This window comes from Diadema antillarum, unplaced genomic scaffold (genome assembly GCF_040938485.1).
Source record: "Diadema antillarum isolate AM-2024a unplaced genomic scaffold, OU_Dant_1.0 scf00000057, whole genome shotgun sequence".
Taxonomy (NCBI): Eukaryota; Metazoa; Echinodermata; class Echinoidea; order Diadematoida; family Diadematidae; genus Diadema; species Diadema antillarum.
The window spans coordinates 2899265-3011878 of record NW_027270946.1 but is presented as its reverse complement, the minus strand read 5'-3'; the positions used below and the strand labels follow the sequence as shown (position 1 = coordinate 3011878).

Below are 112614 nucleotides of genomic sequence, written 5' to 3'. Positions count from 1 at the left end.
TCTTCTGCAGTGACAGGTCACCACGTCTCATTATAGGTATCATCCATCTTGTGTACGATGGCAGACTCTTGTAGATAAAAACTTTCCGCGAGGCTTCAAGTTCTTAGACCGGAGCATCTTCTGTGAGTCATTATTGAACTTGCACGAGAGGGAATTTAGAACAAGCCTACTTGATCGAGACGATGTGAATCCGAAAAAAAAAATCCAATCAATCAGCCCTACGGTCTGAAAACAACAGAGATAATCATTTGAAGAGATGATGGTGATGCTTTGTGCATGACAAGCAGACAGCCAGTTAAAATAATCACATTTAGATGATAATCTACGTGTTTACAGCATAAAAAACACAGTCTCCTACTATACTTTTCATGGCTGTAGTGATTACTAGTAATTTGAATGGACACTGTGATGGAGTGGAGGTCTGATTAGAGATGGATTGTCTGGTTGAAGAGTATGGATGGATGGAATCACGCTGATTGATGACTTCAGTTTTCAACTTCCCCATTAAAGTCGAGTAATATGGACCCTTAATGGAAGCCAGCATCAGCTAATCATCAACTTGAAATTGCTCAAAGTCAAATCTTATCACAGGAAGTCAACTACGCTCCCACGTAAAAAAAAAAAGTGTCGAATAGGGTCTGCGGCGTATTGATAGACATAGGTCGATATCATGTACGTCTCCATGTATGTCTCTGTTTCCTTCAGTCTCCACGAAGGGTCAATTTCTCGCGAAAGGCTGTGTTTTCGACGTTCAAGGGAGGGGATTAAAAGTGAGAATAGTGAAATGAATATCATTACATGACCTGTATTACAGGTAAGTGATGTGGATCAAAAACAGTTGTAAATCAGAAACTGTTTAACTTAGTCCGTATTTTATAATGAAAGAAACGTATTCAGGATACGCTATTGTTATCGGCACCATAACAAAATAAGCTTTTTACGGTCTATCCCCCCCCCCCCCCGAAAAAAAGCAGTATGTGCAGTGCGTAAGTAACAATGCTCACTGATTATGCAAGAGATATAGATAGATAGACAGTAATTATTCAGTAAAAAGACAAAATATAGAGATGGGCATTTCCACAGTAAATGGGTACTTTTCAGGAATGTCTCTTTATCTTCTATTTCTAATGTGCAGTACCCTCGAATATAATCTGATGTTCAAGAATACTTCAATGAGAGATAACTTTGTCCCAAAATTGCTTCAAACAAGCATCTTTTTAAAAAATTTATGCCAAAATGAAAAATTTTGGGTGAACGCGTGTAACGCAGGACAGAAATCTATTTACTAACATTATGAAGGTCAATCTATGAATGCACATTGAAACTTTGCTGTTTTTCAATAATGAATGGCCTAATTTTGATGAGAGAAGATAATAACAGCTGTAAAATTCTATTGAAAATTGTGTTTTATACCATTTCTAGACTTAGTGGTGAATGGCGTAACATGGACAGACCAAAATGCAACAAAAAACGAATAATGTGAACTTACATTGTATACTGTTTACATCCAGCATGAGCGGTTCGCGGAAGTGTTCTGTGTACCGGCTAAATTGTGATGAGAACGTTAACATGATCATGCATGGCGATAACGAGGTGTACGGAATGAATGCTTCTAAGAAGAATGGCATTAACAACTCCAGCTTAGTGGCTCCATAGTAACCGTTTCTATGGGTACGGAAGGAAGTGGGTTTATCACCACTAGAGCATTTCTTGCTCTCCTGTTAACTAATTAAACTCACTTGATAATATTATGATTGTTGGTGAAGCGAAACCAGCGTAATGCGACGTGGGCTTGCCCTCCTGTACTCGTGTCTCGTCCCTTGAGTATGCACTAATAAAAAGGAGGATGCTTTCTCATTATAGCTGAGCGCTCTCCGCACAGCATTAAAAATAAAACAAAACAAAAACAGAAAAGTATACACGAATTGGATGTACAATCATCATTAGATGAGATCATGCATGCAGTGTACATCAAGGTCAAATGCATTGCCATATACATCTAACTGGGCACAGCGATGAATATGGAATCTCCGTTTTATTTCGTTTCGTTAAAAACTGGTCGGTGGTTGGTAATAAAGTGTTGAGTATAATATCAGGCAAATAAATATTTCATTAGATTTTCTTTTGAGTGGTTCACAATCTACAAGCTTTTCTTTTTTAGTGGACCTCTCAATTCTTTTTTTTTCTCAACTGAAACATAACCTTGTATTTTTTTTTGCAAGTATGCATGCATTATATATATATGTATATATATATATATATATATATATATATATATATATATATATATATATATATATAATATATATGAAACAAGGAAAAACTGACCAGAAACAATTGTAATAATAAATAGTGAAAACTTTGTTTGCTCAAAGCTTTCGCTATATATATATATATATATATATATATATATATATACATATATATATTTCTATTTGTATCATTTGATATCATTTGCAAAGTTGTATGTATATACGTTTGTGAAATAATCCCTAATTATTTATACTGTGTTGTGTTCTGTTGGAAAAAGAGAAGAATGAAAATAAATGAATTGAACATTTGACAAAGTAGACCCTTGACTATAATGCAGGGAGTCAATACAATTCAAGTGGCTCCCGAATAAAATAATCTACGTATACATTCATGTAGGCATGAACCATAAGTTTAACGGTGACACGATCATATTCCGGTCATATTTTCTCCAAGGACTTGGGGTTAGGGTTATGATAGGGTTTTAAATTTTGTTTGATGTGAGGATTAGGATTAGGGTTCGGGTAAGGTTTGTGGATCGTGGATATGTTTTATGTTTGGCGAGCGTGTAGATATCTCATGGGAGCAATATTGTCGCCGGAGCAAATGTCATGGAACCAAGTTTAACACAGTAATCATCTTGCCTCGTCCATATCGTCGTTATATATACGTGAACGTTTATTTTCCATAATAGCATGATCTCTTGGGAAAATATTTATCATCTCCCGCCGGGATATCAAGTGTTATATCAAACATCTAATGAAGTAATGCCTATGTGATACAGGCCCACCTTTTTATATATTACATCAGTAATAGGCCTACTTGTTTTCATTTGAGTGCTGATGACGATACTACTATTACTACTACTACTACTACTACTACTACTACTACTACATCTACTAACAATAATATCAATACTCACAATAATGCTAATGCTAATGATAATAATAATGATGATGATAATGATAATAATGATAATGATAACAATGATAATAATAATAATAATAATAATAATAATAACAACAATAATGATAATAATAATAATAATAATAATAATAATAATAATAATATGATGATGATGATGATGATTATTATCATTATTATCATTATCATTGTTATTATTATTATCATTATTATCATATGATGGTGATTATCATTATTATCATTACTATCATTATCATTGTTATCATTATTATCATCATTATTATCATCATCTGATGATGATGATGTTGATGATTATATAAAGCAAAATTGAACCATTATACCTCACTTGCGACATAATAAATATTCTAGAATTTATGATTGAAAATATCCTGTATTTTGTATTATTTTCTTTGCCTTTAGCAGCTTTAATCACAAATATCTAAACTTAACAAGAATTTGATTAGCTCGTTTTGCGATAAAACTCTTCATATTTAAAATGTGGGAAAGAAAAGGCAGGAGGCCTTATATTGAAAGTTTGAAACCTGTATAGGGGACACGTGCCAGATCTGACTGCCCTGTTCATTAGCTATTCAATGATACTGCCATTGAACAATCATAGCAAGCATGTTCATATAACTCACAAAGGGATCTACTTGTACAACCCTAACAAATACTCACATTAACAAAATTCTAAGCTAACAAATCATATCCATCAACCTTTTAAACATACATGATTGTCTTTTATTTGTCAGGATGAAAACAAATATAATAAACGTAATTAATCATGAAAAGTATACGTTTTACGTATTGAAGCAATTTTTCTAATACCTAAACTGAATCAAACCAAAGCAAAAAGGGATATTGAGATGTGTGTGCTGCCACACTGATTATCAACGCATCAGTTACTTACAGACTCATAATCTAACAGGGCAATCTCTGGACATTTATCTACGTGAAATAAAAAAAAAAAAGAAGTATAAGATGGAAATAAACAAAAATCGAGTGTGGCTATGAACCACTGCGGTGAGTTGGCTCAGTCGGTAGCGCGTCTGCCTCACGATCACGCCTCATGATCAAAGTCAAGAAGCCTCGCGACGAGGCCTTCTCGAGGGGGGGGGGGGGGGGGGGGGGTGCTCGCCCCCCCCCCCCGGCCCTTTTAGGGTTAAAGATATCGACGTTTAATGGCAGATCCAGGGATGCAGGGCACGGGGCCATAAGTGGGGAGGAGTCTTCAAATTGAAGCCTCAGAGTCCCTAAACTAGTGCTATGAAGGCATTAATGACTGAAATTGCATGTTTGATTATGACGGATCCAGAGGTGACCGGATCGCGGGGGAGGGGGTGAGGGGAGGAGAGGGATTTTCTGCATTGTCAGTATCTTCTTGAAAAGTCTAGGACAGATTTTCACGAAACTTGTCAGATAGCCTCATTACGGTGATATGATCTTTATGAATTGAAATTAGCCCCCAATCCCCCCCCCCCCCCATCCCCGGCCGAAAAGGGGGGAGGGGGGTTGAAGCCTCAGAGTCCCTAAACTCTGGATTTTTACAAATCTTTTTCTGTCGAACAAAAAAAAAAAGATAGAGCTAAGTTAGTGCCTTGTGTGACTGAAATGTCATGTTTGATCATGGCAGATCCAGGGGTGCCCTGATTGGGGTGGGGGGAGGGGAAGTGATGGAGAGGAGGGGGATTGTCCACATTTACTGCATCTTCTTGATAAATTCCTACAAGGATTTTCACCAAACTTGGCAGATACCATCTTTAAGGTGATATGGTCTTATATGGTAAAATGAGCTCTACCCCCTCCCACCGCCAAGAGGGGGGGGGGGGTGGGAGGAGGAGTTGAAGTTTTAGGTCCCTAATCTCTGGAATCTGTAATCTCCTTCTGTTGAACCGAAGAATATGGAACTACGTTATATGAAGACACTACATTTACTAAAATTTCAGATTTGATTATGACGGGTCCTGGAGTCCGCTGATAAGGGGTGTGAGGGGGATTTTCCACATTTTCTGCATAGTCTTGTAAAATATATGACGGATTTTTACCAAACTTGGTAGATAGTATATTTATGGTGATTCGATCTTAATTTTTTAAATTGAATCCCCCTCCCCCCCCCCCCCGCCAACGAGGAGGGGGGGGGGGGCTGAACCCTCAGAGTCCCTATTCTCTTGATTTTTTTTTTTTACTTCTGTCGAACCGAAAAAGTTAGTGCTGTAAAGACATTAATGACCGAAATCTCATGTTTGATTATGGCGGGTCTAGGCGTGCTCTGATCGGGGGTAGGTGAGGGTGAGGGGGAGAGGGTGCTGTTTGTTATTCCGAAGGTTCGCTGTTCCGAAGGTACGTTATTCCAAAGGGTCGTTAATCCGAAATACGCAAAGTCCCTATACCTAGAGGTTCGCTAATCCGAAAATAAAAAAGGGTTCGTTAATCCGAAAATTTGTGGCGTTATTCCGAAGGTTCGTTATTCCGAAGACTGGTTAATCCGTAAATGAAATTCGGAACAATGAACCTTCGGAATAACGAATCTTAGGAATAAAGAGCCTTCGGAATAACGAACCTTCGGAATAACGAGCTGTAACCAGGGGGAGGAGGGGGATTTTCAAAATTTTCTCCATCTTCTTGAAAAATCTATGACGAATTTTCACCAAACTTGGCCATAGCATCTTTATGGTGATAGTACTGTAAATACAGTTAATGCATGATGTAGGCTTAAGTTTACAATGACAGATGAAGGGATGTCCAAAAAAGGTGAGTGGGTAGGAAGGAGGCTTAATTTTTACATTTTTTGTCTTTTTCCTGAAAACTCAAGACGCATCCCTCGGATGATAAAATTATATATCACAAATGATATACAAAAATGATGGAGCTAATAGAGTGCTGGTGCCTGTTATGGTAAGTTAATTCATGAATATTAATGTTAAGTGCGGCGGAGGCGGATTTGTCGCATATTCAGCTTCTTCTTGATACCCTTATATAATAGATATTTGCCAAGCTTGAAACGTAGCGTGGCGTATTTATCTGGTGATATGACCTAAATTTGTCTAAATGAGCACTGCCCCAACCCCTAAAGGGGGAGGAGATGGAACACCCCCCCCCCCCCACCTCATCTCCGCCCCTTGAACTTGAAAGGGACCAACACGAGGGGGTGGGGTCGCTCGGGTGGAATTCAGAATTTTATTGAAAACCCTATACATATGAAAAAAACGGAACACATACTTTTTAAAGAAATTTTCTATACAACCAAGAGTAATAGAACACAATCTTATCACATTTTTAGAAGGTAGATCTATACTTTGATGAAATTTCACTTCTGCTTATACTAAATGACGTTGGGGCTACCCTGGTCTTATCCCTAGCTTTGGGGAAGGGGAACAACTTGGACTTGTTGCCCCTTCGAACATAGTGGGATTCTATTACCCTAGAGATGCTACTTCCCACGTTCGGTGGAAATCCGTCAAAGATTTCTCAAGAGGATACAGAATATGTGAAAATCCCCCTCCTCTCCCTTAACCCCCCCCCCCATAAACCCCCGACACCCCTCGATCCGCCACAATCAAACGTGAAATAAAATTTCAGCCATTAATGTCTTCATAGCACTAACTAAGCTCTCTTTTCCGGTTTGACAGAAGAAGATAAAAATTGAGTTAAGGGACGCCGAGGCTTCAACTCCCCCCCCCCCCCCCCTAAGCAGTGTGTGTGTGTGTGTGTGTGTGTGTGTGTGTGTATGGGAGGGGGCTCATTTTAACAAATTAAGTGCATATCACCGTAAAGAGGCAATCTGCCAATTTTGGTGAAAATCTGTCTTAGATTTTTCAAGAAGATGCTGAAAATGTGGAAAATTCCTCTCTTTGCCCTCACCCCCTCGATCTGGAGACCCCTTGATCCGCGCCATAACCAAACATGAAATTTCGATCATTAACGCTGTGTGTTCATAGCACTAACTTAGCTCTATCTTTATCGGTTTGACAGAAGAAGATTAAATTCCAGAGTTTAGGGACATTGAAGCTTCAACCCCCGCAGTCCCCCCCCCCCCCCTTCAGCGGTGGGGGAAGGGGGGGGGGGGCTCATTTGAACAAATTAAGAGCATAATTATTACCATAATCTTGCTATCTGTCAAGTTTGGGGAAAATCCCTCATAGATATTTCAAGAAGATGCTAAAAATGTGGAATATCCCCCGCCACCCATCACCCTCCCCCCCCCCGATCTGTGCACCCCTTGATCCGCCATAATCAAACATGAAATTTCATTCATTAATCACGTTAATGTCTTCATAGCACTAACTTAGCTCTAACTTTTTCGGTTTGACAGAAGAAAATTAAAAAAAACTAGATATATCGCTACGGCGACTGATATGCCTCCGCCATAATGCATGGTTCTCCTAATAGGTCTATAGTACAATGTCTTCACAATGTGTGATGACAGTTTCACACAATTGGCAAAATATTAAGATGACAGGTTTGACACAAATGTGCTGAATGTTCACTTTCCTAGAACTAGGTTCAATTGGATGAATGATTAAAATGTCAGAGTGCAGGTATTTGGGGAACTGATGATTTTTACTTGACTTTTGACCCTTTTATAAGTTTGTGCATTGAGTAATTTTCAAGGTATTGAGAAAAAGTATAATTTAAGTATCAAATGGGAAAATAGTATTATCTAAACCTGGCCTTTGACTTTTGACCTCACAGTTCCAAATAGAATCACTGTTAGGTTGAACATGCATAAATATGTAAGTTTCATGATGATACCTTGAGTTACTTTTGAGATATGGAGGAAAAAGTGCCATTCAGCACTTTCACTTGACCTTTGACCTTTTGACGTTTGACCTTTTGGCAAAAAACTTCCCACAGAATATATATTGGGTAATACATGTATACATCAAGTTAAAAAAAAAACTTCAGGCATTGCATAAATATAAGGAAAGTAGTGATATTTTGAGGAGTTGACCTTGACCTTGACTCCCTGACCTTTGAACCATGACCCCCAACTTCCCTAGATAATCACTGCCCATTGGAACAAGCATATATACTAAGTTCCATGAAGATACCTTGAACCATTTGCGAGATATGGAGAAAAATATGACTTTTCAACCTTTTTTTCGCAAAATAACCTGTGACCTTTGACCTTTGACCCCGTGACCCTAAAATCCAAACAAAGTATTATCCCCCCAGGATATACCCTCATACCAAGTTTGATGTAAAACCACATCACGGTTCTTGAGATATCGACAAAAACAAAATGGGACGGACGTACGTTATACGGACGGACGGACGACCCGAAAACATAATGCCTCCGGCCACTTCGTTGGCGGAGGCATAAAAAATCCAGATTTTTGGGATGTTAAAAGTGAAGCTTTAACCCCCCCCCCCCCCCCCTTCGGCGATGGGGGGGGGGCGCATTTTAACAAATCAAGATTATATTACCATAAATATGACTGTATTTCACAAGTTGGGTGAAAATCCGTCCTAGATATTTCGAGAATGTGCTGAAAATGTTGATCCCCTCCTCCCCCTCACCCCCGATCAGGGCACCCCTGGGTCCGCCATAATCAAACATGAAATTTTAGTCATTAATGTCTTCATAGCACTAACTTAGCTCTTTCCTTTTCGGTTCGACAGATGAAGAAAAAAAATCAAGCGTTTATACATGGTATAGGGACTCTGAGGCTTCAACTCCCACGCCCCCCCCCCCCCCCCTCCTTAGGACTGGTGTGTGTGCGTGGGGGGGGGGGGGGGGGGGGATGGGCTCATTTTGACAAATTACGATCATATCACCATTAAGATGTTATCTGCCAAATCTGGTGAAACTTCGTTGTAGGGTTTGCAAGAAAATGCTGAAAATGTAATAAAAAACTAGAAATGTCGCTATGGCGACTGATGCCTCCGCCATAATGCATGATTTTCCCAATAGGTGTATAGTACAATGTCTTCACAATGTGTGATGACAGTTTCACATAACTGGCAAAATATTGAAATGACAGGTTTGTCAGAAATATCTTGAATGTTCACTTTCCTTGAACTGGGTTTGCTGTAATTGTCTAAGAGTGCAGGTACACATATTTAGGGAATTTAGAATTTTTACTTGACTTCTGACGGACCCTTTTATAAGTTTATGCATTGAGTAATTTCCAAGGTATGAAAAAAGAATGTAATTACAGTACAAAATAGTTTTTTTATTGGGGGAGGGCATTGAAACCTGGCCCTTGACCCTTAACCTTTGACCTTTGACCTTCTGGCTGGAAATTTCCCGGAGAATCTCCATTAGGTAATGCACGTATATATTAAGTTTTAAAACTAATAATGCAAGCATTGCATATACTAGTATATGAGGGAAATAGTAAAATTTTGAGGAGTTGACCTTGACCTTTGACCCCCCCTGACTATTGACCCACGACCCCTAAATTCCCTAGATAATCCCTGCCAGTCAGTACATGCGTATGCACCAAGTTCCATGAAGATACATTGAACCATTTGCGAGAGAAGTGATATTGCAACATTTTCACCTAACCTTTGACCTTTTGACCTTTGACCTTGTGACATGAAATTCTCCTTGGAGAATCTTTACGCAGTAGTACAGGTCTACACTAAGTTTCAAGAAAATATCTTTGGGCATTGCATAGATAGATGGGGAAATAGCAACATTTTTAGCATTTGACCTTGACCTTTTGACCTTTGACCTCTTGCCCATATCACTAAAATCTACTCAACTAATTGTCCCATCATACATCATCCTTGGACCAAGTTTGGTGAAAGCTGCTTCATCCAGTTTTGAGTTATCACGTAAAAAGATAAATTTTAGGATTTGACCTTGATCTTTGACCTTTGACTTCTGTCCGATTACACTAGAAAACTTATCAAGTAATTGCCCCATCATACATCATCCTCCCACGAAGTTTGGTGAAATTTGCTCGATCCAGTCTTGAGTTATCGCGTAAACGCGGATACAATTTCATGATTTGACCTTGACCTTTGACCTCTGACCTTAGGCCGATTTCACCCAAAATCTTATCAAATAATTGCCCCATCATGCTTTATACTTGGACCAAGTTTGGTGAAATTCCAGTCAATATTACTCAAGTTATCGCGTAAACGAAAGCGGACGGACGTACGTACGGACGGACGGACAACCCGAAAACATAATGCCTCCAGCACCACTTCGTGGCGGAGTTATAAAAAGACAGATGGTCGCTAAGACAGGTGGTAAAGATGGTAATGGTTCGTGCTTAGCTTTGATAGAGAGTTTGAGTCTTCCATCTCTACATTATATAGGTGAAATGAATGGTTTGCACATTTCCCGGCGACGTTTTGCACATTTCCCGGCAAAATTGAACATTTGCACATTTCCCGGCGTCACGTTTGCACATTTCCCGTTGATGAAATTTAGAGATTTGCACATTTCCCGGCAAGACGTTTGCACATTTCCCGGCGTTTGCACATTTCCCGGCGAGACGTTTGCACATTTCCAGGCGTTTGCACATTTCCCGGCGTTTGCACATTTCCCGGCTCCACAAGGTCCCGTGTATGAGAGAGTCACAGCTCATGCACGTAAAAGATCCCGCTTCATTCATTCATCGCAAAGAGCAGGGTGTCTAACCCGGTGAAGTGGTCCCACCCCACATCCAACTGGACCCCATGGAAGACCAGCTTAGTGTAGCTGAATATGGGCTAGCCAGCCATCTTCACAGATGGAAAATGAACGACAACAACAACAACAACAACAACAACAACAACAACAACAACAACAACAACAACTGCTCATCTCAGGGGCGGATCCAGCAATTCCGTAAAGGGGTGGCGCCTTTATACAAAATTGAAAGGGGGCGCACGCTCCCTACCCTTTTTCCTGTTAGGCCCTATTTCTTTTGTTTTAACGATAAAAAAAAAAATGAAGAGGGGCGCGCTCGGTGATCCCCCCCCCCCCTAGATTCGCCACTGCATCTGACCAGAGGAGGGAGACCTATAAATATGATTAATATAACATATTCAAAACGGGTGCATATACAATGTACATGGAGCGCACATGGACCCGTGATATCACCTTACAAATACACCATATTGAAATGAGATGCGCCCTGTAATACATTTCGTGATGGAGATTGAGACCGGTGTCAAAATTCATCATGGTATATAAGGGACACTAACTATGGTAAGATGCGAAATTCTGAGTGCGAGGTCAGTGTGTCTCCTCTGACAATTCGCCAACACCAATCAATTTCGAAGCGCGGAGAACATCGCACGACGACGTGAAATTACTGGAAATCACTGACGTCCATTACACATCGAAGCTCGCTTTTAATCTGTCTCAAGGCTATCATGACCTGAATTTATCAGTAGACGAGCTCTCATCCGCCCCGCAATGTTAGGTTATCCCACCTGAATAATTATGTGAAAAGGAGATAGCGAGGATCTGAGGTGGGTAGAGAAAGTGAAGTAAAGCGAAAGGAAGAGAGTGCATCACGATTATCCGAAAGGACCGACACCAATAGCAGAACAACTCGATCTGCATGTTTGGTATCACTAATGACTCACTTTATGTGTGTGCGTGGGTAAACGTTTGTGTGTGTAAGCGTTTGTAAGTGTGTTTCTGTCTGTCTCTCTGTGTGTAGGTCTAACCCATATTTAAAATTATTTTCCGCACAAAAATGATAGAAATGAATTTAGATGTATCTATAGATTCAATCTTTTTTATTATTCTTTAAACTTGCAGAGGGTACGGCAGACTTCAAGCGAGGGGACTGCAGACAACAAGCTATGCTTTTTAGCGGTTGGCTTCATTTCCAACAATTTTTTTTTCGGTATTTGTCTTGAAATTTGTCACAAATTGTATCATTGTTCGTAGTTTTTTTTTTCATTGCATTGTCGTGTTATTAGGTGTATTCAAATGCTATGATCATAAATATTGGAAATGAAATGAAATGAAATGAAATGAAATGAAATAAAATGAAGTGCAATGATTAACCAGTTAATTTCTCTATAGAAAAAGAACCTCCGCAGAAAAAAAAGAACAGTTGCCATGGCTACTGGTATGCCTCTGCCATCTCGCGTTGTTCTCCCAATAAGTCTTTAGCACATCTCGACACCGTGAGACGACAGTTTCACATGATTGGCAAGAATTTGAAATGAAATTTTTGAAAGTTTAATGGCACAATCCCAAAAGGGTGTCGAGTTGTTAACCATTCCTTGAACCAAATTTCGTCTGGGTGACATAAATTCGACCATTGCCCTTTGAACCTATATGGTCCACAACTTTCTTCAATATAATGAATATACAATACATAATTGTTAACATAAACCAAATTTAACAATACTTTGAACTATTTGTAAAATACAAGTAAAGATAATGAAATGCTTGCGAGGTCACTTGACCTTTGACCCCAGGGTCCAGATCTTTCCCTTGGAATCATTGTGCGGCATACGAATAATATGAATACATCCAGTCTAATTAGGTGTGTGCATTTTGTCATTTCCAATAAAGGTACGGAGTAAATAGTGTAAACTCAGCGATACAGTCATATTTGATAGCATAGTTTTTAGTATTTCGACTTTACTTTTGTCCCTTGACCTCTGACCCAATGACCCAATACTTCCTAGGAAAATCATTTTCGGGCAGTATAAAAGTAGGCCCTGGATACTGAATTTCATGAAGTTTCATGCGTCTGCATGTTGGCAGACACATCTTCGTCCAGTCTTATGCTATCTCTTTGGTACCTCTAACGTTTCTTAATTCAAATGTCGTCCACAAAATCGATTACGGATAGATGCAATTAAACGGACTGACGGACGAACGAACAACCAGAAAACATAATGTCTCCAGTGATACTTTGATTGTTTTCTTGATTTGCTTTATGTCATTTTCCGTTTGAGAATATGGCTGGATAGTTCATATTCAGCCGTACTGGCTAATCTTGCATGGGGTCCAGTTGGTTGTAAGGCGGGAACACTTCATCGGGTTGCACACCCTGCTCTTTGCGATGAATGAATAAAGCGGTATCTTTTAGGTACATGAGCTGGGGTTCTCTCACACAAGTGCGTCGACCTCCATTTTATGTCCTATCCGAGGGACAGAGTGTTTTGCCTCTTACAAGAGGGGCCGGTATATTTACACACAACATTAATGCTCAGTGGGACTCGGGAATCGAACCCTGATCCTTTGGATCTAGAGGCAGACGTGCTACCGACTGAGCTAAATCACTTCGTCAATGTTCGTGACAGAGGTTTAAAACTATGTATTACTGTACTTTCGTTGATAAGCGAAATTATGATCGAAGTGATTATCAACTGATATCAAAATCACGTGACAACCAATACCATGTTTCATTCAGACTCTTCGGGTATGGTGATTCAGATTGATATATACACACTTAACATCTTTGTCAATATTTTGAAACACCTTTCACTTACTTGTGCTTGTTAACTTATTGCTTTATGCAATGTAATTACTGCCGGTATACGATATTATGGATACTGTATGTTTTCCTGTTGGCGCAATCCACTTGCTAAGGATACATAACATTGTCTATGGTCTATGTAGCTGATACAAATGAGTCCAGTCTATTGATGAAAACTGACAAATAACAATTATCATTTCATTTCTCTTCATGATTATATATTTGCAATACACGTCACATTATATGGGACATAATAATTTTTCTAATTCGGCGTATCCGTCACAATTTCTATTTGTATCTTATCAACAAATGCAAGTGGCACAAGGTCTAAAGACAGTTTTCAACGAGGCCTATTATTTGAATCGTTTGAATGCTAAAACAAAAAAATAGCGTTATCATTTCTTTAAAGTAAAGTCATCATAAGTAGAGAAACACTACACCTTTTCAATAATACTGCACTTGTTACTTATCAAGAAATGTTTCTGAAGATATCACAATCGTCACATTATCTTAACATTTCTTTTTTTTCGGTAGCTTTAATCTCAAATACATACATCAAATTGATTATAATGGATATATCTGTTTTTGCATTTGAACTCTTCGTTTTTTATTAGCTCAAAAGCCTATAAGTAGCATATAAGCAATGGAATAGCTCGTGCAATTAGATTATAATAATTCTTTATATAAGAATATATCCCTCTTTTGAGGTGCCTCCTGTGTTTTATTTGACAAATAAGGTGCCCCTATAAAGCATTATTATCATTACAGAAGTAGTCGGTATAATCACCGCGACCATGCTGTAATGACACATCACAACCACACCCTGAACGTCAGAAGATCCCCCAGCAATTGACTTTGCCAAATTTAGTGGCAACTGTATTACAAAGTCACCGGAAATTTGAATTGCGTGTACTAATGACTTTGAGAAAAGCGGTCGTATTGGTGTCTGCTCTACTTATCTGGTGATTTGTAAAACCATTTCTTGGATTTGTTTGCACTATTTATGTGTCATCTCAGACGTCTTAAAGTCATCATTGGAAAACACTGCTTCACAGATCCCGTGCCTGCGTGGTGAAACTGATACGATATATGATCAACAAATTCAACATCGTTCAAAGCTTTAAATGTGTCGATCGAATGATGTCACCACTTGCGAGCAACACTTGCTACATCAATAATGCAAGATACATTTTCTTAAATTGCCAAGAGGAGCACTACCAACTCTTCCGTTACAGTTACTAATGTGTCCGTTGGACCTCCCATTAAAATGCTCTGAAGGTATAATAGGGTTAAAAGGTTTGTTTAGTTTGGTTAGGACCTAATTTCAAGTTTCTAACATTTTTTTGTGAGATATTGAATAACCTCTTATGAAATGTGAAAAGACATGTAGGCCCTAATTCCAAGAGGAATTCATCGTTTATTTGATGAAAACTGGTTTTGAAATGGCTGAGCTATCCAAAACAGAGCGATCCTAATAAAAGGTGAGACCTATACCTTTTTATTACCATCCCTTTATTTTACTTGTTTTTGAATGTCTCAGCCATTCCAAAAGGCAATATTTTCATGAAACAAAATTTGAATGCCTCTTAGAATGGTATGCTTTGTACTATTTCGTAAGTGGTTTCTTGTTATCTCGCAAAAAGTTAAAAGCCCAATCCTCATCTGCACCAATACTATACCATTCCTTTACGTTACTTTACAATGAGACGCAAATGTGCACTCATCCAGTACAATGCGGCACGCGGCAATTTGCGTAATTCTATCTTATTTTCATTTCATTTCATTTCATTTATTTCGGCACGGCACATGATTCAGCCAACACGACTGTTCTTCATGTCCCTGCATTAAATGCAGTTATGTTTAAAACAAAGTTTTAGCACAAGACTTTATATATGATGTTACATCATCATGATTTACATATTGCTTTTGATTTTGCAGCATTGGTAATATTGATAATGCCACAGTGATAATGAATAACTAATTAAATGTAAGAATAAAAGATTCAATTAACATAAGTAGATAATCAAATAATTAAGGCAAGAAATACATAAATAAAATGATTTGGAGATTTTGAAGCTCCAGATGACATCCAAACAAATCATTTGTAAGGGGTTTTCCATCGTATGTACTCGACTGAAGTCTTGAGATCTTTCCTTTTGAATACTTCTATCTTATTAAATGGTATAAACTAGTTGAATGAGGCTTACAAATCGTATACATTCAAATAGTTCATTCTATATTCATTCTATGACATTGCATAGTATAAATTCAAACACACATTAAAACAGTGGTATTCGACATAAAACAAGAAAGTTATGGAATCCGACAATTTCATAAGTTACATTTTCCCAATAAAATTGTTGATTTGTCGCAATCGCATCATGAAAATTAAATCTAGTGATGATATGGCTCACTTTAGATTTCCCACAGATTTGTAAGGGAAAGATCACTGCGTTCCCTCGTACACTGTCGTAAAATTTAGATAAAGAAATAGATATACAAAACGTACAATATACAAGACATACAATGTTTCGTATGATCGCTCCGTCGCAACGAATCGATCATATTACCTATTATATTTGAAGGATGTCAGCGCCTTAATCTTCAGAGGGATAGTCATCTCTTGGATTTATAATAAGATAATTGCGTTTTTTATTTAATTTTCTTCGTCTCGTGGTGACGTATTGAGAATATTAAGGACCTAAAGGGACCTAAGATTTAAAGCAATCGCACTTAATTGGTTTAGGGTCACCCATTTCATTGTTACATCTGTAGGTTTTCTATTTTTGCAATGGGTCACCTTACAGAACTTCTATGACATTCTTGAAATTAGAACAGACAAACTGTTTTTCAGGTTGTCGTTTTGAACTCCAGTCAAGGATAAAATTGATAGTAATGGAAAAACAAATCAACAGAGCATAAATGACGTCATCATGACGTATACGCGGCAATTGCTTCGACATACCTGCCGCGCACCATGCTAGTTGACATACCTGCTACATCGGCGATCAAAATGTGACAATGTTATCCATTTAATTTCGTCTGTTTTCGTTATTCAAATTTGATCCCCTTTAGCTTCCACAACCTGAAAAAAAGGCATCAACATCAAGAGTTTATACTTGGAGTAGAGCGATATTGGGATGTCATGCGCTACCAGCTTTTGTATTTTCTGCAAAAGAAGGAATCCATGTTAAACATCACACTCCTTCGGTTATCTGCAGTTCTCGACAGCAAAGAAATGAGCGGAAATTTTGTTTGAAGTAAGTATTCGTGTATGCGTACAGAAAGGGATTGATAGTTGAATGACCCCAGAGCATAAAGGTCAGTACCTGAGACACCACGACGTCTCTTCTATCCGAACTAAAAGCAACGTACATGTCATAGGTATAATACGGGAGAAGAGTGATGAAAAAGCCGGCCACAAGTAGTGAAAGAAGTTTTGCAGCCTTGTGGGGACCGACTGGGGTGTTCCCGCCCCGGTGGACGCGCATGATCCTACTGTTATTCCGGAGAGGGCTTGGGGCAGTGACAGTTCTTGAGGTGGCGCGATTACACGACGGACTACCCTGACACGTGACTTGCATCAACGCGGTAGCATTCTCGTCGGCTTCGAAGAAATGCTCCGATGCATTCATGTAGGACGTTAAGGTCACTGTACCAGGCTCAGCATATAACCCACTGGCGGCATCCGTACCCAAATATGACGGTCTTAAAGGGATTTGGTGACGGCCAGAGAGGAAACTTTGGCCTTGCTGCCTTTTTAACCTGAAGTACACCACGGAGTTTAGCAGTAATATACAGAAAGCAGGCATCACAAACTCAATGATAGTCAGGATAAGAATGAGCCATTTGCTTTTACCATACTCCAGGTTACAACATGTAGTATCCATGCCGTTCGCATGTTCGTGGTACACGAATGCTAGACAGAAATGAACGGAGAGACACACGGCCCACATGAGGCCGAAGTAGAGTCCAATCCTCTTGCTGGACCGCTGCGACCTGTGTCGGAGGGTGTCCTGAATCATGACAAATCGATCCCAGCTGACCGCTATCACGGCGATGACCGACATATCAGTGCAGGTGAAGTCGAAAGCCCAAACAAAGATGCACAGGGTTTGGCCGAACAACCACTCGTTAAGGATGTACAACGGGGCATTGATGGCCATGATCACGCCGACGATCAAATCGGCTGTTGCGAGATTGAGAATGATAGTGTTGGTTCTGTTCCTCCTGACCCTCTCATCTCTGCAATAAGCCACGAGAACGAAGATGTTCCCCACGATAGTGATGATGACCACCGGGATATAGAGGATGCACACGAGCACCACACGTAATGCCGTAATCTGCGTCGTCGTGCCGTTTAATAGTGAGATAGCAGAGTTGGCTTCCATTTCTGCCATATGGTAACATTACGATAAAAACGTTGCGAGGACAGGTTGTGCTATGATGCACCCATACTGAGCGAAAATAATCCTTCATGCATGGCTAATCCACAACCACACATAATTCATGTAATGAGAGTAATGAGTCCAGACAAGCGGCTCTTGGTGAAGCGCGATGGTAGCTAAGTGCCGTAAAACGCTCTATTGACTATAAAACGTTTTCCCTCCCTCACTCCCACAACCAGCGGCACTTAAATAGATTCCTTATTTTGCAGCACTTTGGGGAAAACAATAACTCTGAAGTTATGTCTAGGGAAAATGCTAATAAGAACTGGAAAGCCTATATGCAAACACAACGTGTAACATATTTTTCTTTCGGTTAGCTTTTAAAAATCCATCTGTTGACACAACCAATCGACGTCATGTCAGTGCTTGGAAATTCGGAGAGCCGATGGATACGCGGAAACAAAATGACTTCGCGGCGCCAATCAAAATATTCATGCAAGTACACACGTCTGGGCTGATTGCTTCGGTGCGATGCAAAACTTGATTCACAGTTGTCATAGATAATGATAATGACGAGTCGACGTGATTCCCCTTCACTGAATAATAACATGGACAAAAGGAGTGAGAAATCTACTGTACATGTATTCGCTTCCGTCGGTTAGTCGAATCCACGTCCGAACACGTGCACTCGATGAAATACAGCGCCACAAATTTCCAGGACGTGTCGAGCAAACACAACATTCGAGTCGCTTCACATTTTGACAGTCAGGAAGAGAGAAATCCGGGTTGCGCGACCGGCCGAAGAGGACTGCATAGTAATGAACATCAATTTTCACCGCTCACTCTATTAATCTGAAAACAGAGACAATAAGCAATGTGTGTGTGTGTGTGTGTGTGTTTTCCTGAAAACGAAGACATGATACAAAATTCTGAATTAAAAAGGGCTAAAAATAGGTGGTATAAGGGAGAAGTGGTGTCCTCAACGCCACTTGATTGAAACGCACAAAGAATGACATTATAGTTATCAACTGAAATTTGAATTGGCTTTATCATATACACTGCTTACATATGATGCACACACACACACATACACACACACACACACACGCACACACACACACACAAAAACGGGCATGTATATCAAATTAATACTGGTGCATACTTGCCAACATTTTGAAATCCTAAAGAGGTAGATTTTGCGAGGGAGTGATATAAACCAGTGGTGATATAAAGCGTATAATGTCTGTGCGTATATATATGCTGAAAGATCCCGATGAAGGCCTGACGACAGGCCGAACGCTCGATTAAAAGGGAGAACAAGAGAGCAACGTCCCCTCAAGTCTAATTTATTTCACACACACATACACAATATGTATATATATATATATATATATATATATATATATATATATATATATATACAGGAAATAAACACCAAGCATGCCCCATTTTCACCACGTAGCATCCTAGTATCAGCCGACGTGTGTAGTCTGTACACAAACATACCTCACAATGAGGGTATCCTAGCAACAAAACGCGCACTGGACAACCGCATCAATCCACATCCCCCGACTGACCAACTCTTGCGCCTTTTAGAGCTTGTACTTAACCTCAACTACTTTCAGTTTCAAGGCAAAGTATACAAGCAAACTCATGGGACTGCCATGGGGACCCCCTGCGCTCTTTCATATGCAAATCTGTTCATGGGTGACTTAGAGCAGAAACTGATCTTCTCGAAAACCAACACCACAAGCATCTTGTCAGGCAGTTGGAAACGCTTCATTGACGACATCCAATTCATATGGCTAGGATCACCACGCACACTGTCAAACTTCCAACTGTCCTTAAATGAAGCGCACCCCACTATCAAATTCACATTTCAGTCATCCGACACTGAAATCACCTTCCTTGACACATACCTCCTACTCTACAATGGCACCCTAAACACAGAAATCTTCACTAAACCCACGGACACACATGCATACCTTCTACCCACATCATGCCATCCCAAACACACATTCCACAGTATACCATACAGCCAGGCCCTCAGAGTGAGACGCATCTGCTCTAACCCAGAAGACGAATCGCATCATCTCGAAGAACTTCGCAGCCATTTCGTAAGACGCAAATACGACCCACAAACCGTAGATGATGCCATAACAAGAGCAAAACAAAAACCCAGACCTGAACTCCTCACCTACCACAAACGTAGAAAAACACAAAGACCAATCTTCACAGTCACGTACAACAGAGCCACGGAAAAAATTCCACGCATCATCCAACAGCACCTCTCAACACTACAGTCGTCATCATCACTTCAGAAAACTTTCCCCGAACCCCCTCTCATCTCATACCGCCGACCGAGATCACTCCGTGATATCTTAGTTAATGCAAAAGACCCGAAAACACAAACACACCACCAACACACAGACATCCACCCTCGCTCTGGCTTCTACAAATGCAAATCAAACAAATGCATCCTACACAAACACATTACAGAAACAAACTCATTCACAAGTACCACCACAAATCGCACATACCCCATCACAGACTACATCGATTGCAAATCAACCTGGGTCATCTATCTACTGACATGTACACTCTGCAAGAAGCAATACATTGGCAAAACAGAAACCACACTCTACACACGACTCAACAACACTCGCTCAGAAATACGAACATTCAACACACAATCAAAACACCTCCCATACACAAGGCACTTCAACCTCCCAGAACACAGCCTGAACTGCTTACAAATCACTGCCATTGAACTAATCAAGAAGAAGACCCGCCCTGTGATTCTAAATCGTGAATCCTACTGGATAGCCACACTAAAAACATTACAGCCAAATGGCATCAATGTTGATCCTTAACCAGCAGACCATTAACTGCACATGCGCAACAATGTGATGCGCATATGCAACCATACGCCAACCCACACATACACACACACACGAACAGACACACTCAACCCACACAGACACCGCCGCAAGCCTTTATATCCGCCATTAATAAGGTAAATCCCTTTTTTTAATTATGTGAACCGTTCATATTCTGTACCTTATGTAATATTCTGTTATATGTTATAATACAACTGTATGTATATGAATGGTTGTGGTATATCAGTATTATTTACCTCATTATACGATAGCCAGAAGATGACGCGTGGCTGTTGTACTGTATTATACAGCCACTTACGTCTTGCAATGCTGCCACATGCTGTATTATCGTCGACAACATAAAAATGTCTAGTTTGATATTATTACAGTCGTCTGTCACACAACACATAAGATGAGGATACTGAATTGGTGTTTTTGTTATACACCTTCACCTCAATTAATAACACGAGTGTAATATGAAATGTATTCAATAATATGCAATTGATTATGTATATGATTATTGGAATATGTTATATACAGCTGTAATTACGGATTGATTGATTACACAGTCATTACAGACTCACGCCAGTTAGATTTATATTAGTATACATATATGAATATATATTTATTAGTGTAGCCATACGAGTGAGTCATTTTTGTATCGTTACAGCCCTGATGAAGGTCCGTTTGGGACCGAAAGCTCGGCGGCAATAAACAGACACGTTGACCTAGCTACGTCCACCTGGCTCTTCTTTTCACACTGAATGCAAATAATGAAGGCCACACACTGGTACTGTAAATGGTCCATACCCCTTCTCACACTCTATATATATATATATATATATATATATATATATATATATATATATATATATATATATATACATTTTTTTGTTTCGGTCGCCCCATTGAAAGATTCAACCAAGTCTTCGTTTTGGTACAGTAATAAACAACATCTCGTTTATCACTATATGCCAAATCAAAACCAACGCAGACTGGCTAAAAGAGTCCAGTTGATCTGACAGAATTGAAATGTCATACGTTCTTTGTTCTACCTCTCAAAATCTCGTGTGGTAACTTTCATTGCTTTTCTATAGTTACGTGTTGTCACGTCATGTGAAAATGTCACCAGAAACCAGAAACCAGAAATTTCATCGATGATAACAGAGATAGAGAACCACAGAAAAAAAGAAGAAATTGAGTAACAAGTAAATCTGTGCACCTAACATACAAACATCAGTTTTAATTAATGCATAGATGTGACACTGTATTACATAACAATGTGTGACGTCATAATCACTCACCGTCATTCTGCTGGCCATTGTTTGCACAGCTTGCAACAGAGGTACATTTAGTTTTGCCATTGATGGAGGCAAGACACTCAGTCCCTCGGATAGGGTATAAATTAGAGGTCCCGTACTTAGTGAGATAGTCACAATCCACGCACGTCAAAGATCCTGCTTCATTCATTTATTCATTGCTAAGAGCATGCATGGGACATAACACGGTGAAGTAGTCCGCCCCAAGTAGGCTACATGCAACGGGACCCCACGAAAGAGCATATGCTGTTGAAGATAAGTAAATCATTATCATGGGCAATCCAGCCATCTTGTCAGATGGAAAACAGAAACAACAACAACAACAACAAACAAACCGAGACAATGATGATTGTAACTGTGGTTTAGAGCCAGCATGTATGGTCTAAATCAGTTTCGATCGCTGGAGCATACCTACCTATCATCCTCCCTAAATTCGTCCTAACTGTGACTGGAAATGCACATGAATCAAAAGTAAATGCTCGGTGATGATCAATACATCAATAAACCATCTATGTGGATCAGCGGTGTATTACCCAAAAATGTCAAGCACGATGTTGGGATACATTATATTCTTCAGCCATGCGAAATTTCGTGACGTTTGTAAAAAGGATATATGCGACCTTTAAGTCCACTCCGAAAGACTGATAGAGCAACGAGGATAAAAGTGTCTTGCCTCAGGCCGCAAAAGCCGCTACCTCCATCCAATGGATGCACAAATGGCTCTTACGATTAAGGTAGCAATACACCCTTGAGCATGTATCATAATAAAATCATTTTTTATGCATTTTTTACAACAATTGACCACCCAAGCCTGGCATAACATATTACCTTATAACCAAGTACGCCATACAAAGTCTAAATTACGATGGTCACATGACCCGTTGCTATGGTAACGGCGGCCATCTTGGATGGTCAATTTTGGTACACAGAGAATTTGAAAATCAAATATCTCAAAAACTATTAATGATAAACTGTTGGAATAAAAAGTATATTAAAGCTTGATACTTTCTCTATGAAATGAAGCAAAATCAGGCAATTTGAACACCCTGTGATAGGTGAAATTTGAAATGATGAATGATTTAATGAAACTCATAATTATGACTTTAAGAGAATAAAAAAATACAAAGAATCATAGTTTAAGCAAGATTTTGGTTCACTTCCCAGGACATAAATAAGAAACACTTTGGCCAAGTTTCAAGGTTCTAGCCCCTGTAGTTTTTGAATGTTTGTGGAGGCTCGGCCATATTGCCAAAATCACGTTTTTAAGATATCATCACTTAAGCGTTCGTGGTCTTAAAGGGATGACTATAGTTTTGGTTGAGATGGAGATTCAGGTTTAACTTTTTTTGAGATAATTAGAAACCATTTATATGAAATATCAAAGAGTATAGAATATTCTAAGAGGAATTAAAAGTTTGTTTGATGAGAATCGGTTTTGAAACGGCTGAGATATCGAGGAACAAAGACGTCCTAACGAAAGCTATAGAACCATCTTTTATTGTGATCGCTTTGTTTTTCTTTTCTTTTTTTAATATCTTGGCCATTTCAAAGCCGATTTTCATCACATGAACTGTGAATTCCTCTTAGAATTTTATGATCTTTAACATTTCATAAGTGGTTTCCAAGTAGCCTATCTCGCAAAAATTTAAAAGCTGAATCCTCATTTCAACCAAAGCTACATCATCCCTTTAAGAGTTCGTTGTCTTAACCATCGAACTACAACACCGGATTAGGCATGAACGACTGTTATTGTATATCAACTCATTTGACGTTCTCGGGAAATAGGACCCTATAGGGCTTTTACACTTGTGTTTCTTAACCCCGGACTTTCTCTGACCCAGGACTATCGTTAGTCCCGTACCAATTGTTTCAGCTTTTTACACTCGCCAATTAGTCCCGTACTATCTTTTGTCCGGGGCTAAGGAGAAAACTGACCTTTTTACACTCATATTTCTTAGCCCCGGACTTTCCAAACCACATGAATATTCATAATTACGCTGTGTACTGTACACGTACACGCACGCACCGGCAGCACTTGATTACCTCGTTTCTGATTGGTCAGTGAGGGTCGGACTTCGTCTCCGTCGCTTAGCCCAGGATTATTTTTTAGTTCTGTTTACACTCATTTGCTTGGCACCGCAATTGCGGTGCTAACCCCTGCTATTTTGCAGGGCCAGATAGTACCGTACTATCGGTGGGGCTAGCCCACTTTGGCAAAAACGAGTGTAAACAGAAAGTGGGCTAAGGATAGTCCCGTACCAACGGTGGGGCTAAGGCCCCCCCCCCCCCCCTTAGCCCCACCGTTGGTCCGGGGCTAAGCAAAAATTTACAAGTGTAAAAAGCCCTTATGTCATGATGGATCTAACCTTTGGTCATCTAGTAAATTTTAGTTGTTGTTGTATTTTTTGTTTGTATGTGCATATAAAAAAAAATGATTGCCTTTCATTTTGCCTTCCCGAGTGCAAATATCAAGACACACAGCTCCCGCATTACGTTGGGTGCGCTTGATGGCATTAAACCTTTATAAGTCACGTCTAGGTGCATTGATTAGCCCTTTAGACAATCTTGGTGAAAATCTAATCTCATACGAATTCTTCGTAACACCTTGTAAGCGAGAGTTATTATAGAAATATTATTCTAATCCGTGTTTTAGGATACCAGTGAAGCTTTTAAATTTTGCGAAGGGGAAGTATTTGCTTCAATTGTGAATGGGATTTCTGAATGTAATCAAACAATAATTATTCCATAATGAGTTTATGCAGAGAGGTAGAACCTCCCTCGTTTATGCAATGTGTAGGTTTGCATCTTAAAGGTCTTGTATATCTTTGGAACAGTGATTTAAAAAGTGTTCAAGATATGACATACGATGCATATATTATGTGTAGATCTGTTGTATCACAAAACGTCCTACCATATAGAATATTTGCAATAAAGCCTAAAATATGAGGAGATACCAGTATTTTTCTCATCAAAACAAAACTGTGGGTTACGGTTTAGTCTGGAAACATTTTTATTAGAAACTATGTAATTGTTCACATTTTTTATATTTAACAATACTTAACATCGATTAATACTGGTTCAAATTTTTACAGTGGTTGTTTCTATCCCAAACTCACATTTTGGAACTATTTTAAAGCATTAATGTTGGGTTTTTGTTTCATCTGCAAAATGATAAATTATACCTTTAAAACACAAAGATAGCGGGAGCGTAAATGTATTTTCTGAATTTCAATGTGCCGAGTTATTTTTTTTTTCTCCTTCGACATCGCTGTCCCCCCGCCCCACCTCACGTCTCACTCAGTCAACGCTATGAGTTGGCCATAACCGCTGATTGGAAACCCGCAGGCAGTGGCGGATACTACAGGAAGGGAGCATCCAGGAGGGGGCGCACCTGGCGCGGGCCCCTTTTCTTTTTTGTTAAAACAAAAGAAATAAAATTGAAAAGTGGAAGGGGAGGCGTGCGCCCCCTTAATTTTGTAAAGCCCTCCCTTTTTTTTTTTTTTTTTACAGAATTCCTGGATACGCCCCTGCGAAGGGAAAAAGGGGGTGGGGAATGGGGAAGAGAGAGAGAGAGAGAGAGAGAGAGAGAGAGAGGGGAGGGGGGACGGGCTGAGATTGATGCACGTCTTGCCCGAAGGGAAGACGATATTTTGCTCGTGTGTGTGTGTGTGTGTGTGTGTGTGTGTGTGTGTGTGTGTAGCTCAAGTAGCCGTCAAATTCCCGACTCATTTTCACAACCTGCTGTTTGTGGATTACATCTCCAATTTACTGCGATCGTGCTTCTCATTATCCCACCAGAAATAGCATCCACTCTGAATTAAAGCTAATGGGCTTAAAAAAGAATCGACTGAACACTTACCATTTGCTTTCATAATTCCCCTGCTTCAAATTAGAAATGGAAGCTTTTCCAATGCCGCTGTTAGTTTGAATAAAGACAGAGGGAAATAAAGAAATCCAGAAACACAATTTTCTATTTCATAATATGGCGTTTCATTGAAATTTATTGACAATCGCCCCGTTTTTAATAAAAACAACCAGACGCAAGAATTCATTCATTTGACTATGGCATCTTGATATGTATTGAATTGATTTGAATTAAATTCATTTGTTCAGCATTAAAAAACAAAAAACATGGACAATGACAATGACAAGTAATCACGAAAAAGTACAGAGTATAAATATAGGATGTATGATATATGATAAGCAATGTAGAGCTAAAGCACAACGAATGATGAAGAAAACAAAATAAAACCAATGGCCAAGACGGTCTTTTGTCATTTGTAATGGCGGTCTACTCTGTCAAATTATTGATAATCTATGTACGATCTATGCTGCACAAGTGCTTGTCAAATGTTTGTCTTTTTCTTTTTGCCATTTTGGATAAATTTAACAACCAATTGCTTATGCTCCTTTTTTTGCACGAATTGTCTTTTAATTTTGCCAAATTTAATATGTATATCTATATTGACTATTTTATAGTTTGAATTCAAAATAAGAATGAAAAAAAAATCAATTGAGTGTTATATGCGGTAGTTGTCTGGGAGCATTAATCTGATAATCCAAGCATTTTACCAAAAGAAAATCAAAATAAGACGAAAAAAAAAAAACACGAAGCATACACACAGACAAAGACACACACACATACATACACACACGAAGTGGCTTGAAAATCACGTTATACTCTAGGCGGTCAATTTTTAACAAATTATATTGAATGAATAAATATCTGCATGATTGCCTGTACAATTTCATAATGATCACACGCGAAGAATTAGATGTGATGATTTCCTTGCTGACCTAGATTGGTTTGGGGTTATACTTTCGTGTAGAAAGACATTTCTTTTTTTTTTTCTTTGTATCGGTTTCCTGAGGAGAAGAAAGTGGTTTTCCTTGGGTGGTCTGCGCTGTCTAACAGTGGGCAAGTGTGAAACAAAAGCGCTCCTAATTATGCAATTGGTGACAACTGAAGTATATATGATTTTGTCAAAATGTTGGCTTGTCCTCTTATAGGGCCTATAAGGAAAAAAAAAGATATGCATGATACCCCTTTCGGATACATGTATTTCTCTTACATATTCGTTTACAGTGTATTTTAAAGAGTTTGATCTCAAAGCAAGTCAACTATTCTAGCGAATTTGAAATATTTGCGATCAAACTTGCAAAACAAAAACAAAAAAAACAAACAAACAAACAAACAAACAAACAAAGCTATAACAGAGTATGGTATGTTTCTAATGTAGCTTCAAGAATTTTCCTTAGAAGGATTTATTTTAATCTATTCCACGACAGATTTACTCTGAAATGTGTTTAAAAGCGTTTTCCCCGTTTTGCGATCATGCTTGAATTAGTTTATTCATTTTCTCCTCAAAGAATTATCTATCAATTTTGGATCTATTTGCTACCAAAGCACTGAAAGCAATTATTTTGTGTCCTTTCTTTGCTCTCAAAAGGAACTCAGGTCTACAATTTCACTTTGATATCATTTCTTGAAAGTTACTTACCGATACGGTTATAGTTTTTATTATCATAATCATATATACGGCAACTGAAAAGGACTAGTGATGAAAAGTCAGCTAATGATGTCAATTTTTTTGGTTTAGGTTAAAGGGATGGTACAGTATTGGTAGAGATGAGAATTAGGCTTTTATAATTTTTTGCAAGATACCAAGAAAACACTTTTGAGAAAGTACAGAGCATACTATTTTAAGAGGACTTCAAAGTTTATTTGACGAAAATCGGGTATGGAATGACTGAAACATCCAAAATCAAAGTAATAAAACAAAGCGATCGTAATAAAGCGTTGGTCCCACATTTTATTAGAATCACTCTTTTTTTGATATCTCAGCCATTTAAAAACCAGTTTTCATCAAACGTTGAATTCCTCATAGAATTATTACATGCTCTTTCATATTTCATAAGAGGTTTCTCATTATCTCACACACACAAAAAAAAGGTTGGAAACATGAAATTAGGTCTCAACCAAAACTGCACGATCCCTTTAATTCCAAGGAAAAATATAAGATTGCTGTTGTATAAATGTAAGCATTATCTCGAAATTCATAGCTTTACTATGATACCGAATCAGGCTGTCATCTCTGATCTTTATCGAGGTTAAGCTCATTTCTGAATCCCATGTTCAGAATTATCCTTCAGCGTCTCGAGAGCCCCGGTGACGAATCGGGGAATAAAACACTTGTCAATAGAGGGCGTTATCACAATTCAGATAGTGTGAACATGTTCTCGTTCAGGCTTTCTTCGCTTCCGTGCTCCACTGAAAATTCCTCGAGTTCAAGAATTCATTTGCCGGTATTTATTGACTAATTAATTCTTCTTCTTTTTTACATTCTTGTTTCTAAATTGTAAACTAAATACAACTTCTCAATCTGAAAAACATGAAACAAAGAAAATGTATTGATCATCAGTTGTACGATTATGAGCGACGATACCGGACCGGTACCGGGAAAACCCCTAAAGTGACCTTTGTATTTGCATATCAACTACAATAGTTTCTTTTCTTGTTGTTGAATGGCAGGACTTTGGATTGAATCAGCACTCACGAACACTCACATATCACGGTTACTTGGAGACGGGCTAAACAATCGAGAAATACCTCTCCGCTCCTTGTATTGATCACGTTTTATTTGAAAGCTAGTAGGGCTCAGCCCTATCACACTTGGATCATTGCTACGCTGGACTCTACACAGCCCTGACTCTAAATTGAGTGAAAAGATGCCCACAGAATTGAATTCGGTCCTTTGTATAGGACCTATAAGGAACTCGAGGGATAGTGACGGCAGTCCTGAGATTCAGTGCGCCGTTTGCTTGGCTGTAAACCCTTCATCCCAAACCACGATGCCCTCGTGTTCCCACGTCGTGTGCCAGACCTGCTACTCCCTGGTGGCCGCCGGAAACGGTACCGTTGTCTGCGTACTCTGTCAAGTGCGAAGTGTGTCGCCTGCTGCATCGGAGAGAGACCCCATTCACGGATCTCGCTCTCCTCTGAAATTATTGCCGGCTTTGTCCGGCACGGCGGACGAAAAGAAACACATCTTGCAGAGTCAGTTGAAACAGCTGCGCCACCTCGACCATGCCGTGTACAAACCTCTCATCCGGCATTTCGACAAGCTGCTTGAACACGTAGAATTGGAGGCACAGAGTGGGGTCGAGATCATCGAGAGCTCTTTCCGACGGATTTTGACCGCGTTGAAGAAGCGTAAGGATCTCCTTATTCGAGCTGTGATGCAGCAGGCCAAATCAAATAAGGCTTACATAGAAAACAAGAAAAGCAAAACAATAAACGAGAGGGAAAAGCTCATGAAGTACTGCAAAAGTCATCAAGCAAAAGTGAAAACAGGCAGTAGGCGATTTCATGGTGACCGAATAGAAATATCTGAGTTTCTAAAAGAGGCAGAAGACTTTCAGCGACAAGCTCGACATACTAGTACGAGTAATGCGATCACCACCCTTGATGAGATAGAAATCGACGTGGAATCAAGTGCTGAGGGTGTGATCAAAGAGTCTTTGGAACGATTCGTAAGAAAGCGCGAAGTTGTCACAACCTGTCACTCACGTGTGGGTACTCCATGTTCATCCCCCCAAACAAGTTTTGATGAATGTCCTGGACAGCATATTGCAATACCCAAAATTCATATTGCATCGTCCATTGACCAGCCCATGGACACAAGTCAGTCATCCAATTCCCAATCCGACGGAGTCTCTTTTGATGTAAATCCGATTCATCGTCAGTTAGCTCCCAATTTGAACCTGCCGATCTCGCCAAGGGATGCTCGTTCTCCCGCTGACGGACGCGAGCATGACAACGAGCCTCGCCGCCTTCCAGAGATCAACACGCCATCACCGAGAATCGAGAGTCAACAACGACGCCATCGACTTGACATGCAGAATGATGCAGAACGCTCAAACGAAAGCCCGTTATCTCTCCCTGCATCTCTCAGCTCTGATGTTGATGACCAGCACTATACGAGAAGCATACGCCATCCCGATCAGAACAGCAGGCGCCAGATACCAGGGCGACGACCACGACGCATGTTGCCAGTCATCAAGAAAGACCAGTGGATTGGTCAAAGACACTCCCCGAAACCGCCACCGATAACAACCAGCCTACTGGAACGGCCGAACGGCATAACGTGCTTCTCAAAAAGTCAGACTTTGAGTCAACGTAAAGACAACGTCATCTGGGTGGCCGATTGCGGAACGGGTGGGATTGGGGCTGTCGGCTTGAACGGCCGTGAGTTGACGCATTTTCGATCCGTCTGGGCAGACGATGGCGACTCCGCGAAAGCTCAGGGAGTGTTCGATCTTACCATAACCAGAGACAAAATCATCGTCTTGTCTGACTCGCAAGAGAAAAAGGTGCATATTCGTTTCTTCTTTACCATGAGTCCAGGGGCATCGTCGTCACTGTGATTATCATTGCCATGAGATATTAGTACTTCAACTAAAATCATCTATCTCTTTTTTGCATTGCGCTCAAATTACTGAACATTGTTTTCTTTACTTGAAAACCTAGTGTACACATCCCATACTGTAATTATGAATTTTGATTGCAAACATCCCCCTGATTTTAGTAATAACAATTAAGTACAGTCAACACATTAAAGCACATAATGCCACAAGATCATCTGCAAGAAATGATAATAATGTAAGCACAGAATTTGTAATGCGCCTTCGATCTAGTAGCCTATTCTGAGGCGCAGAGGGACAAAAGTATAAAGAATAACAAAAGAAATCACTTCTTTGTGCGTTCTACAATTTTTCAACAATTTTTAATCTAGGAAAGAATTAGAATATAAAGTTGTATAAAGAAGAAAGTATGCCCTAAGTATCATTGTTTCCTATCACTTATGTGCTCCTTGATCGAACAATATTAATATGATTTGAATGCAATCTTATTTAAAGTTCAATAATTATTCATATGTTATTATTTTTCAATAAATATTACCATGACAAGCGTCAGTAAACACAATCGTTTTGTTTATTCAACTTTTCTTGATCCTTGAAGGTGTTGCTACTCCAGCAGAACCGACCACCCAAGGTCATCAAATGCCCCGACGGCACAGACCCCAGAGGCGTGGCATCCGACGGTGAGCGCATCTTCGTGTGTGACCAGGGCAACCAGTGCGTGCAGATGATTACGTTGTCCGCCGGTCCAGACGGAAGCATTGATGCCGACCGGTCGACAGTGACTCCCATCTCCTTGGGTAAGCCACATCACTCTCTGCCTATCGACCCGTACTTCATCGCCGTAAACCGTTGCGATGGGCGGATTCTCGTTACTGACCACAGCAACCAGCAGCTCATTCTGGTGAGCGCGGACAACAGTCAACCTCCTCGACGCGCGAACCTGAAAGCTATGATGGAGAGGGAAAACTCGAGTGGCATTAGACCGACAGGAGTCGCATGGCTGCCCGACGGTAGAGGCGCCGTGGTCGCCGACCAGAAGTGGCATCGTTTGGTGATCGTCGATGAAGAGCTCAATGTCGTAGCCACATACGGCAAGCAAGGCAGTGGGCCAGGGGAATTTTTGTTCCCACATGGACTGATTTTCACCTCTGCAAGAATCCTGGCCGTGTGCGACATGAATAATGCTCGAGTCCAGCGCATTAGCCTCGAATCCTTGCTTGGACACGAATGCTAGAGTGATGTGAAATCCTTGGTTTGCTGTCTTTTCAAATCAATTTTTGCCTGTACACTTGTTCAAAGCCACCTGAATTCGTAGCATAAGGATGTTATTTTAAATTTGCTATATCGACACGAATTCTCCTGACTGAACTTTACTTTGGTGTAGGTGGGTGAGATATATAGGCTACTTTCGAGCTTCCTGGTGGTGGGATCTATGTGCATTGCAGATGTGACATAAATATCATATTGCAGACCATTATTTTGTTCATTTTATTTGCTTATTTAATGGTAGTCAGGTAGTGGGGCATATTTGACAAGCTATTAAATCTCTTTGTGATAGTGTTTTATAGGCAGTTTCCCAGCAAAGACAAACTTTTCTACCTCCTTTCTTTATAACCGTCACCACATTAAAAAGGAGGGGTGTAGAATGGATAACCAATATAGATGTACAGATTTTACTATCCACGAATGGTCGTTAAATTGGGTTTTCATCAAATTGATGAGGCCATGATGGATAGATAATCACGTGTGCGAGAATATTACTATCGCCGAGTGGGTCGAAGTGACGATCGTATTTAAGCTGTGCAGTGAATTTGCGGCAAATCAATGTCAAGTTTGAAAGAGGTCGGTAATCTAAGGGTGTGTGATCTGTGCAAACTTATGATGTTTCTATTGTAAAATGGGCTTTAGAATTTCTGCAATCTGATTGGTCACTTGTCGTGCATTGATTTTTACTGAGCCACATTGAGCCCATGCGTCCGGTAAAATCCGGACGCATGTCTCAAGCCTTTCTAATATTGCAGGTGTACTGGACATAATGATGGGCAGAAAGGTTGAATTTCGTCACGTGATTTTACGGACCCTTTAAAACGACTGATGCACAGGCCTATTTCGTGGATCAGTGAGAATTGGATGGTCTCGTTTGACTTTTGAAACATAAAACCCTCTCTCTGCAATCATGGGTTTAAAGAGTTCCAAAGTTAAACTCGCGCATCCAATTCTCACCGATCCACTCTGTCCTGTGCATCTTTTGTATACTTTAATGCTATGGTTATGATTAGTGTCTACTAAAGTTGCAAGGAGCGAGAAGAAACATGACACAAGTCATGTAGAATATAAAAATAATTAATCATCGCCGTTCGGTATTATCATGTAAAGTGTTTTGGGGGCTTTTGGGGGCTTGTATTTGACATATTACATGTTTGACTTCACAGAAAAAGTTCGATGTTTACATGTTTGAGCATAACATATCTATTGTCCATCAGAAGTTACACAAAGGTGTTCAGTATTTGGTAGAGGTGCGTGGGTTCTTTTTTTTGTGTGTGTGAATGTATGTAAGTACCTATGTATGTATGTGTCACTTAATACGCTTATAATAACGTGTGTCGATCATTTACTCAGGTGTACCACCCTGAGGATCAAATTCCGTCCTTGTTGTTTTTTATCTTTGTCAATAATATGCATAGGCCTATATATTTCATGACAATTTGCCTGTATGCTACTATTTAATGTAGGCCTAACTTCCGTGACTTTACACGTACATTATGATGAAACTCCACCCACAAGCTGTTCCGCTTTGGAATAATAAATTTTCGTTTACTCGCCTCATAGTCCGTCAGATTTATCCTGTTTTACATGGATGGATAGATGGGAAACTCGGTTTTAATTTACTGACACCTCGATCCCACCTTTCCCGGTTTTTACACCGAATAGAGTGACTCATTGGCCAATCTCGTACGTGCTTTTACCTTGTAATGAGATAACGAATCTCACTGCAAGAATTATCCATAAACTAAAAGCAGCTCTCTTATCCAGACTTCTTATCTGAAAAGTTTATCCACTGGAAAACTCTTGAAAGTGACTCAATAGCCGTGTCAGGTTATAGCCTCAAGCATTCCATGTCCATTGTCTTATGTACATTCTTTCGAGTTGATTTTTTTTTTCTTTTCCTCTTCACAATCAAAGAAGTTCACTGTTACCAGTTGTACGACCAAACCTGTTCGTCGAACATGGTGATCGCGTGAGTAGATGGTTGTGTCTTCTTCGAATGGCACCTGTGGGCATGAATTATTCATAGGTACCTATCGATGCTCGAAATGGAAAAGTGACGCCATTAAATGGAAGATCTACTCACAGCCATATTCCATTCCACTTTGCATGCAGGTCTACCTGAATTTTGATGACTGCCTACATATATATTGGTGAATGTCAAAGGCAAACATTACTGGCGATATGACGTGTGTTCTAGAAACGAGTGTAACGTACAAAACAAAATACAAGTTCACTTAGATGTGTCAGAATGAAACGCATGTATCTAATATTGCATCATCATTCGAGAATATTAACTTTTGCAAGTATTGGTATCAAAATCAATTGAGTATTGCAATGCTGTGGGTAAAATTGAAACTTCATGTCTTGTTTTTTATTGCTGTTATTTTTTTTCCATCATGGCATGAAAATGAGGGAGAATAGAAAGAGAGGAAGAGATCAATGCTGTATGGGAGGGAAAGGTTTAATAAGATGCCATTAGATGCCCTATAGTTGAACTGTTGAGCGGAGTGCTTACAAGATCAAAGGAAAAGAAACAAACAGAACGAAGGCGAGAACTAATCAAACAGTCATGTCATTCTAGAGTTAAGAACAAAATACCAAAAGTAGTCAAAGTTATCTATGCAAACTTAATGACGTGACGAAGTCATCACTTCGTTAATAGTCCCCAACTAAATTGCATACAAATCGGCTCTTAAAGGGAAAGTGTGAGTGTGTGTGTGCGCGCGCGCGTGTTGCTCCCTATGTAGTAACGTCTTGTAAACATACATTTATTAGTCTTCGTACGCGCTGCCGCGAATGATCAAAGATCAAAAGTAATTATGCCTGTCTGCCAAGTACATGTATAATCTATATTATCGAATTATACACCTGTTTTGTAAACAAATAAAGTGACGCAGAGAGATAAGAAGTGACGGATGTGATCTTCAAGACGCGCGTTATCACTTGAAAGATTAAAGGAGCTAAATTACAGACCCAACGAGTCAAACACGTAGGCCCTAAGTAAAACTAATCTGAAACAAAGTAAGAAAAATAAGAACAAAATAAGAAATCGAAAAAGGAGGGTTTACTTATATCGATCATAGTTCGTCCATCATATGACACTCGTTTAAAGTAAAAACTGTTTTTGTTTTGACATGACATATTTTCTGTTATACACGTATTCAAAAATACCTAAGACAGTCATTTCAACTGGTATACTGTACAACAAAATTTATAAAGAAACAAAATGGCAGAATTTGGACACATAGTGGAAATAAAATGTCTTACTTCCCACGTACTGTTTTTGCGCAGTATAGGAATAGGTCGAAATCGAAACTTGATAATTGGATTGAAATATTGTGTAGGGTATCTTAAGTTACACGCACACGCACACACGCACACACACACTGTACACAGACCACAATTTTTTTTTTTTTTTTTTTTTTTTTTTAGCGAACTACAGCTAGTAGAAACTCTCATTCAAAGCTTGCTCTCCCCTCTCCAGCAACGTTCCTTGTAAAGGGCCAGGGAGGTTTTACCCCCCCCCCCCCCCCCCCCAGCACGAACACACATACACTCCCTCCTCTCCGCATTGTAAAAGTATTATTGACTCTGTGTGTGTGTGTGTGTGTGTGTGTGTGTGTGTGTGTGTGTGTGTGTGTGTGTGTGTGTGTGTGTGTGTGTGTGTGTGCTATGCGCAGAGCCGGATACTATTTGCATTCTTGATACATGAGCTGGATTATTCTGTTGTCACATCGACACTATTATTCAATATTGTAGGAATGCATCACAACCTTTTTACCGGGTCAGGTAGGTCTTATCGACAACAGCCATTAAATAGATCAAGGAGCATCAAGCGTATCGGGTTGAATCCGATTTCGTTTTCAACCCATTCACGACACACACAATCCTTGCTGCTCAATAGCAGTATGACTCAACAGAATACCGGGAGAGAAAGGCATAATTATTGTCACATAGATAATTGCCGGTCCCCTACAGAGAAAATCGTCTTGGAGGAAAGCATGTCTTTAAAGGGGATGGCTAGTAACTGAATTGCAGTGGGGATCAGTGGGAATGCTGGGGGATGATTGTTCCAATCCTTGTGGGATTCATTTAAGAGTGCATTATATATCTATTTTTGTGTGACAATTATTTGCTTCAGAATGGTCTCATACTCAAATAATGTGAAGCTTAATGGTTCCAGGCTAGCATGCCTGTACAGTGACGGGGCATTAAACTGCACATTACTTGAATATGAGACTGTTCTGAAGCAAATAATTTTCACACAACAATAGATATATAATGTACTCTTAAATGAATCCCACAAGAATTGGAACAATCATTCCCCAGCATTCCCACTGATTCCCACTGATCAGTTACTAGCCATCCCCTTTAAACACAATTTCTGCGAACCTGTTCGTTAAAATAAAAAAAAGAAAAAAAAATCCGATTCAAAGTAGGCATACTGTAAACATGTCTCTATGTCATTTCAAGTTCTGAAGTTTAATATTTATCAATTAACGAAGATTCATTCTATCATGATTATTATGATAATCGGCTGCTGTAGGGTATGAATACAATCTCACTTGCTGGATTTTAATTTGGTCTTTCCGTCACTCGCTGATTCTACAGAGCGGCGTTTACCCCGCTGAACTCTAGACTCCCAAACCCCAGGGGGGCCATCTACTATCTATTTTGCATCTCCGCCTCGGCAGAAATATGTAAATGTTATCATGGGCCGTGACACTTGCCATTTATTTTCTCTTCGCCATTGTGCCGACATTCCTCCACATCTGTGATCGATAGTGATCAATAACACCTGCTGTGTATGTGTAGACAAGAATTAGGGGTTTTCCCATGGCGGGGGAATCCCTTGTGACAAAATTAGAAGGTAGGTCACGATCAATGACGTCATGGAGGCGGGGACTTCTCGCAGAAGAGCACTTAATGTGATTGCAACAATGATTGCAATGATGATGACATCACCAAATTGGTTGCGGTATTGATATTGATCACTGTCGACAACTTACACGTACACTGTATCTCCCATAAACCTCGCGCGCACTTTTCAACTATTCGGCCTACAATAAAAAAACTAAACAAAACAACACACAACAGGCACGATGTAAAGCGTGCATGCATGTCCTAGCAACTGGCAATGCGTTAAATTCTCCGATTGAAAATTGACAGAAAATTACTTATCGGAGTGAACAATATATTGTCTCTATAAAGAGAACACTTTTTTTTAATACAGCAAACGACGTAGCACACTTTGGCCATCTAAGTATGTTTCTTTCTTCCATTACGAGAGAAATATTTTAAATGAAAGAAATTATAAGCTGTGTGAAATTTGACCCAAATAGAACAGAAATGTATAACATATTATACCAGCCAATCGTGAAATTCTTTGAATATGAATAAATGGGAAAAATATTACTAAAACGGGGAATTTTGGTCCACCTCTCACTCAAAAAGCAGGAATACGATATTTTCCTGAAAAAAAAAAGCAATATTCCCACTAAAAAGGGTAGTTATGCTAAGATATAGGATAGTTTATCACCAGTACATAAAGTACACAGGGGTACTTTATAGATGCATAAGTCGCGTGATTGCAAAGCTTCTTCAATACAAGCAACACACAAGCATACACATACACACACACACACACACACACGCATACAGCATACATACATACACACACACACACACACACACAGACACAAAACAATAATACAACTGAAATCAGATTAAAAACTGAACTCTCACATCCGACAATCCGAGCACACACAGTCGAGCACACTAGACCGCGATAAGGTAGGGGGTGGAGACAATCACTGAAAATTTAACTCCAGCCACTATGTACAAACCTTCTTGCAGTAAGCTTTATTTGATACAAAATTAATAAATCACGGGACAAAATAACTCTCCGCTGACAACAAAGGGAAATGACAATATGCTGCTGAAGGTACAACGGATATGTATGCACACACTCATTGTATTTACAAGATTTTCCGTTGATAAATAAGTATTTATATTTTGAGAAATCCAAGGAAAATAGAAATAGCATAATGGTATCAATTACTCATAAAGTAGGCCTATACAGTTACAAAATTACAGGCCTCCTTTGATAGACATATACACACAATGGAAATACAGCTGTATCTACAGAAAGGATGAAAGGCAATTTTCCTCATTCTATGATGTACCACATTTTATGTATACATAAAGTTTGATTTTCAGATACAATGCAATAAATACTTGACACAGTCATCGTCTTACTGCACCCGGGCTGATAAAAAGTCTCAGAATCACGTAATTCCCACATTAAAATGTTTAAAAAAAGTGTATTAAGGAAATAAACTGGGATATGACACCCCTTTATTCTCTTCTTTTTTCATGAATAATAGGTCTTTACATTTAAAACACAGAACATTAATGCCAACTTCATGTCAGTCAAAGATGACAAAATGAGTACAAAAGTAACAAATAGAAACCAAAAAGTAAATAAAATCCATTCCCAGGAGGCCACTGGATGGAAATTAATAATTATTTGCCAACAAATACAACCTTGAAAAAGGAGAAGAAGAAGGGAGGAAAAAAGCCTTTATAAATCAGGGCAGTGATATACCTTGATCCCGTTGCTAAAGGTTCGACTTGCGTCACAAAGTTTCTAGCAACAGGGGCCCAGGGCTAATGACACTGAAATGATACTGATCAGTTTGTAAGATAGCTTAAGGAGAGGGCAGGGGACAACCAACCTTCTGACATTTATATCTTTGTGTAAAATAACTATTTAGGAAAATATTTTTTTCTTCTCCGTTCTGCGAATAAATCAAGTTTTGACACATTTTATTATGGATACATCATATAATATCACAGCAGATAATATAATTTTGCCATTGCAATGCTCTTTGTAGACAATCTGAGACCACAAAACACCAAGGAATGTGTCCCTTGATATCTCCATACAACGAAAAAGAGACTATTGAATTATATGTATTTGTTTTCCTTTTGTCCTGGTTGGTTGGCATGGTGTAACAATACATACAGCTCTTATCACTACATCCGTTTGGGATCTGCTTGTAAGGCAAGGATCCACCCACAGCTATCTTTCATGAGATAAAAGGTTATGGAAAGGACCTGGGAACTCAAGCCCTGAAGCTCCATGGAGACAGGACAACAATGGAGTATGAGCAACAAAACAAACAATGGTAACGATCATGGAGGGCGGGAAGGTGGAGGGTGTTCATGCCTGTCTAGTGGAGCCCCTGGTTCATGCCATCCCTCATCCCTCATATTTTTCATATTCCCTCACCTTTTTTTTTTTAATTTCAAATTTACCACGGCATCATGGAAGTCAAACAGTGCATGGAATTACACACACAAACAATTCCATTCATGTTTTGTTTCCCAGATAATGTAGAAAATGAAAATCAAATTTCATCCAGATATGTAGGTGCACATACACACATACTCTCACACACACATAATGTATCATTTATTTATATTTTTCCCCATACATGTAAACTACATGTACATTGTAAAGTAAATCTTGAAATATTTTAACTACACATTTTTTTTAAGAATAGAAATAATTGGTCCATATCATAAAAAGCTGCACATTGGGAAGCTACATGGCAGGATCATCATATGAATTTGTTTTCATGAGCTCAACATGTATGCAGTTTTCGTCGTCTCATATCTAATGGGAGCCATACAGTTCAACCTCAGTTCATTATGGGGCCCTGTCGGGACTGGCAGCCATTGGCATTTATATGTGATGCGGCTGGAGAAGATCAACGCTTTCTAGCAGGTAGTGTAGGGGTATTAGGTGCTGGTCAGTGCTGCTTAGAAATAATGTAGGCATATCCAGTGGCCAGGGTAATAATATCATGTATGCGCCTTGAGCAGTCTACAGAGTGGATTTGGTGCAATATCAGTTCGGGAAACCCACTCACAAGGGGGGCCCTTCCTTATAAGTAACCCGTCCCCCTTATAAGTAACCCCGTCCCCCTTATAAGTAACCCCCGGGGCACCCCTTATAAGGAGTCTCCACGCTTTTTTGCAATGCAACGCGAAAATGAAAGGACTGCGGCAATTCGCTTGATTATGTCCATAAAGCTTCACAAGTTTCCTAGTTACTCACGAAATTTGAGCAAAATCGGTTTGAGGCATCATATCTAAAATCATGGATTTAAATGCGATGTCAAACGACCCATGCGAATGCTGAAATGCGAGCGATTACTGGCGTGAGTGTCGCCAGGCGCGGCGGCGCGGCAATGCTTGAGTGCAGACGTGGCGACTGAGTACGTACTCAGTCGCCACGTCTGCACTCCAAGCATTGCCGCGCCGCCGCGCCTGGCGACACTCACGCCAGTAATCGCTCGCATTTCAGCATTCGCATGGGTCGTTTGACATCGCATTTAAATCCATGATTTTAGATATGATGCCTCGAACCGATTTTGCTCAAATTTCGTGAGTAACTAGGAAACTTGTGAAGCTTTATGGACATAATCAAGCGAATTGCCGCAGTCTTTTCATTTTCGCGTTGCATTGCAAAAAAGCGTGGAGACTCCTTATAAGGGGTGCCCCGGGGGTTACTTATAAGGGGGACGGGGTTACTTATAAGGGGGACGGGTTACTTATAAGGAGGGGCCCCCCTTGTGAGTGGGTTTCCCGAACTGATATAAGTCATTATTATGATTATGATGATGTTGATGATGCTGATGATGCTGGTGATGATGGTGATGATGGTGATGATGATGTTGATGATTATTATTACTATCACAATTGTTGTTGTTGCTGTTGAAATTATTGAAACCATTGTCAAATTACTATTACCATGAATATCTACATGAAACTAGTATGTTTCATAGACTGTATGAAATGGAAATAAAATAATGGGAATTACTTTTTTTTTTTTTGGTGTGTGTGCCTTTAGCTTCTTCAAGTTTGCTGGCAAGGAAAGATAATCAAACTTGGGAGGTCTCCCTCTCTCCCCCCCCCTCCCATATCCTTGATCAAACAATCCAAAGGGGAGCAAACTCTTTCTTCTTAGAGCTAACACAGCGGGGGGGGGGGGGGGGGGGGGGGGGGGGGAGGTTACAAGTGCAAATCGCGTCATGGGTAGAATCCCAGAGAACCTTTGATACCAGTGACATGATTTTTTTTTTTTGAAGGAAAAAAAAAAAGGAAAAAGATTCTAAATGGTGGGTAAAACAAAAGGAGAAAACTTCATAGTGACTTCAGCATATACCAGAAAGCATGAAGAGTTCATGGGAAGGTTGACATACTCATTGAAATCACAGGCCACCGACAAGTATGTCTATAAAGCTGGAAGATTTAAAGGGAAAGTCTAGACAATGTTCATAATTTCACATCATGTAGTATATATCAAAATCAACAGCTCTTTGCATAGATTTGTTGAATCTATTGTGGTCCTTTAGCAGAGAAACCAATACTCTGAAAAGCCCCAAACAAATTACGCTGAATAAGGATGACAACAAAGGAGGCTCACATGTTTTCAGAAATGTAGCAGTGTAATTCCATTACCATATCGCTTCTTTAACAAGTTTACCTGTGAAGAATTCATGCGTGCTTTCTTCTTTTGTTTTGCTTCCTTGAGTCCCAACTAGTGCATTCTTATGGTGAAACTGCTATGTCATCATCCTTGTTCACTGTGAATTTTTTGAATTTTGAAAACATTCTTATTCCTCACCTCAATCACCATAATTTCTGAAACACTGAATAAAATGTAACTAATTTGTCGTTGTTTAGATAATTAAATGAGTCTGAAAATTATCCAGAGGCCTCCTTTAAACACAACTTGACGAGGAAAACCAGATATTAAACTATTCACACACACATTTACATGGATAGTTTGGTCTGGAATTCTGTCATGTGAGCAGCAAGCATATCCAACTTTGTCCACAGAGGTGGCATGAAGACGTAAGTCTTCCTTTTTTCCATGTCTGAGAGTGTAGTGTGCGTTGGGTCAGTATCAACCAGCTTTTCACTTTAATACTGCCGGTTCCTCCGCCAGGAAGCAGGGATCGACACTAGCTTCTTTCTCTGGTGTCCTGTTCGAGCCACTAAAATCAGTAAACATCTGAAATTTTAGTGGCCTGAAAAAAAAATGTAGTGGCCCAAAATTAATGGAAACACAACAATACATTTTAAATCTTAAGTGCCCAATAGGGCCACCAATAGATGGCCTTTTTCAAAATTTGGTGGCCTGAAATCAATTTGTAGTGGCCTGGAGCCACTGGGCCACTGTAATGTCCAGTCCTGGTAAGCATGTGGGCGGAGATCAGTCTGTTTTTTGCTGGGCGCTTGTGAGGCTGTGTATCATCAGGGTCAGCTGTTGCTGCTTGTTCAGCTCCTGCTTCTGCTGACTTATGAGGGCGTCCTTCTCCCTGAGGGCGCTCTTCTGCTGCCGGCACTCGGACTCCAGGTTTGACACCTGTGAGATGTACGCGAAAGATGTGACGTAGGTATTGGTACACGTACATAAAATGATTTCACATATTGGCAAGAATGATATATGAAACTACATATCGTCGCTGGGGTGACAAGACCTTGTATCTGAAATTTTGGTGAAAATGACTTTTTTGGATTAATGGTCAAATAATGGGTAAGTGATGTCCTGGCCAAATCCCAACTGTCTTACTCTAAAAATGAAGCAATCATGGCATGTCAAAGGAAAGGCTATCCCATTCTCTACAGTGCTTTGGCCACCATGTTTTTTGGCTCTCCTGAACATTTGACATTTTGTAGATACGAGGTCTTGTCGCCCCAGCAAGGATATGTGACTGCCCAGCTCAAACCCCCCCCCCCCAAAAAAAAAAAAGAAGGCCAAATGAATTTCCACTATTCTACATAAATGAAAAGAGTAGGCTCTAAACTTTAAAATGATACAATGTAACTTCTCCTAAATCAGCCAATCCTAACCCATTCATACAGTGACTGAAGTAAGAGAGAGTTAGGAAAGGCAGTTCCCTTGAAAGGGGAGAAAAGAGAATTTACTAATGCAAGCTGTGCAGAAGAATCAATGGAAAAAATGACCTGAAAAAAAAAAACAACAACAACTGAATTTCTCAATTTTGGCTTAGTTCTAAGCCACCAAAATCCTCAAAGTTAAAGATTACTCTCTCAGGTAAGAGAAACTTTAAAAATTCGAGTTGGTCAACCCGAAGACATATTTTTGTCCATTACAGAAAATCCTGATCTGTAACTTTTTTGTGGGTTTTGAGCTAGGCGATCACATGTAAGCACATAAAACATGACACATGTAAGCACATAAAACATGACACAAACATGCACACATACGTGCACACATACGTTGTATGCACATGGATACATTATTCCACATACTCGCATACATACATGTCCATATGTTTGCATGCATGTGTGTGATAGAGAGATGCATGACTTAGAATGCAAAGAATTGTGAATGATCTGTCTTTCACATCTAACTCCATGTATGGAAAATAATTCAAAATCATGATGTGAAATAAATAACAAAAAGCAATCATTTTTATTTCTCTGTTTAGTTGACACTGTGATTGCACACTGACACAGAACAAAAGTAAGCATTACCCATTGTCAAGCTCAATGACATGATTGAAATTATTCACATGCAAGCTTCAACACAAATTTTCAGTGACAATGGACTTTTATTGGGAAAAGAGAAAGAGCACAGTGTTCCAAGAGTTCAAATACATTTTGCTTAATACTAAATGTATAAAGAGATTTTGTCAGAATCTGTTTTACTTCTGAGCAGTAAAAATAAACACATTTCTGGGAAGAAAATAATCAGTGTTTGCCTTAAAGATATAAAAGACCAAGGCCTCCTCATGATCTCTTTTCATTCCATTATCAGTCCTTAAAAGAAAAATGGTATCAGAAAGGCAAGTATCAAACTCTGAATTATCATGTTGGTCAGCAGTCAGATATGAATGTATATCTTGAATTACCCTATTTTTCTTGGAACACACAAGCAACCTCTCTCCATCTCTCTCTCTCTCTCTCTCTCTCTCTCTCTCTTGAATCTCTCTCCTTACATACAAATACAGAATATGGTGAATTAGCGAGCTTGTTTTGAAATCAACTTGCTTTGCTCAATGTTTAATGGGTTGTAGCAAACTCATGACACGTTTACACCATGTTCCCACATCTCTCGATACAACAAACCATTTCAGCTTCAGATCTCCTCTGAAATGTGTTGCAATGTACCCTAAGACCTGACACAAACAAGGGGGCATTACCTTGTAAAAACAAAACCTGCAATACAAAAAAAAAAAAAAAATTGATTGCCATGAATCATTACATTGTATATGTGGAATTCCTTTGTATGCTTTCATGTACCATGTACCCCCCCCCCACGATTTATGAACGTGGACTGTTCCAGATATGATTCCATTCTATCTGACCTTGTACAATGTTGCATTATTTGATAGAACGCAGTTTCAATGGTTCTCTGAAAATCAGGGTAATTGCTCAATTCTTCATGAAAGCCCTTTATACAGGATGACATAAATCACATCATGAAATGATAGACAAATGTCATTACCATTCAAATAGCTTGGAACATTAAAGGCCCAGTTTACCTTTGGGAGCAGTGATTTTAAAAATGTTCAAGATATCACATTTGATGCATAAGTACAGATCTGTTGCATTACAAAACATCCTACCATATACAATTTTTGCAATAAAGCCTAAAATATAAGGAGATACCAGTATTTTTCTCATTAAACCATAACTGTAGACGGTTTAGTCTGGAAGCATTCTTAATATAACTATTGTTCACATTTTGTGTGTTTAACAATGCTTAACATCGATTATACAGATTCAAGTTTTTACAGTGGTTGTTTCTATCCCTAACTCACTATTTTAAAGCACTAATGCTGGGTTTTTGTCTCATCTGCATATGGTAAATTATGCCTTTAAACTTTAAGAAGTTGATTCATAAGCTGGGAATCTCTTCTTTCAAATGTGACCAAAATCAACAAATCTCAACAGGCTGTTATCTATTATTGTGATGCAAGGTCATGTATTCTGTCAGATTGAGTGTGCAAAGGTCATTATGCTTAACACAGAAAATTACAAGAGCAAATATGTCACTTTGTTCTCCCCCTTGCCAGACCATTGTCTGTCTTTCTTTGAAGAAGGTTTTGCCCTAAGCATATCAAACACATATCTGAAGGCTATGAGGGGGTTGAGTAAACATACTTGCTTCTTATGGGAGATATGGGAGTTATCAGACAAGGGTTGTCATTCGTTTCTCTTTTTTTTTTTTTGCACTCTGAAGACAATTAAAGAACATCCCTCGCTGCCTTCCTGTAATCAGTCATCAATCTATGTAGTCATAGCACTAACAAAGCTCATCACTTCTGGTGCTAGAGGAAACATTTAAAGATGTCTTGAATTTTGTGATTTTAGCGAGCTGACTGACGTTCAAGAAGTCAGAGACTTATGAAAAAATTGCCTCTTGTAGCATAAATACACTGCATATTGTCTCATAGGAAACTCACTCAGCATTTCTCTAGGAGAGAAAGACTCACTTCTCAATCCGTCACTGTAGCTCTATTTTGTGAAAACTACTACTACCAGGGTAGCAAAATTACTTTCCAGTCCCAGTTTGCAAAATATCATACTTCTGATTTGAACAGACACTCGAAAAAAGAAAGTAAACACATTTTCAAGCTCATATATTTCATAAAATATTTGGCTAAATATTGATGTTAATATGTTAAAAGGGTAATTTAACATGTTAAAAGTTAATGTAATTGGTTATCAACCTGGTAGTTCAGTTTAAAAGGAAAACTCAACACATCAGTGAACACATGCATTTTTCTCTTCCAAGGCACAAAAGTAAAAATTGCAAAAATGGACAATGTCTAGTTTATGCGTATATATACCAATGAGAACAAGGAAAAGTAGAAATTACGCGGTGCGTAAAATATGTCCCCGCCGGAAGTAGCATTTAGTAGCAAAATGTACAATATCGGTAAAAAATCAAGGTCAAAGGTCAAAGAAGTCAAAGGTCAAAATTCTGTGTAGAAGTTTTGAAGCCCTCACCTAGTGCCATCACAAAAAGCAAACGGAATCGAAATCGGGTTAGAAATGGCGAAGGAGTAGCATTTTGTAGCCAATGTACAATATAGGTCAAAAATTAAGGTCAAAGGTCAAAGAAGTCAAAGGTCAAAATTCTGTGTAGAAGTTTTGAAGCCCTCACCTAGGGCCATCACATAAAGCAAACGGAATCGAAATCGGGTTAGAAATGGCGAAGGAGTAGCATTTTGTAGCCAATGTACAATATAGGTCAAAAATCAAGGTCAAAGGTCAAAGAAGTCAAAGGTCAAAGAAGTCAAAGGTCAAAATTCTGTGTAGAAGTTTTGAAGCCCTCACCTAGTGCCATCACATAAAGCAAACAGAATCGAAATCGGGTTAGAAATGGCGAAGGAGTAGCATTTTGTAGCCAATGTACAATATAGGTCAAAAATCAAGGTCAAAGGTCAAAGAAGTCAAAGGTCAAAATTCTGTGTAGAAGTTTTGAAGCCCTCACCTAGTGCCATCACATAAAGCAAACGGAATCGAAATCGGGTTAGAAATGGCGAAGGAGTAGCATTTTGTAGCCAATGTACAATATAGGTCAAAAATCAAGGTCAAAGGTCTAAGAAGTCAAAGGTCAAAATTCTGTGTAGAAGTTTTGAAGCCTTCACCTAGTGCCATCACATAAAGCAAACGGAATCGAAATCGGGTTAGAAATGGCGAAGGAGTAGCATTTTGTAGCCAATGTACAATATAGGTCAAAAATCAAGGTCAAAGGTCAAAGAAGTTAAAGGTCAAAATTCTGTGTAGAAGTTTTGAAGCCCTCACCTAGTGCCATCACATAAAGCAAACGGAATCGAAATCGGGTTAGAAATGGCGAAGGAGTAGCATTTTGAAGCAAAATGTACAATATAGGTCAAAGGTCAAGGTCAAAGGTCACAACTGAAATTCTGTGTAGAAGTTTCAAAGCTCCCATGTAGTGCTATCATATAAAGCAAACAGAATTAAAATTGGCTCATAAATGACAGAGAAGTAGCAAATTGAACATTTTGATCACACACGGACGCACAGACAGACAGACGGACGGACGGACAGACAGACACACGGACACACACACGTACGGAGCCCGTTTCATAGTCCCCTGCTCGAACTCGTTCGGCGGGGACAACAAAAGACAAGTTCAAAACAATAAGAAACACAAATCAATTTGCAAAAATCATTCACTGATCTCTATAATGTCTTTGTAGTCCCCAAAGATAAAGAAAGGCAAAAAAAAAATGGAGAAAATGAAGAATCTTCTTTTAAATCTAAATCCTAATGACACTAGAAAAGGGGCGGTAGTAATAAAATGGTAGAAATGTGAAATATTATTTCAAATTAAGAAAATTGAAATTATATTTGGCTCTTGAATTTGTCTCAGTATGTCTAAAATTTCTAAATTAAAAGAATGAAATACAGAAATTCTGTCAATTTTATCATCTATGCGACTTACTCCTTATGTCTTTTGAATTTGAGCAGACAAAAAACTCTTATTTCCCCCTTTAGTTTCCCAATTTAATTTTGTTTGAGGATATAAATAGTTACAAGGGAGCAAAAACTTATTTAGTGCTATTCATTCATGGCTCTCATTGTGTAAAATGATCTTTTGTTATCAATGCTTGTATATCATGACAGTCATTTGCAAATGAATGACAAAATGTCAAGTTTTTACTTTTGTGCCTTGCAAGACAAAAACGAATGTGCTCACTCATGCGTAAAATTTCCCTTTGTATGAACCCACTGGGTATATTTGATAGCCAATTGAATATGGTACAATTTGTATAGGGCACAAAGATTTTTTACCAAAATCTTAAATGAATAATATGTAATGGAAAAAGTGTTTACTTTCTTTTTTGCCAAGTGTATTTGGTGTATACAGCAGAACAGAAGGGGTTCCTTTTGCATTTCAAAAGAGGATGACTAGTCTGGCAAACACTTGACAACGTGTGCACATTGATCTGTAAATAACATACCAATACGCTTTATAACCTGCGTGAAATAAAGCAGACGTACTCCACGCCATACAACAGTTCCATACAGAATGTATATCACAGTAGTGGCCCAATATGAAGAAGATAAAAAGAGAATTTCATAGAGTACTTAAAACTATCTTTCACTACTTTAGCATGATGAAAGACATCTTGACTTTAACACCTACTTCAAAAGGCAGGGAGAATAATACTACCCTTATCATATGCCTGTAAAACAGGTCCAGAAATAAGCATTTTCAATAAAAGGTGAAATCTTGTGGAATCACTTCCATATTCCTTTACATTGTTATATCATTGTGACATCACATACTTGTATTGTTGAAGCCTTCATATTCCTCAATGATGACATGTGGATTAAACCGAAACTTTAGCTCAGACTCCACACATCCTCAAACTTCACAGCTGTGTTCCTGTGGTGCAGCATTCACTGAGTACATAATAGATTATCTGTCTGGAGCTAATTCTCTTTTACATGTATCACACTTGTTTGCTTGGTGTTGTTGGATATCTTCCCCAGGTGTTGGGTGTTATTTCTATTCTCTACAGATCAACCCTGGAGGTTTAAATAATCATCTCATTGGATTTTCTGAGGTACTGACAGGGGATTAAAGATTGAGATATCATTCTGTGACCCACTGGACCCCTGCTGACTTGTCCACTTTGACCACACTACAGTGTATATCAAAACAAACATTTACAGAGTAGGTTTCCAGACCAAGAACACCCCTATGTTCATACTGTCAATGACAGCTACATGTACTGTAAAACGAGAAATGTTCGCGTGCATTTTAATTTCGCGAATTTCGCGAGCGCCAAGATTCGCGAAATTAAAATGCACGCGAAATTTCTTATCTACACTATAAGCATTGAACGCAAGTGACAATTCGCGAAAATTTCTTGTCACGAAAAAGGCCGTCGACTCCAATTCGCGAAAATTTCATGCCACGAATATATCATGATGCCGCGAATATATCATGTTTTACAGTACTTTGCATGAGGTTCTCGTATGTGATGCCACTTCAGGTGACAAACCAGAGCAAGAGGGCTGATACAATTCACAGTTTTTTCAAATTCTCTAATGTATTTCTTTTCTTTTGTTACTTTAATTCTATGAACATTCCCTTTAAAGAGGGGGCATTCTCCATGAACCAAATCAGTGCAGGTAGGGCAAATGTGACCCTGCATCACAAAACCACCAAAAAGTCACCACAGCCATGGATTTTCAGTCAATCTGTTGAGGACGAGTCCTGAGTATGCTCGGGCAAGTGTCAATGGGAAATGCATGTTGTAGCAAAATTTAAGGGTAGATTCTGAAAGAGCAGAATCTAAGCTTTAGAATGACTATACAATATATTATACGATACAAATGGAGTTTCCTTATGAAAAGAGTCTTTGAAATTCAGGGTCTATTCAAGTATTTAATCCTCACCAAGCTGTGCTGGACACAATGAATGGGACCAAAAAAACCCCCAACAAAACACACAACAGGGTATAAAACTCCACAGTAACTAAAATGAAGGGATTATCAGATTAAGCTGACATTTTGCGCACTCTATCAGCACATGCTATTTATCACTTTCAAAGCAATAGCATCACATATTCTAAAGTTCTTAAGAATTGAAAATGAAGGATGTGCAGAGGGTTTTAAGAAATGAAAGTGGCCATTAGAACATGTGTAATCAAACTACTTTACAATAAAAGTGTTGTAGAACAACTGCAAAAATCACAATTATCCAGTCATTTTATGATCCCAAACTTAAGAACTATATAGAAGAAGAATTGCTCTTTCAGAAATTTAAAAAAACTACAGATTAAATAGGCTGACCCACTTTACCTAGTTTGAGTCCTAATGTAAAATCCTGGCATGTGACTTTTTGTTGGTCTTGTGAAGCACCATCACCAATTAATGCCTCCACTCCACACATATGTGTCATTTTGGCATGTCAGCACGTCTCACGTAAATCATCAGTTGACAATCTAGAACCATTTTATGGTACAAGAGCTCATTTTTATACACATGTGTCAAAATAAATTGTGGGCAAACATCATGAAACTACACTGATCAAAGAGACATAATGTAATTAATTTCGATGAAGCTTCATTAATGTAGGACTTCCACAACCAACTACAGTCAAACCTGTCTATAACGGCCACCAAAGGGAAACAACAAAAGTGGCTGCTATAGACAGGTTGGTGGCCATTTTGAATTTCAATACTTGCATTTTATAATAGCAGAAAATAACCGTACGTCACTCTTAAAAAAAAAGCAACAACCATCAAATCAGTTTGCATGTGCAGCTATTACGGGAATTTTTGTTGTACAATGCACTTCACTTTATTTTTTTTCTTGCCTGCTTCTGTTCTTTTGATTTCAAAAACAACATTTTGGGCCTGAGGAACTGCTCAGGTTTGTATCGGATGCATGAGTGCCGAGTTCGATGGAGATTGATAATGTGTGAAACTTACATAAACAACAAACAATACCCAGACAAGTACCATATGTGACCCTGCACCTCAAAACAAACAAAAAGTCGCCTGACACGAATTTTTAGTTAAGACCATATTCTGAAAGAGCAGACTTTAAGCTTTAAAATGATGTATAACTCAAATGAAATGGACTCTCCTAACCTATCTAAATATTGGAAAGAAAGCACAAACACAGGAAAAGTGTGAACTGAGACAAGAGGCTCTGAGGTACAGTGCCTATTCAAGCGCTTAATCTTTACCAAACCGTGCTGGCTGTGCGATGAATGGGACAAAAAACAGGAAGTAAACCACCAGAGTAACAACAATGAAGGGATTATTAGATTAAACTGAAATTAAACATGCCTCATAAACACATTCTGTCCATAATTAATGCCAACTTTCAAAGCAGTAGCACTATTCTTTCAAAAGTTATTAGAGTTGAAAGTGAAGAGTGTGAACAAGGTTTTTCAGAAATGAAAAAGGGATTCTAAAGACACACCTAATCACACTATTCTACCAAAAATGTTCGAGATAAACTGCTAAAAAATACACTTTCCTGCCCGTTTTATGATACCAAATTTTATCATAATGTAAAAGAAGACCCGCTCTTTCAGAAAATATGAAAAAGTCAAGTTCGGCTACTTTGACCCATTTCACTTATTTTTAGTCCTCAGGCAAAATCAGTGTGTGCGACTTTATGTTCGTTTTGAGGTGCACAGTCACATATTGTCTTTATTCAAAGGGAGTTAAACACCAACTAGTTGGCATTTTGGTAAAATTCTAAGATGTTATTAGGAGTTGTCTTTGCCTTTGTAGCATCTATTCAGGGCGGCATTACTGAAGCCTAGATCTAATCTAGTCAAGTTAGTGGTACGACGGCTTTTCATGGCAAAGAGCTGCATTAATGTTGCCAATCCTGTCTGTGTGATTGTGACTGAGCTAGGACTCGGTAGAATTAACGCAATGAACGTAAAAGACATCGTATTCATGGCTGATTTAATAGTTCAGATACATTTTTGTGGCCACTATACACACATAAATATTCACCAAGGGATACAAAATGAGTGGTCGCTGACCACGTTAGGCAGGTGGCCGCTATATAAAGGGTCCATAATACAGCAATTTCGTGCGGGGGATTTTTCAGTGGCCGCTATAAACAGGCGGCCGCTATAGAGAGGTGTACACTAAGACAGGTTTGACTGTACTTTGATTTCTAGCCCCAAAGTGATTCAATACTTTGTACACTTTTGACTACAAACTATGATAACGTAAAGATCCTAACATTCTGTTTGTAGACCTGTGTTATTCCTGCATTGGCACTCAATACTAGAGAACTGACATGTCGTCTTGAGACATTTCAAAATGAAATCATCAACTGACAAACAGCGCCTGCAGAAACACTGAACTATGCTGAGAGCATATAGTGTCTTATCTGTACGGAATGACGTGACTACAGACCTGTCAATTGCTTCGGAGAGTAAACCATCAAAAACAAAAGGATTGTTGGAGAAAATATCGATGTAGATTTGATTCATCCAGGTATGGGTGTAGTGTGCCAAAAGAGTGAATATAAAATCTGTTCGACTGGACTTACTTGTGAAAATCACAGAGAGAAACTTTCATGACTCGTCCGAGTCACTTCTCCAGCTCTGTCTGGCTGGCGAGCTTTCATCCATGATGGATAAATGAGCAATGTTACTGCCTTTATTGTCTGTGCATCAAGGAATTTTTTGGATCACCAACTGGTATGTTGCTGAAAGCTTCTGTCGGAGTCCCCCTCCCCTGCTCGCCAGCCAGACAGAGCTGAAGAAGCGACTCACACTAGTCATGAAACTGTTCTCTCCGTGATTTTCACAAGTAAGTCCAGTCAAACTGATTTAATTTTCACTCTTTTTTAATAGTGCTGGTGAACTTTCAATGAACCTGTGTGAGCAAGCTTACAATCACTCTCCAAATCTATTGCATTGACTTTTATACATTGTACAACACCTAAAAGAATTCTAGCTATCTGACCAGTTTATTGTTAATCACATGACATGCAGTTAAAGCATCATTGCTGGCTGGCACTGCTGAGCCATGCAATTTTGTTAGAGCAAAAATAGATAACACATGGCAAACGTCACCAATGTACATTGACTCTCGTCTGAAACTCTGGTAGTTCTTGCACCATGGCATGCCCCTGACATCACAATAAACATACCTTTGCTGCGCACACTCAATCAGTTACAAGCGCGCATTCAGTCACTCATGATACTGTCAACAATTTCAACCGATTACATTTGCTTATGACTGATTTTATTGTGCCACACATTGTTTTTCACATAAAAAGAAATGGCTGCCATTTTTGTACGAAAATTCATGAATTGGTGTGGACCCCATTTGTTGACATCTGAGGTGTTGTATAAAACAGTGTATGACAGTCTTTGCTAGTGCAATGAAACAAGATTTCGCATTTGACAAAAAAAATTATTCAACTAAGCCTCGACTCTGCTTCGCTTTGTTGAATAGAGCGCCTCTATCTTTCACCTTGTGCAGAATCTTGTACCATTGCACTTGTAGTGATTCACTGTTTGTAAAATAGATGAAGGAATCAGGAATAGCTATGAGATGAGGCAAATTTAATGGGGAGGGGGTCAACGGAAGAAGGGAGAAGACATGGACAGAAGAGGGGTAGTGGAAGGGAAGGAGAAGGGTGATCATATGAAGATGGCAGAAGAAGCTGTGATTCCAAAGTGGAAGTGAAAGGTCCACCAAAGCCAGGGGCCTGTTTCATAAAGACTGAGCATCAATGGAAATGGATCGCTAATTGCGTATCATAAACAACTTTGCGATTGATCACAAGTAACGCTCAATCTACTAAAAGTTACCCTTGATTTTTCTTGAAATCAAGCGTAAGTGTCCTTATGAAACAGGACTTAAGCTCAATATTGAACTTACGCTTGATTCAACGAGCTACGCTGAATAAATCGAGCGTAAGATCAATCACAACTCTCTACGAAACAGGCCCCAGAGGGCTTACTGGAGGTAGAAGAGAAGAGAAGTTGAGCAGAGAACATGTTAGTGGCTGGACAAATGGAATGAAGATGGGCAGAGCAACAGAGGGAAGGGAAATGACACAGACATGAAAGGAGAATACGAAACTGGGAAGAAATATTTAGGAGGTTGAAGAGAAATTGTTTTGTTGTTGTTTCCATCACTGTGATCACCATTGTTATTGTTGGAGTACAGGGGAAGGAGCTGAGGAGGTGATGTACTTGTAGGTGGAGGAAGAAAATTGATATCAGGGTACCGTTTCATGAAAGTTGTCAGTCTCTGACAATCACCATGGTAACAGTCAGTGACCAGAACATCTCAGCCAATCAAAACCAAGAATTTTACTGAAATTGTCAGAGACTGACAACTTGTCAGCACTGACTAAATTGATGAAACACCCCCAGGAAGGCAGAAAAGGAAAAGACCAAAGGACAGGAAATGTTTTGGGAGATGGAACATGCCAATGAGATATTCAATTCTCCTTATCACATATAACTGTAAAAACTCAAATGGTGGCAGTGCTATTTCAATTCCTTGAGCCGTTGAGGACGAGTACCGAGTATAATTGGGCAGGTGTCTATGAGGAATGCGTGTTGTAGCAAAATCAGTCCATCCTCAATGGGTTGATAATGAGTCAACAATGCTATGCCAGTGCAACAGCACAAGACTTTATTTTATCGTACACAAAAAACACTGAGCACAATCTCTACTTCAAACCTGCAGTAGTTTGGTACAGTGTAGATTTTCTTAGCAATTACAATAAAAAGCGAAAACTTGAATGTCATTACGACTGTATATGCTCTGCCAGTGTATGTTGCATACTAAATTCCACATTACTGGAAGTACACATGTGATCCTTGAAAGTGTGACTCCGCTTGGGCTCCGCATGTTGCGTGCAGGTGCGTAAGGTCACCTCATTCATTTGCATGTGGCGTACAGTCAACGTACAGACTGGACCACTAGCAACCCGTATTTACAGTAATATACGCTCCACTGAATTAGTATACAGACCTGACCACTAGCGACCACATATTTACAGTAATATACGCTCCACTGAATTAGTGTACAGACCTGACCACTAGCGACCACATATTTACATTTATATGCGATCCATCGAATCAGAAGGGGGGGGGGGTGGTAGTTATGTGCAGAGGGGTAAGAACAAACCATAGATGATGAGAAGAAGTGGAGAAAATCACTGAGATGGAAGAAACTAGAAATGTCGCTACAGCGACTGCTTATACCCCCGCCACACGACATTTCATAAGCTTTGGTCAAAACAACATTTCATAAGCTTTGGTCAAAAAACTGAGGAAGCAGTTAAATCCGCAAGATCTTTCCTTGATCTTCTGCCATTAATATGCCGTTACCATGGCAACGTACTTTCGGGTACTGTCGAAAAATGCGTCTTGCACATCTACAACCAAAGGCACACAAAGGCAAAAACTGAGGAAGTAGTTTGCAACACAAAATTTTCCATCATTTTGGCTCATAATATGTGAGCTGTTACCATGGCAACATACTTTCTGTCACTGTCAAGAAATGTGTCATGCTGACCTATATCCTAAGACAAACATTCAATATGAATTCCATGAGAATTGGAAGAACACTGATGAAGCAGTTTTGCCATGAAGCATTTTGCCTTATATTTTACCAATAACATGCCGTTACCATGGCAACGCACTTTTTGCCACTGCGGAAATATGTGTCTTGCACATTAACATATTCAGATGAACATCTGTACCTAATTTCATAAAAATTGATCAAAAACTGTGGGAGGAGTTCGCGACGCAAGATTTGTACCCATTTTTGCCCATAATATGCCGTTACCATGGCAACTTACTTTTGGGTACTGTCAAAAAATACGTCTTGCACATCTACAACCCAAGGCACACATCTGTGCCAAGTTTTATGGGAATCGGTTGAAAACTGAGGAAGTAGTTCGCGACGCAAGATTTGCAACGGACCGACCGCCCGACCGCCCGACCGACCGCCCGCCCGACCGCCCGACCGTCCGCTGATTCCTATATACCCCCTTCAAACTTCGTTTGGCGGGGTATAAAAAGAAGGAAGGGAGCAGTGGAAGATGATCTGCAGTTTGGAAGTGACAAAGCCCATTGGGATTGACTTTTGATTTCAGACGAAGATTCGCAATGCTCACCTGCTGAGAGAGCTTTTTCTTGGCCTGCTCCGCCTTCGCCAGCTCCCCTCTCAGCTTGTCGATGGCTGCCTCCAGGTCCTCCCTCTCCCTCTCCGTCTTGCTCAGGGTGCGGCTCGTCTCCGCCAGCTCCTCCCGCACGCTGCCGAGCTGCGCCTCCGTCTGCTTCAGCTGCTTCACCGTCGCCTTGTGCTGGCGCTCCAACTCGTCCAGGTGTGCCAACGTTCTGAGCGTTCAAGGACAAAAAGCGTGAAGTCGTCATGGTGTCCTTGGACGCCGTGTTTCTCTCTCGGTTCATTTGATTCCATTTCCAAACATACACCAACACCACACTGACCCGTTTCTTCTTTGTTTACATCAACCACATGTTGACACGTGTTATGAAAGTAACGGTGGATGAGGGATGATGTGAAACTGAACTACGAATGAAAAAAAAAAAAATAGATTCAGGAGTGAAAGTCTATATATCCTAAAACAAGCCAGCGGTGATATTCATGGAAAGAGTGTCACTTTGTTTACCAGTTGTGTAGAGAATTCTCTCTTCTAAAATAACATTACTAGTATCATCACAGAAGGGGCAATAAAGCTACACAAGAGAGCAAACAGAATCACATCAAGATGCCTAGAGACACCTCAAAACTGAAAGAAAAACTAGAGGGAAATCCCATTACAACAACGTTGCCAAGACCACAGAATTTACCATGTTATGCTACTTTGTTGTAAACATACTAAAAACAGAGACCGGCTATGTTCTGTAATGGAACATTGGTACTGCCTATTGAAGTCACCGTGTTACAAGCAATATCTCACTGTTAGCAAGGTTACTAAAATACAGTTTCCTTGTTTTCATTTTTCAGCTGAACAAAAAGAGGAGATCAGGAATAAAACAAACTTTAGTTGCTCCTTGTTCAATAGTGCCTAGTGCCATCTTCAAATAAGATGCTGTTGAAGGTGACATGATAAGGAAAAGAGGAACAGAGTTTATAAAGAGGACCTAATAAAAGATGGGACCCACCTTTTATTAGGATCACTTTGTTTTGCTTTGTTTTTGGATATTTCAGCCATTTGAATACCAATATTCATCAAGTAAACTTTCAATTCCTCTAAGAATTGTATGTTCTTTAATATTTCATATATTAAAGTGGTTTATAAGTATTTCACAAAAAGTTAGGGAAGACTAATATCCCCACCTCTACCAAAACTATACTAGCCCTTTAACATTACACACTCACTGAGCTCAGACAGATTTCACAATGAGGTTACACCTACATCAACGCTGCACATTGGTACTGGTCCGACAGTCCCTGACCAGTAAAAATACTGTCGGACCAATAACTTTTTCAGGAATGGACCAGTAAAAAAATTAAAACTGGGTTCCTATAATTGGTTGAACAGACAGGTCCAAGCAGTAGACAAAATGGGATAGTCTGCTGCCCTGCCTACAAAATTGTACATGCCAGCAAATGTCAACTTACGTCTCATGCTTCTGCTTGAGGGCTTCGCTGTGTTTGGTGAGCACCTCATGAAGCTCCAGGAGGCTGGCATGCTCCTGTTTCTTGTCTTCCAAACAGTTCTGAACGGCCTCCAACCTGGACGGAGTGACAGACACATGACTCTGTGGTTACAATCACAACTGCTTGCCTTTCTGTTAAAAAGTTTGAACTCAAGAATTTTGAACATTTAATAAAAAGCAAACAAACAAACAAACAAACAATGGAAAAATGATTCAACCAGGGACTAGAGCAGTAATATGCAAACTATGTAAGACTATGAGTTACCAGCACGAAGTATTCATCATTTCAGTGAGACATTCAGAGTAACATGCAATTATGTGAACCTCCAACACACACACACAAAAAAGTCAATTGTGTATTACTGCTGTCAGAGCATAATCACAAATATCTCTCACTATATTATATCATTACCATCTATTGCCCTCTGTGTTGGGTGTGTACCAAAGCATTACAATGCATTTGATAATAGGGGCTGGTGTAAAACAGCACCTGGCACATTTGCCTGCCAATCAAGGAAACAAAATTGCATCAGTATTCCTCTTGCTGTTCCAAGGATGGGTGTGTCTGTTTGCATTTTCTTCTCTAAAATGAATCCTTATATTTGGATAGTCTGGAAGGTATGCATGTATGCATTATCTCAGACCATTGCATTAGTCACCAACTTGCACATAGTGCTTGCAACATTAAAATGTGTGTAATTGTGATGTATTGTCCTTGCACATCTGTGTATTACAGGGGCATGTGTGCATCTGTGTTTTTTTTTTTCATTTTTTTTTTTTTAGGGGGGAGGGTCTGTATGTTTAGCAGATTTGAGTTGGTTCATAGTAAACTGTAAAAGAATTTCACGGTTCAAGGTTCGAATGCTCCACAAAAAGATTCATCTCAGTTCTCAAGTCTCAATAAGGTGCTTGCTACTTGACTCAAGAACTTGGGAACTCCACTTCACATGCTCACTGGCACGATTTACCATAAAATGGAAATTTCTGCAGTGTTGAAATTTTTCGCGCATTTCGTGCAACCAGAAGCTAGCGCAAAAATAAAAGCTCGCCGTAAGTTTCTGTGGTCGATGTCTTGATCACGTGGAATCTTACCCAGTCAAGCGTGAAAAATTACTCAAGTAAAAATAACCACTTTACAGTATTCTGAACGTAATCTGGGCATGGCAAACCTTTGCGTCTGCTCTGCGTAGGCAGCCTTTAGCTTCTCGTGTTCCCTAGCAACCGCCTCCAGCCGCTCAATCTGGCCCATCATGGCCTTCCCCTCGGCCAGCATCCTCTCCCTCTCCAGTGTGGCCTCAGACAGCTGCTCCCTGTACTCTTCACTCCTCTTCTCAGACTCCTGGATCATGGATCGCAGCTTACGTGCCTAGTCCATCAAAAAAAAAAGAAAGAAAAAAAAACAGAAAAAGAGATATGAAATAAAATCGAATCGGTTTTCGAATCATTCATCAGGCAGGAAATGTCATGCACAGCAAAATTTCATACAGATAAAGCTTAATACAGACAATTGTGAACATGTTAGATAAGATAATTGCGCAAAACTCTGATACACACTTATGCTGGCAAAAATATTCTTATTCTCGTGGAAGTGACTGAAAAAACAACAACAACAATGTACAAACAAGAGGATGGACAGACGGACAACTGGAAAACCAAATGCTTCCAGTGGCACTTTGTGCCAGAGGCATAAAAAGTTGATACATTATTCTTGGGAATTCACATTACATTTGTGTGATTTTGTAGACTGTACAGTTTTTTTCTACTACTTATTTATCCCGAGTATCTCTATCATTAATTCTGGTTCTTTCAAGGAATACATCAGTTCTAGGCTGTTACAACACGTACAATGTGTAGAAGCACCCATATTCAGAGCATATGTATGTATTTAAGCATTATTGTTATCATATGAACTGCTATTATTGCAATTAATAATTATTGATGTATAGTCCAGGCTAGAAGGCACCCAACCTTGTTTTTTGATATATACAATGTTTTTTAATGGTTTCTTGTCAATTCGAGGGTGCTGATTCCAAATCCGATTGATGCCACTCGCGTAACCTTGAGCATTTTCGGCAAAATGCAAAAATCCAAAATGGCCGCCAGATATGCTAATTCGGCCGTGATAAACACAGTAATGTGCATTATATGACCAATGATTCCACCAAACTTTGTACATTTCTGTTCCTAGAGTTCCTCCATCTGCATTTGCAAGCGAATTTTCATTTCATATAGGTTCATTAAGCATTTAAAGCTCATTTTTTTATTCAAAATGGCCGCCATTCTTATGCTTATGTACTATATGAATGGCAAAACATATGCATGGAAATATAGAACAAATTTACTGTATTTCCCGTACCTACGCTATTATAAAGTGTTGCACGTGCAATATGTTGGGTGTCACTTACAATATATAGGGGGCCTCTCCATATATGAGCATTTAATATTCATAAACCTTACGATGTTGAACACAATTTCTTATATATTTCATTTTGTCTCAAAAAAGTCTCAACAATATACTGAGTTCACTAAACGTCTCGCAAGGAATCAATATACCACCATATTTTACATGCCGGTTGAATATAAAAATGTAATACTAACACAATATATTAAGGAGCCTAGATACATGGTATTTATCAAATAATGTTGAAAATGGAGGGGAAGCTATAAAGCAAAGCTTGTATTATGCATTCCCCTAAAACCATACTAACAAAGTACAGAAAAATCCTATACAGTAAGTGCAGAGACACATGGTTGCAGACAAAAACACATCGGACATTAATGACACAACTAAAAACCCTTTACATTGTAGATTTTTTTTTTCCAGCAAGGAGTTGGGGGGGGGGGGGGGGGAGGAGGGAGGAGTCCTGAGGCGAGTTCGAAATGGATCATAATCTCCGTTACTTTGATATGATTTAATTTAGAAGTGCCGCCTTGATAGTATCGAGCAAACCTGATTTTCTTCTTGAATTAAAACAACAACAAAAACTGTTGAAGGCATAATTAATGAAACTGTCCTAATGCAGGGACGGATCCAGGAATTCCGTAAAGAGGGGGCGCGTTTACAAAATTAAAGGGGGAGGGCGCACGCACCCCTCCCCCATTTTTTTTCTTTTTATTTCTTGTGTTTCAACAAAAAAATAAAGGGGGGGGGGGGCGTGCGCCGGTTGCGGTCCTCCCTGGATCCGCCCCTGCTAATGCAAAACCGTACAAACTGTTCATTAAACATCAACCAAGAAGCAATGTGAGGTGCCTCTTTCAGTTCTCTCACAGTTCCAAGGTGTTGATAATATACACTTTGACATCATGATCTCATTCAGTCTTGTCTTAAAACCAAAACTGTCATTTTTATTGTCTTTAAAGAACCCTTTAATTTTATGTTTAGCAGCAGGCGACATCAGCCCCAAATTTGCAGAATTCTCAGGCTAAAGATGCATATCAGTCCTGCAATTGTTTTAATTGCAACCACATCTGGTGATGTTCAACATTTCCTCAGGGGTCAGAGGGCGATTATTTGCCACAGAAACAGGATGAAGACATGAAGACTTGCTTGATCACCACCCGTTGAAGCCCTGTGGCTTTGTTGCCAGGCCAGAGACAGTGTTGTAGGTAACTTGGGTGGTATCAGAGATGACATCAGACCAGCATATGTCCCAACCTGTTTTGGGGTCAAAGCTTTAAAGTTACAGTAGGGAAATCTAGGCTTGTGGGATTTCAGGCGCATTGATGGCAGGTTGTTCAAGGGGGCATTTCATGAAGTGTTTTGGCAGATCTTTTCTTTTTGAGAAACTGTTATAAGCTATTAAATCCTTGCATCTGATTGGCTGAGAGCAAATTTGTCAGACAAAACGCTTCATGAAATGCCCCCCCCCCCCCCAATGCTATCGTGTTTGGAAGGTCAGGGTATGCGTTGACGGCACTGGTGACACTTGCCATCCTTTCCTTCCAGTGTGAGGGAGAGTGATCGAGTGCCAGTGAAGGATGGTGGACTTCCTTAGCCAATGCTTGGAAGGCTTGCCACAGAGGGCTACCTTAAACATAGCGTTGGCAAGATGGTTACTAAGATGGAAGGCATGGGTCTGATGATAATCTAATAAAGGTTGGGGCAAAGTATCCAGAAGATGAAGTACTCCACTATTGTCTTGAGATGGGTCAGTACTCGGCTCATGTCATCCAAGGACTTTCTATGAGACGTAAAGGCAAGATCATCTGCAAACTTCCTACGTGAAGTGAATGTAATGTCACCAAATATTATGTTAAAAAGACCTCTAGTGGAGTTAGTTTATAGCCACCATTAAGGAGGCCATCATTCAGAGTCCTAACACAGCTGGTCTGGTTACCGAGAGCAATCCTGAATCTGCAAATGCTGAAGATTAAAGACAAGCAGTGTGAAGTTGTTATAACACTGCTTTCAGAATGAGGCAGCACTGTACAGATCTCAGAGTCTCCCTCGAAATCATAGGCCTATACTCAAACACATTCACTCCGAAAAAAAACGGTGGTAAAATTCATCTACCATATATAATTCATCTGGGTTAACATTAAAAACTTTGGGGCATTGTTTTCATTTCAGAGATTTGACAACAGGAAGTGAGGTGGTCCCTTTTTGCACTTTCCCCTGCCTCATGTTCTTTCTCGGATGAGGGGACTGAAAAGTTTGTATAATATCGCTTTTAGATAATGTAGAACAGGACAGCTATTAATTGGAATTTTCATTTGTGTCATCTAGGATTCAGCCTTTTAATTCAGTAAATCAGAATGAATATTTTGATGTTGAACATCTCAAGGCAAGTAAGTATCAAATGTTCATATCTAATAATTCCTGATAAACGATCTTGATGTTGGCGTCAATTCAAGTTTTGGTGGATTTTTCCAAATACCTACGGAAAAATTCAGATTGAGGTAGCAAATTTGGATGTTTGCATCAAAAAATAAAACAGCCTTTGTTAGTAACAACCTTCTGATTTTTAATCAGCACACAAATTGGTAAACAGTGTACCTGAATGACAGAAAAAAAAAGAACATGTGTTTATTTCACACGCTCTGCCGTTCATATTGTGCAGGGGTATATGAGTGGCATCCATTTTGAAGTTTTGTATTAAGAAGAATATAATAAGCCTAAAAACAATAAACTTTCTGTTTGTTTGCTTGTTTGTTTGCTTGCTTTGCTAGTGGCACTCATCAGATTTGCATTGCACATGCAAAACTTGATAAAAGCGTAGGTATGTGACTGAAAATTCGTCTTCTATTTCTATGCATATTTGTGGCCATTCATATAGTACATGAGTACAGGAGTGGCGGCCATTTTGAATTGAAAATAAGCTTAAAATACTAAATATATCTCTTCAAATGAAAAATTTCTTGCATGTGCAAGTAGAATTACTCAAGGAACAAAAATTTAAAAAACTTTGATGGAATAATTTGTCATAAAATTGACATAACTGGGATTATCATGGCCAAATTAGCATATTTGGCGGCCATTTTGGATTTTTGCGTTTTGCCGAAAATGCTCAAGGTTACGCGAGTGGCATCAATCGGATTTGGAATCAGCACCCTCGAATTGACAAGAAACCATCAAAAAACATTGTATATATCAAAAAACAAGGTTAGGTGCACTTTCTATGGAGCCTAGCCTGGACTATGTAATTATCAATATTATTACAACTGCTATCATTACTATTATCACAATTTCTATCATCATCACCATCATCATCATCATCATATTCAGTGTCAACACGAATATTCATATCTTTTATTTTAAAGTTTACCAGAACACAACTCATAGTAGCACACACACACACACACACACACACACACGGTCCCAGTCAAAGACTTGCCTCATTGTCGGCCTGGGCTTTCCTGCAGCGGTACTGGGCTATCAGACGGTCTGCCTGGGCCAGTGCCATGGCCTTGGCTTCCAGTAAATCCTGGAGGTGGCTTTCCTTGGTCTGTGAATGGCGCAGACAGTGACACTGGATTATAGCAACTTCTAATGCATTTAAAATCCCTCAATCGTGTACATATGGCACAGAAACGTAACTTCTCATATCACCATCAATGATAAAAGTTGAGAGTAAGGAGTATTTATTAATCATTGAACTTCAACACAATATATTTTGATCACTTGTCTATGTGACTGTCAATCACAAAACCAACAGGAAGTTGCACAACCTGATTTTATGGGAGGACTCAAAGTAGGTGAAATGTGTCACCCTAGTCTATCTTTAGCTTTTTCATATTTTCTGAAAGAGCAATTATTCTACACAATTCTAAAGTTTTGGATCATAAAACACATGTTGTTGTTGTTTTTTTCCAGCTTTTCCAGAACACATTTTTCATAGAATAGTGTCACCAGGAATGACTTCGAGATCCTTTTTTGTTTTTTAAAAACACTTCACACACTCTTCATTTTCAACTCTAATAACTCTCAAGGGAATGATGCCACTGCATTGAATGTAAGTATAAGTCATGAATAGAATGGGCTCATTGAGAGTGCCAAATTTCAGCTAAATCTCATAATCCCTTCATTGTGATCGCTAGGTAGTTTTGCATCCTGTGTTTGTCCCATTCATTGCACAGAGCACAGCTTGAGGAGATCCTAAACTTCAAATCCTCTTCTCCCAGGACACAGTTTTCCAGAGTGTTTTCTTTCTCTTCATTATTTAGATGGTTTATAGAGTCAAATTGTACTGAGTTATACATTATTGTTAAGTTTAGAGAGTCTGCTCTTTAAGAAATTGTCCTTCTCTTAAAATCTATGTCTGGTGACTTTTTTAGTGGTTTTGTGATGCAGGGTTACATATTTATTTCACTTTTTAAAATAAGTAATAGTTGGCAATACGAAAACAAACAAACAAACAAACACAACAAACATACTGTATCTGTCAGAATATGGAAGACACATAATTCAATGCTACATTTGTATCTGCTTTAATACCTCAGTCATATGTCTACAATGATATGAAGTTGATATCAACCTGAGATATAAACACTATTAACAAAAAATCATTGAGTCAGCATTGGAAAAAAAAAAAACAACTTTTAAGCCAACAGCTGATATCCACAGAGTCTATCATCACCACGTAAGTGGATGTACTTACTGCAAGTGAGGACAACTTGTGTTCATATACGTCCATAATCTCTGATGCCTTGACATCTTTCAGCTGAAAATCAGAACAGAATATTAAACAAAACAATACAGGTAAATACCTCTGCATAGCCCTGGAACTTCTCAATGAATCTTGAATGGCATAATGAATAATGTTTTGTCCAAACATGTCTGCTCTGTTGAAATGTGTGTTCCATGCATCACAGGCACTGTGAGGGAGGATATGCTGTGTACGTCAGGGTAAATACTGTCTATACTGTCAAATACTGTCTTCGACAATTTTTCATCATTTATTGTTCATACACTTGTGTTTGAGCGAAGACATAAAAACAGCATTCTGCTTAATACACAAGTCACATCTGTAAGCCTAACAGAGAAAGAATAAATGCTCCGTCTGCTTAACATGGAACTGCTGCATAGACTATTCGTAGATGGAGATGTCAAAAGTAAGTCAAGCAGTTTACTTACAGCTAAATTGTGCTGTGACTCTTCAAACTCTTGCCTAGTTACATGTAGTTTAGCAATGAGTTTGGGTTTTTTTTTTAATGAGGAGACTGCAAACTATGAGTCCAGCTTTTTAGCAGTCCCATCCATTTTCAACAAATTTGATCCAGTATTTCTAATAAATGTCCCAACATTTATTGTATTTCAGTTCAAAGTATTTTCCTAGAGTACATGCTGTACTGATTTTGTGTCATTATGTGTATGCAAATGATTTGTCGCAATTATATCTTTGTTGGAAATGAAATAGGACAAATGAGTGAAAAACGAATGAACTGGGATAGGAGTTTAACCTGGTACACCTATTCTGGGCCACACTATGCTTGTGAAATATTATTTTCCCCCAATCAATCATTCAACCAAGTTCAACTTATGAATTGTACATACATGAAGATTTTTTTTTTCATTAATAAAAGCTGCACCCAATGTTCAAACTAAACACTCAAACCACAGCACAGAGCAAATAAGAGTTAAGGATGGTGGTCCAATATGCTCATCATCGTCGGGTATTGCATCACAAAATGATCACAGATGAAAAACTTGACTACAAGTCACACACTCACATCCAGTCCTGTCTGCATCCTGTCTATCAACTTGTCGATGCCAGCGTTCTGGTGACCTGTGACCTTTGGTGCCCTGACGCTGGGCTCCAGGCGCGACCCCACGGTTGAGAGGTCGTACCCGTTACTGTGGCTCTGGTTTAGGTTGTGGGACGGGTGGGGTACTGGTCCAGGGTGGCCAAGAGATGACCCCTCCTGACCAGACCCTATCCGGTGGGAATTATTTGAGGCTATGCACTCACCAAGACTGGGTAAAACAAGATGTATTGAGCAAGTTTTTGACTAAAATATTCATCTTTTCTTCTTGTAATTGAAAGCACAGCACAATACACAAGCAAGGCAAATACAGACCTGGGGGGTGTTTCATAAAGCTGCTCATAAAGTTACGAACAACTTACGAGCGACTGGTGATCAGTTCTTGTGCTGAATTATGGAAATTCTGATAAGTATAGCACATCAGAACTGATCACCAGTCGATCGTAAGTCGTTCGTAACTTTACGAACAGCTTTATGAAACGGGGGCCTGTCTTAATATCATATCTAGTACCATTGGAAAAACTCCAACAAGGACAAAAACTAAAACCTAACACACAAGAACAAATACAAAATTTGCTGTAGTTGAACCTATTTTGAAATGTCAAGAGTGGTTAAATCTAAGCATTACTGGGCAACTGGACTGAGCTGATTGTAACCAAATCTGAGCACTGATTAGAACGAATGGGCTTAGTATGGACTGGAAGGCTAGAAGCATTTAATTTTATACCTGAAAGCAATGTCATGAATGATGAAGCTGCATTCATGTCAGAGTCAGGTATAAGGAAACCCAATGGACAAACTCAAATCATCTGTGGTCTCATTCTTATAAGTTCTTCCCTAGCAAGAGTTGAACGATGCCATCCTTTCCATTAATGTGTATGAGCAGTCCACAGTACCCTGAAAGTGCTTAACCCATTGAGGACGGGCTGATTTTGCTACAATGCGCATTTCCCATAGACATTTGCCGAAGTATACTCAGGACTCATCCTCAACAGGTTAAACATACATCTAAAAATAAACTGCTACAACGAAACTGCCATGTAGTTAAGACCAGTATTAAAGGAAAGATGCTGAGAGACAAACAACATACAGTGTAAATGCAGGCATGCATTAAAGTCAGTACTACTCTGAAAAAAAAAAAAGAGAGAGAAAAAAAAGCTTGCCTGAGCTTTTCCTCCCTCTGATGTATAATTTACCCTCAGCCTTGATTAACAATGAAAGGAATGATTATGGAATAATAGTTACGTTCAGACGGTGATCCCTATTAAAATTTGAGGAAAAGGCTTATTCTTGGCGCCCCATAGACCTTATTCTCAAAGCAAGCCTGTCCTTGAGGTTAAGGATCACCGTCTGAATGTAACTTATAAACTATCATTAGTGTGTGAATGCATCTTGTGGAAAAAAAGGCAGATGAATTAAGCAGCAACAAAGCTCTATGAAAGTCACTAGGCAACTTTGCTTACATGATTGAGGGGAAGTCCGGGAGGGTGGTGGCAGCCTTGATCAGTTTGAGACTGACTTGGACTCGCTCCCTACGTTCCGAACTCAGGCCATGAGCGAGAAAGGGGACCATCCTCTGATCCTGAGGCGGAGGAATATGGATAAAATGAGAGTCCCTTTCGGTTTGCTTTGCTTTTGTATTGCTTTATCAACATGTCATTCTCAAGAGAGAGTGAGCACACACAGGTCAAGTGCAGATCCATTTAAAATCACCTAAGATCAGCATTTAGACATGACAACAGCAAATGAATAGCAAAATAAATCTTTATCATTACAAAGTCAAATCTAATAACGTGTTTACACCATGCTCCCAGCGGCCATGGCAATCACGTTACGGGTCACCGTGGACAAAACGGCGTGGATGTGAGACAATGTGGGGGACGGGATGTACAAACGTGATGGGCTGTGATTGCCATGGATACTGTGTCAGATTTTCAAATTGACAAAAAAAAAATTGCAACAGTAGTCATGGTGCTGATGAGAAACAAAGTAGGCCATAATAAACAGGTAAACATAACAAAATGTGACTGTACGCCATAACAAAACTTGGAGGTGGTCCGTAGTGGGACGCAACAGAAATTTATGGTGTAGTCTAGCCTGACCCGACACCATGAGAATAACAAATAATTCACTATTCTCATGGTGTCAGGTCAGGCTAGACTACGTACACCATAAATATAGAGAATTATAGCTACATGTCCACTGAAGCAATTGGTGGAACAAACAGATTGAAATACGGAAGGGGAAAAAGGGAGAATATTTCACGTACCCACTGCACGCTATGTTTTGGGTAAATGGGGCTGCTGTGGCAGCCGGGAACAGGGTGTTAACTAATAGCACAAGAGACAAAAAACCACCAAGCCAGTGCCAGAGCTCAAATCCAAATACTTACTTTTTGAAATCACCATCTTACAACTCCCATGTCAGTTTGCATCTGACACACATCACAAAATATCACTTTTTGTGGTTGATCATTTTCTGATAACCTCTCTCCCATAACTACTAGGTCATGACTTCTGGACTTAATGTTTAGTTTAAGTGGACATCAGTAAGAGACATAGAAGGTAACTGTATTTTGTTGTTTTTTGCATAATTTTATGTGATTGTGACCAATATTGCTGTTTCAAAAAAACATGGAGACCTAAAAGATTCTGCATCTTTCTTTCTTTTTTTGAGGGGGGTCTGATTTGAGAAATGCCTGAGCTATCCATTCTCTATCTAGTCAACTTGGATAATGAATGCAATGCTTATCTACACAAATTTCTAATATTTGTGAGTGTGACTCAGTGAACCCTGACATGGTCTTACCTGCAACAACTCACAGAGGGCTGTCTTAATCTGGGGCAGGTGGGACTGCAGAGACACCATGAGGTCCAGTATGCACAGCACCGTCCCGACACCTGCGTCACTGGAGTCACCAAAAAGACAAATGAAAACAAAATGTGGTGCGAATACTCCAAGCTACATCCATACAGCTGTGATAATGTTCTTAATCCGTTGAGGACAAGTCCCCAGTATACTCGGGCAGGGGTCTATAGGAAATGCATGTAGTAGCAAAATCAGTCCATCCTCAATGGGGTAATGAATCATCAAGACTTAGATTCACTCAGTATCTTGAAGTAGAAGTTCTCACAAACACCACTCAACACATGGGGGGACAAGAACAAAGGGTAAGGCATAGGAATTCAGCAACTCTCATTTTTTCATCACAGCATGGCCTAGTCTTCACACTCTCCGCCATGATTTAGGACGCTATCAATACCCATACACTGCACTTGCTCCTGCAAATTTCACTGTTGAATTGAAACTGCTCTGATTGCACTTTGGCTTGATGGAAAAAATGCAGAAACCTGTGAAAAGTTTAGGCCAAAACATGTAACTTATTTTGAGCTCTTCTCTACTATTTTTTCCTCAGAAACCCATTTCTTAACATTTCCACTAATTTTCTCTCATTTTTTTCCCCCAAAGAATCTCAATCTTGCACACATTTCACTGTTTCTTTAATAAAACTTTACACTTCTGCTTGGAAATTACTAGTGAGATTCTCTTGGGATAAGACTCACCCCCAGTCACAGTATCCGGCAGCCACACGCGTCCTGCTTAGTCCCACCTGATTGTTGTTCAGCTGATGCTCAACAATTGCCAGGCAGGGTTCAAAGTTCATGACCCGACTGATGTAAGCCCTTGAGCTGTCATCATTACAAAGGGGTGCAAATCATCAAGGGTCAAGGGGCAATATTATTTCCTGTATGTTGCCTTGGTAGAAATGAAAACTGTACAATGCATGGAACAACTTAATAGAGTATACAACAGTGCAATATATACACCTGGTAAGGAGCTGTAGGCTGACATTGTCACATACTTTTATTGGCTGGAAAAGGATTAACAAATGATGCTGTTCCTTTTTTTTCATACTTGCATTTACTGAATACTTTCTATACAAAGTGCAAATGAAGCCTGCGGCTAGTAAACTTCTCTCACGGTAAAAACTGGCAGTATTTATGGTAAATTTCTTGGGACTACATAGGGTATGTTTTTTTAGAGAAAGTTTCACATTAAAGAGACAATTTGAAGAACCTGACCATGACCCCTAATATCTTTAAAAGAAAAAAGATTGTTTGAACTTCAAATTAAGGAGATGGCAACATACAAAAAACAGGACCCTGCACTCTCCTGGACAAAATGCACAGCATGAAATACCCTCTAAAGTGAGCTAACATTCTTCCGTTTATAAACTAGCTTTAAATAACTTCATTATAGCTACTAGCATTGTCAGGTCAGAGCACGATTAAAAAATGTTGGACTTACACATTCATATTGTACATACGGGCCACTTTCTACAGCTTTTTTCCATGAGGCATTACCAGATTGCCAATTTACCCCCAGCATTAGTACAAGATGTCAAAGGATATTCAGTAGAAGACTCATGACTTTGGTGATTTTTGTCAGTTTGTGCTTGATGAATGCGCCCTCTAGGTCCTGCAATGGGACAATGAGTCTTGTTGCCATGGGAACTGCAACTTCTGTCTGTGGTGAGAGCTGTGCAACCAGACCAGAGTCCAACATTTCCTACAAAAGATGAATAACAGTTGGAGACAGACTGGCACTGTTACAGCATTGACTTATATGATTCTTATGACATTATTATCACTCTTCTGTAACTATGATTTACTTTTTGTGTTTAAACTTCTGCAAATACCCAATAAAATCACACATGCGAAAAATACACAGAGTTTACCCAAATTAAGTTTATCTGTCAATGTCTATTATGTTAGGATAGAAATACATCGCACTTTGAAGATCAATGAACATTGTAACTTGTAAAATCTCTACTGCAGAACATAGAAGAAAATTTCAATGAACACTCGGAAACATTTTTTTTTTTTGGTCTTACTTCATAAACTTCTCTCATTAGGTCCAAGGCCAGAAGGGAGACTGTATTGTTGCTCTGTACAGGGCACGATGCCCACTCTGCAATGGCAAAGAACGACTGGGGGTCATCAGAGTCATTGCCTTCCGAAACATCAGGGGCCATGATGCTGCGGCACACCGTCGGACGCAGCCCAGTGATGGTACAAAAGGACAGCATCAGCTCAAAAATCTGAAAATTAAGGACATTTTCTTTTTCATTCTTCAGCATAGTACTTGACTTAAGATTTGCACCAAAATTGCACAGACAGGAGGTTTAACAATATGCTAATCAGGGCCCAACACAAACTTTTGTTACTGAAGTACTTGAATTTAAAGTTTTGGTGGCCTGATATAATCGCAAATAATATTTCTATAAAGATTCACTTTGAATATTAGCTGCCTGATTGGGCCACCGGGCCATTGCTAATGTCAAGCCCTGCGCTAACACAACTTCTGTACTAGGCCAGTTTCATAATGAAGTCTACAGTGACTGTAACACTGAGTGCTGCTCCTAAAGTAAAAAATGAGACTCTCAAAATGAAACAGTTGCTGCCAAGTTGTTGTTAAGAGGTTGCCATGGAAACTGCAAACTTTGAATAGTACAATTGTTTGCAACTGCTTCATGAACAGGACATTTGTTTTACTGGTACAATAACCTGTACATTAGTTGGAGGAAGGTGGGTTAATGTGTGAATAGTGGCAAAAATGAAGTTGTGCACCATGAATCTTTGACAAGCAATCTCTGGTACAGTAAGTACTTCTGGCTGAATATTGGCTGTTTATCACATCTGGGACCTGTTTCATTGTGCAATTTACAATAGCTGTATATTAAATAATACAACAACAAAGTAAGTTCACAATTCACAAGGGAACAGCTGCACAACATCTAATGAACTGCAAGTATTTCAATTTACGTTACAGTAAGTGTAGCTGTTGGTACTTGCAACCTCTTTGTAAACCTCTACATGATGCAAGCACCTCGGACATGTTTTGACATATCGCACTCAATCCTCACCTTGCTGACTGATTCATCGTCCTGTGTCGGGAGCAGACCCAACACCTTGCAAAGGCACAGTTGGAAGTGTTGAAATCTGCCAGATAAATAACAACAACAACAACAACAAAAGGAGGTCAACACCTCTTTCACTGTAAGTAGTGAATACTATTATCACATGCCTGTATGAGAACTTTATTTGCATGGCTAGGAATGGTGACCATCGTTTCCAAATTGATTGGAGTGCACCAGGGCAGTGTCAAGTATGCACATTTTCTTCAATCCAACCATTGAGTGGTCAATGAAAGAAACAACAGTGGACCAAAGATAAGGCATCACATGGACACTCTTTTCATCGTTAGAAGATCTCAACTTTGCATATGATTTCACACTGCTTTCTCACACACACATGCAGGGAAAAAAACATTGTTTGAATAGCTGTGCACAACAGACTGGACAGAAGATTTTGATACTGCACTTATTGTGAGTCAATTGCACCCATGTATGAACCACATCCCTGGCTTCTTACCAGTGGATTCAAAAGAAGGGGGGGGGGGTACAGTGCTGGTACTCATTATCATTTCTCTCTTTTTTTTTCTGATTTTTTAGAAGTGAAATATGGTCTAAATATGGTTTCTGAAAAGAAGCATGAATCACTCACTAGAGAGGAGGCTGAAACACAGCAAGCATTGTGGGTTGGCTAGCATTTCCATCGTCTGCTTCCACTTTAATAGTGTGGACCACTATGGAAACCAGCTCTGCTGATCAGGGTGTTCCACCCCATGAAGAGGAAATAAATTCAATTCAATTCAATTCACATTTAAATTTATGTAACTGCACACTTTGTACATGAGGACATTGGAGGTGTTAAACGCTTGTATGGAGCTTACATAAGAAGACTTTGCTGTATCCTTGGGCTCTTCAGGAGGTCAATGAAAAGGTCAACCGCATAGCGCCGCGTTACCACCCCATCTCCATTGATGAGGATGTTGAAGATGAGCTGGAATGTTTGACTGATATTCTTGGCATTGAATAACTGCAGAGGAAAAAATAGAAAGGTTCAGGCAGTCACAAACTAGTGCCCAATTTGCTTAAATGCTAAAACCAAGCTTGAAAATTAGAGAGAGTAGAAGTACATTAAGACACTCTATATCAGCTTGTAAAACAAGAAAGTAAATTAGTTTGTTTGTTTTTTGTAAACAAGAAGTGTAATTTTTTCTTCTTCTTCTTAATGAGCAATTTTCTGTTTCCTTGACTGTGAAACTGTATAAGTATCTTGACTTCTAAGTCATTGTCAGATTCAAATTGTCAGATTCATTCATTCAGTCAGTCAGTTACATTCAAACATGATAATCATATAAAATGATGATGCTATTCCCTCACAAGTCTCCCATTTACACACTTGTGGCATGTAATCTTCCCTAAATTCTGCATTACTTTGTTTTATAATGCTTTTTTTTTTAGATATGATAATCATAAGTTTCATATCATATCAGTTTTCAAGAGTTCGCAAATAGTTTTGTGTGCATCGTCACAGAGTATTCGGTAAAATATCGTATTAAAACAGCATTTGACTTTACCCTGTTCTTATCACAGTCGACTTCAACATTCAGTGTAGCGTCCCTTTAAAACCTACCTTGTCGCCCAGCTCTTCATTCAAGCACAGACTCGTCAGGATGGACAGAGAAAAGATGATGATTGTGAGACTGCTGTGTGACAGGAATCTGATTAGAGTCTTTGTGATGGACTTCAGGTTGTCCTGGGTGAGAAGGGAAAGGCAGCGTGAAAGAAAATCCCAAGAAAAGGCGGAACATATCATATGGCAGTACATCGATAGTCCCATCTTTTTTCTGTCCTACTCCAAGTAAAATGAAAATAATCAATAAACAACCCATGCTGGCCAAATTAAATAAAAAGCAACAACACAGCGCTGACTGTAACATACAGTGTATTACAACATATTTAAACAATGTCAAATAATTATGGAGAAAAAAAAAATTAATATCAAATCAAATTTGATACAAAATGATACCATGCGTCATAGTGCTTTGGCTGCCATGTATTTTCGCTCTCCTGAACTTTTGACATTTTTGGGACCTAAGGTCTGTCTCCCCAACAGTGATATGGGGTAAAGATGAAGATATGAGTATCTTGGGGTTGGAACTAATCATTTAATCCTTTCGAACATGAAAAGCTGTGAGCAACCAGATTTATTGTGCTACACTGGTACTCCACTTTCCTCATAGACAAAGTATTAGAATACAGCATACAAGAACAGTTAAACAGCATGGTGATATTTGCTACATATTTCTACAGAGTGGCAGCACAGTTTTCAACTCTTCAATGCCTGAGCGGTTTTTATTCATTTGAACATCATCATCAATGGTAAAGTTCATTCACTCCAACATTATCATTGGTAAAGTTCAATAACTTCAGTATTGAGCCAGCAAAACATTCTTCCAGTGAATATACAAAACTGATTAATGACATGACAAGGTCACATGCAAAAGATGAAATTAAAGGAATCCAAAGAAAAATGTGGATTGAGTGATAGCAGCAACGTTATTAGGACACATCAGTGAAAGTTTGAGGAAAATTGGACAATCAATGCAAAAGTTATGAATTTTTAAAGTTTCAGTCTTGTAATCACTGGATAAGGAGACTACTTCAGTTTATGACATCATGTGTGGACAATATAAAGAAAATATAAAGAAAAACCAACATGCTTTCACTTCTCTAGCATAATAAAAGAGCACTTGACTAACCTCTTTCAGAAAGCAGGGGGGATAACATCACCCATAACATTCTATGTCAATAACAAGTTGATGGAATGTGTCATTTTCATGAAAAATGAATTTCTGTGAAATTCTCAATATATATTGTCTATATCGTTGTCCACACATGACGTCATGAACTCTAATAGTAGTCTCCTTATCCAGTGCTTACAACACCAAAATTCTAAAAATTCGTAACTTTCCATCGATTGTCCGATTTTCCTCTAACATTCACTGATGTGTTCTACTAATATTGCTGCTTTCACTCCATCCACATTGCTCTTTGGGTTTTGGTTTCCTTTAAGAGGATTTTAATGTGTCCTCCACTTCAGGAAAAGTTCCAGTTACTTTCAACATTTCTGCACACTTTTTTATTTTATTTTTTTTTAACTATGCGCACTCACCATAGCTTTGATATGAGCCTGGATGGAAATGTTCTGTCTGCACAAGTTTGCCAGCAACCCCAGGCAGGGCATCGTCAATTCTGTCTCCTGTCCAAGTCTGAGGAAAAAAGAGGGGAAAATCACTGTCCATGCATTATGCTAATATCTTTGAAATGAGACTGGACTTGAAGTGAGGTGATCCAATAGTGGGGACGTTAAAACCTAAGGAAACTGGCAAAGTGTGGGAAATCTGCTACCACAGGTATCAAGGCTTAATTCTGCTTTTATATCATTTTACTTTGTAGGCATGTCTTCTCCTTTTCACAATATCATTAAGATTTTGCTTGCTTGAATAACAGTAGGTATTAAGACCAAGTACAGGAATGAATTTTCAACTTAACTTGATAGGGTAAAAATAAACTTGTATAATGCAGTGAAAACTTTAAAAATATATATAACTCAACTCAAGGAAAATGATTTACCAGTAAGTAATTGGCAGAATAAAAGAAGTACTGGAAAGAGCTATGTTCATAGCTTTGAATAAGACCTTCAAAAGAAAAGAGTTTGAGGTTTGGTGTTTGCTGCTAATTTTGAGGAATTACATATTGCCCTTTTTCACATGTGTATGTCATGCTTATCTTAGTTGTGGTGTATGGGGATCACAACGGGGCACCTGTAATCAATGATTAGCAAGATCTGAAAAGTTTAATCTCACATCTGAGTTAGCAGGAACTGGATGAGGTCCTCCACGTAGTTGTTGGGGTAAACTATCCTGTAGTTGTATGTCACCCGCTGCAGCAGTTGAACGCACTAGAAGAAGAAATTCGAAGATTTTTTTCCTGAGAACTGTTTGATGTGCATTGTACATTATAATCCTAAAACATGATGTATATAATTGTGGTGATTTAGCACAAGACATTTTATATTGTAGTGTGAAGTATTCTCAGAATATAAGTTACACCAGCATATAACTTGTCAGAATAAGTGTAATGGTTTTTTAAATTGTCTTGATTGCAAAATTGCATATTTGGATTTTGCAACCCTGATGTAGGAAGTGTCCATATTAAAAAAACAAAAACAAAACAACACAAAAAAAACAAAACAAAACAGCCTACATGCATAGTGGACAGAACATCTCTTCTCAAACTGTCTACCTGAAGCATTTGAGTTCAGGTTCGATTTTTTTTTTTTTTTTCCCAGCATAAAAAGGATGAACACCTTAACATATTCATTCAAAATGTGTTGCACAAACAGGCACTGTTGGAACATGCAAGTGTGAAGACTATTTTGAGAAGAATTTTTGGAAAAAGAAAAAAAAAATACAAACAACTTATTCATTCTTCATATATTGTCCAAGGAAAGTTTGTCTACCCTTTTATTGCCAACATGACTCTGACACTAAAAAACGCTATTATGAATACATGCCCTTTTAGAAATTGAAGTTTCCACATTTTGAATCTAAAGTTAAGGTAACAAAGTGTGTCCTTCTAATCAGACCTGCTCATAGGTCATACCTGACCAATGATTGTGTCATCTGTCGAACCCCTCTGGAGTTTCAGGAAAGATGCCAGGGAAGCGGGGAGGTTAAAGGTCACCTGAAGGGTTTCCCTGACATCACAGTCTGAAGCTGCATGGTGAAAACAATAAAAACAATATGACTGCATCTCTAGGCTGCTAAAATGAATGTGCACTTCACTTTGTATTGCACATAATTATGATACCTGTTTGAAATTGTTTGTTCTTGTTGTTGTACATGCATTTTTATGAAACAGGCATGAATGGTGTTTGATTCTTTTACTCTGCTGGAGCATCTTCCTCTGGTTGTTGTTGATTGTATAAAGAACTTTGAAAAGAAAGCACGACTGTTATGCTAGTCTAATATTCACCTGCAGTTACATCTATGTTATTTCTGCACATCATTTTTAATACCACTGTATTAATTTCGTTACAAAGGCAAATGAGAAGCACTATTCAAAAAATCTTAATGCCCCAGTTCAAAAGCATTTAATTTGTTGTGTCAGTGAGAATCAATTGGATGACTTTAAGTTATAGGTATCATAACTCACCCATCAATCATTTTATGTAACTTAATTTTCATTCACCTGTATCACATGTATCGCTGAATTCATCAAACATGACTTGTGCTTGCACACTGAAGACTTCACATTATTAAGCATGACCAATACTTACATGTATCAAATGCTCTGTTAGCACCCAAAAAGGAAAAGGTATCATGAGCACATATTATGAGCACTACATACCAAGATTGAATAGCAGCACCATTGCCTTGAGAGCAAGGTTCAGTGGGGTCGCAGGGTCATTGAGAAGGTCAACCAGGCATGTCAAGCACTCGCTAGGGAGGAGCTGACGAGGGGAAAAATAGCTGAGGGACTTGTCCCTTGATGTGATGCCAATCAAAACCTACAGAGAGGGAAGGAGAGTGAAATGAACAGTGAGGATGAAACAGATATGATATGCACACACACAGTACATCTACGTAAACATTACCATTGATAAAGACCACCAGTGCATAGTGTAAATGCACTGCATGTGGCACAGCGTAACAGCAACAACAACAACAACAACAACACCACTGGTAAAAGGGTACATGCCACATCATGGATTGAACTATAAACTTTTCTTTGTCGTGTAGAACTGGTCAAAGTATCTATTTCTTGCAGTTTGTGCCACTATTACTGCCAGACTTCAGAAAAAGTTGTTAGTTGACGTGAAAAAAAAAAAAAACCTCAATGAAATCGTCATATTCAATTGTCTGCATGTTTACAGTGTACATGTATATTCCAGAACTACAATACAGTCTGATGATACATGTCCACTTGTATTCATCACAACACAATATAATATATACTATGTGTTACATTATATTTTAAATGTGTCTAGATACAAAATACTAGCAAGACAGGGGATACTGAAAAGAATTGCACTACAAAGCTCATGTAGAAAGGTTTCCATATCAGTTCAATCTAGAGGTTCCACTCTTTTCAGACATTATTGAATACATCAATATTTTTGGCTAATTTTTCCAAATTTTTATGCAGCTTTCACTTTCGAAGTATCCCATCCGGACTGCATACTCACATCTAGCTGGCTCTGCAGGTGAGCGAGGTTGGCTTCACTCTGATTACGACTGTATTGATTGGAGGCCAAGACCACAGATCTCACTACGGATGTAGCCTCCATCTTAATGACACAGAGGTAACGTCTCAGACATACACCTACAGCTACATGTGAAGAATGCAAACCAGTACAAGTCTGTTAATAGAGTATACATTTACTGTATGTGACTGTGAATCACAAAAAAAAAAAAGTTGCGCCACCTAATTTCACTTGAGGACTCGAAAAAGGTGAAACGGGTAAACCAAGTCAACCTTGAGTTTTTCATATTCCTGATAGGGCTATTCTTCTTCTACACTATTCTTAAGTTTGGGATCATAGTGCAAATGAGAAAGTGTGCTTTCAGTATTTTTTTTCTACTGTAAGCCTTTTTTGTAGAAAAGCATGTTTAGGTATGTTTTCGAGGCCCCTTTTTACTTCTTAAATTCCTTTACACTCTTCACTTTCAACTCTAATAACTTGTGAAAGGATGATGCTACTGCTTTGATAGTTGGCATTAATCATGAACAGAATGTAGTAACAGAGCATGCTCTATTTCAGCTTAATCTGATAATCCCTTCATTTTTGTTGCTATAGTGGTTTACATCGTGTGTTTTTTCCCATTCATTGCACAGCTAATATTAGTTGGTAAAGATTAAGCGCTTGAATAGATCCTGTATTTCAGAGCCTCTTTTCTCAGTTTGCACTTTTCCAGAGTGTGTGCTTTCTTTCTGATATTTAGCTAGGTTAGGAGAGTCCATTTTAATTGAGTTATTCATATGTCAATTTAAAGCTTAGCCTCTGCTCTTTTAGAATCTGCCTTAAATAAAAATCCATTTTCTGGAGACTTTTTTTTTTGTTGGTGTTGTGATGCAGGGTCACATACAAGCTTATTACAGAGGAGTGAAAAGAGAAGTGTCAATGCAGGCATTTTAGGGCACAAATTTCTACTCACTGTATCCATTTGAGTATGCTTTTTTTTTAAAGTTAGCACAGAAATGATTTTTCTAATTCATATATAAGCCACTCTAAGTATTTGCAATTGACTGTGACACACTATCTGTCCAAAGTACCTTGAGAGTATAATTTTGGGAAAAATCAGATAAAACCAAGAAATTACTAATACGAATGAGAAGGCTGAAAAACTAGTGATACCTTCATGTACATTGTAAATATAGTACACACAAGAGTACACATCCACCCGATTCAATTTGTGACCTGCTACATCAAAAAGATCAGGAAGTGAAGGGAGGTCGATTTTCTGAAAATGACATGACTTTATTTTTTAATTCTTCCTCTTTAATTTCAGATACACGACTTAAAAAACTAGTACTTGGTGCGGAGATATTGATGATCTTTATGAGACCATGTTGAGTGATCTCGGAATAAAGCATTTAGAGAACCCCCTCCCCCCCCCTTCAAAGTTTTCTGTCTGACACAATCGTGATAAGACAGTTTTCACCTCTTGACAATAGAATGTCTGCTCATACACATGTAGCAACCTCCGCAATGTTCATTCAAGCTTAGCGCTAGTGGTCCATGCACGACCAAACAGTAACCAAGATGCCATGCACCAACCAATAAGATCACTCCCTCATTGCTAGGGGCGGAGTCTATCTGCTGGGCTAAATTCAATCTTCAGACACGTTTCTGTTCCGTTGAAAGTCGGAAAATCATGGCCCAGAAAAAAAAAAAATGCTAATTTCTTGCCATTCTTGATCATCAGAAGATAGACGCAACATTGGACTACAACATTATGCCAACGAAAGAAATTTGATGATTTTGACAATCTGATCTCAAATTCGATTTTCTCGGTTAAGGCAAGGAGTCAGCATCTTTTGGATCTTTTTGCTGGTGTTGTGGCGTCACATTTACCCTACTCTCTGGACTCAAAGAATATTCTTTCTCAAAAGGTGTTTTAGATCATACACATGGCATGCAGGCCTAGGCCTTGAAGTGAAAAGTTCTAGATATACATTGTACACAGCACTGTAACGTTAATAGTTTGCTGTAAATATCTGTGTGGGATAGCCGTAGGGGATGATTTATGAATATGTTGGATTGCCGCCGCGTGCTGTAACTGTACCAGCCCGAACACAAAGTACACATGTAATAATAATAACTTCTACTTCTTCTACGTGGATACTCAGCAACGTCCAAAACTGGATATATTACGCCGAGGTGTAACTTGAGTGCATGTGAAGTCGGTGGTGCATAATATGTACAAGTGCAAGTAAAAAACCATCCCTTGGAGCTAGTTGGATGAGATGAGTGCCCTGAAGACGTCCACGGATGGAGCTGTGATGACGTCTACCGGCAAATCATTCCACAGCCTTACAGCTGTAGGCATGAAAGAGTATTTAAAGACATCTTTGGTAGAGTATGTTGTTAGAGGCTGAAATCTAGCTGGATGATAACTTCTCAATCTCGTGTTGGACATTGGAGAGAGATAGTTGTCTTTATTGATTGCAATGAGGTTGTGTGATATCTTGTAGAGCATGATTTTGATGGCGTTTTCTCTTCTGGATTGGAGCAGAGCCCATTGTAGTGAATCAAGTATTGCAGTTACACTTTCAGTATGTTGGTATATGTTCTTCACAAATCTGGCAGCTCTTCTCTGTATGGTTTCGATCTGGTTGATGGAGGTCTGATGGTATGGGTTCCATACAGTTGAGCAGTACTCCAGCTGTGGTCGTACTAGAGAAACATAAGCCTGTTCTTTTAAGTGTGGGTGACATCGTTTGAGATTTCTTTTAATGAGACCAAGCATCCGATTTGCTTTCAAAGTGATGTTATTTATATGAGTTTTCCATGTGAGCTTTGAGGTGAATGTTAGACCCAAGTAAGGGTATTCAGTCACAGATGAGAGTTGTTCCACACCAAGATGGTAGTCAAAGCCAACATTGTTGCGTCGGTGAGAGATCTGCATTACATGGCACTTATCTGTATTAAATTTCATCTGCCATTTAGCTGACCAAGAGTCCAGCATATCAAGATCTTTCTGGAGAGCTCTGCAGTCCTCAGCATTGTCTATTACCCGATACATTAGACAATCGTCGGCAAAGAGACGTATTGGGGATGAAACAGAATCTGTTATGTCATTAATGAAAGTGAGAAATAATAAGGGTCCGAGTACGGTTCCCTGCGGGACACCTGAGATGACATCTGTCCACTCGGAGGCTTCACCGTCAACCACAACACGTTGGGATCTTTTGGTAAGGAAGTTTTCAAGCCACTTCCAGAGAGGGCCACGTATTCCATAGTGATGTAACTTTAAGAGTAATCTTTGGTGTGGGACGCGATCAAACGCTTTTGAAAAGTCTAAAAAGATTGAATCCACTTGTTTTTTGTCATTCAGGGCTTTGGTAAAATCATGAGCTGTGATGATGAGTTGAGACTCACAGGAGTGTCCGGGACGAAAACCATGCTGGCTGTCAATAAGGACATTGTGTTTATCGTAATGGTCCATCACTTGGCTAAAGATGATGTGCTCAAGGATCTTGCATGGTATCGATGTTAAAGAGACTGGACGATAATTGGACGCTACACTGCGATCACCCTTCTTGAAAATAGGGGCTATGTTGGCAATCCGCCAGTCATGGGGTACCTCACCGGTGTTGAGAGACTGCTGGAAGATGAAAGTTAGCAGTGGCGCTATTTCTTCTGCCATCTCTTTAAGTATTCTAGCTGGAACTAGATCTGGGCCTGTGGCTTTGGTGATGTTCAGACCTTTCAGCAACTTGCAGACACCATCGGTAGATATTTGTATCTCTTCAATACTAGGAAGTGGAGTATCACCCATCGAAGGTAAATTGCTCATGTTTTCAGTAGTAAACATAGATTTGAATTGATCGTTGAGGATGCCTGCTTTCCCTCTGCTGTCTGTTACTGTTTGATTTTCCTGTATCAATAGTGGTATGCCAGTGTTGTCTTGTCTCTTGGCTTTGATATAACGCCAAAAATTCTTCTTATGCTTGTCATCGGGGTCTGTAAGCATACGGTTAGTGTAAGACCAATATGCAGCCCGAATCTTCTTTTGAACGTTCTTCCTGTATGATTTGAAGTTACCCCAGTCTTCATTGGAGTTGGAAGATTTTGCTTTCCGATACATTCTTGCCTTTTTCCTAATCATTCGTTTAATAGATGGAGATATCCATGGTTGGCCAGCAACTGCGTGAAAAGAAGGCCGAAGGATCGCCCCAGGTTTTTCTTCTTTTTTTTTTCTTCTACCGTACTTGTCTACTGGTCTTAGTTCTACTAACCATTAGAATGTTCAACTGGTTAGGATGTTCAATGTCTAGTCGAGGGCATAGCCTATAAAACTAGCACTCTGAGAGCGCAGACCTCCGCCAAGCATGCAGCTCATTTCAACCATTGATCTTGTTCTTCCATAGAGATATCAGTGATATCAATGATTTCCACCCATACGTTTAGCACTGTATGCTGAAAGTCGCTTGATTTCCCAATATAGAAGCCTTTGTTATGTCATAAACCCTCAGGAGGCTCAGGAGTCAGCTGCACGGCGCGCCTCGCCCTAGCACTAGCAGAAACTAGAGCACGCAATTTAGTGCGCGCATGCAAACCTTAATACGTGCAGCCTGAACCCCCAAAGTTCATTGACCCTACCTGCCAAAATATCAAAAAATCCTTCATAAATTCCCCCTAAATTCTCGGATCACTACCAAAAGTTTAATAGGTCTAATCGTTTGTTACTTCCAGTTCCAATACTTGTGACATGTGTCATTCTCAACCTCTCCATCCTGCAAGTTTCATCCCAATCCGGATATCTGTTAGTTAGTGTTAACTAAATTTACATTTTGAGTTATTTTGCACACGGACAAACGAACTAACTAACGAACTAACTAACGAACTAACTAACGAACTAACTAACGAACTAACTAACAAACAAACCAACGGTAACGAACCCCCCCTCCTCCTCCCCCCCCCCCCCCCCCCCCCCCCCCCCCCCCCCCTTGGCGGAGGTGATTACAGCAGTTGAAGAAGAGCAGTTGAGTTGAACATCAACATTCTCGGCTATCTATAACACAAAACTATACGAATGGGACTTAAATACAACATGCAAGGGAAGGGAAGTGTTTCGTGAGTCTCGCAGACGGTAATCTAACGTTAGATTGCAGAGTTTCGTATCGTACTCACGGCACATTCTAAAATAAACTGACGACAAGCAAATTTATATTTACCGATTGATTCGATTGGACAAGACGACCTGGGGCCAGTCAACCAGTATTTTCGCCAGTAAGCCGACCGGCGATGTTTTTGTGATGGTTTACGATTTGAACTCAGCGCGCTTTATAACGTTATTGCATATAACATTGCACGTACATCGGACTATATGTACGCGCGAACGGTTTCCGATCATCACGTACAGTCATAAACAATAGAATGCGCTGTCCGGTCATTCACGTAACCATGTATTTCTGTAAGACCCAGAGATTTTATAAGGTGTATACAAATGTATTTAGCAAAAAATCTCTTGGTCAGACCATGGTCAGACCAAAGTCAGGCATGTATTTCTGCTTTCTAAATCTAGTTTCATTCCGATGGAGTGGCCTATACCATAAAAAGTGGATTGTATTATAATATCCATATACACTGTAGAGTTTCATCATTGATGCAACTGTCGTCGCCGGCTTTGTAGAATTTATTTGTACAGTTTTAGCGACTCTCTCGTGTTATGAGAGATTACTTGTACATGCATAAACGAGCATGAAATAAAAAAGTACATGTAAAAAAAAAAAAAACAAAAAACCCAGCATAAATAGACTTTAAAAAGGCTACAATTCTTGCACAGTATAATATATGACATAAAAAGATATAAAAGATGACATGTCCCTCTCTTCCTCTAATTGTCCTGTAGTATTCTTGGACGTATACCACACGACAGTACCACAGGACAGTACCACATGAATTGTCCTGTGCTATTTTGGGACGTACTACAGGAGAGTACAACAGGAAAGTACCACAGGATCAGGCCCCTGGGAGCAACTTTTTTCACAGGGGTGCTGAACCCCTGTCCCACCCGTTCGGTTGCCGGACTATATTAGCAGCGTTTCAGTATATGAGGGGGGGGGGGCAGGGGGAGGTGAAGGGAGGGGATGGGGACATCGAAACGAGGGTGAAAAAGCCCTCTACTACACAAAGAAACTTTTGCACTCTAAATGAAATTCAACACGCTTTATGTGGTAAATTTTGAAATTCTTCAATCAAAAAATAAAAGTGAATACTCGTGGACTATGTTCATGGATGAATTGTTGAACGAGGTATCTGTTATCTCTTGATTCGTGTGTGGGTCTTCACTGTGTATAAGTCCATGGAAGGGGACCTACGTGGGAGGGGGTATCCCCCTCCCACACTGGAGAGATTTTGAATTTTCACACCTGAAATTCAGCGATCTGGTGCACACCTTTGGTGAAATTTCTTAAAAAGTAAAAAAAAAAGTATTCACAGAAATGTGAATGACCATTAAATCGGGTTACAATCAACTCTTGTTCCGTGTGTGCGTCATCACTGTGAGGGGGTATCTCCCTCCCACACTGGAGAGATTTCTAATTTTCACACCTGAAATTCAGCGATCTCGTGCACACCTTTGGTGAAATTTCTTAAAAAGTAAAAAAAAAAGTATTCACAGAAATGTGAATGACCATTAAATCGGGTTACAATCAACTCTTGTTCCGTGTGTGCGTCATCACTGTGAGGGGGTATCCCCTCCCATCCTGGAGAGATTTTGAATTTTCATACCTGAAATTCAGCGATCTGGCGCACACTTTTGGTGATTTTTTTTTTAAAGTACGAAAATAAAATGTTCACAGAAATGTGAATGACCAATAAATTGGGTTACAATCAACTCTTGTTCCGTGTGTGCGTTATCACTGTGAAATTACTGTATATGGAAGTTGATGAGGCGGGGATGGGAGGTGGCTCCCATGCGACGGAGCTTTTGCATTTGTAGAATTTAATTACAACGATATGATGCACAATCTTGGTGGACTATCCTCATATTAGTATAAGATAATCGTTTGTTGCTCTTTACTTTGTATAAGTCCATGGAAGGGGACCTAAGGGGTGAGGGTGTGGGAGGGCATATTCCCTCCCACACAAGGGAGATTTGGGATTTTCAGACCTGAAATTCCGCGATCTGGTGCACACTTTTGGTGAAAATTTTCAAAGCATATGAAAAATAAATATTCACAGAAACGTGAATGACCAGTAAATTGGGGTATAATCAGTTCTTGTTCTGCGTGTGCATCATCACTGTGTAATAACTGTATGGAAGTTGATGAGGCGGGGTTGGGAGGGGTGGCCAGGCCCCTTCCACATGACGGAGCTTTTGCATTTTTAGAATTGAAATACAATGTACCTGGTACAATGATTCTGATGCAAAATCTAGGTGGAATATCCTGGAATTTGTATCAGACAAGTGTAGTAAGTCATCTATGGAGGGAGACCAAGCGGGGGAAGGATGTGGGAGGATGTATCCCCTTCCTACATGAGAGAGCTTTTGCATCTTTATGATTGTGATTCAAAGATGTGGAATTTCTTGCGCACACTTTTGATTTAATATGTTATGTATTGTAGCTATAATCAATGCAAGGGGTGCTACAGCAAGTGGGAGGGTTTTAGAAGGGGGTGTCCTCTAACCCCTCCCATTCGAGAGAGCTTAAGGATTTTAAGGATTGAAATGAAAATATATTGTCTCTACACAATTATAGTCATTTATGATGGAGTATTTGAAAAACTGTCGAACTTTGAAAAACTGTCAAACAAAGAAGCATAAGCATACTAAATGTAGGAGGGGTATAAAGGTAAACTGAAAGAGAATATCCCCTTCCCACATTTTGGAACTTTTGGATTTGTTTAAATTGAAGTGACAGATTTGGTGCGCACTTTTGATGAAATATTCAGAAAGTGTCGATCTCAAAAGTCTACTTAAAGTGGATGGAAGTTGGCCTAATGGGGGAGGGTGTGGGAGGGGGTATCCCTCCCACACTATATAGGGGCATTTTCCATTTTCAGAATTGAAATTAAACGATATTGTGCACTTTTGGTAAAATATCTGGACAGTTTCTATAAAAAAGCAAAAACAAATTTCCGCATCGTGGGGAATTTTTTTTTTTTGCGGGGGGGGGGGGGGGTGGGGAGGGGTGGGGGCAAAGTGATGTGTTTGCACAGCTCCCACCCAATATTTTTATTCCAGGATTGATGCTATTTGATACGAGGAAACTGTGACACTTTTAGAATCCAATTGACATTATCTTGCAAACACATTTTGGTGGAATTAGGGAAATTATCAATCCACAAAGTGTACTACTACTGCGTCTATGGAACGTATGGAGGGGAGCTAAGCGGGGAAATGGTTAGGGCCTAAATGAAAGGAGGAAACTTTTGCATTTTTTTGAACATAAATGACAGATCTTTTGATGAAAGGATCATTCGGAGATATGTCAATCTTATGGGAAAGGACCAAAAGGGGAGGATGTGGAAGGGGGTATAAATCCATCACATTTTCAGAATTGAACTGCAACAATGCCTTGCGCAGTTTCGGTAAAATATTTGGACAGTTTTCCATCACAAAAAGCAAGAAAATATCCGACATCCCGAAAATCATTGGGAGGGAGGTAATATCATGGCAACTACCCCGCACCCCTGCATACATGTACAAGGAATCTTTTGCATCGCTCTAGAATAGAAAGGAAAATATCGTGAGAGGGGTATTTCCCTCCAATACGAGGGAGATTTCGCATTTCAGAATTGACTGGTGCACACTTTGTGTGAAGATTGGGACAGTGTCGAATAAAAAAAAAATCACATCTTGGAAATTACTGGGGGGCTGGGCAAAATGATATGCTGCCCCCCTCCATCGATGCTCCCCTGGAGGGGGTACCCTCCCCCTAATGAGGGAACTTCTGCATTTTTACTGTAGATTTGAAATTCAGCGATCAAGTGAGCCCTTCAGGTAGCATAATCGAAAATCAACTGAAAAGTAGGAAGAGCAAAATATCCAGGGACAATGAAAATGCTTTGATAGTGCTGTCTGCATTTTAAGCTTGTTCTGCGTGGGAGGGGTATCCCCCTCCCACGCTATGGAGATTTCGCATTTTCAGAAGCGAAATTCAGCAATCTGATGGACACTTTGGGTGGGATATTTTTACCATTTTCTATGAAAAAAACCAAGCAATTTTCCCTGTAAAAAGATTAAGTTGGGGTGCAGAAGCACCCCAACTTTTATTTTTTCACAGGGGTGCTATGCCCCCCTGCTCAAAAAGTCAGGGGTGCTGCAGCACCCCCAGCACCCCCGGCTCCCAGGGGCTTGCACAGGATAGTACCACAGGACAGTACCACACGACTTGTTCTGTGGTATTTTGGGACGTACCACAGGACAGTACCACAGGGCAGTACCACAGGACAGCCACAGGAAAGTACCACAGGACATTACCACACGACTTGTCCTGTGGTATTTTGGGACATACCACAGGACAGTACCACAGGATAGTACGACAGGACAGTACCACACGACTTGTCCTGTGGTATTTTGGGACGTGCCACAGGACGGTACCACAGGGCAGTACCACAGGAAAGTACCACAGGATAGTACCACAGGACAGTACCACACGACTTGTCCTGTGGTATTTTGGGACATACCACAGGACAGTACCACAGGACAGTACCATAGGAATTGTCCTGTGGTATTTTGGGACGTACCACAGGACAGTACCACACAGGGCAGTACCACAGGATAGTACCACAGGACAGTACCACACGACTTGTTCTGTGGTATTTTGGGACGTACCACAGGACAGTACCACAGGGCAGTACCCCAGGACAGTACCACAGGAAAGTACCACAGGATAGTATCACAGGACAGTACCACACGACTTGTCCTGCGGTATTCTGGGACGTACCACAGGACAGTACCACACGAATTGTCCTGTGGAATTTTGGGACGTACCACAGGACAGTACGACAGGAATTCCTGTGGTAATTTTCAATGTATACCACAGGAGAGTACCACAGGAACTGTCCTGTGGTATTTTGGGACGTACCACAGGACATCACCACAGGAACTGTCCTGTGGTATTTTGGGACATTACCACAGGACATTACCACAGGAACTAATCCTGTGATATTCCTGTGGTATGTGTCCCAAAATCCCACAGGAAGATCATAATATGGTACTGTTCCACACAGAAGTACTACACAGCGAATTAACTCGTAATATCACACAGTCGTGCCCCATAGCAATACCACACAACAATACCACATATTATATACAATAGTTCAAGTTCAAGTTCAAATTTATTTCATATTTCCATTTCTCAATGATGACATTACAAAATTATTGACAACAAAACAAGAATACAAAATATATACAATCATGTCTTTTGATTGTAGAAGAAAAGAAAAAGAAAATATACTTGACACAAATGTACAAGGTCATATCATGTGAAAATGTCAGTATAAGAAATATGATGGGGCCTACATAAAAGCTTTAAAGCTTGTAAAACTGTAGGTTCCCGAGTTCATAGGCATATAATTTTACACGGAGAACGGATATGTTTGTCTTGACCAACTAAAATTACACAAGTACAAAAAATCGATGAGTAATAAACTAATGAACCACATAGATATCGCACAAACCAGACTGCATACAAATCTCGCAGTGTTTGAATAACAAAAATGCTATATTATTATCATTAAAAGATGTATCGGTACCATGAAATAACTTGAATGACTTGGTGCTGCGGACAAGGACAAAAGACTGGGAGCATAAAAGGGTTGCTAAAAACTTGGTAGTGTGTATCCATTAAGTAATAACTGTTTTAATTTGCGTTTGAAGGTGAAAAAAGATAAGGAAGAAGTGATATCTAGAGGGAGATCATTCCAATATCTGGGTCCAGTAAATATAATTGTTTTCTTTGCAAAAATAGTGCGAGTACGGGGAAGGTGATAGGCGTCACTCTGGCGAGTGGGATAACAGTGGATAGAACGATTCCTTTTGAACATGTGGATAAAAACAGATAGTAATTCATTAGTTGTTAGTTTATACATGAAAATTCCGAGATTGTAATAAAATAGGTCTTGAATTTTCAGAATTCTGTTTTGATGGAAAAAACAATTTGTATGGGCAAAATATCCGGCGTGGTTTATGATTCTTATTGCACGCTTTTGAATACGGAGAAGGGAATCTAGTAATGAGTGAATTGCATTTCCCCACGCCAAAATTCCATAATTAAAGTGTGGAGATATCAAACAAGAATATATACTCTGCAAAATATGAACAGGAAAGAAATGTTTGAGCTTATTCAAAATTCCAATATTTCTAGACAAAATTTTACTTACAAAATTAATATGAGTTTTCCAGGATAATTCTTGCTCAATCCAAAGCCCTAAAAACTTTGTATTATTGACCTGCTTTAAACATAAATCATTTATTTTGATATCATATGGAACAACATTCAAGGAATTACTGAATACCATATAATGAGTTTTTTCTATGTTCAAAGATAATTTGTTCCCATAAATCCAGGATTGCACAGACCTGAGCTCAGTATTCATCATATTTATTAATGCATTAGGGTCTCGATGTGAAAAAAACAAGCTTGTGTCATCGGCGAAACAGATAAATGACAAAATTTGCGATGATTTTGGAAGATCGTTTATGTATAAGATAAATAAAAGTGGGCCCAAGAGGGAGCCCTGCGGGACTCCACATGAAATAGGCTTTAATTGCGAATCATGGCTATTGATATTAACAAATTGCTTTCTTTCTGTTAAATAACTCTTAAACCATTCTAAGGGGGTCCCGCGGATTCCATAGTGACACAATTTATAAAACAAGATTTCGTGATCTATCGTGTCGAAAGCTTTAGAAAGATCAAGAAAAACTCCAATTGTATGTTCAAAACTATCTATAGCATGAGCTACCTTGTCTATAAAAGTAAGTAAAGCATGGGTTGTGTTGTAATGTTTTCTAAAACCAAACTGAGAATCTGACAGAATGTTATGATTTGTGAGAAATTTTAATAATCGTGTATAAACCACCCTTTCAAGAATTTTAGAGATTGAAGTCAACAAAGAAACTGGTCGGTAATTATTCACCAAATCTTTCTGTCCCTTCTTAAAGATAGGGACAACTTTTGCGACCTTCATCTTATTGGGGACTTTGCCATTAAATAAGGATTGATTGAAAATGTAGGTAAGAGGAGTAATGATTTCGCTTAAAACATTTTTTAAAAGAAAATTTGTAATTCCATCATATCCTGAACTTTTTTTATCATTCATATTGCATAAGATGCAGATGTTCCAGTGAATGAATACTTGCAGAATTGGGTATGAAGATTAGGCAAATAATCTGAAACTCTCTTTAAATATAGCAAAAGAAATAACAAACAGCCTAATTAAAGTTGCAAATATTGTGATACCGATGTCTTAACAAGCTACAGTACATGCAGCATGTCTACCATGCCAGAAACATGGACAGAGAGCCTTAAGATTGAAGAGCTGTGACCAAATGAAGCCTCAAATTGCTTAAATTGCAAATCAAAACCATTGGTAGTAAGATAATATTTTAAATACCTGCAAAAATATAGGAATCTGTACCAAAGGTCATTCACTTACACCTCTGTTAGAGCCAAAGCTATAATTGTGCATTGCTACAGTATTTATGCTCAACTCTGAGTTTTTTTTACACTGATGTATGAGGCGAAAGTACACATAAGCTTGTATTCACTTCATCCAGTGATGAAATACATGTATATACTACTGTCATAGGGGCCTACCAGTATAGTACCTACAATAGGAAAGCCCAGTTCACTTACCAAGGTCAGGAAAACACCGCCTTTTTATTGTTTGCAGACTGATGATACACGTGTTGCCGATCTTCGAAATGTATAATTGCATGCAACAAGTAAAATGTATACAACATACAAATATATGCATGCAATTAACCACACTATGGCCTATGCACCCACTGCATGTACAATTTTGTATCACAGGTATACAGTTTCTTGTACTGTTGTACATGAGCTTGCTCCACATGCATGGTAACACAGTTGAACTGTAGGATGTTGGATACAGTTGTAATTATTTCTGCCACTTGAGGTTTTATGTTACTTATATATAGTATTGTCTGCATTATTGTTTGTATGCAAAACAATTTGAAAGGTTGAGAACACATTTGGATGAAACTTGTATGAAAAGATGATAATAACACAATTACATTTTAAAAACAGATGATAAATATAAATTTTGGTAGTGATCCGGGAATCTTTATGAAATTTTGATGATTTTTATCTTATGGCAGCTAGATGAGATCAATGGAATTGGGAGTTCAAGCTGCATTAATTTGAGGTTTGCATACATGCGCACTAAAGGTAAAGGCATGTGCTCAAGGTATAATGCACTACCACACAGCTGGAAGTTGATGGCATTTAAAAGCAAAAGGCTTCTATATGGGAAATTTGGCAGTTTTTAGCATCTGTGGATGGGTGGAAATGAGCTGCTTGGCAAAGGTCTGCACTGTCTGAGTATGTTTCTAGTGTAGATATTGATAACTCCATTCTTTTGGGGGAGGGAGTGGGATGGGGCATGTGGATATATGTACACACACAATGCTTCTGTTGTCATAACTTCATCTTAATTCAAGAAGTTCCATTTATTACTTTTTATGACACGCTCATTCATACCTCTCCAAACCGTATAGGCCCTTCACACTAAAAAATGGGGGGGGGGGGGTAGCAAAGGTAGGGGATATGTTTGATTACTCTTTGTAAGTGAGATATTTTGTCAGCTTTTATCTTTATTTTTTGCACACCCATAGTGGGGCCTGCTTTCCCCCAGCCAAATTTGATCCATGGGTGCTGTTGGCTAAATTAAACCCACGAAGGGGCGTAATGGGCGGTGGTGGTGGTGGTGGTGGGGGGGATGAGGGGATCTAGCAACCCCTTTCCCAACCAGATATCGTGTCAGTTTTTATATTTTCATTATGTACACCCATAGTACTTTCATTGGACCAAGTTTGGTGCATGGGCTGCGTGGGGTAAATTACACCCGCCAGGGGGGGGGGGGGGGGGGGCAGGGGGGGGGGACGGTCTGGCAACCCCTTTCCCGACCAGATATTTTGTCAGTTTTTATATTTTTATTATGTACACCCCTAGGTCATTCTTTTAGACCAGGTTTGGTCCATGGGCTCCATAGGGTAAATTACACCCGCCGGGGGCCATTTTTTTTTTTTTTTTTTTTTTTTTGGGGGGGGGGGTCCCTGGGGGACGACCCCGCCCTCAGGTATCAGGCTGACGCCCAGTTTTGTAATGAGGGGGGTGGCCCCAGTAACTTTGAGGGGTCAAACCTTTTGGGCTTGATGGGGTAAATTGACCAGCAGCCAGCTCCTGGTCTATAAGGGCTAGCTCTCCCTCTCTCTCTTTGTGTGTGTACAGTGTGTGAACAATTTTTGAGTGTTCAATATCATTCATTTTCAGCCAATGACTCGAAACAATGCATGTCTATCTAGTCATATCGACGGCTGTGTATGGACCTATATGTGGCAATGCGATATGAGAGAACTCGAGCGCATAATCTGTCCATGTTCTTGCGATGATTTGGGGATGTTTGGGGATGTTAAAATGTCTGAGGGTAAGCAATTTGGAAGGAAATTTGATGTAATGTATGTTAATCATGTTGGAAGTAACATGTAATTCAAGTGTGTTTGTGTAGGAGTTCTCAAGGAGTTGGGAATCCCCCTTTCCTCCCGTAATTATTAAAAAAAAAATCACGGCGAGATTGCGTCCGTATATAATAGAGAGATCCGGATAAAGGGAGGCCGGATAAGAGAGGTTCAACTGTAATTAATAATGTCAAATTAGGGAACTTCAGTGCGCTGCCAGGGGAAATCGTTCGTTTACTAATCTTTATTTCACTTATTTTTATTTGAGTGGTTGCTGAAATAACTCTCTAAAAAAAAATCGAGTGAAAATATTCACTCTTGAAGGAGTGAAAATGTTCATTTTAATGAGAAACCTCTTATGAATAATATGAAAGAGCATGTAATTCTATGAGGAATTCAACGTTTATTCGACGAAAATTGGTTTTGAAATGGCTGAGATATCCAAAAAAGAGCGATTCTAATAAAGTGTGGGACCCACACTTTATTACGATCGCTTTGTTTTACTTTGTTTTTGGATATTTCATTCATTCCAAACCCGATTTTCATCAAATAAACTTTGAATTCCTCTTAAAGTGGTATGCTCTGTACTATATCATAAGTGTTTTCTTGGTATCTCGCAAAAGTTAAAAGCCCAATTCTCATATCTACCAATACTGTACTATTTAAGCATGATAGGCTTCAAAATAAAATGTTATGGCAATATTTGACGAATCGAATTAATTATTACCTGCCAAATGGAGCAGATTATTATTCGGTATTAATTACGAGTTAAAAAAACACACAATAATTTGTTCTTCTTCTCGTACTTTTTTTTTGGAAGAAATGCGTATTAACGAGGCGAATAATCAATAACATAGACTAAAACTTGATACTTTATTATTTTACTGTTATATGCACGCAATATTTTTTTTCTGACTAAAGAATATAAGTGATATAACTGTAGTCCTTCTCTATTGTAGTGTGACATCTATCATATCGTTTGAAATCGACTGCTATCTACCATTGAGTAGTAAAAGCCACCTGAAGAAACTAGGTACATACATAATATTCTAGACAATTTGGTGTGTCTGGGGTACCGTATTTCAATCATATCTGTATATGGTCCAGCTGCTATACCATTTATACTCTGCTGTTTAATTACAGTATTCATGATAAAATGTGCAGCAAAGAATGCGTCTTATCATCATCTCGAAATATATACAAGGAAGAGTTACTCAATTCATGTGACATGAAAATTGACATTTTTGGTATAAATGCAAATTGAAATTGATGTAAATATCTGGCAAGTATAGCTTACTATAGCGAATTATTGTTGATTTCCATTTCCATGTATAAAGTGCGCATATATATATCATCTCAGACTCATAAAACGGTGAGCTAAATTTGTTGCACATTGGACAATTGGAAAATGTTGGTTTGATAGTGTGACTAGGTTAAGCTCTAGTATTGTCTTGAGATTTTCGAAGAACTAGGATTTCTGTTTATTGAGTGATGTCACAGAAATACTGGAAACACTATGTTTACATTAAATCCTACCTTTCAATTCTCACTAAGTCACTATGTCTGTTGTTTGGTTATGTACTCAATGAAATTGTTTCACAAAAAGAAAAGACAGTATCTTTGTTTCTTTGCTGATTATTTGATTACTTGATATGGTTAATTTGATTTCGTTTGATTTGTTGTACTGCACAGTACAATGAAATCTACATTATGATACATGACATTGAACAAAGCAGATCAGTAAATCAAGAAAGTATAAACATTGGTGTGACATGAACAAATATCTTGGCATTCACGTGGATTTTTGATAGTATGACCCAAATTTTTAGCTCACCAATAACTCCACTAAGCAGAAAAATAAAAGGTTGCTATGTCATCTTAATCAAGAGAAAAATAAAAAGGCACACTACCCGCGAGTGATGCTGAAAAGGAGGCATGCAGAGACAGAGAAAAGGAGAGAGAGAGAGAGGTAGAGAGAGAGAGAGAGAGAGAGAGAGAGAGAGAGAAGGCGATAATAGCACAGACAGGGAGAGAAAGAGAGAAAGAGAGCGATTGACAGAAAAAGGAGATGATTATACGATAACGAGAAAAGTGAAGTAGAAAAATGATTATGTTTGTAATTTATAAAAGTATCTCGACTTCAGTCATGAATACAATAATGTGGCTTATATTGAGCTGAAAATATAAAATGGAAAATATTAAATAAAATAGAGGACCAAGTCAAGCCAAATTCAAATAAGTTCTTATACTTCGAATCAAACTTGTAACGCGACATAATATGCATGTAACCATGGTAACAATGAATTTGGTTCATATATTTGATATAGGCGAAGCATCTTAAGTTTCATTACATTAAAAAAAATTGACATATACTTTATCAAATAAAAAATAAAAAAGTAAAAAAAAAAATCATAGACAAAATCCATACCGCATACACACTTCATATATTAATCAAGGCAATGATGTACATGTTTGAATCGGAACTTTTACAGTGGTTTGCACACGGGAACAAACATGTGAAATTATCATTTTTGTTAATAATCCGCCGAACTCCTCCCAACGGTTACAAAGTCATATAGTCCAAACCATCACCTATCCAGAACACTAAATTGTGAAATTTGTTATTCCTTTTTTATATGTCATATTTTCCCGGTACACGTGGTTCAGTGAACAGTGTCCGGGCACTAGCATTGGTATTCTATTTTTTTTTTTCCCGACCGGTGTATCTCAAAAAAACTACATGTATATTGTTATAGAATAGTATATCATTTATTCATTATTCATCTAGCGATCCACGTCCGACAAGCTTTGCTTTTTAGTGGATTACTATTTTCCATAATCGAATTTATTTTCCGCTCGCCCACGAAGTATTTATACAGTGTTCTTCCTAATTATTGTACATATATGTTGTTCTATAATTTGTTTCGTATATATATTACATGAATCTTTTGCAAACGTTCGAACAATATTATTTCATGACATATATACTTTGTACTATGTTTTTGATTTTCGTTGATTGGAAATAAACTATGATTGATTGATTGATTGATTGATTTATATTTACTGTCGTAAAATTGAATATTGGGGAAATTTGTGTAAATGCGATTGGAAATTTGTAAGATTACATGACCGATGTCACTATTCGAGAGCTAGGGGAGGGGGAACTGCATAAATCAACCAATTTCCTATATACTTTCTATCCTATATCGTTACAAAAGTTTTTATATTTTTATTTTTCTGGGTTTTTCTTCTTTAAATTTATGGCAATGTAAACATTGTGTTTTCAACTACCTGCATCAATCATAATAATACGAATGTCATGGACCTGAACTTTTACCAAAGATATCAGTAAATCAGGGTAAAGTCATTTTTTGCCATTTTTGTTGCTGCTGAAAATCACCATTCTTGACATAATTATTTTCCTGTTGCATGATAAGCGCCTCTTTATATGGAAAATCATCAGTTTACAGGGGTCACACTTGTCGTTGTTGTCGTTGTTTGTTCTTCTCAGTGGATAAGATCATGGGTCGTCAATCACGAGAACCATGTTACATAAACCAAGCATAAGTTGGCTATCAATCGATTTAGAATTCAGCATTTAGAAACTTGTGTCATCTTTCTGACTTCAGTTTGATTGCAACGTTCATGCAGCAGGAAGTTGGTTCGAATCCACCTTGCAGTGTTTTTAGCTGCAGCGGTTGTGTCTCTCGGTAATAACACGAATAAGGCGCTTTATCCTTCCTGCCTATGGTCCATTGGAGGGGACTTTCTAATTGAGCGCTGGCTGTCGATGTTGCTTGCGTGATCCATTACCTTCTTTAGCGGCAACCTGAAACAGTTCAAATCAATTCAATAACAGTCATTTCCATTCGAATGGTTTCTGTCTTCCCTCTGGAAGCGACCAGTCCATTGGAAAAAGGTTCAGTGCTTCGGCAGATGAGTGTTCTCGTATACTGCGCTGTTCTCGTCTTTTCCCATGGAGGTGAGGCGTCCTTTCGGATGCACGACACAGTGATTCTCATATGCCTTATTAGACTCCCCTTGTTTAGAAGACGGACGCAGCTCTTCGTAGGAGTCCTCGGAAGAACGAACCGGCATGACGATACTAGTTTCGTATCGAGTTTCCTCGTCGTCAGCCTGTTTGAAATCGGCGATGTGCTTCCCTTTTCCAGATCGAGCACGTATCCCTGAACGATAGTGTCGCCTAGAAAATGTAAGAAAATACGAGAAAATTGAAATATAACCGGTCTTCTTTCGTGCTAAACGTAATTTGAATGGTGTTCAGCATCTGTTGGGTGTTGGTTTTTTTTTTCTGCACAGCCATATGCAGATGTGCATACATAGCACGTATCTATGTGAAATACAAAATAAAAAAATGGCCAAATTAAACGGCGACATCCCGTTAGGATAGCCAGAGACTTTACTGAACAAGCGGAAAATGAATAAAATCGTTGTTTCAGAATCGGGTGTAATTTAGAAAACATAACCGATCCCGGCATAATAATGTGTGTGTGTGTGTGTGTGTGTGTGTGTGTGCGTGAGTGTGTGTGAACGTGTGTGTGTGTGTGTGTGTGTGTGTGTGTTTGTGTTTGTGTGTATTAGTGTGTATCTGTGTGTGCATCTGTGTGTGCAATGAGGGGGCGCTTTGGATGCATAAGTATGCCCACATATTTCATTTTATTTCATTTCATTTCATTTCCGACGAAAGCATATACAATATGGCATTTACATATAGACAAAGTGAAATACAACCGTATAATGTGGGTTTTTTTTTTCATATTCAAGTGCAATTTATTGTGTGGGCAGGCTCGTGATCTGCGTGTTGGCCAATAGTATTTCAGACTGATTTTTTTTTTTTGCATTTTTTTTCACTTTCTAATTGGAAGTTTTTCTTGAGAAGGAAAGAAAAATAGAAAATGTACCTTTGTATATATTTTCTTTTTTTTTTCTTTTTAGAAACTAGTAAAGGAATATGACCGGTTGCCTTGAGCAAACTATTATGTCCTCGTTTGGCGGGCTTTTTGCAAGAATATTATATGTGTTTAAAAAAAAGGAAAAAGTGGATTTCGTGTTTTTTGGTTAGAAAACCATTCACAATGTGAGATTGACATTACTTTGCACAATGTTTTTGTGTATAATGCAAATAGTCTTTGTATGAAATGTTTTGTTTTTGTTTCTGTGAACGTGAATTTTGTGATATGAAATTGAACGAAATTCGAATAAAGAATTATTTCAAAAATCTGAGCATGGTCGCTGATGGTGTGCCAATTCTTAATATGTTTTGATGTTTGCATAATTGATATCATAATTTACTGCTTGGGGCTGTTGGTTTGTTTTTCTTCTTCTTCGGTTTTTTTTTTCTCTCTCTCCTCCTTCTACAATCTCTGGTTGTTGTTGCTTTTTTTTTATTGAATGAAGGCCTAGTCCACTTTCCCCTGACAATAGTGTTTCTTATCCGGGACGGATCCAGGAATTCTATAAAGGGGAGGCGCCTTAACAGAATTAAAGGGGGCGTACACCAAGCCCCCCCCCCCCTCCATTTTTCTTCTTAATTCTTTGTTTAAACAATAAGTAAAGAGGGGGCACGTACCCGGTTCGTCCCCCTTTGGATTCGCCGTTATAAATTTACAGCGAACAAATGTAAAAGCTAGTTTTTTCTTTTCTGATTAAAATTTCAAAACTGAGTAAGCAAACTTACCTCATTCTTACGTAAAGATACGTCACAACGACGGCATATATCAATACGATGGCAAGTAAGACACCACATACGACCGCAGCGGCTACTGCCGAGTCTGGAATACAAAGAGGGGGAAAAAGTCGTGTTTTCCGCATTGTGAAAATGTTTAACTCAATTAAATTCAACACAACTTGATTTTCATCTCTTCCAATAGAATATACTGTGTAATGTGTAAATTCGACATGCAGTTTATCGAATGAGATGTAGGAGGCAAAGAATAACAATAGTAACTGTCTATGATCAGCGCAAGAAGAGACAAACTATATGGGAATAAACTTCGAAAAAAGAATGGAGGAACCCACTCAAGAGGCTTTAATCCTCTCCCACCCCCCCCCCCCCCCCCTTGGGCAAAAGCAAAAAAAATGTTATCTAAAAGATAAATCAACTGAAAAACAAACATCATGATAACAACAAGCAGTTAATGATTAGGAATTATAAACATGAATTGAGGTCAAAAGAGTTGAAGAAAGTTGTTTTTTTTTTTATTTACGTTAAAGTAGGCCTATGTTAAATTTTTGGCAGTTAAAGGTAAAACATAGTTCTGGTGCGACTGCAGAAATCCGAAATTTCGCTACAAAATGTATACATAATTATGACTAACAAAATCAATGTATGGAATAACGCTGTAATAACAAGATATTCGTTTGGTAACGTGGGTAACGTGTAAATTGTCTGAAATAGGGCCGATTTGTCCCTGAGACCGAGTTAGCCTGAATCTTACTGTAATAAAAGTTGGTATACCGACTTTTATCATTCTACACTTTTGACCTCAAAATACTCCAAAACAACTCATCATCCTAAAAAAACGCGTCAGCCAGATAGGTTTCTTAGTAGACTCTTTCGATATATTGTAAGCAAATATGAAATGGTGCAAGCGGGTTGTCGAACTTTACACCAGAACTATGTTTCACTTTAGGCAAAAGACACGACTGACTTGCAAAAACCCATGGTCTCATTGTAACAATCAAGTGTATATACCGCTGGACATGGAAGTTGCAGGTGTTGCTCTAGAAGAGGAGTAGACCGTGAAAGTAGTTGGGTCAGCTGTGGGTATCGACTGTCCAGGCTCCGTTACTGAATGAGTAGTAGTAGTTTCTACTTCTGCTGTTGCAGTTTGGGTTGTTCGAAATGTTGTTTCTGCTTCCGTTGTATCTTGGGTTGTTGGAAATGTTGCTTCTGTTGTATCTTGGGTTGTTCGATCTGTTGTTGCTTCTGTTGTATCTTGGGTTGTTCGATCTGTTGTTGCTTCCGTTGTATCATGGGTTGTTCGATCTGTTGTTGCTTCCGTTGTATCTTGTGTTGTTCGATCTGTCGTTGCTTCTGTTATATATTGGGTTGTTTGAGATGTTGTTGCTTCTGTTATATCTTGGGTTGTTCGATCTGTTGTTGCTTCCCTTGTGACTTGGGTTGTATATTGGGCTGTTGAAGGTTGAGCTTTGAATAAAAAGAAGAAGAAGAAAAAGATGAAGCCATGTTTCATTTCATGACTGAATGATAAAGTTGATTGATCGATCCAAAGAGAGTTATCAGAGTTAAAAGAACTGTACATGAAGTCTAGGTAAAAATCTATGAGACAAACAAAATTCATTCGTACGTTGCCATTTGCCGATGCTCTGTACTTCGTTCGTTGAGTCAAGAATGAATGAGTCACTCAAGTTTATGAGTCAACATGATGACACAGTGAATCTCTTCTCTTGAAGAAATGTCGAATCAATGAGATTCATGTTAATTCGTTTTGATATGAAACAAAATACTCATAATTCTTAATGATTTAATGCTCCATTTATTTATTCATTTATTTATTTATTTATTTATTTATATATTTATTTATTTGTTTATTTGTTTGTTTCAGTAGTAGGGTAGCTCTGTCAGTGGCTAAACACTGTTATTCTCAGAGGCCCTACACATACAATACCGTACAGTACATCACAAAATATAAACATTGTTGACACATCAAAAAAATGATATAATATACAATTACGGTACACTTACAACATGGCCAGATAGTTGAGTATTGCGGAGGTAGAAAAATACATAAATAACTTCATCTCTAACATTGCAATTCACTGAGAAGTGATATGATGGGATATAATTGAGAATGATTGAAAAAATGTCTAAGTTACAGCACGTGTTTACATTGCATAATCCATAATTCCTCATTGACATCATATTACATATAATCATACATAATCATACATTTACATAACGTGTTTTATTGGAGAAAAGTGTGATACCTATTATAATAAATGTGATGTGAGCCAAGGTAAACTTCATAGGTGTGCTCCTGTAACATTTTTACTCTTTTCAGAAAAGTAACTCAAAAAGATGTTTTTTTTTTTTGAAAGTCTATAAGTCAGAGACTTTCCCAGATGTTTTTGCCCTCTTTACAACTTTGTGATAAATGACTAATCTTTCATGATGCCTCGGAATGTAAACAAAAGATGATTATAGTTTCCCTGGCATTCGTGTTGTCCAAACTTTCTCAGTTGATAATATTTTATAATAATTCATAATGTTTACTTTCTATAAACTTCACCCTAAGAGAAAGTACCCGTGTATTCAAAATAAACAAACAATTTTGAATTCCGTGAGGGCAGCAATGGGGGGGGGGGGGGGGGGGGGCAAGGAAGCATGTCAATTCGGCGCCCCCCCCCCCCCCATCCCGAATTATTCTTGCTTTTTTGGTAGAAATTTTTATAAATATTACACCCTAAGTGTGCACCAGATCGCTGAATTTCATTTCTGCAAATGCAAATTCTCCCTCGCTTGGGAAGGGTACACTATACCTCCCATGCACACTCTTCCCAATCACACTAGGTTCCTTTCCGGAGACTCAGCAATGCTCAGTGCACTTTTGAGATTGACAAATTTCCGAACATTTCATCAAACGTGCGCACCATGCAGATCTGCACACTTTTTTAGGTTGACATTTCCAAAATATTTGATCGAAAACATGCAGAAGAGATAATGATTTCAATTCAATTCTAAACATTCCAAAACTCCTAGGTATGGTTGGGTTGAGGGAGACCCTTGCTATTTTATACCCCCCCCCCCCCCCCCCCCCTCGGCTCGGCTCCCCTATGCATGCTATGTGCATAGACTATTATGCCGACACTTTGGGGATTGAAAATAATAAATGATCCACCAAAAGCAAAAAGTGTACACTAGATCATTGTATTGCAATCATATACTAGTACTAGATCATTGTATTGCAATCATATTTTATACTAGATCATTGTATTACAATAAATCATTGTATTGAAATTCGTTATAACATATATTTTTTTTATATATACTCGAATTAAAAAAGGGATAGATTTCTGTTGATTTCTCAATGACTGTAAAAATACAGGAACATTCAAACTTTAATTTTTCTTCAACATTATGCGTATAGTCTCGTTCACCCATTGTCTTCGCTATCGACTTTTTTAAAACTATTTTCAAAGCATGTTATCAGCTTTTCTTCTTCTTCCTCTTCTCTTTCTCTCTCTCCCTCTCTCTCTCTCTCTCTCTCTCTCCCTTTCTTTTCTGCATGCCGCGACTTAATGTTCGGAATTGTCTGATGTGCATGTGTTTGTCTATGGCTAGTTAGGTTTTTATTCTTCATTCGTGCAATATGATTATATAGCCTCCAGTTTTCATGTACAAAATTAGAAGCTCATTGATATATCTTTATGTATAATTATTTTACTATGTTGTAAAGGAATGTACCCTACAAGCATTGTTTTTTTTTTTTAGCATTCCTTCCCATCTCCTGCATTTTCAAAATTTCAGAATGCTTTTTGTTGTCTTCTTTTTACCTTAATAATGGTATATCCATAAATTTCACTTATCATATTTTGTAATGCCAATTAAAAATTATATGTACTTATATTCACAATGGCATGTTTTCCTGGTGATAGAAAATAGATACTTTGGGGACTGACAATTTTTCGAATATGCCACAAAAAGCGTGAGAGAGTGAAACTGTAAGATTTTGATGCCTAAGTTTAACTTTGGAGCTCAGCGAGTGGATTTTAGACTGTTTCCAAAGTTACACAAGAGCATCCAGTTCTAACGTGTCCACGAAATAGGCCTGTGCATCATTCGTTTTTCATTCTTTTTCCCTTCATGCGTCCGGCACACCTACAATATCGGCTTAATCCATGCGTTCGGATTTTACCGGACGCATATGGCTCAATGTTGATCAGTAAAAATCAAAGCATGATAATTGACCAATCAGATTGCAGATATTCTGAAACCCATTTTATAAATCGGTGTATATCAATTTTTTTTTAATGCAAAAACTTTATCCCCCCCCCCCCCTCCACAGACACAATGATGATGCACACGCAAGACGAGTAGAGCTACGACACAACGATTTAGCCATTCACTTTTTTTTTAATTCAAGGGTTTTTTTTCTAATTTTTTATCCCTCTTTCTTTCTTCTCGCGCTTTCATTCATCGCTCCTTCTATATCTGTCAATCATTTTTCTACTTTCCCTCTCTCTCTCACTTCTCTCTCTCTCCTCTCTACTCCTCCCACACTTCCATTGTCCATTTTTTTACCCTCCCTACTCCCTTTTCGCTGCTATTTTTTTACACAACTACTGTAAAAGTGGATATTTTCGCGCGACTAATTTTTCGCACTTGGCGGGGTAAGAAAAGTTTCAAGAACTGAACTACTGAAACATAAGGCAAGCAAAAATATTCGCGTGCTTTTATTTTCGCGCTAGTTACGGGTTGCGCGAAATACGCGAAAATTTCCACTTTTACAGTATTGCAGAATGGGAGGTGTTAGGATTCAATGAATGATATATTTTTTGTTTACTTTTGGGTTCATATCACAGTGAGAATGAATATTTCTTGTTGTTTTTAAACATCAAAGGAAGTCAGAAGCCAGATTTAGGTTTTATTTTGCTGTGTTTTTAATGTTTTCACATATTGACTAATTTTAGCTTGTATATACTGTACATAATATACGGTTAAGTCTATATAATATTATCAATTGTTTTATTTATATTTCAGAGTTTTCAGAGTGTTATCCAGTGTGATTTTGAATAATTGTAAATCGTAAACAGCAATTCAGCCTGCTAATGGCTGCTATGTTTTTTTGTTTTTTTTATCAATAAACCAATTCAATTAAAAAACAACACTTCCCTGACTATTTATTTTTCTTGTTTTTTATTGAAAAAGTTCACATTTTTTCACGAAAAGTGTGCACCAGATCTCTGAAGTCATGATCTGAAAAAGTAAAATCTCCTGGGGAGGGACAGGGGAGGGGATATGGGTACCCCCTCCCACACCCTCTTCCTAACGCCCCCCCCCCCCCCCCCCCCGGGCTTGGTTGCCGTGTGCCGTGTTCCCTACTACATTTTCCAAGCTTTTATCTTCCTTCTTCCTTCCCCATCATGAAAAACGGATCGACGTCCCCTGCGTAAACATAATATAGCAACAATTACGATTCCTCTCCTCATGTTCTCCTGCTCAAATGTATCATTTCATCTTAAGTGTTCCCCAACATCAAATGAGAAAATAAATAGAACACCCATAAGAGAGAACAGGATCTTCGCGAAAAAGGAGCAACGAAAATGATAATTGAGATATACTGGACGAGTTGATTATAATATAACTGTACTATGAGCAGTTTTGGGGACGAATTAAGATTGAAATTCATCTGGGCAAAACCAAACTGAAATCAGATTAAATAATAGTTGATTGTCTCAATGCAATAAATTCTTACCTGTAATCCATTGAAGAATAAGATTTATAAACCGTTAATAACCATTCATGACAAAACCGAAAGGGGCAGATTGAGGCGATATTCTATTCATATTCTGTTTGGCAATATTTACATAAGCATACCATTTGAGGAGCGCCAACCAGAACTATGGGTACTCCATGCGTGAGTGGGTTATGGCAGTATTCTTTGATGATTGTCAGCGAAAACCCCTTATTTACCCAACTGTAATTTACAATTGATTTTTTTTTCTGTGTGTTTGGAAAAAAACTGTGGGCAATTTGCTCCAAATCTTCCCACAGGGAATGCTATTTTACTCCTTACACTTCCGCAAAATGTAACACTTGTCAATGTCAGCTACAAAAGTAATCACAATTTGTACACCCGTTTTAATTACGTGCTTGTTCACTGAGATAAGTCTTGTAGAGATCCAATCCAACATTAAAGCAGCGAGATTATAAATTCTCGTGTTAAAAGAACAACTTGTACATCAGATAAAATAAATGTTCAGGATGCACTTCAATTCTGCCGCAGGGTTACACAGAAAAAAACAACAACCCAAATCCTCTCTTTGTATTAACCTCATCAGTGTATCAGTGCTGCAATTTGTGTTTTGCTGTGGTTTTATAGGTCATGATTCTGAATCTCATTTAGATATCATTGCTGGTACAAATTAAATTAAGAGCATGATATACGAAATATGGCCGAATATCAGATTTCAACAGAGACTGATCAATTTTGATAACCTTTAGACAAGCAAACCGATTATCACTGAGGGTTTCAAACTGTGGCATAATACAATGTTCAACATACTACTCCACATGAAATTCACTTCTATACTCCGCATAATGAAGGCGTATGGATGCAAGGGCGATATTATGTCCATGACTCTCTTCTATTCTTTAATGATCTTTTAAGCATTCGCAAGGAAAATTCCGCCTTACCATCAAACTAAAATTTGGTAGGCCCCCCAATTTTCTTGAAGGACGTTAATATGGCGAATGGGCAATCGCTTCTAGAAGAAAAATATCAAAACAGAGGCAGTTCTTTTTGTTTTGAATAAAGTTAGTGTTATATTATTGCTGATACACTATAGCATAGCAATATTAGGAAAGCTACACATTATCTAGCGTTATCAAATCGTATTTAGATTAAGATGAAAGTTTAAACAATAATTTGGTTTTCTTTAGAAACAGCAAGGATATGATATTTGTGATTACAATCCATCATAACCAAACATAGTAATTTGAAACGGCGAACACAATCAGAACATTAGCCCTGATTAGGCCTCAGAATGCTGTCCATCGCTATTCGTCTTTACTATTCCAGAAAGACCATATAACGCAAGCCCACAAGGGACATGGTAAACGCAGCGTTACACGTTATGGAGTGCAGATATGTACCACTGAAACATCCCATCATGGGGTAACAATCAAGATACGATATATGATACACCTGCACGAGGCGTTAGGCTTTAACCAGGTGGTCCCACCTCTTATGCACGTTACCCGATAGACATAATGACTCAAATGAAATCGCATGTAAGTTTTGTTAGATATCCATGTCGTACAAGAATATTGAAGAAAGCGAATTTCTCACCTTGCAAGGAGACAAAAAAGACCAGTATCCCTAAAACGGACATCGTTGACCGAGCAGTATGCCCTATCATAATGAAGGCTCAGTGATGTTATTGCTGCCAGGTAAAATACAATGATAATGTCTAACAAAATAACTGCTATAGAGACAAACTTGAATGTGAGAGGGCACTTGCAGCAGTTGTTGTACCGTTATGATAATGATGTTCTCCAGCCTGTCTTTGGAAACTCCCTGTATCTCTCTCGGCAGAGTACGATGTCACAGAAGAATGCTCATATTTAAAAAAAAAAAGCCTGCTCTAGTACATCATCCAATCAATGATCACTATGACAATTACAAGGTCGCCACACACCCTGCTCATACAATAACAACACATACTTGGATTCCGTTTTTTCCCGTTTTGAAGCCTGAATAGAAAAGTATAACCATTACCTTTCTATCAAAGAAGGGAATTTCCCACGAACATTAACAATGTAGACTTCCCCACCAAGTTCAAGTTGGATATAACAATAACACAGTACAATCTGTTAAAGGAGATTAGGAGAAGTTTGATTAAAATCGGACATCTCTTACGAAAATAATGTTGAGGAATTTAATGACATCAGGAGCAACCGTAGTCTTACGGAAATTGGAGGTAATGATGTCACACTGCACAAAGTTTCCATTTTACTGCCCTGTACATTAAAAAAAAAAACGCGCTATAAATTTCTTTGCTGACATGAAATCAAGAAGTTGTATAAGTTGTAAATTGTATCAGTTGGCAATGTATGTGTTGTGTGGGCATGTGTGTGTGTGTGTGTCAACGGCGTAAATCCGTACTGAGGAGTGGGGGGATGATTGGCGATAGTCACCATCACCACGATTACAAGCCCATAACCTGACCGGCGCAGCCCGGGGGGGGGGGGGGGGGGGGGGGGGGGAGCTTGCCCCCCCCCCCCCCCCACAGACACACACACTTTACAGGGATCAAATGTCCCACTCTTTTCCATGCAAAGTGGGAGGGAAGTGGCAGCAAAAATATGACGACTTTTTGTTCTTGTTTTTGTTTGTTTTTTGTTTTGTTTTTTTCTTGTCAGCCGACTTTCGGCGGAAAATCAGACCTTAAAAGTATGAAGACTTTGTTGTTGTTGTTTCTCTTGTCTTTTGATGTTCTTTCTTCTTGACTGAAAGGCGATTTTGCCCCCCCCCCTTTCAAAAACGTAGCGCAGCCCTGAATAATGCCCAAATAAATTCAATAAAATGCTAATAAGGATATCCCTTTCTTGAATAACGTAGTAGATATTTTCCTGTAGCTATTAATTGTATTCTTCAATTTTCTTGATTTAAGTCAGTAAAGCAATCATCACAGGGGCATCGTTCCGTTTTAATGATGGGGGGGTAGGGGAGGGACTTTGAGTTTGAATATCTGTGAGAGGTAGCGGAGCGGCCTATAGCGGGGGGAGGGTGTGGGAGGGGGGTTTCCCCCTCCCACAGTGAGAACTTTTTGCATATTGATGTTGTAAATGGTGCAATTTGATTCATTTTTTTTGCGTGTTCTATCGACTTGAAACAGTCCAACATGTTTAAGGTAGCAGTACATTTTATGTAGATTATTATTGAACAATTTTGCCTATAAAATTGTATCATTTAGAGAAACTTCTTGTCTTGATTCTTACACTGAAGATCATGAACGCGATCATGAATTTTGACATTGTACAGTCCAAAAGCGGCCGTTTGTAGCTATATATATATTTCGCTTTGGAAATTAAGGGGGGCGCACCGGGCGCATTTGCTGGCAATTTAATACTGGCAGCAACATCAGGAGAATGACATAACGATTAAATGCGAGCGAGCGAAGCGAGCGAGCTTGAAAATTTTGACATTCTACAGTCCCAAAACTGCCGTTTGTAGCTACATTTTTTCGCTTTGAAAATTAAGGGGGGGGGGGGGCACCGGGCGCAACTGCTGGCAATTACCCGGCAGCAACATCAGGAGAATAGCATAGCGATTAAATGCGAGCGAGCGAAGCAAGCGAGCTTGAAAATTTTGACATTGTACAGTCCCAAAACGGCAGTGTGTAGCTATATTTTTTCGCTTAGGAAATTAAAGGGGGGGGGGGCGCACCGGGCGCAACTGCTGATAATTACTGGCAGCAACATCAGGAGAATGACATAACGATTAAATGCGAGCGAGCTTGAAAATTTTGACATTTCACAGTCCCAAAACTGCCGTTTGTAGCTGTATCTTTTTCGCTTTGAAAAATGAGGGGGGGGGGGGGCGCACCGGGCGCAACTGCTGGTAATTACCCGGCAGCAACATCAGGAGAATGGCATGACGATTCAATGCGAGCAGGGAGGTGTTTCTCTTCCCACCTCCCTGATGCGAGCGAGCTTGAAAATTTTGACATCTTACAGTCCAAAAACTGCCGTTTGTTGCTGTACTTTTTTCGCTTAGGAAATTAAGGGGGGTGGGGCGCACCGGGCGCAACTGCTGGCAATTACTGGCAGCAACATCAGGAGAATGACATAACGATTAAATGTGAGCAGGGAGGTGTTTCTCTTCCCACCTCCCTGATGCGAGCGAGCTTGAAAATGTTGACATCTTACAGTCCCCAAACTGCCGTTTGTAGCTATATTTTTTTCGCTTTGAAAAATAAGGGGGGCGCACCGGGCGCAACTGCTGGCAATTACCCGGCAGCAACATCAGGAGAATGGCATGACGATTCAATGCGAGCGAGCGAAGCGAGCGAGCTTGAAAATTTTGACATTTTACAGTCCAAAAACTGCCGTTTGTAGCTGTACTTTTTTCACTTTGGAAATTAAGGGATGGGGGCGCACCGGGCGCAACTGCTGGCAATTACTGGCAGCAACAAATATCTCGTAAACACATTTATGATGTAATCTGGGGAAATGTCAATCCCAGAAGTGTATACTATTTTTTTTAGGGGGGGGGGGGATCCTCCGTTAATTGAAAGTATCTAGATATCTCCTCCCACCCAAGGAACATTTGCATTTCTTTAAACTGAAGTAACAGACCTGGTGCACACTTTGGATGAAACATTTTGAAATCTGTCAATCTAAAGTGTATTAAGTAGAAATGATTGAACGGGGAGAGTATGGGAGGGGTTAGGCCTATCCCCCTCTTACGCGAGGGAGATTTTGTATTTTCAGAATTGAAATTCAGCCATCTTTGGGTGAAATATTTAGACAGTCTTCTATCAAAAAAAGTAAGAACATTTCCTCATCTCGGGAGTTACGAGGAGGAGCAAAATGATCTGTTTGTCCCCAATACCTTTATGGGGGAACCATCCCCCTCCCCCTCCATCGACGCCTCTGCATATGAGGGAGCTTTTGTAAGTGAAAGATCTGCTGCACACTCTTCGATAAATATAAGGAAATAAAACGTCAATCTCAAAAGTGCACAAATTCTATCGAAAGGGACCCAGGAGCTTTTGCATATTTATGACTGCAATTCAGCGATCCGGTGCATAATTCTGGCGGTAGTTGTCCAATTTTCCATAAAGAAAGTTCGAGATTTGTCCTCATCTCGGGAATTGCTTGGGGGACAAAATGATTTGTCTCCCCCAACTTCATCCACTGCACACGATTGAACTTTTAAAGCGCTCGGTTTCGCGCGCTTGCGCTTTTTTTTCGGGGGGAGGGGGATATAATGGTACTTGGCAGAATAACGAAGAACGGTTTCTACAGAAGTCGAGTTGTAGTGGCAAGGTATAGTGACAGCTCTTCATGTAACCCGGGATAACTTGTGACATGCGACAACTAACACACTAGTTTTAATCTGATCAAAACACTATTGAGAACAAATTGCTGGATAAAGGTGAATATAGTTTTATTCACTTGAATAAATTTATTCTGCGAGATCAGTTCTGTTTTGTGTTAAAAACCTTAACATAAAACAGTAACAAAGCAAACATGGTTAAACAAACAAGCACAGTTTTTTCTCCGTATGTGTGTCTATGACAATCTTTGTGGACTCTAATAACATAATTATTGTCCGTAATTCCAATCGACCATATAGAATATTATCTTTTATGTCTAAACAATAAACATCAGAAACGCAAGGTTGTATAAGGACCGTATAGGCGGAGATTGAAAACTTGAAAGTTCATCTCGTATTGAAGGAAATTTTACCTTTTAACTTCAGTTACCTCACAGGAATAGATTAAGCAAACCGTACTTTAATTGAAGACAACCCAACGTTTACTAACTATAAATCTCGCAACATAGGCCTGAAGCCCAGGTCTATCAGATGTTAACATACTGTAGCCTTTGAAAGTTCAAACACAATTGGGCATATGATGCCGACAATTTGAATAATTTCCTAGATTTTTTCTTAAAGATTTTTTTGTATATTTTATTACCATTTAAACACCATTCATATTTGCAGAAATCAAAATGAGTTCAGCCCTTCCTTTTCGTAGAGATAGTTCTATTTATTTTGCTCACCTTTTTTCCATCTTTGTCAAGTTAATGGCTTCATATCTAGCCCCTACTAAGCACAATGACATGATAAGCAACGTTATTTTCGAACAACATTACAGGCTCATAAATACAGTTGTAAAATTCATTCAGGATCACGGCACACTTCAGGTTTTATACAGTCTTACCAACGTGTGAAAATGATTTGGTAAGGTACAATATCCGTTTCAGTGAAAATCTTTTCGTACTATTCTGGCAAACTGTTAGAATGTCTTGCCTTTTCTGTGGGATTGTTTGATTAGGGATTAAAGAATCCATTTTTTCTGTTCGTGAGATGAATGTTGCATATCAATAAAATTGGCTGCGAATAAACTTGTCTTATTAATCTCTTGATGTATGTTTGTTAACAGGTGAACTTTCTCGTGTTTTTTGCACATCTCCCATGAAAACAAAAAGAAATCTGGTTAATAGGTCTGAACCATTAATCTAAAGCAATGTTCATTAGATTAAAGGAGGTACACAGTACTCTCCGCATAATCGGGTAGGCTCGGGCAGAGCATTTCTTACCCGATTAAGCGAAGTACCCGATAAACAGAAGAACACGTCTCATTCACAATTGCCACACACGATGTGTACATACATGCATTGTACACTGCACCAAACACCTACACTGTATGCTTAACACGTGTGCTTGCACAGCACATTATACATACATTACACTTCCTCAGTCACGAACAATAATTTACACTTTTTATGGACAAATATGTCTTCAGAAAACTTTGTTGTTTGACTATAGACTCTAGCTCGCTAACATGAACGCGTTTTCCGAAATGAACATGTCCATTTGCGTGCACTAGTCACGTAGAACGTCGGGTTACTTTTTGAGAAGTGACTGGGGAAAAGCAAAACTATGGAGCTGTTGCATGGCCTGATTTTCTTTGCAAATTTCTCGTATTGTGAATGTTGTTGCGGAGCAAGGGAGGAGCGCAAGTGTGTTCAACTCCTGTCTGTCTATGTCTATGAGTGCCAGCTACATGTCGTCGGGTGATTGTGTAATGCTCGTTTACGTGTGGAAAGTCGGTACTGGTACATGTGTTTTCATGTTTGATCACTCCCCAAATGATCGGTCTTCTTTGCAAATTAGGCAGAGAATGCGATTAGCCATGGAAATTTTGACATTCATGATTTCTTAAAATGTTATATCTGTGATAAAATGTGGGTAGAAATTAGCTTAGAAGAAAATTATTTACCCATTTATGCGGAGAGGCAACCCGATTATCAGGTAATTTTAATGTGCATTGGAACTGATTTTGACATTACTACCCAATTAAACGGAGTACCCGTTTAAGCGAAACCCGATTACGCGGAGAGTACTGTACTTGCATATGGCAAAATATGGGAATCGACTCCCGTTCCTTTTGTTTTTTCTGGAGGCAAACGAATTATACTAACTGAGCAAAATCACTGCCAATATGGAGAGGGTAAATGTGTTGCAATTTCTACGACTGAAACTCGTACAAGGCTGTTAACGAACTCGTTTGTTATCTAGATCTTCGGGTAACTCATGCGGAGCTCGACGTGAGTCGTATCGCGCTCGGCATGGTGCACTCGTTCACGCCTACGTCCATGGCCCTACAGACTGTGTTGCATCAAGGAGGTGGGAAGAGCACCTCCCTGGTTGCATGCAGCTGGTTGCTATCTGGTTAGTTCAACATCCGAAGCATGCATTACGGTCGATATTGCTCTACATGCATTGGCGTGCGAGAGAAGTACGCGAGCGCTGCTAGCACTGTTCAGCATTATGCTCTCGTCACGAGGCGGGCGTGCGAACGTCATGGCTCATGCATTACAGTATGTAGCCTATAACCTAGGTGGGGATGCAGCTGGTCTGATGCGATGAGACTACGAACAGTGGATGCGCGCGAATACACCGCCTATGATCCAGTTGTTTGTCGTTGTTTTCTTATTTTTTTTTAATCGGTGGCAGTCTTCTTATAAATACGGAAAAAACAAACTGCCACCGATCGTGGCGCCTAGCGGACGCAGTAGATGCGTCCACTGTTCACCGATACGAGTAGTCTCGCCGCATCAGATGTATCGCTTGGCAAAGACAATTATCTCGCTGCATCTAACGTTTAGCTTAACAGCAAATTACAAAGACAATTACTGCATTCTCCGCCTAGATTATAGGCTATGCAATAATCCATCATGCTGAAATCGATATCACCACATTTCTTTTTGTTTGTTTTTTTTTGTTCCTACATCTTTTTCTTGGGAGAATTTCGGGGGGGGGGGGATATTTGTACATGCCATCCCCCCCCCCCTCCTTCAAAAGTGTGGGGGGGGGGGGGATATATCCCCCCATCCCCCTCCCCCGGGATTTACGCCCATGGTGTGTGTGTGTGTGTGTGTGTGTGTGTGTGCGTGTGTGTCTTGTGTGCGTGAGTTGCGTGTATGTGATGGATGCTCTTAGTTTCATTAAAAAAAAGTGTATTCAATGTTCTTGTCATCAAGATGACGTCGCATTGACTGGCTTTCGAAAGTATTCAATCTGCATGTGGTGCTTTGGACATGCTCGCTGGTTTATTTTGTCATTTAGGAATATGATAAGGGAGTACTGGGCGGAGCTGCAGAACATTCTCGGAAAGTCATGGTTTTTGTGTTTTTTGTTTAATATTTTCGAGTGTGTGTTTGTATTTGTGTGTGGGGGGGGGGGCATCCCGAGGAACTGCGAAATAATGAGATAGGTCTAATTCAGCAAGCTTTAGAATTAACAATTTATCTTTTATTGGACATAATATAAAAAGATTGCAAAATGATCTCGCTTACACAATGGTTGATTGTACGATGAAAATTTTTGAATTGAAAGTAGTAATACATATTTTCAAACCAAAATTTCAACGAAAAACGGTAAATAACAATAAAATAAAATAATTTCGCAGGTTCGTACAGTACGCACCTGTTCTTTTCGGATTAACGAACCTCATTTCAATTTCAAGTTAACGAACCTC

General features: G+C 39.1%; 3 protein-coding genes across 3 annotated transcripts; 1 reads left to right on the top strand and 2 right to left on the bottom strand.

Annotated features, from left to right (window-relative positions):
• Nucleotides 1–16620: 16620 nt before the first annotated feature.
• On the bottom strand, nucleotides 16621–17965 carry LOC139715933 (muscarinic acetylcholine receptor M3-like). The gene is made up of 2 exons (XM_071627485.1): nucleotides 16895–17965; nucleotides 16621–16650 (listed from the first exon to the last, which is right to left on the bottom strand). Exons 1-2 carry the CDS (start codon nucleotides 17963–17965, stop codon nucleotides 16621–16623), a joined length of 1101 nt encoding a protein of 366 aa, XP_071483586.1.
• Nucleotides 17966–28880: 10915 nt separating this feature from the next.
• LOC139715932 (uncharacterized) lies at nucleotides 28881–31809 on the top strand. Its single transcript, XM_071627484.1, has 2 exons — nucleotides 28881–30524; nucleotides 31174–31809. Exons 1-2 carry the CDS (start codon nucleotides 28881–28883, stop codon nucleotides 31807–31809), a joined length of 2280 nt encoding a protein of 759 aa, XP_071483585.1.
• A 10323-nt stretch (nucleotides 31810–42132) lies between these two features.
• On the bottom strand, nucleotides 42133–77561 carry LOC139715931 (protein CIP2A-like). The gene is made up of 20 exons (XM_071627482.1): nucleotides 77439–77561; nucleotides 76601–76760; nucleotides 75854–75966; nucleotides 75055–75149; nucleotides 74361–74457; nucleotides 72819–72941; nucleotides 72073–72218; nucleotides 71204–71279; nucleotides 70172–70378; nucleotides 69690–69846; nucleotides 68841–68985; nucleotides 68086–68185; nucleotides 66741–66859; nucleotides 65245–65488; nucleotides 64173–64235; nucleotides 62910–63020; nucleotides 58245–58441; nucleotides 57038–57151; nucleotides 55566–55788; nucleotides 42133–42285 (listed from the first exon to the last, which is right to left on the bottom strand). The coding sequence occupies exons 1-20, from the start codon at nucleotides 77538–77540 to the stop codon at nucleotides 42133–42135; spliced, it is 2745 nt and encodes a 914-aa protein (XP_071483583.1). The 5' UTR covers nucleotides 77541–77561.
• Between the last annotated feature and the right edge of the window lie 35053 nt (nucleotides 77562–112614).

What these genes read in the sequence shown, in the direction of transcription:
- LOC139715931 (XM_071627482.1), bottom strand. Translation starts at nt 77,540, where the DNA reads ATGGAGGCTACATCCGTAGTGAGATCTGTGGTCTTGGCCTCCAATCAA. An exon ending in ACCTGCAGAGCCAGCTAGAT is followed by an intron (nt 76,761 to 77,438) that starts GTGAGTATGCAG and finishes CCCTCTCTGTAG; the next exon opens with GTTTTGATTGGCATCACATC. An exon ending in CAGTTCCTGCTAACTCAGAT is followed by an intron (nt 74,458 to 75,054) that starts GTGAGATTAAAC and finishes TTTTTTCCTCAG; the next exon opens with ACTTGGACAGGAGACAGAAT.
- LOC139715933 (XM_071627485.1), bottom strand. Translation starts at nt 17,965, where the DNA reads ATGGCAGAAATGGAAGCCAACTCTGCTATCTCACTATTAAACGGCACG. An exon ending in GAGACGTCGTGGTGTCTCAG is followed by an intron (nt 16,651 to 16,894) that starts GTACTGACCTTT and finishes CCTTTTTTTCAG; the next exon opens with GTTGTGGAAGCTAAAGGGGA.
- LOC139715932 (XM_071627484.1), top strand. Translation starts at nt 28,881, where the DNA reads ATGCCCACAGAATTGAATTCGGTCCTTTGTATAGGACCTATAAGGAAC. An exon ending in CTGACTCGCAAGAGAAAAAG is followed by an intron (nt 30,525 to 31,173) that starts GTGCATATTCGT and finishes TGATCCTTGAAG; the next exon opens with GTGTTGCTACTCCAGCAGAA.